Here is a 144179-nt window from a genome sequence, read left to right as displayed (position 1 = left end):
ATTTGGTACCCTTGGTTACACAGGCTACTCTGACCAGCTCCTCAGCAGGGAGCAACTGCCCATTCACATAAAGACCCTGCTTCCTGTCTTTTAAGGTAGTGCTACTTGTATTTATGCTTAACTTAGCTAAGGGAAGGCCATCTGGTTCTTATTCCAGAGTGTGGGTTTGAGATACTCTGAAGTTCTTGAGTGACTTGCATAAAGTCTAGAATTAAAAAATGGTTTCTTCTAGCTATTGGGATGTTTGACCTTGGGCAAATTACTTAATGTTTACAAGCTTCTGTTTTCTCTTTTATAGAATGGGGATATTAATAGCAGCAAACTTGATAGAATTGTGTTTTCGTAGTAAATTCCTACATTAAATGGCTATTTTCTATTATGATCAAGATTCTGAAGGCTCAGACGAAACTCAGGGGAACAGCATTAGTTACATAATGCTAATTAACAAAGTTGTTGCCATCTAGAAATGCTTACGCTGTAAAACCACCTGGTACAGATCCTGGCATAAAACAGGTTCTTTTATTTTTATTTATTTATTTTTTATGTTTATTTATTTTTGAGACAGAGAGAGACAGAGCATGAACAGGGGAGGGGCAGAGAGAGAGGGAGACACAGAATCTGAAACAGGCTCCAGGCTCTGAGCTGTCAGCACAGAGCCCGACGCGGGGCTCGAACTCACGGACCGTGAGATCATGACCTGAGCCGAAGTCGGACGCTTAACCGACTGAGCAACCCAGGCGCCCCAACAGGTTCTTAAAAGTACCAGTTCCCTCTCTGACTCTCTTTCCCCAACTTGTAGCAACTTTTAAAAAATTTTTTATATGGGAGAGAGAGAGAGAGGGAGAGAGGGAATCAGGGAGAGTGGCAGAGGGAGAAAGAGAGAGAATCTTAAGCAGACTCCGCACTGAGTGCAGAGCCCAACATGGGACTTCATCCCATGACCCTGGGATCATGACCTGAGCCCAAATCAAGAGTGGGACGCTCGGCCACCTGAGCCACCCAGGCACCCTTCTTGTGACAACCTTTTATGTTCTGCCTTGCTTATTATTTTGCACTGTTATTACTATCTTTTGCATTATTATTTAATTTCCTGTTTGTCTTGTTTTTGCAATTACCCTTTAAAATCTTCAAAGGAAGGGAATACATATACTCATGGTGATATCCTCAATGCCTAGCACAGAATCTTGAAACAAAGAGTACTCAGTAAAAGTGTTAATTGATGTAGGACAAAATCCTAAAAAGAGTGACAGAGAGGAGAGGCAGGAGTTTGTGGCGAGTAGAGTTTAGTGCCTCAGACGCAGAGTAGTGCTGGTGTTGGGGGTATTTAATCTCTTCCAACAGTTGGGTTGTGGCTTCTGCAAAGTCCTATCTTCATCTTTCAAACTTCGTTTATTTAGTCATTTAATTTGAATAGCATTTAAATAATGGAAATAATCTTAAAAGATACATATTTGTAGATAAAATAAGGATCAATAAGTTTAAATTCATGTGAATTTGGTGAAACATGACTAAATCTAATAGATTGGACCCGGGATATGCAGACTAGAGGTCGCAGCTACACTTGCTACCCCGTCAGCAATGAGTGGCAGGAGAACATTGTGTGAGGTCCCTGAATCACATGTCTTATTTCAGAGAAGGGGAAGAGCCTGATTCAGATCCAATTTGCTCATGAAGTTGGATTATAAAAAGTAGGTAGGCTCACTACTAAAAATTTTAATTTCTGACACGTTCTTTCGTTTTTAGCCAGACTGTCAAAACAGAAAAAAATTGAAAAGTGAATAAAAAAAAATCATGTCTTTGAAGGAAAAAAATTAAAAAGATGAATTATGGAGTGTCCGGTGGTTAAATCTATCCAGTTATAATGTTGAAATCTCTGCCCAAAGGGGAACACAAATCTCCTTAGTAATGACGTAGCATCTGATGCATGTATAAGCATGTTTCCTAAGTACACGTGAGCAACCTTATACCCACCTTTACGTGTGGTGACCAAACTCCCCTCTTGAATGTTTATCCTACCCCTAAATAAAAGAAACCCACTCACCCCCCACTCGGAGCATCACAGCTTTGGAAGTTATTACCCATGATTCCTTATTTGCATCTAATAAAGTATCCTTTGTGTGACGATTCCAGCTAGTGTGGTCTCTTTCTGTATCTCACCGAGGAGCAAATTCACAATTAGCTCAGTTACACAACAGGTGAATTAATCCAAGACTTGTGTTTTCTTTAGATGGGTCGACAGCAGAAGAGTGGTGGAATTGTGTCTTTTGTTAGGAAGGTTGCTGAAGTGGAAAACAAGAGTCCTTGGCCTTGCAGAGAAGGAAATGATTTGAGAGGATGGTCTCAAGAGTCTGAATGTCCCAACAGATTGGGAGACCTGGTGTGGTAGGAATGACGGTTATGGGGTGAACTATGTCCCCCCCAAATTCCTTTGTTAAAATCCTAACCCCCAGTACCTCGGAATGTGACTCTATTTGAAGACAATTAAGGTTATGGGGCGCCTGGGTGGCTCAGTCGGTTAAGTGTCTGACTTCGGCTCAGGTCACGATCTTGCCATTTGTGGGTTCGAGCCTTGTATCAGGCTCTGCACTGACAGGGTAGAGTCTGCTTGGGATTCTCTCTCTCTCTCTCTCTCTCTCTCTCCCTCTCTCTCTCCTCCTCCCCCACTTGTGCACATGCAGGCATGCACTCTCTTTCTTAAAAATAAATAAATAAAACTTTAAAAAAAAGGGGGGGCGCCTGAGTGGCTCAGTCGGTTGAGCGTCTGACTTCGGCCCAGGTCATGATCTCACGGTCTGTGGGTTCGAGCCCCGCATCGGGCTCTGTCCTGACAGCTCAGAGCCTGGAGCCTGCTTTGGATTCTGTGTGTGTCTCTCTCTGCCCTTCCCCTGCTTGTGCTCTCTCTCTCTCTCTCTCTCTCTGTCTCTCAAAAAAATGAATAAACATTAAAAAAAAAATTTGTAAAAATAAAAAGATAATTATGGTTAAATGAGGTCATTAGGATAGGCTCTAATCCAGTATGAGACTGTAGCACAGACATATGCAGAAGAAAGACTGTGTGAAGACAGAGAGAAAGCAGCCGTGTAGGTCAATTTTTAGGCATCAACTTGCCTGGCATAAGAGATGCCCAGAGAGCTGGTAAAACATGGTTTCTGGGTGTGTCTGTGAGAGTTTCTGATTAGCACTGCATCAGTAAAGTGAGTGAAGATCCCCCTCACCAAGGAGGCCGGGCAGCATCCAATCCACTGGGGGCCTGAACAGAACAGAAACAGGGGCGAAAGGTATATCTGGTCTCTTCCTTTTGGAGCTGGGACATCCAACCCCTTCTGCCCTTGAATATTGGAGCTTCTGGTTCTCAGTCCTGGCTCTCCAGCTTGCAGAAGGCAGATAGTGGGGCTTCGTGGCCTCCAGAATTACTGAACCCAATTCCTATACTCTGTTACATGTGTCTCCAAATGGCTCTTCGTTCTGTTTCTCTGGAGAACGCTGACTAATCCAGCAGGGAGAGGCCTCAGAAGAAATCCTCATCTTCATCTGGGACTTCCAGCCTCCAGAGCTGTGAAGAAATAAATTTCTGGGTTTTTAGCCACCTAATCTGTGGTATTTGTTATGGCAGCCCTACGAAAGTAATATAGGAGGTTCAGGGTTCTGGAAATATAAGAGGTGGAGGTCCCAAAGCAGGATTGCTTGAATTTAAGATACAAGTGGTGGAGTAATTCCTGGTGATGACAGGGTCCAGGGCGTAGCTGTGGGAACAGGGGCTAAGTGGTGAGGAGGTGAAGGTTACTAGATACAAAGAGAGCAGAGCACACAATATAAAAGGGAAATGACTTAAGGCCAGTTTCATAATGTCATAAGAAACAGAAATTCAACCTGTTGTTGGCAACTGAGGGTTCCGTTTACAATAGGCTTTGTAAATGTCTTTTCTAACAAAAATGCTCATGAGATAATAAATGTGCAAGTGGCTTTTTATTTCAAACCATAAAAGAAAATCTCCGAAGCTTGGTATACATGAATATAGGCCTGTTAAAGAATAAATGCTCTCTAAAGAATGATCTGATTTATCTGCCCTACAAAATGCTTTTGCCCCATGGCTTTTCCTCCCCTATAAACTCAGTTTGATATGGCAATGAAATTATATGGGTGCACAGTTCCCAGGGACGGCCCAGAGCCTGGCATGCAACATGGTGTGTTTGTTGAACTGGTAGTGCCTCTGCAAAGGGAGAGCCATCCAATTCCTCCTTCTGGTGGTGAGCTTGCCCAATTGCCTGAACCTCCCAAGATAAACAACCTTGGCAATAACAGGATATCACCAACTCACATAGGAGAAGTCCTCCCTGGAACTTCTACAAGCCCCCATGTCACTGTTTTTCTCAAAGCAGGTAGGCTCGCGTCCTTCATCCAAGCAACTCCAAGAAGAGTTACTCGTAGCCGTGATCTCCAGTGGTAGGGACAAAGCAAACCGGCCCTGCTGTGAAGCATCTAGCACCGAGGTGGCCTTTTCTGGTTTTACCCCCCGGACTTGTGCAGAGTTGGAGAGGCTGCTTGGAACAGCTTGCTCTCACCCACATTTCTCCCCTTCCCCTACTTTATGGTTCCCCACAGAACTTCCCATGATCTAACCTTTATTTATTTGTTTTGTTTATTATCTATTCTTGCCTTCCGCTGGATATAAGCTTCATAAAGGCAAAGACTCCTTTCGATTTTATTTGCTGCTGTATCCTCAGCACTTAGAACAGGGCCTGACGCACCGCCAGTCACTCATTAGTAATAATGTGAGTCGAAAACCCCGGTAAAATGTATTGTCTTTGCCCCAACTCTGCCTGAGTCCGGTTTTGACCCATTCACCAGGAAGTTGGTTTGGGAGCTGGTTTTTTAATTTTCTTAGGGCCCAGGGAAGAGTTAAACCCAGTGAGGATTTTTGGTTTTTTGTTTTTTTAATTTTATTATTTTTTTTAATGTTTATTCGTTTTTGAGAGACAGAGACCAGGAGTGAGCAGAGGAGGGGCAGAGAGAGAGGGAGACACAGAATCGGAAGCAGGCCCCTGTTTTGAGCTGTCAGCACAGAGCCCAAGGGGGGGCTCGAACACCAAACCGTGAGATCATGACCTGAGCTGAAGTCAGACGCTTAACGAACTGAGCCACCCAGGCACCCCAAAGTGAGGGTTTTTGGAGTTCTTAGAGGACTACTAGTTAATAGGCTGTGCAAATCCAGGCCACAAGGCCACCGGAAGCTGTTTTCATTTACACAGCAATACGTTTCCTACAGCTACCTGTGAGCATGTCAGAGCTATAGTGGGAAATTAGAAGTGTCTGTGGGGTGGGTGGGTCACTTCACTCAGTCTTGGTTTCGTCCAGGGCAAACTAATGATAATAACACCTACATCACAGCAACGTGCTGCAGATTCAATGAGGTCTATGTGATAGTGTCTGGTTCCCCTTAAGCATCCATTGTAGAGCAACAATTTTTGAGTTCCTACCACGTATTGTATAGGCATTGCCTCTAATCGAGTCCTATAAGATAGACATGACCTTTTCCATTTTACAAATGAGTACCAGTGCTCAGAGGAGGTTAAGTGACTTCCTAAGGCACATAGTTAACGTTAAATCTCGACACACTAAGCACAGATATTTTACATGAACTGGGCTGGCCCTAATGTGACTCAATACTACTAAGCCACAGATAGCTTAACATTTTTTTTTTTTTTTTTTTTGAGAGAGAGAGAGACAGAGAGCAAGTGAGGTAGGGGCAGAGAGAGAGGGAGACACAGAATCCCAAGCAGGCTTCAGGCTCTGAGCTGTCAGCACAGAGCCCGACGCGGGGCTCGAACCCACGAACTGTGTGATCATGCCCTGAGCTGAAGTCAGACGCTTAACCGACTGAGCCACCCAGGTGCCCCCACAGCTAGCTTAACATTTCACATGGATCGCAAACTGTGGCAACATATGCATGATGATCTATCTGTGTCTCCCTCCTTAATCTGGGCGTTCTCAGAATAATATTCCTGGGTTTGGAGAATTTTTCTCCATTGCCTGGTAGCTGTTATCAGGATTGCCGAAAAATTCTTGAATGTCTTCCAGAACAAGCAGAGAACGAATCTTAATTATTTTAACACCGGCTTTGTATCATTTGGGCAGCTGTTTATTCTTTCTCAGTTTATTTCTGTTGTCTTCCTCCACCAGAGTGTGAGGACCGTGGAATCCAGAATGTGCCCCCAGTTTCTAGAGCAGCGCCTCGTGCTAGTAGATACATACTTAATTGAATAAAAAGAAAATGAGTGAATAAATGAAGATAGGGAGTCTTTTCTAACAGTATATGGCTCCATAGTTCTAAATTTATGTTCCATATCTTCCTTTTATGCTGTTAAGGGTAGGGATTGTAATGTCATGTTATGGGCTCACGTACAACATTTTCTTCTGGAAGCAACACAGTGGTTTGTTTTCTCCAACAATTACAGGAACCAGTGATGGATTTCTGCCAAGTGTTAGAAGGGCCCGACAGGCTTAGTGGTCGTAAAGCAAACACACTGCAGGCAAGATGCGCACTATTCTGACATGACATGTTCTGACATTAGTGATCTCATTCAATGCCCAAAACAACACTGTGAGGGAGGTATTATGATCATCTCCAGGACACAAATGAAGAAATCGAGGCACTAAAAACAATCACCCAAAGTCATACCGCTAGCAATTAGCGCACAATTAGCAGAGCTGGGATTTGAACCCAAGCCTTCAGCCTCCAGAGTCTAAGTGCTTAATTACTTCTCTACAAAGCCTCTTGAAATCAGTGAATTCACAGTAAATATGAACAGCGATAATAACTATATAGTGGGACAGTATTTTGATATATTAAAGAATTTAGTTGTTGTTCTCAGTATTTCCTGAACTGTACAACCCTTTCCCTCCTTCAAATCTCAGTGATTTAGTGTCTTCTGGGGGCATAGAACACAGGAAAAAAAAAAAAAAGTAAGCTCTGTGCATAAACAAAAGCTTTGAAAGAATACCATTTTATCTCACCCCCGGGCCAGGTGGGCTTATCTTCTCGTTGGAGGAGATAGAACTGGAAATTGTGGTTCCGGCTTCCCCTCCCTTAGGTTCTCATGATGGTAGAGAGGGAAGAAAGTACTGCAGGGATCTGCAGGTGTGAGACCAAAAGGACCTGAGCCTCCTGCCCATCCCTTATAGACCCAGGGAAACACCAGGAGGCTGATAAGCACCCTCCCCCCACCCCCCCCAAACTCCCAGGCTTCCCTGGTCCGGCATGAAATGGGGACAGTGGAATATAAAAGGCAAAGTGCCTGAGGCAGCCCCATCTAATTTCTCATAGTTGGTGTTTAGAAGAAGGAACAGTCTTTCTCATGGATCAGAGAGGCACGCGTGGCAGAGACAGCTGAGTGTCGTGAGGTCTTGAGGTGGGAACGAACAGGGCCCAGGGATGACTTAGTGGATGAATGACAGAACACCTGACAGACATGAAGTAGTGTTAGCAGATATCACTGTGGTGATGTCGAGCAAGGACCAGCTGCATCAACCTTCCTGTCCCCCGAGCACCTTGATGGCTTGGTGCTAGGGAGCCATTCAGCCTCCCCCTGCAGGACGGAGCTGGGGCAACACCGGAACTGACTGAGGAGGCTTCTGTTACCAGGCAGAAAAGGGGCTTGCAACAAAAATTATTATAGGAAAATACAATTAATATAGACAACTAAATGTCTTGCATATTAGAATTCGTGCTTGTGAATCATCTTCAGTAGAGCAGGTAACATTTATTGTTTGCTACCTGCCAAGAACTGTGCCAGTACCTTGCATCGGGTCCTCAGGCTTTATCTCCTTGGAGTGAGACAAAAGAACAGAAATTTGGAATTAATGTTTATCATCTTGTTTCTCTCATCCTTTATATTCAATTTTCAAGACCTATGGCGTCTACATCCAAAATACACATGGACTCCATCCACTTTTTATTTTGCCTGGTACCACCATAGTCTAAGTTATGGTCAAAGCTGCCACGTATAAAGACCAGGAGAAAACAGGCAGACTGTGTAAAGCTGAGAGAGGACTGCCTTGACAACCTTTGACAGTGGGTTGGTATATTAAAGAATTTTAATATATCAAAATTAAAAGGGGGGGCTAGGGAAACGTACCTACACATTCTGGAGGCTGGGGTTATCAAAGGGAGGTTTTAAGACAGAAGAAGGCAAGCAAGGTCTTGGTTAGAACGTGTGAACTTGGCAGGAGATGCTGGTCTTCTCTTGGAATCTGTTAAAGAACAAAAATTCAACGGAGTAAATTTGAGGATCTAATTGGCTCTATTCAACAACTCATGCGCTGGTCATGATTGCTTCTGGTAAATGGAGGGGCACGCTGAGGAGTTGTATAAAATGGAAGGATTTTGTAGACTGAAACAGAGCAGTTGGGGCAAGGAGGTTATTAGCAAATGAAAAGAAAGGACTATTTCAGGCAACAATGAAAAGAAAGGACTATTTCAGGCAAGATTACCTTCCCTTAAAGGAAGGTGGTAGGAGGAGGGGGTGGGAGGAGTGTTTTACCCTGCAGATTACCTAACCAGTGCTGGTCAGAAAATTCCAGACTGAGTGCTTTAAAATTCCACTCCTGGGAGAGGCTGACATTGCAGTTACCTTAGGTATTAAATCTAGTAGAGCTTACCATAAGTGACTCCATTTGGGGCCTGTTTTTTGTTTTTGTTTTTGTTTCTGGGTTTTTTTGGGTTTTTTTTTTGTTTGTTTTTTTAATAGAACACATGGGTCTGTTCAGTTATTTGTGGTCTTCTCTTGGTACATATGGATGGGTCTGAATGAAGTGATGGTAAAATTATTTGACCTTGTGTAGTGCCATACATCATGATTTAATATGGTCTGTCTCGGTATAATTTGTTACCACTTCTTTCTTGGCCTTGTGCAATGACCCAACTAGTTTCCCTGCTTCCACACTTTTCCACCTCAATTTCTTTCTTGACAAAGCAGCCAAAATGACCTTTTTAAAAAGCTCACATTGGGTATCATTTTCCTGCCTAAAATGCTTCGTTGGCTTCCCACTGGACTCAAAATAAAATCCAAAATTCTTGGTGCAGCCTGCACCCCTGTCGATAATTCCAGTATCATCCTGTGCAACCCCCCACCCCCCAGCTATGTTCCATTAACCCTGGATTCGGGATCTTTGCCTGGATCTCCAGAACCTGAAGTGTGCCTGAGATGACCCGTGCTTCTGGGGCATGAAGGGCACCACCCGTGTTCAGGCTAGCTTCCTGCAGCTCTTCGAGGGAGGTGACCAGAGGATACAGCAGCTTGACAAGATGGTGTCGGAAAAGGCAGGATTTAAGAGGGTTTTCATCACCATACTGCCGACCTGATGTGGGCAACAAAGGCAAGTCGAGGGCAAAGCACAAGCTAACAGTTGTCCCGGGTGGGATATGTGTGACATCCCTCAGGCACTCCTGGCTGCCCAGGAGCAAAGGAAAGGGAAAAACCAATGGTTAACTGATAGAGGTCACAGTCATGCAGGACATGAGTCTCCATGGGTTTGCAAATGTCTTAATGGTTTACAAGGAAAAAAGCAATTTTATCAACAGCCAAACTTCCAGAAACCTATAGATTCAATTTCCTGGGACCTTGATCTCACCCTGCCCCCCATAGGATAGAAAATTCTAAATATAATCAGTTTCTTCTTACACTTATAATGCAGCTCTTTCTGCCCATGGGTCCTGTCCTCAGGCTTTTATGAAGCCACCTGTTTTGTACCAAAGATGTCTCAAGAATTCTTTCCTGGCTGTGGGCTCCGAACCCCAACACTATAAATTACATAGTTTTGGTGTCCAACATGTGGCTCTGAGTCTTTTCATCTGGACTCTGAGCCTTGGTGCACTCACATGTGGTGAGTACTTCCTCTTCTCTCCCTTTACTTTCATTTCATGGGCTTGTTAATGAGTATGGTCTTATTTGAACACTTTCATGTTGATTGCTCAGGCTGCAATCCTCCAGCCTGTGGCCACTCTAAAAAGTAGCCCGCTTTTTGGCTGGAAGCTAGTACCTTGGCCAGAATGGTAGTAAGAGCCACAAACTTGATGCTCTCTCTTTATTCCTGTCCTTATCCAAAGTTGTCTATTTAGACACGGGACCGTCAACTAAGTGACTAGCATGGCTACTGATCTTAAGACTCTTGTGTGAGGTTTCCTCCTCATTGGTCTAATGTGATCCCCTTTATATCTCTGGTCTAACTGTTTCTGGCCTAGAGACCTCCACTCAGAGCTGGTGGAAACCAGTACTTGATTGAATTAAAGCCCAACTGGGGACCCTTTCCTAGGGAAGTTGGCTGTAAAGACTACATGTGCTGGAATGTCATTTAGACCATGATGGATTTCTTAACTGACTGAGCCACCCAGGTGCCCCTAGACCATGATGGATTTCAATCTTTACTGTTCTCTCTCAGTGTCCTCTACTAACTACTTAAACTACAAAATTGGGTAATTTCCCCTTGTAAAACTTTTCTAGTGTTTTCCATAAGGTTAAAAACAGCGGGTTCTTCAAGGTAAACTAAGGCATGGTCTTTTATGGCATGGCCTTCAAGGCATGGTATGGTATCTTGGTCCATATTTTGGCACCCATTTCGCGGTCTAGAATGCAATGGGGAAGTGAGGGGATGTTAGCCTCCCTCCTCCAGGGCCTTTAATGGCAGGAGGTGATCATAGCAATTTCATTTGATTTCAGGTCACTTTGACACCAGAAACCTCTTACATATCCTTCGTGGGACGCTACCTGGGAGGCAGGGGGGATTTTCTTGGTAATGGACCTTCTCTACTTTTCTAGGAGCATAGGAGCTTCTTCTTCAGCCCCCAAGGATTCTTCCTCGGGATGCCTTTTAAACCACTGGAATCAATTTGGATTGCAAGATCTAAGGAAAAAAGAAAAACTGATCTTCTTCTGTAACATTTCCTGGTCTCAGTACTCCTTAGGAGAAGAGGAAAAATGGCCCATTAACAGGACATTAAACTTCAATACGATCTGCAAGAAGCAGGGCAAATGGACTGTGGTACCCTATGCTCAGGCCTTCATGTCCCTAAATCAGGATCCAGACCTGAGGTCCTCTTGAAGAATTTTTCTAGCCACCAACCGGGTTAATAAAGTCCCTCTGGACATATTGGATGATGATGTCTATATAGGCCCATTCCTCCTAATAAAGCTGGGCTTAGTGGAGGAATCACCAGTCAGTCCAGACAAAGAAGATACTGGCTCTGTTGCTATGCCTTCTCCTTATAAACCCAAGACCTCTCTGCTCCCAGCCCAGCTGGGACTTAGTTGGAGTGGGACTCCCTGTCTTCCAGGAGCTCCACCTAAATTTGGAATCCGCCCTTTTCGGGAAGTTGCCAATGGAGAAATGGGCACAATGACAGTCCATGTCTCCATGGCAGACCTGGCTCAGGTAAGACAACAATGAGGATGATATTCTGAAAATACTCTCCGTTTATTGAGGACTTTCAACAAATATCTATCATGTAGGATATGACCTGGATATGTAGATATCATATTAACCCTTTGTTGAATCCTTGAGGAAAAGAACTGCATCTGGGCAGGAGATCAAGAGTTCGCTGATGAACAGGCAACAAGAGACAGGGAACATTATCTGTGGAGAGAGCTGCTGTCCCAAATACTGAACCACATTGGAACTATCAGGATAGTCAGGAAAGGGAAAAGACGAGATCGTATGATTTGACAGAAGGAATGAAAAAAGGATTTACTAAACCTGTAAATTTTAACAAAAATCAGGAAGTCACCCAAAGAGTTGATTAAAATCCTGCTCTATTTCAGCGTTGCTTAATAGAACGCTAATCCTAAATATACAAATCTGGACCCAACTATACCTGAAGGAATGACTATTTTAAACATGCATTTTATAAATCAGTGGGCACTTTACATCCGCTGGAAGTTAACAAAAATGACTTTAGACCCTCAAATTCCCACTCAGCACCTCTTGGAGGTGGCTTTCGGAGTTTTCAATAATAGTGACATGGCATTAATACCAGAAAAGGACCAGAGGGCTAAGTTACAGGGTGTGATAATCGGCTCAAATATTGGCTGCTGCTATCTCGAGCTTCCCACAACACCAGACTAGCCAGAAGTCCTTGCTAAGGGCTGACTCCAGATGACAGGTCAGATAAGATCCCATGTTTCAGACATGGGCAAATAGGATATTGGAGCAGAGATTGTCCCAACAAGGGCTCTCCCCCTGGGTCATGCCCTGCTTGTAAAAACAAAGACATTGGATGAGAGACTGTCCTTGTGTCCAGAGAGAGAAGGTCAAGCACTCACCACCCTGCCCAAGAGTTAAAACCAGAGAAACTGGCATGACAGGGCCCTGAGGCTGGTCCGGCTCCCTTTGACATCTAGATGACTGAGCCCCGGGTTGCCCTGGATGTGGGAGGTAAGTTTGTCAATTTTCTTATTGATACAGGAGCCACTTATTCTGTTCTTTTTCAGCACACTGGCCCTAGTTGTCTTTCTAACCATAAAGTTGTTGGCATAAAGGGGAAAACTAAAATGTGCCATCAAGCAATGTCTTTAACCTATAAATATAAAAGTCAGCTGGCTGCTCGTGTTTTTTTAGTCCTTGCATCTTGTCCCACTCCATCACTGGGATGAGATTTAACAAATAAACTGGGAAGCAGTTACTAAATGAGGCAGCTCGTTGTCTTTAACACCTGGAGAGTTAAAACCTTACCCTGATATCCCTTCTAATATCTGGAAGGAAGTAAATCTACAGGTTTGGGATTATGATGTTCCAGGATGGGCTCTGAGAGCCCAACCAATTAAAGTGACTTTAAAGGTCCCAACCACTGTACCGCATAGAAAACAATACCCTTTAAAACTTGAGGCCAAGGCCAAGTCACAACCACTTATAGACAAATGTCTTAAACACGGTCAAAGCCTTGTCACTCTCCTTCTAACACTCCAATTTTGCCAGTAAAAAAGGCAAATGAAGACTATCAAACGGTATACGATTTAGCTATAAATGAAGCAATAGTGCCTGTTCATCCCATAGTGCCGAGTCCATACACTATTCTTTTTTTAATGTTTATTGATTTATTTTCGGGGACAGGGTGGGAAGGGACAGAGAGAAAGGTAGAAAGAGAATCCCAAGCAGGCTCTGCACCATTAGCGCAGAACCCCATGTGGGGCTCGATCTTATGAAGCGTGAGATCATGACCTGAGCCGAAATCAACAGTCAACCGACTGAACCCCCCAGGCGCCCCCATATACTATTCTCACCCAGGTCCCTGGTGACACCAACTGGCTTACAGTACTGGACTTAGGAGATGCCTTCTTTTGGTTCCCTCTCAGTGATGAAATGCAGCCACTATTTGCCCTTGAATGGGCCTCACCTTCAAGCCCACGGGCTGCTCAATTAACTTGGCCAGTCTTGCCTCTGGGATTTAGAGACAGTCCTCACTTCTTTGGGGCTGTGCTTACTAAAGACCTCCATGATATCTCCCTGACTCAAGGGACTGTAGTACAATATGTGGTTGATATTCTAATCTGTAGTCCCACAGAAGAAATGTCTGATAACAATTCTATATTTTTATTTAATTTCTTGGCAGACAGAGGGTATTGAATCTCCCCTAAAAAGGTAGAAATATTGAAACAGAAAGTATGATATTTGGAATATGAACTAACACCAGGACCCTGTCTATGGACAGAGAAAAAGGCTGTATTAGATCTTGGAACCCCAGCTACGAAAAAACAACTCTGTACTTTCCTAGTCATGGCAGGTTTTTGCCACCTATGGATTCCTGGATTTGGGCTCTTGGCCAAACCACTGCATGATTCAGTTAAGGGCCCTGATGAGGAATCTTTACTCTGGACTAACACTCAGTGGATGGCCTTTCAAACAATAAAAGCTAGGCTTTCATCAGCCCCAGCTTTGGCTTTACCAAATTTAGAAAAATCTTTCATTTTATACGCAGCAGAAAAATAGGGACAAGCTTTGGGGGTTCTTACCCAGAAATTAGGAAATGAAACAAGACCAGTGGGCTATTTTTCAAAGTCACTTGATAATGTAGCTCAAGGGTGGCCAACTTGTCTCTGAGCAGTGGCTACAACAGCCCTCCTGGTAGAAGGAGCCTCAGAACTTAGTGTGGGACAGTCGCTGACTGTGATAACTCCACATCCCGTCCAAAGTGTCTTAGAAACCAAAGGCCACCAATAGATAATGGGAGGCCGACTTACTAAATTCCAGGCTATGCTTTTAGATACATGAAATAATACTTAAAACCTGTCAAATTATGGGGCACCTGAGTGGCTCAGTTGGGTGAGCGTCTGACTTCGGCTCAGGTCATGATCTCATAGTTTGTGAGTTTGAGCCCCGCGTCGGGCTCTGTGCTGACAGCTCAGAGCATGGAGCCTGTTTCAGATTCTGTGTCTCTCCATCTCTTGGCCCCTCCCCTGCTCATGCTTTGTGCCTCTCAATAATAAATAAACGATAAAAAAAAATTAAAGAAAACAACAAAAAAACCTGTCAAATTTTAAACTCAGCTACCCTTATGCCTGGGCCTGACCATTGTACTTCTATGTTGGAACATGACTGCTCAGATTATCAATCTTGCTTATTCTAGCAGATCAGATTTAAAAGATTCCTCTATTGAAAATGCAGATGATAATTAGTTTACTGATGGCAGTAGCTTCATGGATGAGGGAGAGAGAAAAGCTGGATATGCTATAGTTAGTCTAATTAAGACCATTGAGGCAAAAGCCCTTCCAATAAATACTTCTGCTCAAAAGACTGAATTGATAGCTCTTATCCATGCTCCTCGATTGGCAAAAAGGCCTAATTAATATTTATACTGACTTCAAATATGTTTTTTTGATGCTGCATACCCATGGAGAAGTCTGGAAGGAAAGAGGACTATTTTCAAGGCATAATTCCCCAATCAAATATGGGCCTGAAATTATTACTCCTCTTGAGGCTGTATACCTACCTAAGGAGGTACCTGTAATTCACCTCAAAGGATATCCAAAGGACATGATCTAAAATCTAAAAGAAACAATTCAGCAGACCATCATGCCAAGCAGGCAGCATGGGATAAACAAATATTTGATCTTATACCAGTCTTAACTCCAATAAAGTCCATAGCTCCAGTCTATTCAGGCCAAGAAATTCATATAGCCCAGGCACAAGGATATTCAAAAAATGCACAAGAGTGAAAAATCTTCATACCCAAGAATAATCGACAGAAGGTAACACAGGGTTTATAAACACCAGGCTATTCATTTGGGCAAAAATGCTTTAAAACATTTAATTAAAAATATATTTGATGGAGTAAACTTCACAGCCTCAGTAAAGCAGTTCTGCCACTCCTGTATTGTTTGTGTGCAGGTAAATCCAGAAGGCACCGTCCGCCCTCCCCCACTTTTAAACCAGTCCAAAGATTTGGATCATACCCAGGAGAGGACTGGAAGCCTGATTTCACACAAATGCCTCCTTGCAAAGGCTGTAAGTTTCTACTAGTGTTTATTGATACCTTCACAGGATGGATGGAGGCCTTTCCATGTGAAACCGAAAAACTGAAAGAACCACAGAAGTAACCAAAGTTTTGTTGCGAGAAATTATTCCCACATTTGGCCTTCCACGATCCCTTCAAAGTGACAATGGTCCCTCTTTTACTGCAGAAACAACTCAACAAATAGCACAAGTTTTAAAAACTAAGTATTTTCTGTGTTCAGTCTGGCGTCCACAATCCTCTGGGAAGGTAGAAAAAGCTAACCATACTTTAAAATGACACCTTACTGGGGCACCTGGGTGGCTCAGTTGGTTGAGCGTCCGACTTCAGCTCAAGTCATGATCTCGTGGTTTGTGAGTTCGAGCCCCGCACCGGGCTCTGTGCTGACAGCTGGGAGCCTGGAGCCTGCTTTGGATTCTGTGTCTCCTTCTGTCTCTGCCCATCTCCCCGCTTGGGCTCTGTCTCTCTCTGTCTCTCAAAAATAAATAAATAAACGTAAAAAAGAAGAATTTAAAATGACACCTTACTAAACTTAGTCTTAGAGACCCAGGAAAATTGGGTTACTCTTTTACCAATAGGACTTCTCAGAGCAAGAACTGCTTCAAAACAACCTCTAGCACTCAACCCTTTTGAGTTATTTTATGGAAAGCCATTTCTTCCAGTGGATCTGTTATTAGATGAAGATTGTAATGCTTTGTTAAATTTTTCACTTGAGGCTAGTTTAATTCACAAATTACTTAATGAGTGTACTGATCACATGCTCCCCAAACCTGATTTAACTACAACTGAAAGTCCACCCATGTAAGTCCTGGAGATATAGTTGATTGAAAGAATTGGAAGTCAAATACAGCCGGAGACTTAAATCTAAAGTGGAAAAGTCCATATCGGGTCATATTATGTACTCCCCCTGCAGTAAAATTAGAGGGACACTTCACGGGCTCATATATCTAGAATAAAACCTGTACCTCCTTCACAGGAGACCCACGAGCAAACAAATGCACCTCCGACTCTGTGAACCTGTAGAAGATCTCAAACTCCTCTTCAAATGATGATGAAGGTTGTATATTTCCTCTTTGATTTCTGTCCACCTATCTTGGCTGACACTTCCTTTCTTCAATAGGCACAACATGATGCTAAACTACAAAATCAAAGAGCTAGTTGCCTATGTGGAGTTTTGCCCATGTCAAGTACATCTGGGTTACCCTGGTGGGTGTTCCCTTTACAAGGCACAGATTGGCTCTCTCTCTATTCTTATATTTCAGGGATGATATATAATGATGCAATGTCTTGTGATAAACCTATCACTAATTAGGATGTTTCTTCCTGGCCCATGATCGATAGGATATGGAATTTACCAGGACATAACCAGACTTTTTCATGCCCTCAAACTATTAAAATCTTAACTGATTTTACAAACGCACAAATTGCTGCCTGCCAACAAGTGCCATAGTTATGAAACCCTACTTATCACTATGCTGAGAATGGCATATATCAAATTTGGGATGTATATTTATGGCTCACACCCACGACTGGACAGCTCAGTCAAAAGGCACTTTTATGCTGGGGACAAAGAAATCATACATATGATACCTGGGAAAATAGCCAACATCTGGGCGTTTAGGATGGCTATCATTAGAAACAAGTTCCCAAACCATTGTGCTCCAGGCTACTGACAAGTTTGCTACTGATTGGATAAGGCGACCTGGAATCAGACAGCCAGCTCCAAACAGAACCCACTGGTTATGTGGGACTAACCTATGGCCATGGCTTCCTCCAGAGTGGATAGGTTGTTGCACCCTAAGTTTTGCCTGGATTCATGGGCACATTAACAAAACCATCACTACCCTGACTAATCTTCCCAATTTAAAACAAAGGTGGGGGCACCCGGGTGGCTCAGTTGGTTAAGTGTCCGACTTCAGCTCAGGTCACGATCTTGTGGTTTGTGGGTTCGAGCCCCACTCGCGTTGGGCTCTGTGCTGACAGCTCAGAGCCTGGAGCCTGCTTCAGGATCTGTGTCTCCCTCTCTCTCTGCCCCTCTCCCGCTTGCCCTCTGTCTCTGTTTCTCTCTCTCAAAAATAAATAAAAACATTAAAAAAACTTAAAAAAACAACAAAGATGGACACGATCTGGTTTTCAATGGTATGATCATTTGGCATCCATTTTTCTCCATCTGTAGGGTTAGAAAGTATAATTCGGCACATGGAAGTCCTTAGTAAATACACCATAAAGGCACTCAGTGATTCACAGAACAGTATCTCCTTACTTAATACTGAAGTTGCACAGATGAGCAAAGCAGTTCTACAAAATAGAGTGGCTTCAGATGCTCTAATCACAGCACAAGGTGGCACATAGGCCATTATTAAAACAGAATTCTGTGTTCACAACCCAGGTTGTCACAGAAATGTCACAGGGTTACTAAAAAATGTGAATATCCTGGGGCGCCTGGGTGGCGTAGTCTGTTAAGCGTCCGACTTCAGCCAGGTCACGATCTCGCGGTCCGTGGGTTTGAGCCCCGCGTCAGGCTCTGGCCTGATAGCTCGGAGCCTGGAGCCTGTTTCCGATTCTGTGTCTCCCTCTCTCTCTGCCCCTCCCCCGTTCATGCTCTGTCTCTCTCTGTCCCAAAAATAAATAAAAAACGTTGAAAAAAAAAATTAAAAAAAAAATGTGAATATCCAAATTGGGGCTCTACAAAGTCCTTCTCTCTTGTTTTTTAAAAAATTTATTTTTTAAGTGGGGTAGGGGCAGAGAGAGAGGGAGAGAGAGAATCCCACACAGGCTTCACACTGTCAGTGGTGCGAGGGCAGAGCCCCATGTGGGGCTTGAACTCACGAACCGTGAGATCATGACCTGAGCTGACATTGAGAGTCAGACGCTTAACTGACTAAGCCACCCCAAAATCCTTCTCTCTCTTTCAATGATTGGTTACGTTTCTGGCCTGGGGAGGGCTATGGTCAACAATTAGGGATCTTTTCATTGGACTTCTCATTCTTTTTTTTTTTTTTTCACATTTATTTATTTTTGAGAAACAGAGTGAGACAAAGTGTGAGCGGGGGAGGGGGAGAGAGAGAAGGAGACACAGAATCGGAAGCAGGCTCCAGGCTCCGAGCAAGAGGTCAGCACAGAGCCCGATGCGGGGCTCGAACCCACGAACTGTGAGATCATGACCTGAGCTGAGGTCGGACGCTCAACCAACTGAGCCACCCGGGCGCCCCTGGACTTCTCATTCTTATAGCCACACTCATCGTAGTGTGTTGCTTTCTTAATAACTCACCACTTGGTGCCAAGACTCCTTCCCCGCCATAACTTCAAGCTGCAGGTGATCCTTTCCACTCCACACATGTGGCCCCCCCTTGGACTCGCTGCTTCTCCTCTCATAGCTCCTACTTACAAAAGCCCCCCACTGACAGTGTTGACCCATAGTTAGGGACATCCCCACGCCCCTATTCAGCAGGAAGAAGTTACAGAAGACAAGACCTTCCACTCTCAGCAACCTTAAAGATTTAGAGGTTAAAATTGTTTAGGGTGGCGAATGATGTGGGGAAACCGAGGCAAGCTGAGGTCAAAGCACAAGCTAACAACCACCTGGGGGAGGGGAGGAACCTCCCAGGTCAGGTGGGATGAGTGTGACATCCCTCGGGTACTCCTGGCTGCCCAAGAACCAAGGAAAGGGAAAAAACTAATGGTTCACTGATAGAGATCCCAGTCATGCAGGACAGAGTCTCCATCAGTTTATAACTATCTTAATGATTACAAGGTAAAAGGCAATCAAAAAGACTTTTTTAATGTTCATTTATTTTTAAGAGAGAGAGAGCGAGCAAGCAGGGGAGGGGCTGAGAGAGAGGGAGACACAGAATCCGAAGCAGGCTCCAGGCTCCGAGCTGTCAGCACGGAGCCCGATGCAGGGCTCGAACTCACAAACAGTGAGATCATGACCTGAGCTGAAGTCAGACGCTTAATGACTGAGCCACCTAGGCGCCCCTAAGGTAAAAAGCAATTTTATCTATAGCAAACTTCCAGAAACCTGTAGATTCAACTTCTTGGGACCCTGATGTCATCCTCCCCTCCATAGGATAGAAAATTCGTATATAATCAGTCACTCCTTACACTCACAATGCAGCTCTTTCTGCCCATGGGTCCTGTCCCCGTCCTTTAATAAAACCACTTTTTTCTGCAACAAAGATGCCTCCAGAATTCCTCCTTGGCTGTCGGCTCCGAACCTCAACACTTCAAACCACATCAGACCTACATACGAAAAGTGGCTATTCAGGTGCTGGCTAGGTTGGGGGCATCCACGCATAAGATTTGTACGGACATATGACTCCCGGCACACCTCAGGGAGATTAGGAACCCTCTGAGAGACAGCAGACTGACCCAAGTGCAATGCCACACAAGCGGAACCCTGTGTGCTCAGAGCGGTGCTGCAGCATCTGTGCATTGGTTTGAGGGCACAGCGGATGACAGTGTCGATCTACGTATCTGTTTGGCTGAGGCACTTCTCGCTGCGGATGTTACACTGAATACGCTGCAGAACATTTCTGAAGGATTGGCGGTATACCCCGAAGTAATTGAGCAGTGCGTTCAGCAAGAGCTGCCTTTCATGGCCACGGAGAACGTCATCACGGCCATGGTGAAAGCTGGGGCTAGCTTCCAGGATTGCCACGAGATAATAAGAGTGCTTTCCTAACAGGCAGCTGCTGCGGTCAAGCAGGAAGGAAGCGGGTGACAATGACCTCATAGAGCGAAGCCAGGATGATGCCTCTTTCAGTCCCATTCACTCCCAGTCGGACCATCTACTGGATCCTTCTTTTACGGGTCGTGCATCCCAACAGGTGCAGAGATTCTTAGAAGGGGAGGTTTATCCCCTGCTAAAACCACATGAAGGTGTCATGAAGGTGAAAGCAGAATTACGTCTGTAGAGTTGGAAGAGAATTAAACAAGAAATCCTCGTTGGCTCTGTTCACTTTTGTTACTGAGTCACGGAAACTTGCCCCATCCAGTGCCTTATTTTACCTCAAGAGCCATTAACCTGCAATTGATCGGTACTTTTTGTTTGCATGACACATTTCTCAGCGTTCACAATGCAGAAATAAGCTACGTTAACTTGGACTCTGTTTTCTCTGTGTTTTCGTTTGTCTGTTCTAACAACAACCCCAAAATGATCTATCTGTAACACAGCCCAGTCTCCATCGCTTCGGCACATCACAGGGGTAGAAAAGAGTCACACGGCTAGCACCCTTTCGTCTAAGGCAGAACTTCATGCCTCCCCGGACCACAAGCCCATCTCCCTCCAGAGATCCAGCCCAGAGCCCAGCTGAACACACAAATAGGCAAGCAGAATGAAGTTGGCCCCAGGCCTCCGCACATCTCACCTCCCCCCCATGGCCCTCCAAGCTTCCTGGCTGCACCCTTCTGCCCCCCACTCCCAGGCCAACTCCCAGCCTCTGAGTCACCGGGGAGCTTTCTCTGTGGGATAGTTAACCAGGGTTTCAGTGTTAATATACAACAATGTCCAGTGAAATCCATTGTTTCCTAAGTGACTCCCCTATTTTAATGACAACTGATGCTGCCTCTGTGCCTTCATACGTGATGTCCCCTCTGCCTGGATGATCCCCAACTCTTCCAGATACTACATTCCTATAGAATCCGTCTGTGCATAAAGAAACCTCTCAAATCCCCATTTTATATTGGGTCCTTTTAGGACATGATCTCAGCGCCTGTTATATTTCCTTTTACAGCATACATTTTATAATCGTACGCTAATTTGTACATTTATATGTCTAATATCGCCTCTCTAGTAGATCGTAAACTTCATGAACTTACTACTAAGTGCAGATGAAAGAATTGTAGGGAGTGTGTGTACCCAGGCTTGGCTTTGGAAAAGAAGCTGGGTGTCCTTCTGGCTCACTGGGCTCACTTCTGCTCCATATACCTAAAGGTACCTTAGTCTGCGACCAGGTCATAAGAAAGGTAATTTTTAAAATTTTAAGTAGTAATACAGTAAAACCTTGCATTGCAAGTAACTTGTCAGCGAGTGTTCCCCAAGATGAGCAAACGCTTCTAATAAATTTTGACTTGATGAATGAGCGATATCTTGCCATATGAGTAGTGCGTCATACTAAATGTCACATGACCGCAACTGAGCCAATAATTCTTGAAATTCGCTTTGATAGACAAGTACTCTGGGTTACAAGCATGTTTCCGGAGCGAATTATGCTCGCGAACCAAGGTTTTACTGTAGATCCTTGCTACAACAAATAACTGTGTTGTGAAGGTGACAGATGAGTAAAGTGTGGAGGCCGCTTTTAGGCAAACAGGCTCGAGCGATGGGATACAGAAAGGGCCTGGTGACCACCTGGCTGAATACAGACAGGCCCTTCGGGCAACTCACCCTGAAATATCCGTAGGCTCTAGCTGACCAGCGGGCGACTTGCAGCTAGGCACGCTTACCCAAAAAGGGAAATTCTGTAGTCACCATACCTCCTCACTTTCCCTCCTTGAAAAGCGGCCCCCACCCTCTGCCTCCTGGCAGACTGCCTCTCCTCTGCTGTCCTGCGACGCCCCCCTGTGGTGTATTCCATAAACTTCTATCTCCTTTGTTCTGCCTCGGGTGAATTCTTTCACCTCCCGTGCCACTGGCATCCACTTGATGGTTGCCCCACATTTGGAGGTCCCCATCGAGTTGAGAGACACCATTTAGGCACCACATTAAGGTTTATAATAATTAGGATCTTTAGATGAATGTAAGATACTGTAACCAAAGTGTGATGCCCTCATGTCATGAGCCTAAAACCATTGGAAATAGCAGAGCTTAACAGTCAAAAGTTGGGTAGGTGAGAGTCAGAAAGTTTGGGTTTGAATATTTGAACTTTGCTTACTGGTTATGTATCCTTGGGCAAACTACTGTCTGTGTGCCTTGGTTTCTTTATCTATAAAAAAGGAATAGGGGCGCCTGGGTGGCTCAGTTGGTTAAGTGTCCGACTTCGGCTCAGGTCACGATCTCACGGTCCGTGAGTTCGAGCCCCGTGTCGGGCTCTGTGCTGACAGCTCAGAGCCTGAAGCCTGTTTCGGATTCTGTGTCTCCCTCTCTCTCTGACCCCCCCCCCCACCCCCGTTCATGCTCTGTCTATCTCTGTCTCAAAAATAAAAAAACGTTAAAAAAAAAGGAATAAAAAATTCCTTACCTTCAGAAGGCCAATATAAAGATGAAATAACACATATAAAGTGCTTGGCTCTTAGCGGGTGTTAAAAATAAAACAAAATTCAACCAGCAATTTTGAAGATCTAACTGGCTTCCTTGAGCAATTCATGAATTAGGAAGCTTGCCGTCCAGCAAGTAGAGAGGTGCTGCGAGGAATTGTACAAGATGAAAGGTTTTTACAGGAAAGAGGTTGGAGCAAGGAAGCTGATTAGCAAAAGAAAAGAAAGATTTGCTGCATCTTCTTTTGGCAGGGAAGGGAAAGGCAGGGTTTGTTTGTTTGTTTGTTTGTTTGTTTGTTTAAGTGGGACACATTTGACACAGAATGCTACATTAGTTTCAGGTATACGACATAGTTTTTCAACAAGTCTATGCGATCTGCTATGCACGTCACAGGTGTAGTTACCACCTGCCACCGAACAACCTGCTAGAATACTATTGACCATATTCCCTCTGCTGTGCCTTCAATCCCCGTGATGTATTCATTCCATGTCTGGGAGAATGTGCCTTCCTCTCCCCTTTATCCCCTCCCTCTCGCTTCCCGCAACCATCAGTTTGTTCTCAGTATTTGTGGGTCAGGTTCTGCTTTTTGTTTGTTTGTTTATTCATTTGTCTTCTAGGTTCCACATATAAGCGGAGTCCTGTGGTATTTGTCTTTCTCTGACTTATCTCACCCAGCACAGTACCCTCTAGGTCCATCTATGTTGTCACAGATGGCAAGATCTCATTTTTGTGTGTGTGATTTGGTAATATTCCATTATATACATCTTTACCAATTCGTCTCTTGATGGACATTGGGGCTGCTTCCGTATCTTGGCTATTGCAAATGATGCGGCAATAAACATAGGGGTGCATATATCTCTTCGAATTAGAGTTTTTGTTTTCTTCAGGTAAATATCCAGAAGTGGAATTACTGGATCGTATGGTGGCTTCATTTTTAACTTTTATGAGGAACCTCCATACTGTTTTCGACAGGGACTGCATCAGTTTACGTTCCCGCTAGCAGGGTGTGACGGATTCTTCTCCCCACATCTTCCCCAACACTTGTTATTTCTTGTCTTTTTAAGACTAGCCATTCTGACAATAGTTCACTGTGGTGATTTCAAGGTGATTACTTCATTTGACAGAGTTGGTTGTGTTTTTTGTTTGTTTGTTTGTTTGTTTACCATGCAGATTGCTTCTAGCACTGATCAGGAAATTTCGAGATTGACTGTTAAAGGACCACATTCCTGAAATATTCTTGAAACTGTAGTTCTTCGTTTGCTGTCCTGGGGAGCCAATGACTCCATTTGGAACTTGTTGTTTCTTTTTTTTTTTAACGGAAGAGCCCTGTACAAGTTTACTATGACCTGTTTAGACACAAAAGCATACTTCAGGGAACAGGTATGGGAAACCCATGGAAATGACAGAACCAAGCAGATGTCTGTTATTTTGTGATTCTGGCTTAACAAATTAAAAAATCGCAAAGAAAGTTTAGAAGTCAATGTCTATGCTTCAAGAGAATAGTACTTTTTATAACTGTTTCATTTAGTAAAGCCTTAAGAGTTTGAAATACCTGTAATATCCTCTGAATGCATGATTGTGCTTATTTTAAACTTTTCTGAAGTAGAGAATATTTCATTGCTGGGATTAGCTTATGAATTTTTTTGTCACTAAACACATCTGTAAAGTGATAGACACTTTATGAGTAAGGAATGACCTAAAATACTCTCAAACTTCAATATATTATTCAATGGCTTTTGCAATTACTAATTTTGCATGTATTACTAATATTGCATGTATATTAGGCCTTTTGGAATTATGGTCTCTATATCTTTTTTTTTTTTTTTTTTTTTGAGAGAGAGAGAGAGCTTGAGCAAAGGGGGAGAGGGGCAGAGGGAGAGGGAGAGAGAGACTTAAGCAGGCTCCACACTCAGCTTGGAGCCCGATGCTAGGCTCAATCCCATGACCCTGGGATCATGACCTGAGTCAAAATCAAGAGTCAAAGGCTCAACCAACTGAGCCACCCAGGCACCCCTCTGTATCTTAAAGAACACAGTGGGAGCACCTGAGTGGCTCAGTCAGTTAAGCATCCAATTCTTGATTTTGGCTCAGGTCATGATCTCACAGTTCGTGGGATTGAGTCCTGCATGGGACTCTGTGCTGACAGTGCAGAGCTGCTTGGGATTCTCTCTCTTTCCCCCTCTCTCTGCCCCTTCACTGCCTTGTTTGCTCTCTCTCTCTTGCTCTCCCTCTCTCTCCCTCAAAATAAATACATAGACATTAAAAACAAACAACAAAAAAGAACACTGTGAAACAGCCTTTCCTAGCTTATTTATTGCAATGAACATCATGGTCATTAACCACTGTTGGTCCAGGTAACCCCTATTACTTGGGGCTGTTCTCCACTTTCCTATTCTTCCTGTTTTTTGCTACTCTTGACTATAGTTATAACCCCTTAATGGAATACCTTCCTCTATAGCTTGACAGTTGGTGAAGGAAACTATGCTGGGACATAGTCCATATCTGTAGGTGGTGAAAGGGAAAATAAAAGAGAGAAAGGCATTAACTGAAATCAAGCTGTAAAGAAATAGGACATCAAAATACCAGGGATTAAAGTCTCCGACACTGTGGGCTAGCTTAGTGCTTCTGGCCTCGAAAACATACTTCTAAGGAGCAGTCCAGTTCCAATCAATATATGATTATAGAATTGTGGTTCCCGTGTTTCTTGATGAAGGATCTCCAAAAAAGAATATTTTTTAGCATTCTCCTTCCAAACTGTAGATTCGTAGTTCTCGACTTTTTCTCTATGTAGTGGTGAGGTGGTGGGGGAAGAGGGCCAGAGAGAAGGTTTCCTAGAAAAGGAATCAGCAGAGTCTAGTGAAACCAGAGCATTAGAAGCAAACTTATGAGTTCTAGCCCGGCTCTGTGACTGAGCATGGGGTGGCTGAAGGAATCTGGCTTAATGTTTTGAGGCTGTACTTTTTGCGTCTACCCAACTCACTGGGTTGGGAGGAATAGAGAGGGATACTGCCTTTTGTGATTGGTGGGATGCTGAGTTTTGAAATATTCAAAGTGAAAGGAAAATGTAAAGTTCCATCTCTTGTTCCCCGTGTCAGCCTGGACAGAAGCCCTCACGCGACCTCATCTGTCGGCGTGACTCACTTTCCTGACTCTACCCTTGCTTCTCCCGTCTCCAACAGTTGCCACCAAAAGAATGCTTTTCCTGAGACTCTGATTAAATCACGGCTCTGCCCCACGTCGCAATGGCACCCTCCACAGAATGAGCTTAAATGTCTCTGCAAAACATTTTTTTAATTCCCCAAATATTTACCCTGTTCCTAATATGGACCAGGCATTGCACAAAGCACTAGGGATTCAATGAGAAATATGGCACAGCCCTAATCGCAGAGGAACTTGTAGACTAATGAGGAGAAAGCAGACAATTTCTGTCTTGGTCTGTTCAGGCCGCCATAACAAAGTACCGCACGGTTGGTGGCTTATGAACAGCAGACATTTATTTCTCACCGTTCTGGAGGTTGGAAGTCCGGTTTCAGGGTGCTGGCACCTGGTCAGCTTGCAGACTTCTTACTGTATCTTCACATGGCAGCAGGGACTAGGGAGCGCTGTGGGATCTCTTCTAGAAGGGGTCCACACTCATGACCTCATCACCTCCAAAGACTCCACCTCCTAACACCATCACATTGGGGGCTAGGATTTAATATATGAATTTGGGGGGAACACTAACACTCATGCTATAGCAATTTCTTCATTTACTTTTTCAATGACACTGACTTATTTAAAAAAATCATTCACCTGATCAACATATATTTGAGTGTCTATTTTTTTTAGATACGAAATTTATTGTCAAATTGGTTTCCATTGAGTGTCTATGAAACGATAGGACTAGGACTTGGGGTAACAGTGGTGGATGAAATTAAATATTCACCCTCTTAGTGGTGGCTTAGATGACTCCTAAAAATACTACATCTCAGAACTATAGAAAGGAAAATGCAAAAATTAACTTTCCCACCCTATATCTTTCTACTTCCCAAAGGTAATCATCATTAATGACTTTTTGTGTTTCCAAGATGTTCTATGCTTATGCCAAATGCAGGACTATTTTATTTTTAAGCAAATGGATCAAGCTCTAACTCTACACAATGTATTTAACTGAGTCGTATTTAACACCATTGCAATGGGTATGTGTCTTACAATCAATATCATCTTATATTTCTGACGGACAGAATATTTTTCTTCTATTCTTTTCTTTTTGGTACATAAAATCAGGGTGAGTCTTAGGGTTGAGTCAATAAAATATGATATTTTAATAGTACAGGACTTGACTACAAGAACACAATACTGAGCCAGTCAGGATTGCATTAATTACATTAGACTACGAGTAACAGAGATTAAAAACAATAGCTAAAAAAGGAATGTAACTTTTCCTTACCTAATAAGAAGTTCAGGAGTTGAGAATGCAGCGTATATGCATGGCTTTAATAACCCCCCAGGGTTCAAACTCCTGTTCTCTTTCTGCTTCTCATGGCGGTCACACTTGGTGGCTCTTTTCTTCCCAATAGAGTGACCACATTCCAGGCAGGGAGAAAGATGTCATCTGCCTCTAACCACTCAATATGCAGCAGTGGAGAAGGAACAGGTAAACGCAATAAACAAAAACTACCATTCAGGAAAGGGGACGATGGGAAACATGTGGTGGTCACCGGTCCATAGCTATCATCAAATTCTGCCTGACAGACGTGGTGAGGACTCTGGGCCTTAGCACAGGGGAAGCTCATTGGTTACACAAGCTGGCAACTCCCGAGTCTGCTTTCTGGGAGAATCTTCCTTGTGCATTGTCCTCTGTGGACCTCGATCTTTCCTCTCCGAGGTGAGGATTATAATGGATGCACTTCTAGGAGTTTGCCCAGCTTTTGAAACCCATTTATTTTGGTGGCAGTTTGAGTGCACTGAGATTATTCTAGCACCTAAAAGCTTTTACAGGCCAGGTTTAAGGCACCTTTGACCACTTTATTCTCTCTAGATTTTGCAAGCCTGCTGTCTGTTTGCTTCCAGTCATTTCCACACATCAGAAACAACAGCCAAAGATCTTGTGAAGACATGTTTTTTACATGTGACAATTCTGACCTTTTCCCCACTGGCTTCTGTGCTACCTTTTCAGATGGCTCCTGCTGTGAGGAAATTTGAGAAAATGGCAAATTCGATCACACCAGAAGCTTTCTGCTCTTTTATGAAAGTAGCACTGATTTTCTCTCCTAAGCCTGTACTTATAACGCCTTCTGTTTGAAGTAGGGTACAAGTTGGCTTTCTTAACTCTGCAAGGCTACAGACTATGGAACTGTGGTAGGTTGTGCTGTCCCAGAATGGGTGCATTATCCCCAACCCCCCATGTTCTTCTTACAATCTTACTGTGACACTCCTATTGAATGATGGGTTCTAAGCTCCTTCCTTAAGCATCCCGGTTGCTTGTGGCTACTGTACAAGTGACATTTTGGTCATAAAAGTGATATGGCTTCCTTCCATTCTCTTAGAAGGCTCACTCCTAGGACTGTGAGAAAGCCCAAGCCACACAGAAAAGTCACGGTAGCTATTCTGGACAACAGACCCAGCCCCCATCAACCTCCCTTCATATGAATGCTGGGGACTGTTCAATCAAATGAAATAAAAATAAAAATGTCCATTTTCAGAAAATACTGAAAGTAGACACAGATGTGTAGCACGTTGGGAGATAAAAACTAGTCTAGATGATGTTTGAATAAAGTGTTTCAATTATGGATCGATGAATTAAAGACATAAATCATTGTGATCAGTTAAAACTACTGAAGGGATAACCTCATAGGACTATTACTCTGAAAAACACTGACGGTTTTTTGCTTGCCCATAGCAAGAGTTTTGTTAAGATAACAAGTAATGTTTTTAAGGTTTGAGAATTCTCACTGTACATACTTTTTGAAAATATGCTTTTGAAAGATACTTTTGAAAGACAGTTCCTGATTTATTATTTAAAAAATTTTTTTAATATTTATTTATTTTTGAGAGAGAGAGGAGGGGCAGAGAGAGAGTGAGGTACAGAATCTGAAGCAGACTCTAGGTTCTGAGCTGTCAGCACAGAGTCCAACATGGGGTTTGAACCCACCAACCACGAGATCATGACCTGAGCCGAAGTCGGACGCTTCACCCACTGAGCCACTCAGGTGCCCTGACAGTTGCTGAGATATTAAAGGGAATACTCAAAATGGTACACAGATAATTTGAAACGTAAGATTTTAAGGAAACACTGAATGTGTCCACTGAGGGTAAATATAATGATAGAGAAATATGAAAGTTTTACATAAAAATGTTTTGAAGACCGTATATCTCAACTCATCTATTGTTTGATTTGTAGACAGCCATCATATGTGAACATTTGCCCATATATCTGAATTCCACACGAGACGCTATGTTAGTCAAGATAATTAGGATAAACTTTGGGAATACACAGACTTGGAAATCCAATGGTTTAACATTAAAAGTGTATTTTTTACTCACATAATGTGGGTTGGACACTTTCTCTGGGAAGTTATCCTCCAAATAGCGACTCAAGGATCCAAGGACCTTTCATGATATATTGCCATCATCTTTCACAAATGACCTTTGATGCAGAAAGGGAAGAGCAAGCATATCTAGTGCTCACACCTCGACACAGAAGTGACACTCGTCGCTCACTCGTATTTGACCGGCACTTGCCAACCTAACTGCAAAGGACTCTGGGAAATCTCCCTCTTCCTATGTACTAGAAAGGGTCAAGGACTTGCTATCGATCACATCACTCTGCTACAAACTCTATTATTAAACTGATTATGCTAATAAAATCCAAGCTCTTATAGACTTGTCCACCTTCTGCACTATGCAAAAAAAAAAAAAAAAAAAAAAAAAAAAAAGGATCGGAATACAGCTCTACTGTTGTCTGTCCAATGAAGAGTAGCGCGTTGTATATCAGATCAGGCTACGGGAAGCCACGCCCACTGAGGAGTGGCCGCGTCACCCAGAAGTCACCGGATTCGAGCAGAGAGCATTAACTGGATGAAACTACTGTCTTTCTTGGGGGAAAGGGTACGTTCTGACGGAATGGGAGACTTGTGTTATGTTCTTCATTCTCCTCCAGAAAGAATCCTTTAAACTCACTTGTTTGAAGACACAATTGATGAGTACTATTTCATTAGGATAATCCTTAAGGTACAGCACTGACATCTCAACAGAGAAGTTTTTATGGCGAAGGATGAAAGATTTTAAAGCGTAACTTCGGGCTGTTTGAGCTGGGTGTTCGGAGTGGGGCTATATTCATCGGAGTGAAGATAGTTGTTTATTTCTGTGTCATATAAAAGTACGGGATGGGCAGGGTCTACTGAGAAGCCATCCAGATGCCCAGGCTAGTGGGGGCTCTGCCCTCGTCCAAAGAGCGTGTTACTGACTGCAGGGTTGAAGCTGAGTTCCACCTCCACATGCAGCCAGCCGAAAGACACAAAGCAGATGACCAGGCTGTGGGATTTCCTCTTAAGCAAGTGATGCCAAAGTTGTACACTTTGCTTCTACTCGCCTTCCATTGGCGTGAAATTTGGCCACCTCTAGTCTGAAAGGGACTGGTCTCTGCTTGAGAAGCTAAGTATCTATGTGGGGACATTAGGCGGACTCCGCCGTGGAGGGCTTTCCTCTGCTTTGAAATCACTTCCGAAGACCTTCTTCACCAGAGAACTCCCTATTCAGAAGTTATACCTTGTCTCCCTTCTTTTCAAAAGGAAGAAGATACCTTAGTTGCCATGATAGGCACAGACCGAATATAGCAAACCATTCCCTGCAGTGTGTCCAACCATAGAAAGTAGCTTGTCTTTGGGTTTAGGCTCTGAAACCTTCACTTGCAGACTGGCCTCACTCGCCAAATACATTCATTGGCTGATCTGCGGGCCTTGTAAGGACACACTGAGGCCCTGATTCCAGATGCTTGCCCTCTAGGGGAAATGCACCTAAGGTCGCATAGCAGGAGGGAGATTTGAGAGAGATTCCTCCCAGGCCATACCATCATGGGCAGGGGGGAGTACATTCATAATTTTGTGCAACCATCACCTCTATTTAGTTCTTTCTTTTTTTAAAGTTTTCTTTTCTTTTAATTTATTTTGAGAGAGAGAGAATGAGCAGGGGATGGGCAGAGAGAGAGAATACCAAGTAGGTTCCCTGCTGTCAGTGTGGAACCTGATGTGGGGTTCGAACCCACGACCATGAGATTACGACCAAGAGTTGTACGTTTAACTGACTGAGCCACCCAGGCGTCCCACCTCTGCCTAGTTCGAGGACATTTTCATCACTCTAAAAGGAAGCCCTATATATTAAACAGTTACTCCTCATTTCTTCCGGTTCCCTGCTGTGGCCCCACTAATCTGCATTCTGGTTCTCGAATTATCTGTTCTGAAATTTTGTATAAATAGAATCATACAGTATGTGGTCTTGTGTGGCTGGCTTCCTTCACTTAGCATAATGTTTTTTTGTTTGTTTGTTTGTTTTTTAAAGGTTTTTTTTTTTTTAACGTTTATTTATTTTTGAGACAGAGACAGAGCATGAACAGGGGAGGGTCAGAGAGAGGGAGACACAGAATCTGAAACAGGCTCCAGGCTCTGAGCTGTCAGCACAGAGCCCGACGCGGGGCTCGAACTCACGGACCGCGAGATCATGACCCGAGCTGAAGTCGGCCGCTTAACTGACTGAGCCACCCAGGCGCCCCTGGCATAATGTTTTTAAGATTCATCCATGTTGTAATATGTATCAGCACTCCATTCCTTTTTATGGCTGGATAATATTTTTGTATGCCCATTTATCTGTTGATGGGCATTTGGTTTGTTTCCACCTTTTTTCCTTCTACTTTTGACACACACACTGTTATGTAATTTTTTCCCCCTGAGAATCCCAGTGTTCAGGTACCATTGACTTGTTAACTAACACACCAGGTGCTTTGGCATTTTGGCTCTTGGGAACAACCTGTCACACGGCCAGAGGAGGAGGCCAGAGGACCTCCAGCCACATCCTGGGAGAAGCCGGCTCTGTGGAATCCTGCAGAGCTGTGTGCGAATCCGGTGTCTCTGACCTTAGTCAAATCTTAGAGATTTTCTTCGTTGGCAAGCCTGGGATAATAAAGTTCGCCTTAAATTGTTACCGTGAGGATTGCAGGAGGTGAAATGTATATGAGGTAACCTGTACGCGGACGGGCACGCTTTGTGCTTGTCAGTTCCCTGCAAATGTGTAAAGGGCTTCGGATATGTTTCAGAGGAGATGGGCTGTGAAGACCGAAGATGTGTTGCGATCACTGTGATATACGTTCCTGATCCCAGATGCCAACGGCAGGCCCTCGGGCCCAGCCCAGGGGCATCTGGCTGGTGGCCCTTGCTGGTGTCAAGTCAGCTAAAGCTTCCTTTTGATTTCAGGGCAGCATCGGCTACTCACAAATTCCTATTCCTCTCCTCGGGCCCTAAGGGTCGTCTCATTGCTTTATTCTGCGCTCGCTCTTTCATTGAATCTGGCACTCTACCAGGTGCACGGGCATGAACACAGAAGACTCTTTTTCTCAAAAGATTCCCATCTAGTGGACAAAACATCTGAATGCAGCAGTTGAATTTTTTTTTTTTAACGTTTATTTATTTTTGAGACAGAGAGAGACAGAGCATGGACGGGGGAGGGTCAGAGAGAGAGGGAGACACAGAATCCGAAACAGGCTCCAGGCTCCGAGCGGTCAGCACAGAGCCCGACGCGGGGCTCGAACCCGCGGACCACAAGATCATGACCTGAGCCAAAGTCGGATGCTTAACCGACTGAGCCACCCAGGCGCCCCTGAATGCAGCAGTTAAAATCTGCTATCATAGATACTGTGACTCTGGTGGGGAGCACAGAGGGACACCGCCGCTAGTCTTAGGAAGCCAAGGAAAGGCACCAGGAGGGGGTGAAGAATTAGCCAAATCCCCAAATCAAGTGGGAATTAATGAAGTAAAAACACGATTCAGATGAAGCAGGCTGAAATCATTTGACCTTTCTGAGCCTCAGTTGTTAACGTCTGTAAAGTGAGGGCCATATTAGAGTTCTTGTGATAAGTGAAACATAAAAACACTATGTTTAAAATTCCTGGGGGCAGTACCTTGAAATTCATAGCCTTGTGATAAATGGGAGCCCTTGATTCTATTATTTTAAAGGGAAAGAGGAAGAAGAGGGTTGTAAGGGCAGGAACAATAATAAAATTAATAATAACAATGGTAGTAATGTTTATGAATGATTAAATATTAGACAGTGTACTTAAGTGGTCTTTGCGTACTATCTTAGGACAAGTTAGATGAGTGTCATCATACTTTAAGAGTTGGGTACAGTCCGGGGCACCTGGGTGGCTCAGTTGGTTGGGCGTCCCACTTCAGCTCAGGTCATGATCTCAAGGTCCACGAGTCTGAGCCGCGCGTCGGGCTCGGGGCTGACCGCTCAGAGCCTGGAGCCTGTTTCGGATTCTGTGTCTCCCTCTCTCTCTGCCCCTCCCCCGTTCATGCTCTGTCTCTCTCTGTCTCAAAAATAAATAAACGTTAAAAAAAAAGAGCTGGGTACGATCCGTATCCCCATTTTATGGAGGAGGAAGCTGAGACACAAAAGTGTCAGCGATCCTGCCCGCACCCACGCAGAGCTAGCACACGGTGGGATCCAGGCCAACAGATTCTAAAGTTTTGGCTCCCAATCGCTGTGTGGGGACAGCTGCATGTGGTCCCTTAAGACAGCAGCATAGATAATAGGAGGAGGTCGGGACATAACGAGGCTAGAGAAGGTAAGCAGGGCCAGGAGAGGGAAGGTTTGCCAAACTCAGGAGTTAGAATTGCACGCTGAGGACAAGGACTCACTGAAGACTTCTCAGGAGAATGACGTGCCTGGGTTTTCTCTGGGGGGTCCGACAAAAGGAGCAAGGCTTCTAGTGGTGACCCCCAAATCAGTGAGAGGCCAACGGACAGCGCACAATCCAGGGAGGGAGCTCGGCTGCGAAAGATCACCCAGCTATACGCTCTCTTAGTCCCTGCAGCCTGAATAGCTGAGGATGGGGGGAGGGGTGTGAACAGAGGGAAGGTGCATGGAGAGAACGTCTCTCCCAGCTGAGAGGCTTCCAGGAATAACCACCACTCTCAGGGATCCAAATAAGGGGGAAAACCTGCACTAGGGATTTGGCCTTTACTGACCCAACGCCTTATGTTAACACAATCCGTTCTAGGGCGTTCATCTATGATTACACCGTGAAAGCTTCATAATAATCCTGTCTCCTGGGGAATATTAACTCCGTTTCACAGCCAGAGAACCTGAAATGAAGTGCATTACCGAAGGCTTCGAGCTAGTAAGCGGAGAGCGCAAGACTCAACCCCACGACTCCTCAATGCGAGTCTAGGTTCTTCTATTATTATTCCGAGAGGGAGACCTTGGAGTAGTGGTTCACTTTGAATGCCGCCAGGTTTTAAGACCACCACAATACTTCCTTGCCCAAAACACTCCATTCTTTATCAGACGTGCCTTCCTGTCTGCCCGCGTGATCTTTGCCTCCACCTCAACAGCATGCGCGTAATTTGCCTTCTATTAACTCGACATCGATGTCTATTTAGATATTGCAAAGAAAGCAAAATCTGCTGGAAAGTAAGCAAATTGATATAAGTGTAGTAAACATCTAATTTTTACTTCGTCAGTGTTTAGAATCCTGACTATCCTAGTCCATACAGGAGCTCTACTTAGAATTTAGGTACTTTTTCTTTTTACAGGGAAATAGACTCTCTTTTCCTGCCGCTCACCGCGCTGTAGAAGAACTGACTGGCAATATCTTATTTGAATCGTGTATCTGGAAATGCTTAATTTATATCCTTATTCCCCAGGACAGTGCCTTGCTTACACTAGACACTTAACAAATGTTTGTTTATAAATGATTGGTTCCTGTCTAATTGGTTCCTACGGTGCAATAAATCATAGATACATTTTATAAGGTTTTTCTTCACATGTCAGACACAGTGCTGGATGCTGGGGATACACAAATGTTTAAATCCAGTCTCCAGGATGAACTGATAACATTGATTTATAGTATTGTTTTCCCTCTAGATCACCTGGATTCTTTTTTTTTTTTTTAATGTTTATTTTGAAAGAGAGAGAGAAAGAAAGCAGGGAAGGGGCAGAGAGAGAGAGAGAGAGAGAGAGAGAGAGAGAGAATCCCAAGCACAGAGCCTGGTGTGAGGTTCGATCTCATGAGGCATGAGATCACGACCTGAGCCCAAATCAAGAGTCAGACGCTTAACCAACTGGGCCACCCAGGCACCCCATCCAGCTGTAATCTTAAAAAACATTGATGCCCAGGCCTCAGACTGGAAGATTCTGATGTAAGTGGTCTAGATTAAAGTCAGCTTGCTGTTATTTAAAAAACAAACGAACATGGGGCGCCTGGGTGGCTCAGTCAGTTAAGCGTCCGTCTTCGGCTCAGGTCATGATCTCGCGGTTTGTGAGTTCGAGCCCCACTCTATGCTGACAGCTCAGAGCCTGGAGCCTGCTTCGAATTCTGTGTCTCCCTCTCTCTCTGCCCCTCCCCTGCTCATACTCTGTCTCTCTCTCTCTCAAAAATAAATAAATGTTAAAAAATTTTTTAAAAAACAAACAACTGTCCAAGTGATTCCAGTATATATAACCAGGTTTTATAGCCAGTGGGAAAAATCGATCCCTAAAAGGCAAATACAATGTGGTAGTGATTGAGATCCCTGGGTCTGGAGTCCCTGAGGCTAAATATCCTATCTTCCTCTCCCTAAGATGGTGACGATTTACACGACCTTTCTGAGACTTGGATTCCTAAAGGGTAAAATGGAAACAGTAATAAGAGTCAACTGCTGAGATATTTGGAAGAACAAATGCAATAGAGCACCTTGTACAGTGTCTGGCATATAGTTGCCACTCAGTTTTATCAATTTCTGTCGCTATTTTGTTCGAAGGAAGTGGGCAGAATGTGCAACAGGAACATACTGAGAGTTAGAGAGGGTATCTCAGTGGGAGGCTATTTCCTTCCCTGAGCGGGTGCCACCATCATTTTGTTGCATAGAAGAGAGGCCAGTGGTCTTTTCTGGAACAGTGACCTCACCAGGGACCACTTACATTCTCTCCAGCTCCGTGGACATCAAAGCTAATAGAGTATACGGTAGTGCCTCATCTGCACAATGGGGCAAAAATATCCCTTTTCCGGGGTTATTGTGAAAATGAATTAAGATAATCATAAGACAAATGCTGACCACATAGTAGGTATCCAACAAATGGGAGCCCATTCCTTATACCAGGGGCCACAACAATGTACCTAATCAAGCTTTGGCTGGGTCTTCCCATTATTATTATTACCAACACATCTAGCCTCTTAGTATCAGAAAACCTGGTTATGTGTTCATTCGTTCATTCATTCATCGATCCATGTGATAAATATATATTAAATATTATTATGCATAAGGCACTGTGCCAGGCCCCTGGCGGATACAGGGGCGACCAAGCAGACACGGTGCATGACCTTCTAGAACTGACGTTTTAGCAATGGGATCAGGGCATAGGCAACTCATTGTGAAATAAATTACTTTTTCCATTAATTTGTTCCGTAATTATCCTAGTTATTACCCTAGTTATTCTAGTAATTGTGGTTAGTGCTACAGAGGCATATAGAGGGTTCTGTGAACATGAATTTTGAGTTGGCGTTTGCAAGATGGGTAGGGGGGCATCTGGGTGGCTCAGTGGATTAAGCGTCCAGCTTTGGCTCAGGTCATGATCTCATGGTTCATGAGTTGGAGCCCTGCTTTGGGCTCTCTGCTGTCACTGCAGAGCCCGATTCAGATCCTCTGTCTCCCTCTCTCTCTGCCCTTCCTCTTCTGTCTCTCTCCCTCAAAAATAAATAAACATTAAAAGAAAGAAAGAAAGATGGGTACTAACTGGCTGGGTGATGATGTGTTTCAGGCACAGGAAGAGCATGAGCGCAGGCCCTAATGCATGGGTCACACAGAGATGAGAAAGCCAGTGGCCCCGGAGAGCAGAGAGTGAGGGGTGAGTATTCCAGGACGGTGGCCACGTTCTGCACAGCACCAAAGGTCACATTCATGATTGCCATGGGGAAGCCTGCAAGAATTATTAAAATTTTTGAAAATGACAGTAACACAGACATGTGCCAGCAGGGAATGTGCTATTTATTTAGAATCACAATTGGACCTCAGGAAGATAGGACGTTTTGCAAGAAGGCCTTTATGTCTTCAGAGCATATGGAAGTCCAGGCTAGAGTTGGAACCTGTGGAGAGCCAACTGTTTTACAACAAAGTGAAAAGAGCTCATGGTTCCTGGGAAGTCAAGGAATTCGGGGCGGTGGGCGGCGGGGTGGGGAGAAGAGATGGGAGGGAGAAAGTGGAGAGAGAGCCGGGAGATGATGAAGAGGCTGTAGTGTCAGTTGGGTGTGAGGATGGGGTGGCCTAATGGACTTTGAAGAGCATGTCTAATGTATAAATAGCACAGAATATCAGATCTTTTACAGAAACCTCGACATTTGCGTAAGGTCCATTATACTCATTGCTGTCTGTGTGCGTGTGTGCGTGTGTGTGTGTGTGTGTGTTTGAGTGGGGAGAGTTAGAGTTTACTTTGGTTTGCTTTGTTTCGTAGAAATCTAGGTATCTTAGTTTCCTATTTCTGCTCTACCAAATTTAGTGGCTTAAAACAGCATCAACTTATTGTCTTACAGTTTGGGGGTTCAGATGTCCAAAACACGTTTCACTGGGAACAAAATCAAGGTGTTGGTAGCATTGTGCTCCCTCTGGAGGCTCGGGGAGGGAATCCATTCCCTTGCCTTTTTAAGCTTCTAGAGTTGCCTTCCTTGGTTTCTGGTCCCTGCCTCCAGCTTCAAAGCAAGGGTGTTGCATCTCCAAAAATCTCTTTCCTCTCTGGCCTCCCGTTTTGTTCTTATAAAGAACCTATAATTATATTTGGCCTACCTGGATAATCCAGGCTAATCTCCTCACCTCAAGATCCTTTAATTGATCATGTTTGTAAAGCTCCTTTTGCCACGGAAGGTAAAATATTCGCAGATTCTGGGGATCAGGAATTGGATATCGTTAGGAGGGTTATTATGTAGCCTACCACACCAGGTATTCTGCTCGCTTAAAGGTGGGAAAGGAAGTTGCTTTGATTTTGAGAAGTGAGGTCTGGAACATCTGGGTAAGAATGAAGTAATATGGACTAAGGAGTAAATTAAAAGTATCCATTCTTTCATTATGTTTAATATTAACCAACGCTTATTAATATCTGAAAATTCTTACTGAAGCGTGAGGGCAACATGTCCCGTTAGCACTTCATTCATTGGCATGCGTTCACTGAGCATTCATCAGGTGCCAGGCACCATGGGGCTCTAGAGTACTCCACCAGGCGTAAGATACAGCATTTACCTTTAAGAAACTTGAACGTTGTGGGGCAGGAAGAGAAAAAAAGCAATAATTTCACTGTAAGCTGGTAAATGTAACGAGGGCACACAGAGCATTAAGGCAAAACACAGGAGCAACACTCCAAAGGGGCCTGGAAAGTGCATCTCCCATACACGGGTCAGGGTTGAATTAGAGAGGCACGACCAAGGATGTGACTGCAAGCAACCATGGGGGACGTAGTCTCTGCAAGACTGTCGTCTTCACATTGATGCCAAGCTTGAAGTCTCAAGCTCAATGCGGTTGGGAAGGGAAGAGGGGGGATGTAAAGTAGGACAGCAAGGATGGGGTAGAACCCACAGTCTTGGAGCTGCGGTAGTCTCCTATGGCTTCTACCGTCCATGGCTGTCCCACAGGAGAAGCTGGTGTCCTTTGTCAACGGAACTAAACCCACTGGCTCAGAAGTCAGAGAGGTGGAAGGAGGACCCCAGGGCAGATGCAGTGACTGCTACCCCACACCAGTGCGGTGGGCCCACGAAGCGGTGGAAATGTGCGAGCGTTGCGAGTTGACACATTACAAAGACACAACACCTGAACCGTAGGGTTACCGGTAGTTTCCTGTGGCTGGAGGGGTTGATGCCAGAGAGGGAGCACAGGGTGGGAGGGAGGTACGGTGAGGGGAATGAAAGATGAGCCCAAGCAACAGGTCAGGCAAGACCACTGAGGACTTTCTGATGGGTCAGGATGGCGGGACACCAGATCCTGAGGGCAATGGTCACCACTAACTAGGACGGGTTATCCTATTTTCATTTCAAAAAGTTTAAAGTGATGGGCACAGCATCATCTTCCCCTCAGGCCTCAGCTCTCCCCATTCTTTCCTTGCCCACCTGTGTCCTTAACAAAGTCTCTAGCTCTCCCCCAACACTCTTCTTGCCTCAGTGTCTCCAACAAGAATGCAAGAATACAGGGGCTCCCCTTGGTCTTGCAGTGCAAGTTCCGTTCCTTCCTTTTTGAAACTGCCCTGGGCAGCATTTGCCCAAGCAGGATGGAAACAGCCATGCTGTGACTCTCCTGAGAACAGAAACCCTGTTTATATCATCCAGATGTCCCCACCGCCTAGCATCGTGCCTGGTACTTGGAAGGTGTTCAGTAGACGCAGGTTGATTTGATCAAAATCAAGAGCTTCTCATCAAATGCTTTGCTTATATGATTTTTCAATTTTATTAGCGGATTTGATGAGGTGAACTCTCTGCTCAGCATCAAACATAAAGAAGCAACGGATTTCTCTATTTGAATAGAGAGTTAAGAAGCGACAGGAAAGGCTTCCAGCATCCTTCAGAAAAGCACGTACCTATAGACTCAAGTTATCAGGTGGGAAAGGAAAACCATTCCTCTTCTGGGAAGTTCTTCAAGTCTCATTCTTTACAAACATGTATACAGAATTCTCATCGGTAAGTCCTTCCTTGTCACCATTGGTTTCCTTAATCTTCATAGGACTGCTGGCCACGTTGTTGGGCCAGTTATAATTGTAAAGAGGCTTCAATTTTTTTATATAGATGAAGTGAAATAATCTTCGGAAGGTTTGTTTAACATGTGAGGATGTCAGTCTATGGGCTATTTCCTTAAAAATTTTGTGGGTGATTTCTGCCAACTGCCTGATGATGGGATCTTCATCCCAAAGCACTCTGTCAATAGCTGTTAAGAGCAGAAGAACCTTTAGTTCAAGACATCTCTTTCGTGGTCGAGAAGCTCTAACCCTGAACAAACACCATGTCTCACAGAGTCTCTCCTTCTCTCCTCTCCACCCTTAAATTTCACTATTTTGGCTAGAAGCAGCCAGGAGGTTTTATCTGCTATCCCCACCAGACCTCATTAAAAGAAAAATAGGAATTCTCACTAAACATTGACTGAGTGCCTGTCATGTGCTAAGCATTCTGCTACATGGCATAAATATATATTCATCAAGAGGCTCAGTAGTACTCATAATAATGAGAAAAGTTGGAATCTGTCTAAACATTCATCAACAGAGAACCACGTAAAAATCCGCCATATCATAAGATGAAATGGCACACACATATTACTACGATGATGCAAACCCCTGTTTCTTGGCATGAATATATGAATATTGGCATGAATATATGAGGAAATGAGAAAGTTACACAACTTTTTGATAATTCAAAAAATAAATATATAATAGCTTATATTCTTTAAAAATATCTGAGATAATACATATACCAAAAGGCTAATGTCATTATATCCAGACACCAGGCTTGTGGGAGTTATTTTCTTCTTAACAAGAAGAAATGGGGGGGGGGGGAGGGGAGGACAGATGTGGAAAAGGGAGGAGAAGGAGCAGGAAGAGAAGGAGGAGAGAAAGAAGATTCTGAGGACACGGAGGCAGAATTACAGGGCTTAGCATTTGCAGGTTGTCCACAGATAGGTGTTGAAGAAATTAGTGAATGGGGGGAATGAAGGAATAAAAAAGGAAGATCATAATGTGTCGATGTCGGTTCATCAGTTGTAACAAACATCTGGAGTGGGGGAGACGTTGATGGTGGGGGAGGCTGTGCAACATTGTGAAGGCAGGAGGTATATAGGAAATCTCTGTACCTTCCTGTCAATTTTGCTGTAAATCTAAAACTGCTTTAAAAAATAAAGTCTATTACACACACACACACACACACACACACACACACACACATGGAAGGGAGGGAAGTTGCCACCCTATTTTCTATCCCACCTGTTTGTAAATCTGATCCTGATGAGGACATAGAGGGTAAGAGAGAGATGCCAAAGTTTGGACGTCTTGAGAGCAAACACTGTTCCTTAATTCTCTCCGGTGCAAGTGGAGAAAGGGGAGGGAATGGAAGGGAGGAAAGGGAAGCAGAACAGGGAAAGGAAGAAAAGAAAAGAGAAGAGAAGAGAAGAGAAGAGAAGAGAAGAGAAGAGAAGAGAAGAGAAGAGAAGAGAAAAAAAGAAAAGAAAAAGAAAAGAAGAGAAAAGAAAAGAAAAAAGAAAAGAAATAAAAGAAGAGAAGAGAAAAGAAAAAAGATACCCTTTAACCTAGTTTTTCCGTTGATTCCTCCCTACCACCCTTCTCCCGTCCCTGGCACCATTATAGAACACATGTGAATTGAATCACAGAGAGTGAATTCATTTAGACTTATACATAACTCATACATACAGATTTCATTATAACTTCAACACTTACCTTCAAGCATGACTTCAATTTCATCTCTGAGCAGTAAATGGCCACCTGATTTTGCCAAGTACCCTACGCACAAAGTAGTATTAGAGTGACCCCAAAATACATTGTGGAAATGCATCCTCTAATCTAGCTGCCTCCATAGCTTTCCTCAAAGCAAACCATGTCTTAGATTATCCTTGGAACACCTTTTAGTGCTTTCAAATAATTATTATTTAATGATACTTTTTATGGAGATATATTTATGTGTATCAATGTGCATAAATCATATTGGCACAGCTCAGTGCATGATTACTGAGAACATTTCTAGCTCCACTTAGGTCATTAAATAGAAAAACTGTTACCATTCCAGAAGTCTCTGGCATGCCCTTCCCAATCTCCTCCCCCACCCCTTAGACTATTCTTTAGCTCAACTTGTTGTTGAGCATTATCGGGAGATTCATCCAACTTCTTTAATGAAGCAATAGTTCATTCATTTCCACTGCTACATATCAGGAGTTGGCAAATAAAGTTTTCTTGGAACAAAGCCAAGCTCATTGGCTCATATATTTATGTATTATCCATTGCTACTTTTAGCCATTCTGCTTTTATGGCAGAGCTGAGTAGTTTTGACAGAGACCAGACAGTACTCATATTTTAAAATAATTACTATCTGTTCCTTTACAGAAAAAGTTTGCTGAACGCTGTTATATGATACTCCATCTTACGAATGCAGCATTTAAAAAAATCCATTCTGCTGCTGCTGAACAATTTGAGGCTATACGAATAATGATATTATCGTGGGCATTCTTGTACATGAATTTTGGTATGCATTTGTACGCATTAATGTTTGGTATGTAGCTAGCAGAAGACTTATTGGCTAAGGGATATGCTTATCTTCCCCTTTAATCGTTACCGTTAAACAGTTTCCAAAGTGGTTGTATCAATTTTCACTCCCACCCGTAACTATGAACATTTCCATTGCTTTGCCTCCTACCGCTTGACGTTGTTAGTCTTTTTCCTTTCAGTTATTCTCATGGATTTGGTGGCATCGCACTGTGATTTTCTTTGCTATTTTGGTCATGATTAATAATAATTTTATATAGTATTTATTGGCCACTTTTATATTTCTTTTGTAAAATGCCTGTTCTAACAAGTCCCTTGCCTGTTTTTATATTGAGTTGTCTTTTACTTATATGTTTGTAGGCGTTTTTATTCTGGGTACTAATCTTTTTAAATGTTACATGCCTTACAAATTCTTCTCCTGCTTTGGGGCTAAACTTTTCCATTTTTTTTTTTTAATAAACAGAAGTCTTTAATTTTAATGTAGTCCAGTTCACCATCTTTTTATTTATGGTGAGTGAATTTTGGGGTCCTTATAAGAAATCTTTGCTGTCTCAAGGTCATCCTGATATCCTACTACTCAGTATTTACTTCTAGAAGCTTTATTGTGTTACCTCTTACATTTTTGGATTGTAGATCCAACTGTAATTATATTGCATAAAATAGGAGTCAAGATATTTTTTATATCCCTGTGTGATTAACCCAGAACCGTTAAAGCAAACACTGTCCTTTCCCTATTGCTGCGCAGGGTCACTTGTATCATAATTGTGTGTGTGGCGGGGGCGGGGGGGGGGGGTAGTGTCTTGACTTCATTCGATCACAGTGCCACTGCCACATTACCTTCATGGATACTGTGTCCTGATATCTACCCAGTACTATAAGTTTTCAACGTTGTGGTTCTTCCTTAAATCATCTTGGTTATTCTCAAACCATTACATTTTCATGTAAAACTTAGAATCAGCTTGTCTCATTTCACACGCAGACACACCACACACACACACACACACACACACACACACACACACTCAGAGCCCCTGGCGAGATTTTGTTTGGGATTGCACTGAATTTACAGATCAGTTTGGGGAAGAGTCGAAGTTACCATACTCTCTTGATCCTTTAGTCCACCAACATTATGTATCTAAGTTTCTAAAAATTGTCTCAGGGTTTTCTGGTTTTCTGTGTACCCATCTTGGGCATCTTTCTGTAGTTTTATTTTGAGTTATTTCAGGATTTTTTGGTGCTATTGTATTAGGCATTTTCAAAAATTTGATTTCCCGATGGTTTATTCTTAGTGTATAGAAATCCAATTGATCTTTGTATTTTGATGCTATGTCTAGAAAGCTTGCTAAATTTATGTATTAATTCAAACAATTTTTCTGAATTCCTTCCAGTGTTCTAAATATTTTTAAATATAATTATTTATCTACATATTTTTAAAGTTTTATTTTCCTTTGTCCAAACCTAGATGTGTTATTTCTTGTTATTATCTTATTTCAGTTTTGGAAAATTCTTGGCCTTTACCCTTCAAATATTTTTGTCTCATTCTTCTTCCTCTCTCCTTATGGATGTGTATTTCTCACCTTTTCACCATGTCTCATACTCTTACGCTCTTTTCCTATTTTCTACTCTTATCTCTTCAAACTTTGATCTTGAAGCTGAATATTTTGTTCTGACAGATCTAATTCTCAAAGTCTCTTTTCAGGTCTTTCTAATCTGCTGTTCATTTTACCCACTGAATTATGCATTCCATTTTATTAATCTTTTAAACACATTTATAATTTCTATTTTAAAGCTCATACCTACTTCAAGAATTGTATATCCTGGATTCTATTTCCATTGTTTGGTTTTTTTCTTGCATGAAAAAATTCTTTCTATATGTCTGTTTTTTTTAATTTTATTTTATTAAATGTCAGCTATTTTGTACAGAATTCTATGCCGATAATGGGAATTTTTAGGAATTTCTTGTCTTTTCTTATGGATTTATAAAGAATCTTTGGACAGTGAGAACTCACCCTTCATTTGTGGTGTCATCTCAATTTGGGTTCTGACTGTTTATAGTGGTTTTGCCCTGCAGAAGTATTTACTTTTTTTCATAGTTTATCAATCTTTTCCTCATGGTTCCTAGATTTTGACCTTTACTTTAGAAAGGTCTTGCCCACCCCATGACTATACAATAAATTTTTCCATACTATTCTACTTTTATTTATCATTATGGTTTCATTTTTAGCATATGAGCCTTTGACTATCTGGAATTTATTTGAAGTAAGTAAGATAGGAATGAAATAATTTTTGAAATTCCAGATGGCTCACCAGGTGTCCCGAAGCTATTTAAGGAAGATTCTATATTCTCATCACTGTTAGTTAAAGCCAATGATTCACTTTAAAACACTGCATGTTTTGATAGTTATTTCTGGACGGAACTTTGTTCTACTTGTTTGTCTATTTATTCCATGTGATTTTAAGTACTGTAGCTGTATTAATATCTGATAGAGCTAGTCCCCCACCCCCACCCCTGGCCCCATCTTTTTTTTTTCTCTTGGTCAGAATTTCCTGGATATTCTTGCATGCTAACTTTCCACATTATTTTTAGAATCAACATGTCAGTTTTGCAAAAAGAAAGCCATACTGATATTCGAATTGGCAGTTCATTCCATGCATAGATCCATGTAGGAAAGAATTGGCACATTTTATTTTCTTTGTTTTTTTTTTTTAAGTTTATTTATTTATTTTAGAGAGGGGGGAAGGGACAGGGAGAAAGGGAGAGAGCGAATCCCAAGCAGGCTCTGTGGAGCCCGATGTGGGGCTTGGATGCACGACTCTGAGGTCGTGAACTGAGCTGAAATCAAGAGTTGGACGCTCAACGGACTGAGCCACCCAGGCACCCCAGAATTGGCACATTTTAAAATTTGATTCTTTCTTTCCCAAAATTTGGTTTATACCCTTCTATTTTTTCAGATCTTCTTTGTGTCTTTCAGTAATACTTGCAAGGTTTTTTTTTTTTTTTCCATAGAAATATTGCACGCATTGTAGTTTCTTTTTCCATCCCCCTTCCTTCCTTTCGTCCGTCCATACTCCTTTCATTCCTTCCTCCCTCACTCATCTCCCACCCTCCCCCCGGGACTCTTATTTCTTTTTCTTTTCTTCCTTCCCCCCCCTCTTTGCTGCTCTCTCCTTTTCCCTTCCTTCTTCTTTCCTCTCTCTTCTTTTCATTCCATTTAGGATTTTGTAGGCACTATTCTACTTTATTTTAGGGTTGAATACTGAAGTGGAGAAATCTAAGGCCAGATTTACTTATTTTGTAACTTATAGATGACATTTCCCCCCCAAATGCTCAAAGAATTCTTTAACTGTGAAGTTCCGTAACTTTATTAAGAAATGACTTAATGCTGCATTCTGTATAAAATGTTTCTTGAAAAAACATTTGATCAAACCTCAGTTTATTTAATTCTTTTATTTCTTAAATTATACCTTTTTTTAAAGTTTATTTATTTTGAGAGAGACAGAGAGCATGAGCAGGGGAGGGGCAGAGACAGAGGGAGAGAGAGAGAATCCCAAGCAGGCTCTGCACTGTCAAGGCAGAGCTCAAACTTAACCAAACCATGAGATCATGACCTCAGCCGAAACCGAGAGTTGGATGCTTAACCGACTGAGCCACCCAGGAGCCCTTTGGAATGAATGCCTTTTTGCTCTAATCATTTTCTTTTAAAAAATTTTTTTAATTTTTTTAATATTTATTTATTTTTGAGAGAGAGAGACAGAGACAGAGGCAGAATGCGAGTCGGGGAGGGGCAGAGAGAGAGGGAGACACAGAATCCAAAGCAGGCTCCACACTCTGAGCTGACCGCAGAGAGCCTGACACGGGGCTCAAACTCATCAGCCATGAGAACATAACCTGAGCCGAAGTTGGACGCTTAACTGCCTGAGCCACCCAGGTGCCCCTAATCATTTTTCTTCTTCAGGGATATTTATGCATAGTTGGCATTTCTTTTATCTATCTTCTGGATTGCTCATTGTCCCTTAGCTTTTCAAACTGTTTCTTGCCGGTTTTCATTCCTCTTGCTAGCATTTCTCAACACTGTACCTGTTGTTCCTTCCTTCCTAAGGTTCTCAACAATATATATTTTCTCTTCTGCTGGTTATAGTGTACTAATGGTTATATAGTTTTTTTCTTACGCTTTCCCCCCATTCTTTGAAAGCTGATTTTTCCCGTGCTCCCGTTCTCCTATCATATACTGCCTGTGTGTTGATATTATACCTTAGATCTTTACATAACAAAGTTTTGGGTTCACAGAAATATATATCATGGTTTTTATCCGGTCTGTAGAAACATTTTCTAATTTTTTTTCTGTCCTCTATTTTCCCCATGGAAATACCTCTGTAGAAAAATAATGCCTTTTTCAATTATTTATTTTGGGATCTTGCAATATTAGTTATAGAGGACTGTTGGCAGAAAGTTCCAGGGTAGAATTCAGGATAGGAGCTCTTTCTGGTTTGAAATAAAGTTCTTATGACACAGGATTTTCTGCATGTTTGTGCTGCGTTGCTCCTCTAAGCCCCAGAGAGATCATGAGCTCTAGTGATGAGCCTGGTTTGATTTGTCTTCTACCTTCACTGACTGACAGACTCCTCTCTACAAGTCCGACTGACATGACTATTTCCTCGGTCCTGGGTGCCCCTGCTACTCCATGATGCTAAATAGGGTCAAGGGAAGATCCCACTACCAAACAGGGAACTCACCTCCTGTCATTCCAAATAAAGGTTTATTAATTTTGATCTTTATGGTAACAAACTAGTGAGGGGGCAAAAAACCCCTGTTTGGTCAGGTTTGTACAAGATCAAAAACTTTAGCTGTCCTCTGTTAGAATCTTCCTGCACCTCCCCTCCCCCCACAACACTTTTGAAAGAACTTTATTGGATCGAGTAGCATTTCCTCATCTGTAATTTGTAGTTACAGTTGTCCTGTTTTATTGAAGATGGTATTTGTATTTTTTATATTCTTCCTGCTCTTTGGGTAGTGATTTTTAGGCAGCGAAGGGGAAGAATTAGCAATGGTTTGCCACCATCTTAAAATCTGAAATTCATCCTGTTGAATACACTTTGTATAATAATACTTACTGTGTTAGCAAATAGAACTCAATTCTCATCACATATCTAACTTTGATTAATAGATACCACCATGGCAGGTGCTGCCCCTCATAAACCAAGAAAATTTGTATTTTTTTAAGAAAGACTTCCAGCTGCTACCCCATTCTGTACCTTGTAAGGCAAATTAAAAAATGAGAATTGAATTTTATTTACCAATTAAAATAACTGATGCTTTCCTCAGATATATTCGGGAGCTTCTCAGGAACCCCAAGGTGTCAGATATCAAATCTGTAATGTAGTTCTCATGAGAAACAAGCTGAAAATAAAATGAGGGGGGGGAAAAAAAACCTCAGTCATCGGCAAAAGCACGTTTCTTCTGGAGAGGCTTCCAGAAAAAAGAGCTTGGTTGCTTATACCAAATTAGGCCCAATTTAAACCTTGGAGATTTCTATGTATACACTTTACCCTTTTGTTTGTAGATGTTATTCAGTTTATTATATGATTCCTAAGCCCAACTTTGTGTTTCCAACTTTTACGTGGCATTCTTCCAGCCCCGCTTGTCTATTGCTGCAATTCATGCTGGTTTCCAGAGCACCAGCTCATTAAGATGATGACAGAGTAACTCCAGTTTTGTTTCTGGTGATCTGAAATGCTGTTCCTCCCTTTATCACCATCCGGAGCTCAAAGTAGGTGGGTTGGAGAAAGATAATCAGAGGCGATCCATGTTGGGGAAGAAGTGGAAAATTTAATTTTTTTCTGGTCTTAAGCCCTAGCTTGTAACTATTCATGTCTTATCTTTTCTTCACATTCCTTCTCCAGGGTCCACTCCTGTCCCTGCCACACCTTTCATCACTTTGGGTCTCCTTTCAAGTTATTTCTAGAACTCCTAAGGTAGTAAACATTGTGGGGTTACTTACAAGATTGTTACAGATGTTGAGCACCACCAGCTCAAAATTGTAATATTTGTCTTTGAGCAAATAAGATGTTGACCAGTCTAATTCTGAGGTACAGATTGTTAATGTATGTCTACATGCCTGTGAAGCAGAAAAAGGTCACTGAAGATCTGCTCGTCTGATGTTACCAAAAACACTATGATTCTCTGCAAAACTAGGAAAAACGAGATCACAGGACTTACTTTAACTACACTGATATCTGTGTCCTCCAAAAACAGGATCAGGGGCACCAAGCCTCCGAGAACCACATCATTTAGCATCCACGTGTAATGACTCATGTCCCTGAGTAATTCACCAAAATGTCGAATGGCCATACTCCGAATGCCTTCATTACTCTACAAATGCACACAGAGAAAGGTCACATCTGAGGATATTACTAAAGCTTTTTTTTTTTTATAAAATTTTTTTTTAACGTTTATTTATTTTTGAGACAGAGAGAGACAGAGCATGAACGGGGGAGGGGCAGAGAGAGAGGGAGACAGAATCGGAAGCAGGCTCCAGGCTCTGAGCCATCAGCCCAGAGCCCCACGCAGGGCTCGAACTCACGGACCGCGAGGTCGTGACCCGGGCTGAAGTCGGACGCTTAACCAGCTGAGCCACCCAGGCGCCCCTAAGGCTTTTTTATTTAAGCAGTGGGAGATACATATCTCACACTTGCGTATATATGTTTAAATATATTTACATGTATATATACTATATGTGTATATATATCATGTAGATATATGTACATACATACATATATATAATTATAATTATCATTTATGTTTAGAAAAGATTCATCTCAGTCTAAGTAGTCCGCTTTTTTCTGATTGGAAAATAAAGATTCGCTTACTCAAATTCAGATGCATTATGAAAATTCCCTGTGAAAAGTGTTTCTTAAATTCAGGAAGATGGTATTTAAGAACGTTCTAAAAATATAAACTGGAATAATCTGTATAACCTGGAAGTAATTTCTATAAAGGTACTTAAAGTAACCATGGTGCATTCAAAGGCTGGAGGCCTTTGCAGATTACTGGTGAATACCAATGGCATAAGAACCAGGTTTCTAAGAGCTTGCTTATGCCAAATAGGAAGGTTTTGGGATTATAAAAAGCTAGGAGAGAAAAACTGCAAGTCAGAGAAGAGGTTAATCTTTAAAAATATCGTATCACTTCCCAGTTTTTGTTCATGATTTCATTAATTGCTTTTCCTTTCTGTTTTCAGAAATATATTAGATATATTCCCAGCAAAATACAAATGGCTAATGTGGCTTTGTATGTTCCTTCCCGGAGGTAACAAACGTGGATCAAAGCTCAAACCTAAAGCAATGGTCAAGTCATGTCCTTGGGGCTAGGAAGCTGATGTAAACAAGCAAAGCAGGTAGCAGGGAGAGGAGGGGGGCTTGAAGCAGAGGGCTCTGGCCTCTCTCAGAGAGGGCACCCAGCTCCTGCAGACCGTTGCCAAATGGGTTTGTGGGCTCCAGTATTCTCAAATCTTCTGGTATTTCATTTACAATTCAGATTTCTGGGAGAAATCTCCCAGTTTAAAAATAATGGACTCAGACAACAGTCTAAATGTAACACAAATGACATAAAATGACAGCCAAATGTAACACGCCCACAAAGTGCATTCATCTGTGGGTTACCTGTTGTATCCTTAGTCTATAGGAAGATATGCTAAGCATTGAAAGCCTATCTGGACCAGTGGAAAGAGCTTTTAGTGCCCCACACCTGACGAAATCCTGTTTTTATTCCCCATAGATTAAGCTTGAGCAAATTATTCTTTTCTTTTAAAATGGAGACACATAGTGGGGCGCCTGGGTGGCTCAGTTGGTTAAGCGGCCGACTTCGGCTCAGGTCATGATCTCGCGGTCCGTGAGTTCGAGCCTCGCGTCGGGCTCTGTGCTGACCGCTCAGAGCCTGGAGCCTGTTTCGGATTCTGTGTCTCCCTCTCTCTGACCCTCCCCCGTTCATGCTCTGTCTCTTTCTGTCTCAAAAATAAATAAACATAAAAAAAAATTAAAAAAAATGGAGACACATAGTGTCATAGTTTTATTGATATCCAGTAGTTTTCAAATACTCTATGTCCAAGGGATGACTTAGGGTAAATCGATATTTGGTACTTTCCTCTCTGATTTTGCCTCTTTTCATTTGGTTTGGTTTGATTATTTATTTATTTAGTTTAGTTTAGTTTAGTTTTTTTTTCCCCAAATAATAAATAATTTATTACATGGACATTCCCACTACTTATTAGCCGTGTGAACTTGGCCAAATATTCATTTCTCTTTGCTTTATTTTCCTTACATGTAAACTGGATAATAGTAATAGAGCTGTTTAGAGAATTATATGAGGTAGTCCATGTAAATCCCTTAGAATAGTGATTGGTACTTAGTAAATGCTCAATAAATCCATTTACCATTATTATTACTATGTCTTTATGAAAATAATTTTTGCCACTAAATTTATTCTTTTTTTATAATTTTTTTTCTTTTTTTATAATTTAATAATCTGTGCCCTTCTTCAATGAAACCTGAATAATTAAGAGCCTATAAATTTTGGCAAAATAATTTTCTACGAAATAATTCTCTGGTTCACAAACAACTCATAGAAGTGTTTAAAAATAAATAGATTCTCCATGGCATATCAAAGTGTTGTTGCTTATTAAAATATCTTGCTTTCACCCAACTTTTCTAGAACACATTTACTATACAAAATGAGAATTTTCAAAATGCACAACTTTTTGATGAAAGACCTTTTACTTAGAGTTTTGTATGATAATAACTAACACATTTGGGGCATTGTACCCGTCATCTCTAATGCCCATAATACACGTGCCACTCTCTCTATTTTATAGGTGGAGAGGTTAGAACATTAAGAGACTAAACCACCTGCTCAAGATTTCACAGCTCATAAGAGGCAGAACAGGGATTTGAACCCAGGGAATCCAGACCCAGGGTTAGCCGAGATACAGCTACTGAGCTACAATTCCTCTTTCATGCAAAGACAGAGGCTATTTTTTGCTTCTCTTTTCTTATGGGCCGACTTTTCCAGGTTCTCACGGGTTAGTTTTATATGTATATAACTATATATAGAGAGATTGTACTTCTTTGACTCATATTGTTATCTCTGGAAAAGATGGTGCTTCTGCACAAAATGACTGTCTTCTGGGCCTTCAGCTTATCTATAAAACCGAATGATGTCACGTATGTAACTGTAACTCACGTGATCCATCAGAGGGCAGTAGCTGGAAGCAATCCTAATACACAAAGAAGAGTAGGTCACCTTGTCCAGTTTGCCTAAGAGTCTTCGAAGGGTGAGTAAGGCCCGAATTATAACAGTCTTTTCTTTTGAGAGGAAGGCATCCAAGATGGATATTAATAAGCTGCAGACATTTTCTATCTATAGATACAAGAGGAAAATGGTTGGATTTTGGAGCTAGAAGGAGACTTGAGGTAGCATTTGGTACCAAACACACCAGAGTTTGGGCAGCATGCAGGGGTGTGGGGGGGTTGCCCCCAGACGGTCAACTGTCACATTGTCAAAAATTTTGTAAGCTGATTGTTAAAACAGACTCTCAACTCTAGACAACAAACTGATGGCTGCCAGAGGGGAGGGGGGTGGGCAGAGGGTGAAATAGGTGAAGGGGATCAAGAGTACACTTATCACAATGAACACCCCATGGGTCATGTATAGAGTTGTTGAATCGCTCTATTGCACACCTGAAACTAATATAACACGGCATGTTAACTACACTGGAATCAAAATTTAAAAAGTCACTCTTAAAAACCAAGTTTGGTAAATCTGTAAAGAAATAAAACAAAGGTAATAAATACTCAAAACTTATCACTTCCTATTTCTTTGCCTCCAGTTTACTCTTATATGCCATTGAGGGCATATGATACATGTATCCTATCTGTATGGTAGGAATATTAAATTGTGATGTGCTACTGTGTATCTCTCCCCAATTCTTTGTTTAATGACGCCCCTTTGACAGCTTGAAATTAGCCGCATTGAGAGTACCTACACCAGAGAAATTGGTGTTATTTCCAGAGAGGTGACCGTTAAGCATTCACCAGCACATCACGAACAGTGTGACCTCTAAACCGGGTGCCAGTGACTTGTGTGGACATGAGAGCCACCGAGCTGCTGAGCCAAGGCCTGGGAGTCAGAGACAGCAGATTATAAAGCAAGGAAAAAGGCAAAAAGGAGACACCTTCTCTTCTCAAAGAAGAGAAACAAAGGCTGGGAAGAAAAGAAGCAAAAGAAACAGAGACCATTTACCAAAAAAAAATAGCCAGAGGCCTTGCATCTGGCTAGAAAGTTGTCTTTACCAATAGATAGTATGTGATCTCAGCCCAGCTCCCTCTCCACTGTTTCTCTCTTTCTCTCCTAGCTAACCTTGACATAGAATCTTCCTTTCAGTTGTTAATAACATTGGGAAGAGTGCCAGACAAGGCGATAAATAGCTCTGATTACTAATAGCATGTACACTGACATGTGTGATTTATCTAAAGCAAACAGACCATGGCTCATGTCTCTCTAAGTGCAAAAATGGGTGCCCACTGACCGGCTTTGAGCATTCAGAGACCATGCTTCATAGATAAACAAGGATTTATTATTAAATTTATTATTCAATCAACAATGGGTTATGGAATCAGCATAATGCCATTATGCGAGATACTTTGGGATGGGTGAAGTAGGTGATGGGGATGAAGGAGTGCACTTGTGATGAGCACTGGGTATTGCATGTAACTGCCACTAAATTGTACATATGAAACTAATATTACACCGTATGTTAACTAACTGGAATTCAAAAAACAACTAAGGAAAAAGGAATTTATAAGAGAATTACAAAACATAAGGGTATGCTTAGATTCAATCTTCCTGGAAAGCAAGAAGTGTTCACGTGATTCAGTAGGAAACAGCGTAAGACAGTGATTCTCAAGTTTAAACTGTGTTAGAATCACTTGGAAGACTTACAAAAACACGGGTTGGTGGCCCCCCCACCCCGCCCCCACCCCAGGATTCCTGATTCCCCCACCCCCACCCCAGGATTCCTGATTCCACAGGCCTGGGGTGGGGCCTGACAATTTGCATTTCTAACAAGTTTTCTGGGAGATGCTGACACGGCTGGCCCAAGCATCATACATAGAGGATTTTTTTTTTAAGTTTATTTATTTATTTTGAAACAGAGCAAGAGAGTCGGGGAGGGGCAGAGAGCGAGGGAGAGAGAGAATCCCGGGCAGGCTCTCCACTGTCCGCAAGAGCCTGACTCGGGGCTCGAACCCACAAACCGTGTGAGATTATGAGAGTCAGACGCTTAACTGACTGAACCACCCAGGTGCCCCATAGAGAATTTTTGATATGAAGTATTGTATAAGCGAGTGCTGACAGTTGCTGTGGCTCTGAGAAGAACGAGGCTGCCAGGTCAGAATATTCCGCGGAATTTGACTTGAGCTGAAAAAGGAGACAAATGTGAATATGTGTGGGTGAAGGAGGAATGTGTTGTGAGGTGTGGAAGAAAAACCTTGAGCGAGGGCCCCAAGATCGGAATTAATGTGTCAGCACCTGTGTGTATTGAAGGGGAAATTAACTTAACGTGTGCGTGGTTTCGACTGAAAGAAAGGAGTTTGTGTAGGACGATGCTGCTCGATTCCGAGGGCAATAAATGATTTTGTGGGGAAAATGTACACAAGGTCATTACGCTCCTGAATTTACTTACACCACCAGTTCTACTCAACCCAATTTTCTTGCCGATAAAACATCAGGCTTTGATACTGGTTTAGCTGTTAGAAACTGAGAAATATCAATGTTTTATCAGTAAAGATATTGAGCAATATCAAATCTCAGGTTAACTTTGATGGTGATGGCATTCACAAACCACACCCACCCCCCTCCCCACACACACACACACACACACACACACACACATTCGCGCGTACCTCATTGATAACTGGCGCCATGTTGGCAATTTTCTGGAGGCTCAGTTTGCTAACTGCAGGATTGGAGTCATTGACCCAGTTTCTGAAGAGAACCAAAAATTCTTCTGGGAATGGGTCCTTGAAGAAGTTATTCAGAAGCTGCAAGAAAACAGTCAACAAGATCATAAGCAGAATAAAGGCCAATGCACGATTCAGTCATAAAAATCAAGACATTCTCGGTAAAACCATAGCATGAATCTCACTAAAATTCCAAATGCTTATATGTATCGCTACACACATTTCTGTGTTCATAATCTCTGAGTTCTCTGGAAGGAGCAGTAGCAGTCATAATAGGAAATAAATGCATATATATCTATATATCATCTGTATCTATATCTGTATATGTCTCTAGTTGACCTTTGATCAACACAGGTTTGAACTCTCTGGGTCCACTTATATGCAGATTTTTTACACCACAGTACTATAAATGTATTTCCTTTTCCTTATGATTTTTTACAATAGCATTTTCTTTTCTCTAGCTTACTTTATTGTTAGAATACAGTATATAATACATATAACATACAGAATACGTGTTAATTGATGGTTTATGTCATTGGAAAAGGCTTCCAATCAACAGTAGGCTATCGATGGTTAGGTTTTTGGGGGACTCAAAGTTACATGTGGATTTTTGATGGTATGGAGGTCAGTGTTCCAACTCCCATGTTGTTAGAAATTATATATATATATACGTATACTTGTGTATATATATGTATATATATACATGTATATATATACGTGTGTGTGTATATATATATATATATATATATGTAAATTTTGTTTTTCTCTCCATTCTCGGGAACTTAGTGACTCAATTTAAATTACCTCCCTCTCTCAGATTGTAGTTTGGTAGGTGAATTCCTTAACAGAGAATGGTTATATATACTCGGAGGCCGTGCCTACCATGGGCCAGGCACTATGCTAGTAAATGGGGAAACAGTAGTGAGCAAAACAGTCTCAATCTATGACCTTGTGGTCATGACTGGCAAGAAAGGCTGATACTGTACAACGATGCTATACTACACTGTAAGAGATAGGATATTATGCCAATGAAAACAGAGTTGCTAATTGTGATCAGTACTAGCAAGAAAAGCTACAAGGTGCCACAAAAACATTTAAAGGAAAACTGAATTTAGATTGTGCATTTGTAGACTGAAATTAGAATGAGGATTGTTATTTAGATTTGGACTTGAAAGCAGAGTTGGCATTAGCTAGATAAAGTGTTTGGAGACGATAACCCCAAGGAAGGTAACCCATGTGCAAAGGCCCTGTGGTAGATGAGCAGGGTGTGTTTGAACATCTGAAAGAAGGCCAGAGTGATAGGATGAGAAGGGAAGAGAAGACTGAAAGGTAGTGAGGCTGGAGGGCGGGCAGGGATGGGGAGGCCAGTTTATGGAGTTTTAGTATTTAATAGCTAATACCCAAAATGAAGATGTGATTACCACGAGCCTTTATACATCTAGTAACTAGCAGCCAAAATATACATATTTTAAAAATGTCTTAGAAACACAAGTGACAGTTTAACAAAAAACATTTCAAGAATTTAAAATATGACTAAGGTCAAGTACACAGAAAAATAGAGAGCAAGAGAGCAAAAGTGAGAGGGAAGGAGAGACCATATATTCTTTTCAACATTCCAAACAACTTTCACAGAAATTGATTATCAGATCAAAAAAATCAATAACTTCCCTAAAACAAATCATTTAAAAAGCACCTTTAAAAAAATCATGATGTATGTAAGAAAAGAAGAAACCAAGAAGAAAGTTTAAATGGAAGAAAAAAAGCCCATAAGCACTTGGAAATTTAAGAGAATTCTCCCTTTTGTGGATCAAAATGGTAAACCACAGAGGAACTCAAACATCCAACAAAGATTACTGCAGAACAATGAAAATGAAAATAAAATAGATGTGTACATGGTGGTTGGAAGTAAATGCACAACTTGACTTTGCTTGAAAAGAAATGTTAAAAATGAATACATTATTTATTTCCTGAAATTATGAGAAATAAAATATCACAAGAAATAAGAACATGCTAAAGAAAATTGGCGTAAGAAAATAACAAGGAGAGAAGCAGGGGTTATGGACTTGGGAATCAGAAACACAGTGGATTAATCAATCTAATGGCTGTGCTATGGGAAAAAAAAGCATTATAATAGACAAGTTTTGACCAATATCATATTAAAAAGAACAAACAAAATGAACAGTGAGAAAAGGGGTGTGACATAGATTGAACTTTAAAGAGAATATTGGATATTCTCTATGTCAATGGTTCCTAACCAAGATGCACACTAGGATCTTCTGGGACAGCTTTTCTTTTCTTTTCTTTTCTTTTCTTTTCCTTTCTTTTCTTTTTTCTTTTCTTTCTTTCTTTCTTTCTTTCTCTTTCTTTCTTTCTTTCTCTTTCTTTCTTTCTTTCTTTCTTTCTTTCTTTCTTTTTTAATGTTTATTTATTTTTGAGAGAGAGGGAGAGCACGAGTTGGGGGGGAGCGAACAGGAGGAAAAGGAGGAAAAGGGTTAGAAGCAGGCTCTGCCCTGAGACTAGAGAGCCCAATGCAGGGCTCAAACTCACAGATGGCAAAATCATGAGAAACTATATCCATTAGAAATAGACACTAAAGTGTACTCATTGCTTTTGGAATATCATGTCTTCTTGGCCTTTACTTGAACCATGATGTATTCTTTTTTTTTTAGTCAGGAGATCATTTGGACAATGTTGATATATTCAGTTCAAATCTAATATAACAGAGTTTATATTAGCCTTTTATGGCTTTATGTTTGCCTCATCTTTCTCTCACCTGGAAAAACTTGGTGCCAACAGTATTAATATATTTGCTTACTTGCTTTCTGCTGTAAAATTTATACCATAGTCTTAAAATTATAGCATCAACATACAGTATCTATAAACCTCCTGGATAAAAGTGAATATTTCTTTACAGAATTTTTTTTGTCCTTAGAATATATTTCACTAAGGATGTATTTATTGTCAAAGTACATGTTCATAGGTCACTTTATATCCTTCACAAATGTGTGTATTTGAGGGAGAGACACAGAGACAGAGAGAGGAATATACCATTCACTGAGAAAAACACCAAGATCAGAATGGGTAAATGGGCAAGGGAGAGGTCAGATAATTCACAAAATGGAACTTTAAAGGCCAAGGCAAAAACACATGATTCAGGAAAGTAATTTGAACACAAGTAACAATATGGTATCCTTATTTTTCATACATCAGGATCATATACCTAGAAAATCCAAAGGAATTAACAAAAATATTATTAGAATTACTGTTAGGGCACAGGAGAGTAGCTGAATTTAAGACAATACAGTCTAATTTTCCTGAACATCCCCAGCAATAATGAGCTTGAAAATTGAATGAAAAAGGCCACATTTGGGAAAACAGTATGGAGGTTCCTCAAAAAATTAAAACTAGAAATACCAGATGATCCAATAATTCCACTATTGGGTATTTTCCCAAAGAAAACAAAAATACGAATTCAAAAAGATACATGCACCCCTATGTTTATTGCAGCATTATTTACATTAGTCAAGATACGGAAGCAACCCAAGTGTCCATCCATAGATGAATGGGTAAAGATGTGGCACACACACAGCGGAATATTATCCAGCCATTAAAAAGGTGAGATGTTGCCTTTGCAGCAACACGGACGGACCTAGAGAGTATCACGCTGACTGAAATAATTCAGACAGAGAAAGACAAATACCACACGGTTTCACTCATATGTGGAACCTAAAAAACAGAACAAACAAATAAACAAATAAGAAGCAGAATCAGGTTCGTAAATACAGAGAACAAACTGATGTTTGCCAAAAAGAAGAGGGAGGGGGAGAGGGACAGGCAAAATGGTGGAAGAGAGTGGGAGAGACAGGCTTCCAGTTATGGAATGCATAAATCACGGGAATAAAAGATACAGCACTGGGAACACAGTGGTATCGTAATAGCGTTGCGTAGTGAAAGCTACACATGCAGTGATCATAGCATAACGCGTAGAGTCATAGAATCACTATGTTGTACACCTGAACCTACCGTAATATTGGGTGGTAGCTATCTCCAAACACAAAACAAACCCGAAAACCTGTACCCAACGTGATACTTAATAAAGATAAATTTGAGAACCAAAACAAAGAAGCCACATTTACACTGGCAGCTTAAAATAATACAAAGTACGTAAGAATTCCAAAATTAACATGTAAGACTTATATGAAAATGGCAAAATATTGAATAAAAAAAGAGAAGTGGAAATATTGTAAAAATTCCTAAGAAGCACATCGCTTTAATTCAACTGAATAGTTTCAGTGAAAGTGTTTTTCCTTTAAACCTGACAAAATTATTTTAAAATGTAACCAGAAGGACAAATACATAGGAAGGACTAAAGACATTTTGAAGAGAGTGTAGGGAAAGTTGTTTTGCAAGATATTAAAGTTTACTGCAGGGGCCCCTGCGTGGCTCAGGACTGGTTAAGTGTCCGACTTTGGTTCAGGTCATGATCTCATGGTTCGTGGGTTCAAGCCCCTCGTCAGGCTCTGTGCTGACAGCTCAGAGCCTGGATCCTGCTTCAGATTCTGTGTCTCCCCCTCTCTCTGCCCCTTCCCCACTCATGCTCTGTCTCTCCCTCTCTCTCAAAAATAAATAAACAAAAAAAAATTTTTTTTTTAAATTTTATTGCAAACTGCCATAATTCCATTGTGATATTTCCACAGGAGTGAAAATATAAATGGAACCTAACAGTGTAATCCGGGGTAAACCCTACTATGGGTGTGTGTTGTGTGTATGTGTGTATGTACATGAAATTAATAATAGAATTCATGAAGGTAGTATCACCAGTGAGTAGTGAATTTAAGGCTTATTAATTAAATGATGCTGGGATCGGAAGTTAATTATTCACTGAAAACTAAAGTTATATCCTGCTTCATGGTATACCATATAAACTTCATGGGAAACGACATTACATGTAAAAATTTATATAAATGTGAATAGATTATAAATGAATATTTGTCAATTCTTCAGCCACAGATTTTTAATGCTTAATTTTTTAAAAAAAAATCACGTTTCATAAACAAAATTAAAAGGCAAACAACAAACTGGGCCCCGGTTATCAACAGGCGTTATAATTAAATGTATAACATGCTTAACATCCTTCGCAAATTTCTGTGTGTGTGTGTTGTGTGAGAGAGAGGGAGAGACACAGCGACAGAGGATCACACAATTCATTGAGAGAAACACTAAGACTTTTGTAGGCAAACGGGCAAAGGAGAGATCGGATTGTTCAGATTATGGAAATTTAATTTCTGAATGATGATAGTTTTAAAATGTTCAACCTCTCGAAACATTTAAAAATTAAGGACAAGTCAAATCACATCCTCCTCTGAAATTGGAGAACTCATCAATAATGGCAAGAGTGCAGTGGGAGCACCCACAAACTGCACGGGAGTCTTCCAGAAATCAGTCTAGCAATAACAATCCTTGGCCTTGAGAATGCTTAGACTCTTCTGTTATCATTTCAGATACTTGGAATCTATTAGAAGGAAGTAAGCTAAAATACTAAAAGAAAGAAGATTTAGGCACAAACATGTAAACTCTATGGTTACTTAGATCAGTAGAAAATTAGAAATAACATATATAAATAAATGTCATAAGCATCAATAGTACCGTGTTAAATATTGTTGGCTGACAAGACTAAACTAAGGTAAAATACATAGATTGTGCGCTCAGAACAGCTAAAGGCCACGTCACCTCACAGTCAACTGGACAGTTGAGGATGGCCCAGAAGCTTCAATTAGAGAAAGCAGTAGAAGGATGTGGTCATTACTCAGCTCCTGGAAGGACAGGCCTGCCAGTCTCCAATAGCAGTAAGCACTATATTCATGATTAGACAGGCAATCAGGGTTCGCTATCGTCTGTCACAGTAATAACGCTTCTATCTATAAATATAAATAAATCTTAGGTCATTTGTAAATTTCTTTTGAATGTATCATTTTATAGGAGCAATTATGTATGTCACATTTAGGCCTATTTAATGTTTGTATATACTTAAAGGACAATACAATGAAAATAATGAATCGTATAATAAAAGTAATGAGAGATTCAAATGGATCAAGCAAGTTTGAGACCATTGGTGATTTGGTACCGCAATGTTCAGTTAAACTGATTTATGTATATTTCTAAAAGCTTTAGAAGTAGGTAGTATATAGTCTTTTGTAGTTTATTAACTGTTTCGCTGACTATGATGTTTGAAATTACATCAAAATTTTGAGAATATTTAATATGGTGCCTTAGACCAGTACTTCATTATATATTACCTCTATGGAAAAATTATATTTGACTCAGATAATTTCAACTTATACAACTTTCTACCTGCCTTTTAGAAATCAAAGGACTTCCTCAATTTGCTTGACTCTAGTATAGTATCACAATCTATGGTAGATATTTATACACAAATTAATGTAGTTCTATATCTTCATTTTACTCAGTCATTTGGACCATTCCTTTTTTTCCCCCCAGTCTGAAGTATCATTCATTTCCCAGATGCTACCTGCTATCTTTAAGTAAACTCAATTATCCCTTGATATACTTTCACAAGCATGCAGAGATATACGACTACAAAAATAATTGAGTCTTTGCAAATCCACATCTCCTAGGAAACGACTAAAGTTATCTGTCATTGTCTTAACCTTTGATAAGAATCAATATTCAGAGAGGGAGATAAAAGGTTGGAGTGTTGCCTTAAGTTTGCGTAAGGAAAGAGGACCTGGTTGTTCAGTCTCCTAATAAAACTCACTTCAGTGAAGAATATTACTGTGATGACACTGTCTTCTGACCGTCTAGGACCTTCCACTGAGAGCTTGTAGAGATACTGCAAAGTCTCTGGAAACTGTGGAAAGTTGTATTCACTGAGGGTTCTGTAAAAGAGAATAAGGCACTGAATTAGCAAAGACGATGAAAACTCTTCTTGCATCAGCAAATGCTACTGGTAGGCTAGAGAGAAGCATTATCCTCATATTTTGTACTCCCAGGTAAAAATAAAGATCTTTTCTAATCCCTAGTCCAAGGCAAACTGCATCCCCATTCTGAATTCTATGCAGACTCCAGGGATTTATATATACCTGGATCACTGACAATGTCTCTTTCCTTAACATCACTCCTTTTCCTATCTTTCCCCTCCTGTGCCACATAACAGAATGCCCTATAATACCGCAAGCTCCTTCCTGCCTGACCAAAAGAAGAGAAAACAAATAGCGCAAAATAAATACCCTAGCGATCCAAGATGGCTGCATAGGTCACCATCATGGTTTTAGACCAAGTCCTTCCTTGGAACGATACAATGAAGAAGAGAGTTTGGGACTATCGTGTGTTACTCGGGAGGAGGGGTGGTGAGTCCCGATTCACTAAGCCATTCTGGACAGTGACCAGGCTTACGGTTGTCCCGACACACTGGTCTGGATCAGATGGGTGGTGGCAGGCCTGGGAAAGTTGACGTGACAGGTTTCATTGGAAGACTCTGGGTTGGCATTCTAAACCAGGGCTTCTCAAACTTTAACGTGCATGCAAATTACCCAGGGATCTTGCTAAAAAGCACATTCTGGTTCAGTGGGTCTGGAGTGGGCCATATGAGATCCTATTCTGCTTTCTATTTGTAACTTGCAGGTGCTGCTGTAGCTGCTGGTCTGTGGACCACACTTTGAGTAAGAAGATCCAAAAGTACTACGGATATTGTGGTTCTTAACTAGTGGCCACTTGTGGGGTGCAGATGTATCATACTTTTATAAAAATAAGATGTGTTCCTGAAATTTATGTGCAAATAATATGCCATGTGAAATGCAGCAAAAGCCCAGAGACCATAGAGCCTGTACTTTCTGAGTTGTTACAACTTCAAATGGTCTATTATGTGGTCAAGTCCATGTATCTTGATTTTTGATCAGAAAATCTGATCCCTATAATCAGAAATTTGCTATTCACTAAGAAACTAACTAGAAAGAAAAAAAAACCCTCTGGTACAAGAAAAATCAAACTTCTCTTTCCTGCTTTTCCAAATTTGTCTCATTGAGAATAGATTTCTATTGAACCTCTTTAAGTATTTAAAAAAAAATTTTTTTTAACGTGTATTTATTTTTGAGACAGAGAGAGACAGAGCATGAACAGGGGAGGGGCAGAGAGAGAGGGAGACACAGAATCGGAAACAGACTCCAGGCTCTGAGCGGTCAGCACAGAGCCCGACGCGGGGCTCGAACTCACGGACCGCGAGATCATGACCTGAGCCGAAGTCGGACGCTTAACCGACTGAGCCACCCAGGCGCCCCTCTATTGAACCTCTTTAAAGTGGGAGCACATCCATAACTGTCTGATGCCTGCAGAGCGGGAATCAGCTCACAGTAGAGGAAAGAAAAAGTAAATTTACCTCGTTCTCCATATCTGAAAGAGAAACCTGCTCTTTGGAGGGAGGATGACTAGGTATCTTCATCATCAAGTAGGAGGACAAGGAAAGGGAAAACTATCCCAATAAGTAATAAACTCCTCAAAATAAGGAAAGCATTAGAAATCAAATGGCAATTCAGGGCAATTTAGGAGAGACTGGGAAGTCGGAGTGGATATTGATGGCGTTCACACGTGGCTTCACTGAAGAAAGATGGAGACAGAGACAGAAAGATGAGATAGAGACAGAGAACCCTGTGCAGAGCCCCCGTTCTTACTTGGCAATAAGGTAGACCCCCTGATGGTGAAACAGCTCTTCGGAAAACTGGTTCCAGCAGTTCTTTTTCTTCAGAGCAATATCCACCTGCTGCAGTCCAGAACAATTCAGCAGAACTCTCAGGGCATCCCGGGCATAGCTAAGGCCCCAAAGAAGAGCCGAGTCACCACTTGACAGTGGCCTTCACATAGTGAAGTTCATGTGACCTGCCTTTTCATTCTGTCTGGGGCAGGATGCTGGTTTGGGGACAGGGGATGTTTCAAAGCAAACCAACTTTCAGTGCTCTCCGTCTTTCCTGATTAACAATACATGGGATTGAGGGTTCCATTGAAATGGTGGCATGTAAAATCTGGGATTAATCATGGAGCAGCTTAGTCATTTGTTAGCTTAACAGGTTATTAGCACAAAATATTAAATGATGTGATAATTTGCTGAAAGTGTCCGCAGGGTTTCTTCTTCAGATGCTTTAAATAAATAGATACATTCTCATCTGTGTGGGATGATTTGGTGCATGTCTGCTTGAAAGACGGAGAATGGGTTAAATATCTTAATGGGATGCATTGTGCTTTGGAGTTTTACCTGGCTTAGAAGTCCACCCCCGATGCGGGCAAATAGCAGGCAGTGGGTCCAGATTTCCCTGGGGCAAAGCTAACTGTACCTCCTTGGGTGAAAGGGAACAGCTGAATCTTACATGGACAGAATGTGTACCCTCTTAAGCCCACACATCACATCACCAATCATAAAACTTCACAGTTCATAAAGCACATTTGCACGCGTTATTTTAATCTCACACGTACAATTACCACGAGAAATCACTTTCAGGGAGTAAATGGCAGAGCTAGCATGGGCCTGGCTTTGGATCTAAAGCTCCTACCTGCTCTCTCTCCCCTTGGTGCCCCCCAACCCGCTCCGACTGTGGCAGAAAGTGGGGGTGCTTCTTTATACACGCCACATACACTCAGGGAGGGTGCTAGCTCACTTCTAGGTACTCGGGGTAGTTTCACAAAGAAAACTGTAATAAATGAATGCATTGCGTAGGATTATAAGGAGTTCCACATGAACCCGAGGGACTAGAAATAGTCGACAGCTGGGAGCTTATTTCTTATTGACTCTGAAATAACCACTGCAATCTCACAACGGCCTGTCCTCTGTCACCAGTCTCAGTTCACTGATGTAGAAGACTTGGAGCATGAGGGCCATCAGGAGCTGGGGGAAAAACTGGGCCACTGCTTTCTTGTACGAAGCAACAGGCAGCAATGTGCACAGGGCCTGGGATGCCTACAAGGGAAGGAAAAAGAAGTCAAGAATGTAGCCATCTGCCTCTAAGCCCAGTCAGCCTTAGTGAGGGGGAAGGGAGGAACACCGCAATCCCTCCTGCAACCCCCTGAAGGCAGCCTGGAGCGTGCATGCATATTCATTCATTCCCTAACAGCTATGGAGTCCATTTTGAATGGAACTATGCCCAGTATTCTATGGCAATGGACTCTCAAAGTACTATCAACAACCCCCTGGGTGCCAGACTGGAAGAAGCAAGCTGGTTCCCAAGGACAGTATACTTTCCAGTGTCCCCTTCATATGTGGCCATGAAGGATGGTCCTGCCAATAACCCAGGTCCTTCCCGTGCTTCAATACTCCAGGCCAGTGAGATGGTTAAGAGGAGACAGGCCAGATCACTAACAGTTGTTGGGCCCAGGAACCACTGCAACACCCACCTGCCACATCAGAGAAACACATCCCACCACCTCACATTTGTGGAGCGCTACCCATTTTGTTTCCCATTGTGTCTCTGTAAGACTAGAATTTACTCCCAGGAGTGGTGAGTTTAGTCCTTGGGAGATACAAAATGGTGGGCGCAAATGACATCAGGGCTTCACATGCAAAGTCTATCCAGTCTAGCCGGTGGCTAGTCTCTGAGACCATCTCCAAACTTCCGCCCTCGCTCCATTCTCTCCTTTCAGTTTCCTTGGAGTCACTCACTTACTAGGCAAGCTCCCATCTATGGGGCTTTTGTCTTTCTGTCTAGATATTCTTCTCTCTTGCCCAGGTATTTGCAAGGATCACTCCTTCACTCTCTGACTGGATGTCACCTCAGCAGAGGCCCCTCCCCTGACCAACCTTCCTAAACTCCCTGTCACTTTCTTTTACTCACATCACTTTATGTCTTTTCTCAGCTCTATATCATCTGATACATAACACAGTTTTGTGTTCATTGTCTGTGTCTTTTACCGGAATGTATGCTTCCTGGTCGAGGTGTGGCATACAGTAGGCGCTCAATAAATATGTGTTGGATGAGTGAATGAATGAATGAATGAATGAAGGAGAGGACAGTGTCCAGAAGTATGACCGAGTCCGTGGGAAGATGGGGATTTTCATGATCAGAAAAACAACACCAGGACAAGGAAGCACTTAGTACTTAATACTTAAGTATTACTTACCGCTACAGGCATCATATTAGTAGTATCGAGAGAGAAACGTCTTCTTTCCTGGAGGCTAGCATGCACTTCCCCAGGCTTTCCTTTCAGGATCAATAAGATTGTTTTCAGCACATGAGGGGCCACGCTTGACTCAGAACCTGCCGCGTGCCACATCAGTATCAAAGTGCTGCAAACACAGCCCCCACCCCCCGCCCAACCATCACGATGAGAATCAGGTTATTCATTTCCTGCTTAATACAGTGTCATGAATCGAAGTCTTTTTTTTTCTTTTACATGTTTATATACCAAAGAGATCACAGACAAGTCTAAACCAAACTGGTATGCTCATTTCCAAATGATCTCATTAAGTCTCTTGTCCTTGAAAACAGAGGAAGAGTGTCCGTGAGATCTTACGGAAAATACAGTCTGCAAGTCTGCAAGTTGATTTCCTACCACATTTAATTTTTAAAAAATGTTTATTCATTTTTGAGAGACAGAGACGGAGCATGAGCGGGGGAGGGTCAGAGAGAGGGAGACACAGAATCTGAAACAGGCTCCAGGCTCTGAGCGGTCAGCACAGAGCCGGACGCGGGGCTCGAACTCACGGACCGCGAGATCATGACCTGAGCCGAAGTCGGACGCTTAACCGACTGAGCCACCCAGGCGCCGTAATTTTCTACCATATTTAAATATCTGTCCAGCTCAGTATCAAGAACTGATCAGCTTTCCCCACTCTGTACTCTGGTCCTCCCATCTTGTGACCTCGTTTGTCCAGGAATAACAGAATATTTAAAAAACTGGTATGGAAATACAAATTAACATATAAATAAATACATCAACTTAAAAAAAAAACCCAAAGAGGTAGAAATACTAAGTAAAAGATTAACTATATAAATTTAAATATTAGAAAATTAGATTTAAAAAATTGAGCTCAGGGGGGTGGGCCCTTTAGTGAAAGGTCACACACATTCCAGTGGCACAGGTGTCACTAGCACCCTGGCTTCTCTACCTCCAGTCCCCTCCCTCCCTCTGCACACCTAGCCACTTTTCAAGATTATTTTTACTAGTGCTCATCTTAAAAACTGCTACACATCTCTGTGTGGGTACATTCCTGATACCTTGTCAATCCATGCGGGGTTCTGGATCCTACTGCTCAGTCTCTCTGAGTTTAGGTTCCTAATAGGGGGCCTGGTCCCCTGGAACAGAGACATACCAGCTCTTTAGAATCCGTTACTCAACTGTTCCTGCCTTTGGGGCTCAGCTTGCAACCAAGCTTAGACCCACATGGACATCAGTTTCACATGGTCTGTCTCATTCCCTTACCTCTCAGATCATACCTTCTAACCGATCAGACATTTCTTCTGTTTGTCTGTTGTAGCTCAACTCTAAATCCCACTCTTTTCTGCCGCAGCCCTCACCTAGATACACAAGATCTGCTCATGACTATTTAAAAAAAAATTTCTTAATGTTTATTTTTGAGAGAGAGAGCGCACAAGTCGGGGAGGAGCAGAGAGAGAGGGAGACACAGAATCCAAAGCAGGCTCCAGCCTCTGAGCTGTCAGCACAGAGCCCGACGCGGGGCTCGAACTCACAAACCGTGAGACTGTGACTGGAGCCAAAGTCAGATGCTTAACAGACTGAGCTACCCAGGCGCCCCTGCTGGTGACTATTTTAATGAAGTTCACTTAACTCTATGCTTGCTTTCTGTACTCCCTCATTTCATATCGTTTGTACTGGATTCATTGGCAACTTGTACCCATTTTCAACAAAATGCTCGAAGGCTGGTAATATTTAACATACAATGGGGTGCTTAATTCCTGAATGAGAAAATGCTGAGTCTTATGAAGATTTTTAATTTCCAGGAATTTTCTAGGTAGTAAAATACTTTGTGAGTTTAAACCTCCTAAATAAATACAAGCTTTCAGTTGGAAAAAGAAAGTCAGTCATATAATTGGTTTGGCATTTTGTGAGTTTTGATGTCCTTTTACAGATGTTAACTCATTTAACCCACAATAATTGATTTACAGATAAAAAAGAATTTTCCTCATTTCACATACAGGGAAATCTGATCAAGGAATTTAGAAATTTGTGTGGCTGGGAAGGAATTCAGATTCGTTTCCAAAGCCTGCATCCTTTTCGTAATGTAACTTCCTGCCTTTTACACTGCTAATAGTAGAGAAGTATTACCTTCCTTCTCAAGGTACAAATGATAGAAATGGAGTGATGTCCTTTACTCTGCTCGTCTAATGTGTGTTAGGCTCATACTGTCTCATAGGCTCACACTGGTATTCTTTTCTCCTTAATATTTTCTGTGATCCTGGATCATGAATTTCAGATAAACATGTAAGTAACAGGGGACTCTCCATTATATCTGGGAATTTTTAATGTTTCATTATTTTATTGGCAGGTGGAAATGCCTTCCATCTGCTCTTCATAAGTGAGAAAAAAAGCACTATAAGTTTTATTACTTATGGGGAAAACGTCCATCATCACTCTGAGGAGTGATTTGTTCCCGTGGTATATGCAGCAGAACACAATTTAAAGCCTCAGATAAAAAATAGTGACGAGGATCATTTGTCAGTGGTCTATAGTATTGTGTAGATATCGTGCAAGAATATGAATAACATGTATGATCTTACTTAAGCTTTATGATCATCCTGTGTGTTACAAACATAGATATCCTCTTTGAGAAAAAAAAAGAAGCCCGAGTCTAGCTCTGTCTGATTCTGGAGACTGGGAACAAAACACTGTAGGAAGGGGTGAGGGGGCCTTACTTGTCCGCTGGAACTGGATAATCCATAAGCTGAAAGATGACCTTCTTTGGTGAAGTGCGTGTCAGCAAGGTAGTGACCCGCAGCATGGCTTGCCTCATCACATGAGAAGAGTTTTCACGCAGTTTCTTATAAATAGCATCCACAATCTTAGACACCTGGAAAAGTAATTTCAAGGGTCAAACAAGTGCCTCTTGTTCCATGGCAACCTGTCAACCAAGGCATTTCTTGGATGTAAGAATTCGGTCCTTTTCAGAATGGCCACGGCAGCAATCTACACACAAATACGCACTAGAGGAAAGCATATTCACGTGTGCGACTACACAATGTAAAATACTTATTTGGATGAGAAGAAGCCTATCTATTTACTATAGTGGAAAAATACCTGTTTTTTTAAATTTTAATTTATTCACTAAAATGTTTTAATGTTTATTTTTGAGAGACAGAGCATGAGCAGGGGAAGGGCAGAGAGAGGGGGAGACACAGAATCCAAGGCAGGCTCCAGGTTCTGAGCTGTCAGCACAGAGCCCGAAGCTGGGCTTGAACTCACAAACCACGAGATCATGGCCTGAGCCGGAGTCGGACGCTCAACCGACTGAACCACCCAGGTACCCCAAAATACCCATTAAAAAGTTTATTTGGGGAAGGTAGGCTTCATTATATAAAACACATAGGCTCAGTGTAGAAAACATGTGTATAATTCAAGTCCTTTAAGAAGGAAGTCAAAATAGGGGGGCCTGGGTGGCTCAGTTGGTTGGGCGTCCAACTTCAGCCAGGTCATGATCTCATGGCTCATGAGTTCAAGCCCCGCCTTGGACTGTGGGCTGACAGCTCAGAGCCTGGAGCCTGCTTCAGATTCTGTCTGTCTGTCTGTCTCTCTCTCTGCTTCTTCCCCACTCATCCTCTCTGTCTCTCTCAAAAAATGAATAAACATTAAAAAAAATGGAAAAAAAGAAGGAAGTCAAAATAATGGAACAGAAAAACAATGGAACTGTATACTTTAAAAACTTTCTGGCAATTAAAGAAGACTTGAATGTGCGTATGGAATGGGGAAACTGTGTTTGGAAGAATGGCCCAGAATGGTAAACACTGAGTCATAAGCTTGCAAATTTTATTCATAGGTCCTATGTGTGTTCAATGTTTTCCCCTTTTTATGCATTCCTAAACAAGGAGATTTCTAGTTAGACCTGAAATTTGTCTCAAGCTAATGGTTGTAGATTCAACATCAATTTTCATCTTCCTGGATGCCTGCGTTTTTTATTTGGAAATATTCCTCAGAGAGCACAAGCTGAGATGTTGGTTGACGTAAATTTACATCCCATTGCGATTGCCTCATGTACAATTCAGTTAGTTATCTGTGCACAGCCCTCTACTCCAAACAAAAGAAAAAAAAAATAAGCGAAGTGTTAAGAGTGCAGGACATTCCTTCCGCCATATATGCTCCAAGGGGAGCACGAAGCGGGAGACAATTAAACATTACTCTTCTCCATAGACATTTTTTAAAACATTTATTTATTTTTGAGAGACGGCGAGAGAGCGCACGCGCTCTCATCCCCTTTTCTCCTCATCCCGTTCCTTTCCATGCAGCGCGCCCCCTAAAACAAGCCAGCTATGTCACTGTATGCTCAAGTGTGCAGTGATGATCTGCTTTCATTCTCGAGAAACGACTTGCTGTGTTGCGGTTATTTAGAGACTGGAAACCCACATACTGCATGTGCAGTTTCAGTGGTTTCCAGGGATAATTTTAACTATGCACAATTTCCCATTATAACTGATTTTAGAACCTAGCCCTGTTTAAGATGACAATCCACTGTACTTAGTACTTGAATTGTTTGTGGGAGCTTGGGTGGAGCGATGAATTGCTGAACCCCATTTCTGTTCAGTTGCTTTCTCTCTGTTTAATGATTTTACCGCGGCAGAGGCTAGTTTTACACGTCTAGTTTTCTGTGGGGCTCCTCTTCCCCTCCAGGGCCTTGGTATGGCTTTATCTACCCTCTCTTTCTCACCGCATGAGAGAAGAGCTTAATTTATCAAGGAAATGACTGTCGCCCTCCAGCTTTCCCCTTGGTCCTACTTGCCTTCTGGGATGCTCCTGGATGTAGCCATGTTGGGAGTTCTATCGAAAGCTTTACTTCCCCTTTCCTGCTCGCTGATTTTGAGTATGAACTCTCAGTTTATTTTCTTTTTTCTTTTTTTCAAACATTTTCAAACATTGATTCATTTTGGAGAGACCGAGCGCCCGTGGGGGAAGGGCAGAGTGAGAGGGAGACAGAAGCCAAAGCTCTGTCAGCACAGAGCCTGACATGGGGTTTGAACCCATGAGCCGTGAGGTCATGACCTGAGCCGAAGCCGGATGCTCAACCGACTGAGCCACCCAGGCTCCCCTCTCAGTTTATTTTCAGTCGAATAACACCATGTGTCAGCACCAGAAACTGAGAGTTCAGCCCTCATGTCACCATCAGATCAGGGCTGGTTTCATGAGCATGTGACCTATGCATTTGACAGGGTTCCGCACTTAGAAGGTTCAGAGCTTTGCTGTCGCCCTCTCGAATATTGAAATAATTTTATTTTTGAGCTTGTGTTTTCGAAGTGAAGTCCCATGGGACCATAGAGCATGCACGTGAGCCGGGACGTTGGTGGCTGTGGCTCCCGTGTGCAGTCCCGTTCACATGCAACGTGCACAGTCTAAGTGTACAGACTTCCAGTGGACCCGAGATGTGTAGCAGTCAGTGGGAAATCACAGTGCGTATAAGATAAGCATTCATTGAAGCCTCAACCGCTTAAATGGAAAATGATGACTCATCAATAAGCTGAAGGTAGAAGGCGTTAATAGAAAGTGTGAATGTCAGAAATGAAATACAAATAATCGAGTTAGTTTTGTGTATTGCTTCCACTCTTTTGGTGCGAATGAAAACATATTCGTGTATGAGCTGTCACTTGCATTATTTTCTTGAGTTAAACACTTCTGTGTTTTCACCTGTAAATGGCATGGCACGATGTAAAAATGGCTGGTAAAATTTGTGCTACTTTAAAATTTTAGTTTTTTTTTTTTTAACTTAAAGACATTAAGTAGAAAATAAAAATGCTATGACAAATTGAGAGAAAGAGAGAGACCATGGAGGAAAGGGGGGGAAAACTTCATAGGACTGTATATATATTTTAGGTTTTCATTTAAATTCTAGTTAGTTAACATATAGTGTAATATGGGTTACAGGAGTAGAATTTAGTGACATATGATTGTATATTTAATGGCACTTTAAATAATAGCACATGTTTTGAACAGGAAGCCCCACGTTTATTTTCACTTGGCCCCACAAATCATATAGCCAGCCCTGCAGCAACCTGAGGGTCCCTGAAAACTTTCCTTAGCGGTTACGCAGGAGATTTCAGTTATATCTGCATTATTCTCCAGTTATTAATGTATTTCTTTAAAAAAACTGATGCAAATGCGGCAAAATGTGATTATTTGGTATGATTGGCAGGTGAACATTCATGCCATTGTGTCCCACACTTTCCGTATGCTTGAAATATTTTTTCACACAAAAAAACCCCTCATTTGATCGAAGCGACATGTTGAACAGTAACAAGAAATACACAGGAAAAGAAGTAGCATGTAACAAAGGCAACAAGAGAATAAAGTTAGAGAATCAGCTCCGTGCCCCCTACTCATGGTCAAGTGTCTTACCATGGTGACCTTATGGGCATGAGACTCCAGAGTCAGTTTCAGTATGGTTGACGCCTTGAATGCAGTTACACAATTAGGTGAAGACAGCGTCATCAGGAGGTTCCACACAAAGTCAGTCAGCAAGGACGGCATTAAAGTTTGTCCTACACTCTGAAACCAAAAGGAGAGCCATGACCTCAGGGCTGACCAACAACAACATGAGAAAGACCGCTGAATTCTATCATCCTGGAGAAGCTCCAGGCCCAGGGGCCGGGTACTGCTACGTGGTTTTGGGGGGGGCCTTAGGCATTTTTGCAGTTCTAGCCCTCTTCCTTCACTCAAAAATGTTAGAAATCATATTTCACAAGTGTGGTGATATTGAGATGACTAGAATTCAAGTGGAATTGCATTTATTTATTTTTTTTCTTCTGATTTTTAAAGCGGCTCAAATATTTTCATCTGGATAAGTCAGCTGTGGGGCCAGGCCAGGAAGAAATGAAAAACTATGAACCGCTTGCAAGAGGCTCAGAGGAGGCTGGCCATCCACTCATTAGCCTAATCATGGCACTCAGGGTCCCGAGTCCAGGGCACTGGATGGAGGATGGAAGGAAGTAGAAGAACTTTCTAGTAAATTCTAATTTTTTTTTAATGTTTATTTATTATTGAGAGAGAGACAGATAGACAGACAGAGCATGAGCAGGGGAGGAGCAGAGAGAGGGGAAGACACAGAATCCGAAGCAGGATCCAGGCTCCGAGCTGTGAGCACACAGCCCGATGCGGGGCTCGAACCCACGAACCGTGAGATCATGACCCGAGCCGAAGTCGGTCACTCAGCCAACTGAGCCACCCAGGCGCCCCTCTAATAAATTCTAGATGCTTGGTTTCTTCATGTAAATGGATAACTTCATAGTCAACCAGGCTCGTGATTTTTGAGGTGTGGGGTGGGTGAGAATAAATGCTTGATTCTGGAAAAATGCACTATCATCTGTGTCTCTTTGGTGAAATGACTCAGTAATTCAAATTCAAATTTAAGGTGCATATTTAAGACATCTATGCAGTATTTTTGACTATGTTATGTAAGGTGTATCACTTCCACATCTCAGCTTCACACGATTCTATCCCCTCGGCCATGGGAGGAGAAGACACTGCTTCACGTATGTACTTTTTAGCAGGAACCAAAAGACTCTCCCACTTCCAGAGATGAGCTAGCCTTGAAGGGCGACCCCAGCAACTGTGCTGAGCCGTTGGCTCCATGTGTGTGGCTAGAGGGCCAGGTATTAGACAGCCCAACCTAGGCTGCAGAGCTGGGTGACCTCGCAAGTGTGTGGATAAGCCCATGTACCTTGAAGAAAGTGAGGGAGTATGCAGAGCCCCATAGGTTTCCCCAGGGGTTGGGGTCAGTGTAAAAATTATTTATGCGGTACTGAGGTTTATCACTTCAACTTAAAATTTGTTTTAATAAGGTTTTTATTTTTTAGAGAGAGAGTACAAGCAGGGGAGAGGAGCTGAGGGGGAAAGAGAGAGAGAGAGAGAGGGAGGGAGAGAGAGAGAGAGAGAGAGAGAGAGAGAGAGAGAGGGAGAGAGAGAGAGAGAGAGAGAGAGAGAGAGAGAGAGAGAGAATATTAAGCAGGGTCCACGCTCAGTGCGGAGCCCAATGTGGGGCTCGATCTCATGACTGTGAGATCATGACCTGAGCCCAAATTAAGAGTTGGATGCTTAACCAATGGAACCACCCAGGGACCCCTAATAGGTGTTTTAAAACAAAATCTAAAGCAAGTTATTTTGATGTTTGCTGAGTAAATTATAATACTATTGAAAAGCCTGTTGATTGATGACTCCACTAACTTTGCTGAATAACCAGAGTTCCCCATCTTTAGTGACATATTTATTAATCAAACAAAAGAAGTATAAAACTAGAAAACACCTCATGTGCATGCTATAAGGATTACATAAAAATAATATAAATTGCTATATTCAGGAATATTAGGCATCGTTCTTACTCATAGAGATGCAAATCATGAAAGCAAACACTCTACATATTATTTACTCTGTGCTTCACTGAACTTTAAAAACATGGAAAAATTTATTAAAAATAGAAACTGTTGAAATCAGTCGCCACTAGGGACTCCTGGGTGGCTCAGTCGGTTAAGCATCCTACTTCTGCTCAGGTCATGATCTCACTCCTGGTGGGTTCAAGCCCTGCGTCAGGCTCTGGGCTGTCTCCCAGTCTCTCTGCCCCTCCCTGCTTACTCTCTGTCTCTCTCTCAAAAATAAATAAACATAAGAAGAAAGAAAGAAAGAAAGAAAGAAAGAAAGAAAGAAAGAAAGAGAGGGAGGGAGGGAGAGAGGGAGGGAGGGAGGGAAGGAGGGAGGGAGAGAGGGAGGGAGGGAGGGAGAGAGGGAGGGAGGGAGGGAAGGAGGAAGGAAGGAAGGAAGGAAGGAAGGAAGGAAGGAGAAAGAAGTTGTCACTAAAAGTAATAATACACATGAAAGAAAAGCCATTGGATAAAGCGGGGGGTAAGTTACCTGGACAATTTTAGCTCTGTCTCGTTGCAAGACTTTGGGTACAAATTCTGTATCACAGGACGGAGACAGGAGGCAGTGATTTCCATGCTTCTCATACTTTGTAGATTTAGTTTTTTCAATGTCCTCTGTATTGAGAAAAAGAGTTTAAGGTTTTTGTTGATCATCAGTTCCTTCTATGACATTGCTGTTTCCAATTTCTCCTTCCTATCCGATTCTGGAGATATAAAGTGTTCTGAACATTTCTCTCTGCTGACAGTTTGATCGCATCAGATATTATGACAGCACAGACTCAGAGTCTATAAAGTGTTTAAGTGAGGCCTCTGTGAAATATGAATGAAAGACATAGATCATTTTAATAGGTTCAGCAGATATTGAATATATTTCGGCCATCAAATGCATCATTCAGCGCCCTGGAAAAGCTGTCGCTAAGGTGGAGGGTTTCTTGATAGGAGACCAGACATGGAGGCATTTTGCAAAGAGCTGGGGAAGTCATATAGCAGGAAAGCCAGGAGCTCTCAGTGAAAGCTTCAGGTGCTGATGTCTTTAGTTCCAGAGAAGGTAACTTGTAACGATTTTTGTTTGTTTGTTAACAGCTCCATAGGGATGTAATTGACATCCAGTTTGTCTAAAATGTACAATTTGGTAAGTTTTTATATATGTATATACTCACAAAAACTGCAATAAAAAAATAAATAAACGAAAAAAAAAAAAACCCAATCGTATTCATTGCCTCCACCACACCTGCTCCCCTGTACCCACCCCTGATCCAAAGACATCCACAGATCTGCTTTCCGTCATTGGCTTTCTATCAAGTGTGTACTTTCTGATCTTAGATAAGTGGATTCATATAGGATGTACTCTTCTGTTGTGTTGCATGTTGCCCTCAGAGAAATTGTTTTGTGATTCACCCAAGTGGTTATGGGTATAGGTATAGGTTATCATTCCCGTTTTACTGATGAATACTATTCCATCGTCTGCTTACCCATTTGCCTATTGATGGACACTTGGGTTGTTTCCAGGGTTTTGGCTTTTCCAAATAAAGGTGCTATCAACATTTGTGTACATGTTTTGCTCTGGGTATCTGCTTTCATTTCTCTTAGCTAAATCCCAAGTTATGGAATGACTGGGTCATTTGGTCGATGTGTGTTTATCTTTTTAGGATAAACGGCCAAATTGTTTGCCAAAGTTGTTATACCATGTCACGCTCCCTCTGGCAACGCGAGAGTCCCAGCTGCTTCACATCTTTAATAACATATGGTATGGTCAGAGTTTCCATTTTAGACATCCTAATGAATATGTAGTGGGATCTCGGGCAGTTTTTAAGCTACACGTCTTTTATGACCAAATATTGAACATCTTTTGATGTGTGTCTTTGCCATCTGTGTCTCTTCGGGGAAATGACTCAGTAATTCAAATTCAAATTTACCATTTTTTAATTTGGTTGTCTGTTTTCTTACAGAGTTTGGAGTGTTCATTTTTAAATTCTGGGTGTGAGCCTTTTGTCAGATATGTAACTTGCAAATATTTTCTCCCAGTCTGTGGCTTATCTGTTCTCTTAGCAGTGTCTTTCAAAGAGCAGAAATACTTAATTTTTCACTTTTAAAATGTATAGGTCATGCTTTTGGTGTTGTGTTTAAGACATCTTTGCCTAACCCAAGGTACAAGGACTTCTTGTTTCATAGTTTTAGTTTTATGGGTCCATTTTGAATTAACTTTTGCATTACATATAAGATATAGACCAGAGTTCTTTTCTTTGGCATAGATACATAACCAATTTTTCCAACACCATTTATCGATGTTTACTCTTTCTCCATTGAATTGCCTTTGACTCTTTATCAAAAATCATTTGACCATATATGTGCGGATCTATTTAAAAACGTTTGCACTTATGTTCTTGAGGAACGTTGGTCTGTAGTTTTTTGTTTTTGTTTTTCTTGTCATGTCTTTATGTGGTTTTGGTATCAGAATGTTGCTGGCCTCCTTGAATGATTTGGCGTGTTTCCTCATTCTCACATTTCTGGAAGAATTTGGGTAGGATTGGAATACTTTCTACCTTTAAGTGTTTGCTAGAACATTACAGTCTGGCGTTTTCTTTGTAGGTATTTTTTCATTTAGTTCAAAATGCTTTCAATTTCTACTTTTATTTCTTTTTTTTGACTCATGGGTTACTTAGAAGTGGATTACCTGGTTTCCGAATATTTTGAATTTTCCAGGTATCTTTCTAGTTTTATTTCTAGGTTAATTCCATTTTGGTCAGAGAATCCATTTTGGACGAATTAAAGACTTTATACTTTCTTAAGATTTGATTCATGGCTTGAATGTGGTCTATTTTGGTAAGTTTTCTGTTTTTCCCTTGAGGAGAATGTTCGTTTTTCCATTATTGGTGGAGTGTTCTCTATATATTAATTAGGTCAAGTTGGTTCAAGTCTATATCCTTAAAAATTTTCTGTGTGATTATGAATTATTGAGAAAGAGATACTGAATTCTCTGACTATAATTGTACATCTGCTCCTTGTAGTTCTATCCTTTTTTAAAAAATTATTTTTAGAGAGAGCATGTGCACAAGCGAGTGGGGGCAGAGGGAGAGGAAGGGAAAGTGTCTCAAGCAGGCTCCCTGCTCTGCATGGAGAGTGTTGCGGGGCTCAATCTCATGACCCTGAGGTGGTGACCTGAGCTGAAATCAAGAGTCAGATGCTTAACCGACTGAGCCACCCAGGCGCCCCCTAGCTCTATCCATTTTTGTTTAATGTATTTTAATTTTTATAAATTTTTAATTTTAGGGACATACATGTTTAGCATTGTTGTCTTATTAATTAATTGACCCCTTTATCATTATGAAATGATCCTCTTTTTCCCTGGAAGCATTCTTTGCTCTGAAATATATATTTTTTGATATTGATTCAGCCACTCTAATTTCTTTTTGACTAGTGTTACTGTGTTATCTTCCAACTTTTAACTTTTATTCTATTTATGGCTTTGCATTTAAACTGGGTTTCTCATAGGGCAGCATAGAGTTGAGCCTTGCTTTTTATCCAATCTGATAATCTCCACCTTTTCACTGGAGGTGTTCAGAATATTTACATTTACTCTAGATGGCTTTAAGTCTTCACTATTTGTTTTCTATTTTTCCCATCTGTTCTTTCTATTTTTCCTCTTTTTTGTCTTCTTTTAAAGTAGTTTTTAAAACATTACATCTCAATTTGGCTTACTATATGTACCTCTTGGCTATATTATTTAGGAGGCTGCTTTAAGGTTTATATTACACATCTTTAACTTATCACAGTTTACTCGTTAAGTGACATGTCACACTCTGTTTGCAGGAACCTTAAAAAGTAATCCTACTTCCTCTTTCAAGCCTCTATTGTTGTCATATAGCTTTTACATTATTATTTTTTGCCTTGAACAGTTGATTATCATTTTAAAAGATTAAATAATGAGAAGGGGCACTTGGGTGGCTCAGTCAGTTAAGCATCCGACTTTAGCTCAGATCATGAACTCACAGTTCATGAGTTCGAGCCCCATGTCGGGCTCTGTACTGACAGCTCAGAGCCTGGAGCCCGCTTTGGATTCTGTGTCTCTCTCACTCTCTGCCCCTCTTCCCACTCATGCTCTCTCTCTCTCTCTCTCTCTCAACTAAATAAACATTAAAAATTTTTTTTAAAAATAATGAGGACAGAATATTTACCTACGTAGTTGCAACCCATTACTCTTCATTCCTTTATGCGGACCTAGATTTTCACCTGGATGTTTTTCCTTGAAGGATTTCCTTTAATATTTCTTTTAGTGCAGATCTGCTGGCAATGAATTCTAGCAGCTCTTGTATATCTAAACATGTCTTTATTTCACTTTTGTTTTCAAAAGAATTTTTGCTGGCTAAAGAATTCTAGATTGCCTTTTCCTCCCCCCTGTACATTGAGAGGCTGCTCCATTGTTTATGGCTTTTACTGATAAGAAATTTACTGTCATATTTACTTTTGTTCCTGTGAATGAAATGTGTCTTATTTTCTCTGGCCCTCTTGAAAATTACACTGTTAATTTTTGCCAGAGTGTTCTTTACCTCAGATATTATGCTTTTAATCTCCAGATGTTCAATTGAGGTCTTTTAGAAATTTTTCTATGTCTCTGCTTAACATGTTCATCTTTTTCTTGGACTCCTTAAATAATTGGAATACATTATAACAATTGTTTTAACATCCCTTTCTACGAATTCTATCATCTGAGTTATTTCTGGGTCAGTTTTGATTCATTTCTCTCCTCATTATGTGCTGTGGTCTGATTTTTGCAAGTGTAATAATTGTTATTGGACCCTGTGAATTTTAACTTGTTGACTGCTGGAATATTGGTATTCCTAGGAGTAGGTTTGATTAACATTCAAAGTATTTGGAGATAACCTGATCTTTTTAGATCTTATTTTTAAGGTCTGTTAAGTGGCACCAAAACACAATTTAGTCTAGAGATCGTTTTTTCCTTCTAATGAAACAAAACCCTTTGGGTACTCTTCCTCATTACTTGTGCATTATGAAGTTTTAAATGTTGGCTTATCGTCATAGGCACTATTCCCAGCCTTTGCGAGTTCATTGGATTTTTCTCCTTAAACATTCTCCCCTGGCCTCAGGTAGTTTCCTTCACATTCGTATTCTTTTTTGCTGTTGTTGTTAAGTTTATTTACTTCTTTTGAGAGAGTGAGCATGAGTGGGGGAGGGGCAGAAAGACAGGGGGAGAGAGAGAGAGAGAGAGAGGATACCAAGCAGGCTCTGTGTTGTCAGTGTGGAGCCCGACACAGGGCTCAAAGCCACGAACTATGAGATCATGACCTGAGCAGAAATCAACTAACTGAGCCACCCATGCATCCTCTCACATGCTTGTTCTGACCACTACATACCTGAATAAGGAGAACCCTGTGCAAATCTCTGGAGCTCTTTGTGCACTCCTCTCTGGCCCTCAGACCTGTGAGCTCTAGCTATCATGACCTCTCTGGATCCCTAATTCTGTCTCTTCTTGGTGACACCATTGGGTTGCAGTCTACAAACTTACTTTAGGTGGTAAGCTCAAGCAACTGTAGACCCCACCTCATTTGAGGCTAAATCTTTTCTCTAAGTTATTTGGAAATAGTATGATACTTTCAGGACTCGCTTTTATGCTTTGTTAGGCAGGCCACAGCAGCATTTACTGCTGGTGGCTAATTTTCCCCCACCCCTGAAGCAAGAATCTGAATATTCCATTTGATGCCCCATTAGAGGGGGAAAATATACCTCCTTTTTAAAAAAGTCCCATTGGTACCATTTCTTCTCTTTCTCCTCTTCTTCCCCACAGCATTCCTGCCCCCAGCATTAACACCCAACACTAATCCAAGTATAGTACTTTATAGATCTTGGCATATCTTGATCATTCTAAAAAGATTATGAAAGGCGTGTTAGAAAGTGGAGCTATATGGGGCGCCTGGGTGGCGCAGTCGGTTAAGCGTCCGACTTCAGCCAGGTCACGATCTCACGGTCCGTGAGTTCGAGCCCCGCGTGGGGCTCTGGGCTGATGGCTCGGAACCTGGAGCCTGTTTCCGATTCTGTGTCTCCCTCTCTCTCTGTCCCTCCCCCGTTCATGCTCTGTCTCTCTCTGTCCCAAAAATAAAATAAACGTTGAAAAAAATATTTAAAAAAAAAAAAAAAAAGAAAGTGGAGCTATAGATGTTGGGGCAGACTTTAGAAATCTACAGACATAGAGCCTTCTTGGGACCCACAAGGAGAAGTTAGGGACAATTTGTAGTACCCCTTAGAAGAGGTGGTAAATCATTCTTACCGTTCTGACACTTTGCAATGCAGAGGAGGTGATGCAAGCCCAAGGATGCTTGTTGTGTGATTGAGACGTCATTATGGCAACACAGAAGAGACAGTTCTGCTGCCAGGACACCCAGACATGGAGCATCAACACTTGCCTAATGGGAAAAAACAAGGGAGAAAAATGCATTTTCTGTGCCTAGTCAACATCGAATGTTGGTATCCAATCCTCTAATATCTATATTGGACTAGGGTTAGAGGATGAGCTTCCAAATTACCAAACCTATGTTCAAATCTGTTACTACCTCAGTTTCCTCCTCTGTGAAACGTAGATAACAAATGCTACCTTGTAATAGTTATCGTGGGGACTATTTATGACAAAAAAGCAAGTTCTTAGCAAAGTGTTTGGAAATAATGGGAACTCAACTAATGTTAGTTTCTATTCTGTAAATCAGGTAGCAATTTTCAGGCAGCACATTCCAGGATATTGGGGCAGAGGGAGGATATCCAAAAACTGTCATGTGCTCTTGTCTATGTATGACACACTTCAGATGCCTCTGTAAGCCACTGGAGAAATGTAACTTTTCCTCCTGGAGTTGTTCTGATTCTTCCCAAAGAAATTCATTTTTTAAAAATTCAGAGCATTTACTTTTGATGTCAAAGCTACCATCACAACCTTTATGTATTTCTTCCTACAACGTCCTGTGACACAGGCTGTTCAAATAGTTAGATTTTCATCTTGATTGACTAGTCAAGAAGAAAGGAGAGGTGGAAGGGACATTCTGGTTTTGTGAAGGTTTGAGTACCATTACCAATTATTTTTTTAAACAAAGGGGGCTCTGTTCACATGTAGGTTTGGTAAACTAGTAGGTCTTCTTGTTTCTAAGACAGGTGATTATTTTTCTTAAATAGATGTTTTGAGGATTAGAGCAAATTTTGGTGGTAAAAGTTAAAACCAAGTCAACACTCTGGGAGGATCCCACAGCCTGTTTCTCTTTCTTTCTACTTCTCTCATATGTCTGCTTAGCCCTGCCTCTCATGTTGCTTGACCCACCCTTTTCTCTCAATCTTAAACACACACACACACACACACACACACACACACACACAGTCATTTCTAAAGAGGAATGTGAAGTGAACTGGGTCATGGGTCAAGGGCATAACTGAACAAGGATACTGGGAACGATGGTCTCAGCAGAAGAAGGAGAGATAATCCTTTACTTCTGTGGATTCTTTGTAAGGCTGGCCTTGGGGTCCCTCTACTCTAGGAGTCCTATGAGTTAGGAGAATCTAGAAGCAGACAGTACAGACATTACACTGGGCTCTAGGGAGACATGTTTTCCTTCCCTGGGTGCTCTTTTCTTTGGAATTGCAGCCCAGGTTTCTTTTTCCATCTAATGGCAAGATTTTAAGAACCACCATCACACTGTGGGACTGAGTGGTACTTCTCTATCCGGCCTGATGGGGGAGTAGTCCTCTCAGCTTAGTTCACAGAAGTTGGGAACCATTTACAAGGGATTGCCCCTAAAGTCTTATTTGCCTCAAATGGCTTTTCTGATTATGCCTCCTCAAGAACTTGTGGATGTGTAATTACCAGGTGTTTTTGTAAATGAAGCTATCAGTGGTCTATCTATTCTGTTTGCCAGGTTGGGTCTGTCTAATTTCTGTCTCTATTGTAGGTGTGGCTGTTTCTAGATTGCATGGCACGTTTGAGGAGGATGGGGAACATGACAGGAGAAAGGCTCTGCACTGTGGAGCACACAGATTATGCCCTTCAGAAGTGTACCAACAACAGCTACACTCTCTCCAACACAAGACTTTGGGAACTTCCAATACAATATGGCCCTGCTTTTATAGAAAATCTATCCAAGTGCTGAAAGGAAAATAAGCATTAAGATCTGGAGAAAAAAAAAAAAACAACTTCTCAGAATCCATCCCTAAGCTGGAGTATTTCTGCTCACTTTTCTGATCCTTTCTTAGTGGATTCCTTCTTTGTAGATGCGGCCTCTCCAGTTCCTTGTCTTAACAATAATGGTAGTTTAGGTACTAAATTCCATAGGCAACCACTCCTAAGTGTTTTTAGCTGCTTCTTCTGGAGGTCACCTTTTTATCTCTAAATAATGGGCTCCCATTTCTGTTCTAATATCAGTTTGGGACATTGCCTATCTATTCCTGCTGTGATAAATTAGGGGTTATCACATCTTTCTGTTTTACCACCATCCTCTCTATATAGCTTGTTACTCATTATGGCACATTACTATTTGTAGTCCTTCCCTTTTCTGTTTTCATAATATGGCAGTACTTTTATTTCTTGTTTCATAGATACAAATACCTTGTTGATCTTCTGCTTTATGAAGTAAGTGTTTTGGAGCACTTGTATTTCCCTTCAACTTTTTTCTACCATGTCTTCTACTTTCTTACTACTTTTGCCTGTACTTTATTGTGCATTTATTTATTGTGGCAAAAAATATACATAACCTACAATTTACCATTTTAACCCTTTTAAAGTACCCAGTTCAGTAGCATAAATCACATTCACAATGTGGAACAACCACCACCTCTCTCTAGCTCTAAATCTTTTTCATCACCTCAAGTGAAAACCGCTAACCAGTCAGTCTTTATTCTTTGGTAACCACAGTCCCTGTCAAACACAAAGCTGATTTCTGTCTCTGTGGATTTGCCTATTCTGCCATTTCATGTAAATTTCATAGAACATGTAGGCTTTTAGGTCTAATTTCTTTCACTTAGTGTAATGTTTTCCAGTTTTATTAATGTTGCAGTATATATCTGACCTCATTTCTCTTTTTGGCGGAGTAATATTCCATTGTATGAATATACCACATTTTATTTGTCCATTCACTTTGTTGATGGACATTTAGGTTGTTTCCACGTCTTGGCTATTGCGAATTATGCTGCAATGAACATTTGTGTATAAGTTTTTGTTTGACCAGCTCTTTCAAATTCTTTTGGGTATATACCTAGCATTGCTGGGTCATACGGTAATTGTGTATTTAACTTGTTGAAGAACCACTAAACTCTTCCCTGCATTTTTGCTTTTGCATTGTTAAGTTTATAGCATTTGATGGGATTCGATAACTTATTTGAGTTTTCTGTGATTGATCCTAAAAGCTGAAAATCAATAATGTGGTCTTATTATTATGATTAAGTAAAATTGTTTAATGCATAGGCCATTTTTACTTTAATTATATTTTCTTTTGGCATATAAATATGTTTTCTCTACCCTTTTCAAGGCTAAATTCTCACCTGTGACCTGAATTGACTCTTTATTTTGATAATCATGTTTCTCTCTTTATTTATCTTGGGCTGACTCTGGTATTTGGAGGGGTTAATCCAAATGTCTGACAAATCTTGGCTATCTAGTCATACTTACAAATGCAATGCTTCTTGGCAGAATTTACGTATGTGAGCAAGGCTCATCAACAGGTGGGCTTTGCTTTAGAGTGGTTAGGTGGGGACGCTGGGGTTACACTGAAATATTTCTGAACGATCAGGATAATTTTCTCAGGGGATTTTCTAGACATTTTGAGGAAGAAGTCCTCAAATTTTATCTGCCAGTGGACCCAGGTCCCTGTGGAATATAGTACATGTGTAAAGGGGGATGGAAGGCAATAGAGTCTTCTGTATAAACTTTCAGTGAATCCTTTCAGTTAATGCATGTATTTTCAACCCTGCTTTGCCTCTCACCCTTCGTCATTACTTGGACCTCCAAGCTCCAGCTTCTCCAGAGTTGCATTGGGCAAACTGCTTCCTAAAAAGCTGTACCCCATCCTAATGTTCACGTGCACCTGTCTTTCAGCTTCCTTTGTGAGGCTTTGTCAGTTACCATTTTCTATCTTTTCTATCATCCTGTTGACATCTAGCCCACCTAAAACTTTTTACTAATTTGACAAATTTCATCACTTCCATTTTGTGAGGACTTTAGAGGGAGAGGAGAGAAAGGCATGCAGATAATCTGTTAGCTTTGACTGGAAATCCTCCCCTCATCTTTTATTTATTTATTTATTTGTTTATTTATTTATTTATTTATTTTAAAATTTAATCCCAGGTAGTTAATATACAGGGTTGGTTACATTACTTTCAGGTGTACAATGTGATTCAACACTTCCATACATTACCCGGTGTTCATCATCACAAGTGCACTCCTTAATCTCCATCACCTATTTAACCCATGCCTCTCCCCACTTCCCCTTCGGTAACCATCAGTTCATTCTCTACAGTTAAGAGTCTGTTTCTTAGTTTGTCTCTCTCTCTCTTTTTCCCTTTGCCCATTTGTTTTGTTTCTTAAATTCCACATATGATTAAAGTCATATGGTATTTGTCCTTCTCTGACTTCTTCTATTTAGTCTTATACTCTCTAGCTCCATCTATGTCATGGCAAACAGCGTGATTTCATTCTTTTTTATGGCTGAGCAATATTTCATTGTGTGTGTGTGTGTGTGTGTGTGTGTGTGTGTGTATAGATACCACTTCTTTATCCATTCATCAGTTGATGGACATTTAGGCTGCTTCCATATCTTGGCTATGTAAATAATGCTGCTATAAACATAGGGGTGCATGTATCTCTTTGAATTAGTGTTTTTGTATTCTTTGGGTAAATACCTAGTAGTGCAATTTCTGGATCATAGAGCAGTTCTGTTTTTAACTTTTTGAGGAATCTCCATTCTGTTTTCCACAGTGGTTACACCAGTTCACATTCCCACCAACAGTGCCAGAGGGTTCCTTCTCCTCCACATCCTTGCCAACATGTGTTGTTTCTTATGTTTTTGATTTAGCCATTCTGAGATGTTGGAGGCGATATCTAATTGTATGAATTTACATTTCACTGATGGTAAGTGATGATGAGCATATTTTCATATGTCTGTCGGCCATCTGGAGGTCTCCTTTGGAGAAATGTCTATTTATGTCTTCTGCTCATCTTTAATTGGATTATTTGTTTTTTGGGTGTTGAGTTTTATAAGCTCTTTGTATTTTGGATACTAACTCTTTATCAGATATGTCATTTGCAAATATCTTCTCCCATTCAGTAAGTTGTTATTGTGCATGGTGTAAGAAGGGGTCAGTTTCATTTTTTGCATGTAGCTGTCCAGTTTTTCCAATACATTTATTAAAGATACTGTTTTTTCCCCCACTCAATATTTTTTCCTGCTTTCTTGAAGATTAAGTGACCATGTAAATGTGGGTTTATTTCTGGGTTTTGTATTCTGTTCTATTGATCTATGTGTCTGTTTTTGTGCCAGTACCATAATGTTTTGATTACTACCGTTTTGTAGTATAAGTTAAAGCTCAACATTGTGATCCCTCCAGCTTTGTTTTTCTCTTTCAAGATTGCTTTGGCCATTTGGGGTCTTTTGTGCTTCCGTACAAATTTTAAGATTCTTTGTTCTAGTTCTGTGAAAAATGCTGGTGGTATTTTGATAGGGATTGCATTAAATCTGTAGATTCCTTTGGGTAGTGTAGACATTTTACCAACACTTGTTCTTCCAATCCATGAACATGGAATGTCTTTCCATTTCTTTGTGTCGTCTTCAATTTCTTTCATCAGTGTTCTATAGTTTTCAGAGTACAGGTCTTTCACCTCTTTGGTTAGGTTTATTCCTAGGTATCTTATTATTTTTGGTGCAATTGTAAGTGGGATTGTTAATTTCTCTTGCTGCTGCTTCATTATAGTTGTGTAGAAATGCAAATAGATTTCTGGGTACTGATTTTTTAAAAATTTTTTTTCAATATATGGAGTTTATTGTCAAATTGGTTTCCATACAACATATGGGTATTGATTTTGTATCCTCTGACTTCACTGAATTCGTGGATCAGTTGTAGCAGTTTTTTGGTAGAGTTTTTAGGTTTTCTCTATATAGTATCATGTCATCTGCAAGTAGTGAAAAGTTCACTTCTTCCTCATCATTTTGGATGCCTTTTATTTCTTTCTGTTGTCTGGTTGCTGTGGGTAGGACTTACTTCCAGTACTGTGTTGAATAAAAGTGGTGAGAATGGACTTCTTCCTGACCTTAAGGGAAAAGCTCTCATTTTCCCCCTATTAAAGATAATGTTAGCTGCGGGTTTTTAATACATGGCCTTTATTATGTTGAGATATGTTCCCTCTAGATGTTCCTTGTTGAGGGTTTTTGTCATGAATGGACATTTTACCTTGTCGAATGCTTTTTCTGCATCTATTGAAATGATCATATGGTTCTTATCCTTTCTCTTCTTGATGTGATGTATTACACTGATTAATCTGCAAATATTGAACCATTTGCATCCTGAGAATAAGTCCCACTGGATTGTAGTGAATAATTTTTTGTTAATGTATTGGTGAATTCAGTTTGCTAATATTTTGTTGAGTATTTTTGGATCTATGTTCACCAGAGATATTGATTGGCCTGTAGTTCTCTTATTTTGTGGTTATATTTACCTCGTTTGGGTATCAGGTTAATGCTGGTCTCATAGAATGAATTTGGAAGTTTTCCTTTCTCTTTTATATTTTGGAATAGTTTGTGAAGAACAGGTATTAACTTGTATTTAAATGTTTTATAGAATTTGTTTATGAAGCCATCTGGCCCTGGCCCTTCATTTTTTGGGAGTTTTTTGATTACTGATTTCATTTCTTTGCTGGCTATTGATCTGTTCAAAGTATCTATTTCTTCCTGTTTCAGTTTTGGAAGTTTATATATTTCTAGGAATTTATTCATTTCTTCTAGGTTGTCCAATTTGTTGGCATATAGTTTTTAATAATATTCTACTATAATTGTTTGTTTTTCTGTGGTGTTGGTTGTTAGTTCTCTCTCATTTGTGATTTTATTTATTTCAGTCTTTTTACTTTTTTTCATGATAAGCCTGGCTAGAGGCCTATCAATTCTATTGACCTTTTCAAAGAACCTGCTCCTGGCTTCATTGATTTATTCTACAGTGTGTGTGTTTTTGTTTCTACATTTTATTACTTATTATTCTATATTCATTTATTCCTGCTCTAATCTTTATTATTTCTTCCTTCTGCTGGTCTTAGGTTTTGTTTCTTGTTCCTTTTTCTAGCTCATTTAGGTGTAAGGTTAGGTTGTATATTTGAGGTAGGTATGTATTTCTATAAATTTCCTTCTTTTTTTTTAAATTTTTTTTAACGTTTTTATTTATTTTTGAGACAGGGAGAGACAGAGCATGAACGGGGGAGGGTCAGAGAGAGGGAGACACAGAATCTGAAACAGGCTCCAGGCTCTGAGCTGTCAGCACAGAGCCCGACTCGGGGCTCGAACTCATGGACCGCGAAATCATGACCTGAGCCGAAGTCGGCCGCTCAACCGACTGAGCCACCCAGGCGCCCCTAAATTTCCTTCTTAAAACTGCTTTTGCTGTATCTCAAAGGTTTTGAACCACTGTGTTTTCATTTTTATTTGTTTCCGTGTAATTTTTTATTTCCTCTTGTATTTCCTGGTTGACCCATTCATTGTTTAGCTGCATGTTATTGAACTTCCGTATGTTTGCGGTCTTTCTAGAATTTTCTTGTAGTTGATTTCTAGTTTCACGTGTGATGGTCAGAAAAGATCATCTTTTTTGCATTTGTTGAGACTTTTTTCCTGGCCTCATAGGTGATCTATTCTGGAGAATATTCCATGTGTACTTGAAAAGAAAGTGTATTCTGCACTTCTAGGATGGAGTGCTCTGAATATATGTTACATCCATATAGTCAAGTGTGTCATTCAAAACTACTGTGTCCTTATTGATTTTCTATTTGGATGATCTCTCCATTAATTTAAGTGGGGGTGTTAAAGTCTTTTATTGTTATTGTATCACTTTCAACTAATTCCTTTATGTTTGTTATTGTTTTATGTATTTGAGTGGTCTCATGTTGGGTGCATAAATATTTATAATTGTTGTACCATCTCGTTGAATTGTCCCTTTTATTATTTTATAGTGCCTTTCTTTGTCTCTTATTACAGTCTGTTTTAAAGTCTAGTTTGTGTGATCTAAGTTTTGATACTCTTTCTTTTGACATCCATTTGCATGATAAAAGTTTTTCCATCCCTTTGCTTTCAATCTGCACGTGTCTTTAGGACTGAAATGAGTCTCTTGTCTTTAGTTCAGTTTGTCATCCTATGTCTTTTGATTAGAGCACTTAGCCTATTTCCATTCAAAGTAATTATTGATAGATATGTATTTTCTCTGATCCTTTCTTGTCTTTCTTTTGTAGTTGGCTCATTTTCTTTAGTGATATATTTGGAATTCTTTCTCTTTATTCTTTGCATGTTTATCAGTGGTTTTTGATATATGGTTGCCATTAGTTTGTATATAACCTTTTCTGCATGTCACAGTCTATATTAAGTTGATGGTCACTTAAGTTTGAACCCATTCTTTTCTCCTCTCCTCCCCACGTTTTAGTCATATGTTGTCATATTTTGCATCTTTTTATTTTGTGACTTACTTGACTGATTTTTTTTTTTTTTTACAGAAATAGTTCTTTTTACAGCTTTTGTGTTTCCTACCTTCGTATTGTCAGTTTTGGTCTTTGCTTTCCACTCACAGAGTCCCCTTTAGTATTTCTTGCAGGGCTGGTTTAGTGGTCATGAACTCTTTTAGTTTTTGTTTGTCGGGGAAACTGTTTATCTCTCCTTCGATTTTGAATGATACCCTTGCTGGACAGAGTTTTCTTGGCTTCAGATTTTTCTCATGCAGCACTTTGAATATATCATGAACTCCGGCCTGCCAAGTTTCTGTTGAAAAATCTCCTTCTGGCCTCATGGGTTTTCCCTTGTAACTGACTGATGCTTTTTCTCTTGCTATTTAAAACATTTTTTTCTTTATCACTATATTTTGCCATTTTAATTTTGATATATCTTGGTGTGGATCTGCTTTTGTTGATTTTGTTGGGGAATCTCTGTGCTCCCTGGATCTGGATGTCTGTTTCCTTCTCCCCAAATTAGGGAAGTTTTCAGCTATTATTTCTTCAAATAAATTTTCTCCCCACTTTTTTCTCTCTTTTCTTCTACTGGGACCCCTACAATATGAGTGTTATTATGTTTGATGGAGTCACTGAGTTCTCTAAGTCTATTCTTGTTTTGCATAATTCTTTTTTTCTTTTTTCAGTGTGATTGCTTTCCATTACTCTGTCTTCCAGGTCATTGATTCATTCCTCTGCTTCTTCCAGTCTGCTATTCATTCCCTCAAGCATGTCTCTGATTTTATTTATTCAGCCCTCTATCTATGCTATGTAATTCTTTATCATGTGTTAATGGTCTCACTGATGCCTTCCACTCTCTCTTCAAGACCAGCAAGTATCTTTATGATCACTACTTTAAATTTTCTATCAAGCATGTTATTTATATATTTTTTACTTAGATCTGCCTGTAACCTTGTCCTGTTCTTTCACTTGGGACAAATTCTTCTGTCTTCTCATTTTGTCTAAGTCTCTGTGCCTGCTTCTCTGTGTCAGAACAGTCAGCTATGTCTCCTGTTCTTGAAGCTAATGGCCTTATGAAGAAGAGGTCCTTAGTGCCCTACAATGTAAGCTCCCTTATTCCCCAGGGCTTGTCACTTCAGGGAGTATCTTCAATGTGTGCTGTATGTGCTCTGCTATTGTGTCCTGGCCACTTTATCCTGCAGCTCAATTGTCTGTCTCTCTGCCTATTGTGGAAAGTGTTTGGTCCTTGGCTCGAATGTGACAAGTTTTAACTAGGTGTGCTCTGGTCTGCTTGTGAGATGATACCCATTGCCACCTCTACCAGAACTGAAGCCCTGCAAAACTCTTGGGACAGGAGACTCAACGTGGGCAGGGGTTTGGGCCAGCCAGTTTTCTCGGAAAGGGCACCTGCTGGGCTGGGACCAAGCAAGCATGATTGGGAAGGGTGATTCTGCTGGAGCATGGCGGTGGGGGCGGGGCTTCATGTAAGCAAATTAGGTAGTGATTGCGCTGTCCTGGTTGCTGCACATGGGACTGTGTTAATGCTGAGGGGAAGGAGGAGGAAACGACATCTGCCAGTTCCTTTGTTCACGGAGGGGGGTTTCTGTATGAATGTTGCCTTTCCGGGGCACACTCAGAGAAGAGCAAATAACCTCCTCACTGTGTGCCCCAAGTGCTTTTCATATCACTGTTTCCATGCTGTATGTCCATAGGCTGCCTGTTTGCTTTCCCTCTAAGAGCAGCACAATGTCCTCTAAGCTTTCTAGAGCCAAGTCTGCTGACCTTTAAAGCTCCAGGCTTTAAGCCCCAGTGATTGCAAGAACTCATGAAATTTGGCTCCTCTCACTTTCCAAGCCAATTGCCATGGGGATTCATCTTCCCCGTGTGCTACCCACTGTGCTAGTCTGTCTCTTACCCTTCTCTTCGACCACATCTCCCTCCCTACCACAGAATTCATGATTTGTTTTTTTCCCAAATGGTGTGTCCACACTTCCTACCATCTTTAATTTGGGGTCTTCTGGACTCTTCTCTACTTTTAGTTGTGGAGTTTATTCTGCCAGTCTTCAGGTTGATTTCTAGGGTACTTAAGATGATTTGATAGTCACCTACTTGTATGTGTTGGACAAGGCAAGCCTAGGGTCCTCCTACTCCACCCCCATCTTCCTCCCTAAATCCCACCTGTCTTCTTTTGGTGGGGGGGGATTCCCACTCATCTAATTATTATTATTATTATTATTGCTGCTAAAAGCTTTATCGTTTACATTTGGCCCATAGCTTGGGAGAGGGCTGCAGGGTAGTTAAAAAGCTGCCTAGTGGCTGCAGAAAGAGGCTCAGGCACAAGCCCTCGCACCAGGGGGATGCCAGAGGGGCCCCTCAAAAAGGCTGCTGGGCTCCAGAAGCTCTTACTTATGCTTGGGGGTGAGGCTTTTTAAGAGATACTCGTTCAGCCCAGCCTGGGGGTCAGCCAGCCTATGGAGGTTTGTCAGGTGGTCACCCATCTTCTTGATGACTTTTATCGCTTCATCGAGGAAATGATTCTCTGGCAAGTCACAGAGATGGGGGTCTGCATGGGCAGAACCCAGGGCATGCAGACCCAAAAGGGGCTGGTTCAGGCTCTTCTCCAGAACCAGGGCAGCTTCCATGGAATCCAGGGTTTTACCCCCACTCATCTGGATATGACTTCTGCATTTTCTAGAAGAGGGCATGGCTGCCACACTGGTTTTGCATCTTCAAGAGACACTCAGTGCCCTCCCACTTCTCCTCAGCCAATTCTTGAAAGAAGTGGCTTATGCCTTTAGAGCCACATCCTCATGGCCAAAATAGAAGCCCAGAGAAGGGTATGTGTAAGAGGCCCACAGATGTCTGTTGACCAGGCAGTTGACAGCGGCCTCCACCTCTGTGGAATAATTCTGACGAATCTGGGTGCTCGTGGTTGATTGGTAATAAGGAGTTAAGCTCAAAATAGGGTATCGGCTGGTCCTGGAGGCAGAGGGTGGCCAAGAAGATGGCTCCAAAGGTTGCAACTGGAAAAAAGTTTGGAGAGTGGTCGGAGGCTGATAGAAGGGGCGCCCCTGAAGTCTGTTCCATCCAAACACTGTTGAAGCAAGAGAAAGATTGGCAGGACCGCTGGTGCGCTGCCCTACCCATCTCTCAAATGCTGAAAGACTGTGCCAAAAGAACAAACCCAGGAAAAGTCTTTCTGTTAATGATATAAGATGACACGATTAGCTCACGTTTCTTTGCCTGTTTGAAAATTGAATAGTTTAATTGAAGGGACAAATACTCTCCGAGTGTGGAAGTTCTTCACCCTGATAGGCACATAGGTCATATAAGGAGAATTACTGCATGAAAGAGTATTTTTGATAGAATATAAATGGTAGTTTGGATTATTTAATAATACAAGGGCCACTGAGATTCTGGAAGGTGTAGAATAGGGTAATTTATTTTTTTTATGTTTATTTATTTAGTTTTGAGAGAGAGCAAGCGCCCACAAGTCGGGGAGGGGCAGGGAGAGAGACACAGAATGTGAAGCAGGCTCCCGGCTCAGCACTATCAAGTGCAGAGCCCGAAGCGGGACTCAAACTCATGAAGCATGAGATCATGACCTGAGCCGAAGACAGACGCTTAACCAACTGAGCTATCCAGGCACCCCAGGATACAGTAATTTATGGGAAAAAAGTCTTTCCAGTGAACGGACAGCACGTGAGCACAGAATAGGTAGTTACATATAATTAGAGAAGGGCAAAGCAGATCTTCACTGATTATCTACAATGTGTCAGACATACAGATACAGAGACAAGGCCTGGGGGAAGCCTAGTTTTTAATTTAATAATGCATTCATCTGTTTTATTTCATATATTTGTCCTCTCTCCCCCATTAATTTCACTGACTTAACCATGTTTAGAGGACATTATCATAAAGAGAAAGTTAACCTAATAAAGTTTTATGCCTGCTTGACTATGACGAACTGGTTGATGCTAGCTTTGCTTCTATGTTCTGGAAAATGCTGGTGTGCTTCCACCTGCTGGTCCTTAGTGAACATTGCAGAACAAAGTAATCCGTTACCCTATTTGACTTCTCAAATCTCAGTTGTAAGTAGGGACACCCAATTTATGACAGGCTTCTGCGCACATGTGAATTTACAGATTTATTTTTTTAAATGTGTGTAGGGGAGAACGAACTTCATGAACATAATCAAAATTGAGAAGAGGTGATAGAAGATGACAAAACTCCAAAATGTCATACCTGCTACCTGAGTGGAACTCACTAGAATATAAATGAACAAGTATATGTATACTGAATACAAATGCAAAAGCAGACAGCCGCTCATGAATAGATCTCGGTCAGACAGTCGCCATCAAAGACTTGCTGAGTGCATGAAACATTTAGAAACTGTTCAGAAAACAGGCTGGAGTTGCGATCTGCACTTAATCTCAAGCCTTGCTGCAAAATTTTGAATGACTAGCCTTTCAGACATATGAACGGACAACCAAGCCATTTTAGAAATAGAAGGCTGCCTTCCCTGGCCAGGCAACCAGAAGATTGAAGCAAATCACTCCCTCTCTCTTTTGAAATAGAGAATTAGCTGATGCAAAGAACATCCTGGACTGCATTTCCTCCTGTAAGTAGATTATGTTACTTTCCAAAGCTGATTTTAAACAAAACAGTAAAAATTCAGATATATTGTAAAGTGTATCTAGGCTTTTTGTCTCAATATGTCTAGAAGCTCTCTGTATAAGAGGTAGAAAATGGGTACGTGAAGGTGTCATCACGAATGTATGTTTCTGGCCCCCTTTATTCTGAACTCCTGAATGATTCAAACAATCAGATGAGCAATTAGAAGACTTATGTTTAAAAATCACAGTTAAGAATGAGTTGCAAAACAGAGACTGGATACACGGTATCCAAAAGGGAGAGAAATGTTCATAGACGGCAAGGATTTTTAGAAGGCAAGGAATGATGTTATTAAAAATACAGAAAACCCCAGTACATACTGGCAATGATGAGATGCCTGTTTGCTCTCCAGCTGAAAGGCAACCGTTAGAAAGTCCAATAACATCCCAGTGTTGGTGAAGGTGTGGGCAAATGATTACTCTAATATCCACAGGAATACAAACCGGAGGATAATTTTGTAATGCTAAAACTGTAACCTATCCATACTCTTTGATCTATTATCTTTCTAAGCATTTCTAAGTGAACAAACACTTGAAAAAAGATAACCATTTGTATATTGTTTGAAGTAGAAAAAAAAAACCCAAATATACCCGAATTTCCATCTATAGTTAAATTACAATACATCAAAACTACGGGGATATATGCTTTGGCTGAAAGAATGAGATACACTTACATACATTGCCATGAAAATATCTGAGGGACATATTGTTCGGTGAAAAAATCGAGTTGCAGAACCATGTAGAATCACGCAGGATATTGACTCTTTTCCCAGTATCCCAACCTGCCCGCATGCTCATACCAAGCAGGCATTTAGAACTCTCCAGCCTCAAGACTTGGAAGGCAGCACTACAGAGACTCGGCCTTCAGGAGCGGGTGGCGTAATTGCACTGTCACTTACGTATCCCCTGACTTTCCTGGAGGCAAAGCTCAGCACCCTGCTGATGACCACTATGGCTCTCTCCTGCAGGTATGAACTGTCTTCATTCATCCACATGGCCATGTCCTGTGGAAAACACAAGAATCATCCTAGAGCGTGGTGTTTCCATTTCTACAAGTCCCCTCCTTTTAGTCTCCATCTCCACCATGTCAAGGGTCCCCGGGGAGCTCCTGATTATGTCACATCTAACCTACATTGCTCTCAAAAAGACGGACAACCGGCTAGTTGTATGCTACAAGCTATCTAGCACACTTCATCTATTGTAGCAACTATACCTGGGTAGCATGTTACTAATATATTTGTTTTCTATTTACTATGATATTTTTTATTTAAATTCCAGTTAGTTAACATATAGTGTAGCATTGGTTTCAGGAGTGGAATTTAGTAATTCACCACTTACATGTACCACCCCGTGCTCATCCCAGTAAGTGTCTTCCTTAATGCCCATCACCCATTTAGCCCATCCCCCCCACCCACCTCCCCTCCAGCATGGGTTGTATGTTACTTAATTCTATCCAACGAGTCTTTACTAATGTGCCATCTAACGGTCGCTTTGTCAGTCATCATAAAGAGCTTAACATGAGGCTGTGATGGGATTATCCGCTGCTTCTCCTCTTTTTCTTTCAAAGTACTATCCTCTCTCTTTAATCACAGGATCTGACTTTCTATTTTAAAAGAGACTTGAAATGTCATCTGATCCTGAAATGTCATTTTACTCCAGAATTTCCTCTGCAGATTCAACACTCAGTTATTTTCTGGCTCATGGGTGCAGAAAATATTCCTGGAGGCAGCTCGGTTAGAAGGTTCTTGCTAATTTTGATTCAACTCCATCTTGCTGTAACTTCTGTTTGTTCTAAATCTCCAGATGCAGGGACATATTTACAAGCTTGGGAAGGGAAGAAGACTGCCTATGCCTCACATGCCAGCTACCATCAACAGATTTCTTAAGGCACTCTGCTGGAGTCCATGGAATTTATGCTAAATGTCCTCCTTTCACTGGCTCCTATTGTATAAAACTGGTCTGAAGTCCATTTCCCAGGGCAGAAGAGTCTAAATCCCTGGAGATCAGTCTCTGCCTTTTCTACGTGTGGGCTTTCAGCTTTCTGAGGATCAAGAGAGTTTCTAGACATGGAAGGTCTAAGAGCAACATGGTTAAGTACCAGGTTACCAAGTTCGAGTAGCTCCCCCATTCCTGAGCATTGTACATACTACTCCTCCTCTCTCTGCTTCCATTTCCTTATCTGCATAATGGGGGCGGAAGGGATGATGGTACCTTCCTCATAGGTTTATTGTAAGGATTGAATGAAATAACCCATATATGAAGTACTCAGCTTAGTGCCTGATGTAGAACAAATGCTCAATAAACAATGGTTTATTGGTTGAAAGAGCATGCATGGGAAATAGTTGTAAGAATGGAATAATCACAGCTACTTTGAAGGGCTGTGAGGTGAAATTTTTAAAGTACACAGGAAATATTTGGCTTAAACTAGGCACAAAGGAACTCAGTAGATTTTATTTTTCCTCACATTCCTTCTTGTCTTCATAGATACCAATTCTGCTTCTTGACTTGAACGTATTTTATAGTTTGCACAGACTCATAATGCTCCTGGTAGAATAAGTCACTCTGGTTCCCCAGTATTTTCAGACAGGTTCCCCTGATGCCGTCTTGCTAGAAATGCACAGCTAAAGGTCGTCAGATATCCTGAGCAGTCTCCTGTCTCTGACTGAGATGTTAAAAACAGTGAAGTCTTGATGTAAGTGGGGTTTGGCGCAGCTGTTACACCTTCCTCTGTTAGTTATCATGGTGTCCATGAGGATGGGATGCTCGTGGGATTCTCCAGTCCCAGGGCTGTGGGGGAACAAGCAATCATATAGACACTATCGAAGTATGATTTAATGTCGCACGGACCTGAAGGTGATTTAGGCCAGTCACCCTCTCCTCTCTGTTAACCCATATTGGATTCACTTTTACATTGCCACGTAACATTTGTCTTAAGTGTCTGGTGATGCCATTCTCCCCAAATTGCATTCTTAAACATGTGTCTCTGTAATCCAGATAAAGGGAAGTGATTTCATTTGGGGCATATTTTACACCTTCGGAGGGAAAAAAAATCAGCCACCAAATACTTGAAGAAGATGCAAATATGACAAAAGGGAAAAGATTAGTGAAATACAGTGAGTTCTTTTAGATTTCAGACCAGAGAACAAAGTGCTTGCTTTCCCTTTACCTTTAAGATTTGCAGTTTGTAGAGGTCTTTAGACACTAGGATGAGAAGAGTGTCTTCATACATGTTTAAAATATTTTGATACAAATTCTGAAAAACAAAAATATTGCACAAACAGTCGGCCAGATAAAATTAGATGTAATTGTACTCCACGTCTATAGTTTTGTGTCCCGGGGTCCTGAGTTATCCCCATACACTGAAGGCAAGAAAGGAATGAGGTAGCTATAGAAATGGGACCTCACTCAGTACAATGTGCCGTGAACCGCTCCCCCATCTTACAAGGCAGGTGCACTGTGTAGCTGTGCTGAGGAAATGGAGACCAGAGGTGTTGTTGACCTTACTGTAGGGCTCTTCCTCTCTCCACCTTTCTTTGCTCCTCTTTTCTTCTTTGCAGCCTTGGCCCATAAACTCTGTCCTTGCTAAAACAATTAACCTAAACTCTCTTCACTCATTTGTTCTCATAACTCCTATACGATCCATTAAATCCCAAGGATTGTGGAATTCACAAGGAGTCCAGAGGCACTGGAATAGACTGTTTATTATATCTCAAAAGAGTGAAGGAGGTAGCAAAGGGCATTTGGTGCAAGGGCATTTGTCAGGATTGCTGTGGCGCATAACATTGCCTCTTCATAACTGAAGCGGAGACTTACCTCTATGTCCTCTTTGTCATCTTCACTGTTCCCCATTTGCCTCACTTTCTCAAGACTTGGAATAGAAAATACCTTTTTAAAGGATGACTCTATTATCTTCAGTTGGGATTCAAATTGCAGTGAGGGATCTACAAAGCTAATGAGAAAAAAGGTACAATTATTCAACAGAGAAGATAACAAATGCAACCTAACTTTGGTGGCTCGTCCTTGGGTCAGAGAGAACGTGCTAGAAAATGAGACCCAGCTCCCGGCTTTATATAACATGTGGACTTTTAAATATTCTCATAAAAATGACAATGGCACTGTAAATATAAAGGAATGAATGTCTTTGTAAAAAATCATCTGTAATCAGTTATTTAGAAACCAGAATATATTTCTCCATAGACATAATAATGTAAAGAGTGGTTATATTTCCAGGCAAGCCCACAAAGCCATGCTGAGCTTTAGTTGAAATGTATTACTGCCACATTTTCTCTAAACCACCATACAACGTTCCTCACATTTAATATTTCTGATACTATGGGGTTGCATCCCTCCAGTTATTGGCAAAAGAAACCTGCCCATCAGCAGTTAGAAAGATCAATTATGACATAATTGTTATTCCTTTGATATACGTGATGTGGATAACAGTCCTTCCTGATTTTTTGGGAGGTGAAAATGTTTTCTTATTTTTTGAAAAGATGGTGATATTGATGGTAAGGCAGGAAATTTTGTGCTGGACTCGGAATACCTTTTCTCTACTGGACAGGAAAATTGAAATGTCTAATACCCACTGTTTGAAATGGAAGCTCTTAGAATATATTAGATCATTTTCAAATCTTGGGAAGATTAATTTGACTTCTTTATGGTTTATGGATGATCAGACTCTGAACAGACTCCCAACAAACAAAAGCTCAGGACCAGATGGCTTCACAGGTATATTCTACCAAACATTTAAAGAAGAGTTAATAACGATTCTTCTCAAACTTAACAACAAAAAAAAAAAAAAATAGAAGAGGAAGGCAAACTTCCAAATTCATTCTATGAGGCCAGCATTATCCTGATACAAAACCAGATAAAGACACCACACACACAAAAAAAGAGAACTACAGGCCAATATCTCTGGTGAACATAGATCCAAAATCCTCGACAAAATACTAGCAAATGGAATCCAACAATACATTAAAAATATCATTTATCACAATCAAGTAGGATTTTTTCCCTAAATGCAAAGTGCTGTTCAATATCTGCAAAGCAATTAACATGATACATCACGTCAATCAGAGACAGGATAAAAACTATATTGATTGTTTTAATAGATGCAGAAAAAGCATCTGACAAAGTATAACATCAATTCATGATTAAAACCCTCAACAAAGTACATCTAGAGGGAACATATCTCCACATAATAAAGGCCATGTATTAAAAACCCGCAGCTAACATCTTTAATGGCAGAAAAACTGAGAGGTTTTCCTTTAAGTTCAGGAAGAAGTCCATTCTCACCACTTTTATTCAACACAGTACTGGGAGTAAGTCCTACCCACAGCAACCAGACAACAGAAAGAAATAAAAGGCATCCAAAATGATGAGGAAGAAGTGAACTTTTCACTACTTGCAGATGACATGATACCATATAGAGAAAACCTAAAAACTCTACCAAAAAACTGCTACAACTGATCCATGCATTCAGTGAAATCAGAGGATACAAAATAAATACCCAGAAATCTTTGCATTTCTACACACCTATAATGAAGCAGCAGAAAGAGAAATTAACAATCCCACTTACAATTGCACCAAAAATAATAAGATACCTAGGAATAAACCTAACCAAAGAGGTGAAAGACCTGTACTCTGAAAACTATAGAACACTGATGAAAGAAATTGAAGACGACACAAAGAAATGGAAAGACATTCCATGTTCATGGATTGGAAGAACAAGTGTTGGTAAAATGTCTACACTACCCAAAGGAATCTACAGATTTAATGCAATCCCTATCAAAATACCACCAGCATTTTTCACAGAACTAGAACAAAGAATCTTAAAATTTGTACGGAGGCACAAAAGACCCCAAATGGCCAAAGCAATCTTGAAAGAGAAAAACAAAGCTGGAGGGATCACAATGTTGGGCTTCAACTTATATTACAAGGCAGTAGTAATCAAAATATTACGGTACTGGCACAAAAATAGAGATATAGATCAATAGGACAGAATAGAAACCCCAGAAATAAACACACAATTACATGGTCAATTAATCTTCAAGAAAGCAGGAAAGAATATCAAGTGGGAAAAAGGCAGTCTCTCCTAAAATGGTATTGGAAAAACTGGCTACATGCAAAAGAATGAAACTACTCGCTTTCATACACAATACACAATAATAAAGTCAAGGTGGATTAAGTATATAAGTGTGAGACCTGAAACCATAAAAATCCTGCAAGAGAACACAGGCACTAATTTCTGACTTTGGCCATAACACATTTGTAGATAGGTCTCTTGAGGCAAGGAAACAAAAGCAAAAATAGACTATTGGGACTACATCAAAATAAAAAGCTTCTGCACAGAAAAGGAAACAACAAACAAAACTAAAAGACAACCTACTGATTGAGAGAATATATTTGCAAATGACATGTTCAATATAGGTTTAGTATCCAAGATATATAAAGAATTCATGAAATTCAACACCCAAAAAACAAATAATCCAATTTAAAAATGGGCAGAAGACATGAATAGACATTTCTCCCCAGAGGCCATCCAGCCAACAGACACATGAAAAGATGCTCCTCATCACTCATCATCAGGGAAATTCAAATCAAAACCACAATGAAATATCACTTCCCACCTGTCAGAATGGCTAGAGTCAACAATACAAGAAACAACAGGTTTGGGCAAAGATGTGGAGAAAAAGGAACCCTCTTGCGTTGTTGGTGGGAATGTAAAATGGTACAGCCATTGTGGAAGAAAATATGGAGGTCTTTCAGAACATGAACAATAGAACTACCCTACAATCCAGTAATTGTGCTACTGGGTATTTACCCAAAGAATATGAAAACACTAATTTAAAAGGATATATGCACCCCTATGTTTGTAGCAGCACTGTTTACAATAGCCAAATTATGGGAGCAGCCTAAATGTCCATCCATAGATGAATGGATAGAGAAGCGTGCGCGCGCACACACACACACACACACACACTAGAATATTATTCAGTCATGAAAAGAATGAAATCTTATCATTTGCAACAACATAAATTGATCTAGAGAATATAATGCTGAGCAAAATAAGCTGGTCAGAGAAAGACAAATGTCATATGATTTCGCTCATATGTGGATTTAGGAAAAAAACCACAAATGTACAAAGGGGAAAAAAAAAGAGGCAAATGAATAAACAGACTCTTAACTGGAGTCTGGTAGCAGATGGTTACCAGAAGGGAGGGAGGTCAGGGGAATGGATGAAATAGGTGAAGGAGATTAACATTATACTTATCTTGCTGAGCACTGACTAATAATATATGGAACTGGTGAATCACTTACTATATTGTATGCCTGAAACTAATAAACACTGAATGTTAACTACACTGGAATTAAAATAATAAAAAATTAACCAATTTCATTTATGAGCATAAAATTAAAGTTTTTAGAATAAGAGTTTTTTCAAAACGATAAAATAATTTTGAAATGCTACCAATTATGGTTTATCATTGGAAGGTAAGGGTGGTCCAATGTCTTAAAAACTATTGATTAGCACATGCCTATTAATAGATTAAATTAAAAAAATCATGCTTTAGTCAATCTTGGAAAAGGAATAAATATCAACATCATATTCTAAGGAAAAAGATCTGTAAAATAATTTCTCGAAAGGTTTTATTTAAACCAAGATCCACCATTTTGCTAATTGAGAAGTAGTGTAAGAGTTTTTATTAAAAACAGGAACAACATAAGCGTTCAATTTCCAATTTAAAATATTATGTCAGAGTTTGCTGTATTTCGAATAAGACATGGTCTAATAAAAATAGTTCAGCGAGCTCAATCAAACACAGGATAAATATACCCCCCTAAAAATCCCATATGCATCCCAGTATATCAGAAATTGCTGTTCAAACAAAATGGGGGGTAAACCCTGAAATATAGTATAACTAAGAAGCTAGTCTAGTAATGTGCAGAATCTATGTCAAAAATACCTCAAACTTTAAAAAAAAGTTTAATGTTAATTTATTTTTGAGAGAGAGACAGAGACAGAGTGTAAGCGGGGGGGGGGAAGGGGGAAGAGAGAGGGGGAGACACAGAATCTGAAGGAGGCCCCAGGCTCTGAGCTGTCAGCACAGAGCTCAACCTGGGGCTTGAACCCACAAACCATGAAATCTGACCTGAGCCGAAGTCGTATGCTTAACTGACTGAGCCACCGAGGCACCCCAAAGATACAATCAACTTTTAAGAAAGAACATAAAACAGAACTTGAATAATTAGAAATATATATTTATAAAGAGGAAGATCATTTATAAATGTCACTTAATCTCAAATCGTTTTACAAACTCTGAAAATGCAATTAAAATTTCAGGACATTTTCACCAGAAGTTGACAAAATATGTTTACCTTTCACTTAGAAAATAAAAATTTATCTTAGGTTACCATGCTGGAAATGGTCAATAAAATAAGGAAAATCCAGCTTGATCGGATAATAAAATCTATTACAAAACAGCCCTAAATCAAAACACTTTAGTGGTGGGACTACAACAAAATTCTAAACAATGGAAGAGAATGTATATTCTAGAGAACACCCTAACATGGGAATAGAAAATATCTAGATAAATACTCCATTGCCCTTACCAGGCCAAATGTGGGACTAATTTATTGTGATAGTATTTCATGTTGGGTCAGAACGCGCTTTTAGAACACTTTTTTTAATTAAAAATTTTATTGAGATATTTGTAGATTCACATACTGTTGTAAGAAATAATACAGAGAGGGGCGCCTGGGTGGCTCAGTCGGTTGGGCATCCAACTTAGCTCAGGTCATGATCTCACAGTTTGTGAGTTTGAGCCCTGCGTCGGGCTCTGTGCTGGCAGCTCAGAGCCTGGAGCCTGCTTCAGATTCTGTGTCCATCTCTCTGCCCCTCCCTTGCTCATGCTCTGCCCCAGTCTGTCTCTCTCTCAAATATGAAAAATAAAAAAATAAATAAATGAAGGAAATAATACAGAGAAACATCTAACACACTCACCTCAGTTTTCCCAAACGGTAACATTCTCCAAAGACTATAGTATATCACCATCAGAATACTGATATTGATTCAATCCACCAATCTTGTTCAGATTTCCCCAGTTTTATTTGTGCTCGTGTGCATATGTGTGTGTGTATTTAGTTCTATACAATTTTATCACACATGGAGCCTCATATATCACCACTGCCATCAAGATGCTCAAGAACAGCTTAGAACCCTTAAACCCATAGCTATTCCATTACACAGATGAATTAAAAAAAAAAAAACAGTTAAATAAGCCTTTGGAAATGAGGCATTTTATTTTTTTTTATTATTTATTTATTTATTTATTTATGAAATCACATATCAAGTTTATTGTAGGGAAAAAGGAAAATATAAAAATCAGATATATTTACCCACTTAGCCCATAGACTTATTGGTAGTATAGTCATATATAAATTCCAAGATTTTTTCATGATGCTAATAAACACATTGAATGTGTGTTTTCTGTCTCTTAGTCTTTTTTTTCCTAATATATGAAATTTATTGTCAAATTGGTTTCCATACAACACCCAGTGCTCATCCCAACAGGTCCCCTCCTCAATACCCATCACCCACCCTTCCCTCCCTCCCACCCCCCATCAACCCTCAGTTTGTTCTCAGTTTTTAAGAGTCTCTTATGCTTTGGCTCTCTCCCACTCTAACCTCTTTTTTTTTTCCTTCTGGAAATGAGGCATTTTAAATAAGTGTTATCTGTATTGGGGTCAGCCAACATTGTCTGTAACTGCCCAGATAAGAAGTATGTTAGGCTTTGCTGGCCAAATTGTCTATGTCTACTTAGTTCTGTCATTGTGATGTAAAAGGAGTCATAGACAATACGTGAATATATAAACGTAGCTGTGTTCAACAAAACTTCCTTTATGGACACTGAAATTTGAATTTCATATAGCATTTACATGTTATGAGATAGTCTTCCTCTTTTAAACCCCCTCCAACTATTTAAAAACATAAAAGACATTCTTTTCTCTCAGAATGTACAAAACCAGGAGGCTGCAGAAAACAGCAGGATTTAGTTCATAGACCATAGTTTGTTGACTTCCGGTCTGTATTATGGAATTGGAAAGATATTTTGAAGTAGTTCATACATAAAAATATCTATTATAGACTGGAGGGTAACAAAAATCGAATCACAGAAAACTAGGAGAAAGTGAACATAATATTAAAGTGCAATGGAGAATTAATTTTATACGAGATATCACATAAAACATGAACAAAAATACAGCTATGACTATAAAATCAATTCTAACAAGATAAAAAAGAATAAAAAATTTTAAAACCATAAAAATACCATGAGAAGCTTACTAAATATATACTACCACTAAAACCCTAATGAAGTGACAAAGATAATGAGAAAATTCTCACATGAGAAAATTTATAAATATATAAACATACAGAAAATATTGAGTCTTGCTTTTTTGAAAGGAATACAAATTAAAATAATAATGAGGTATAATTTTGAGCCTATTAAATCAGTAAAGTATAAAAATGTATTTATATATCTGTATCTTCTTGTGGCTAGGCTTTGAAGAGCCATTATTAGTGAGGTTTTTCTGGACAGCAGACTGACTCCTTATGAAAAGCTCTAAGAAACTTTTCATCCCATCTGTGTTAGTTTGGGTCCAGGGGAAGCAGACACCAAAACAGGATTAGAGATGCCTGAGATTTCTAAGAGAGAGAAGGAAGGAAGGAAGGAAGGAAGGAAGGAAGAGAGGGAAGGAGGAAGGAAGGAAGGAAGGAAGGAAGGAAGGAAGGAAGGAAAGAAGGAAGGAAGGTAGGTAGGTTTGGGTAGAAAGTAGCTGAGACTACAGCAAGTTCCAAAAAGGCTTCAGCAAGGTGGATGGGTTTCCTCAATTCAAAGACACTCATCAGAATTGACTGGCCCACCATGTTGCCTGGACAAATGTGCTGATGAATCCACATAGACAGCAGCTGGGATTGTCAACTAATTAGGGTCCCCAGCCAAAGGGCGTTTTTGTAGTTACCTATCATCTAAATCAGTAACCTCACCCTCAGAAGGCTATTTTAAAAAAAAACAGAGAAGATACGATCTTTTATATACAAAGATGATTATCATAATATTGGTAAAATAAAATGTAATTTTAGAAAATTTCAAAATTTGGGAATATTCTAGTGCCATTAAAATGAAAATATGATCAGGCAGAAAAAATAAACTGAAGACATAGTGCCAAAAGGAAAAATATTACAGAAAATTGAATTGTACAATCTGCTTATTAAAATTTTTTTTTAATTTTATTTTTTTTAATTTACATCCAAATTAGTTAGCATATAGTGCAACAATGATTTCAGGAGTAAATTCCTTAATGCCCCTTATCCATTTAGCCCATCCCCCTCCCACAAGCCCTCCAGCAACCCTCTGTTTGTTCTCCATATTTAAGTATCTTATGTTTTGCTCCCCTCACTGTTTTTATATTATTTTTGCTTCCCTTTCCTTATGTTCATCTGTTTTGTATCTTAAAGTCCTCATATGAGTGAAGTCATATGATTTTTGTCTTTCTCTAACTAATTTCATTTAGCATAATACCCTCCAGTTCCATTCACATAGTTGCAAATGGCAAGATTTCATTCTTTTTGATTGCTGAGTAATACTCCATTGTGTATATATATATGTATATATATATATATATGCCACATCTTCTTTATCCATTCATCTATTGATTGACATTTGGGCTCTTGCCATACTTTGGCTATTGTTGATAGTGCTGCTATAAACATGGGGGTGCATGTGTCCCTTCGAAGCAGCATACCTGTATCCCTTGGATAAATACTTAGTGCAATTGCTGGGTTGTAGGGTAGTTCTATTTTTAATTTTTTTTAACTTTTTTTTTTAATGTTTATTTACTTTTGACAGAGAGAGAGACAGAGAATGAGCAGGGGAGGGGCAGAGAGAGACGGAGACACAGAATCCAAAGCAGGCTCCAGGTTCTGAACTGTCAGCACAGAGCCCAACGCGGGGCTCGAACTCACAAACCGTGAGATCATGACCTGAGCCGAAGTCGGTTGCTCAACCGACTGAGCCACCCAGGTGCCCCTACTGTTTTTTGAGGAACCTCCATACTGTTTTCCAGAGTGGCTGCACCAGCTTGCATTCCCACCAGCAGTGCCAAAGAGATCTTCTTTCTCTGCAGCCTCGCCAACAGCTGTTGTTGCCTGAGTTGTTAATGTTAGCCATTCTGACAGGTTCGTGAGGTGGTACCTCGTTATGATTTTGATTTGTATTTCCCTGATGATGAGTGAAGTTGAGCATCTTTTCATGTGTCGGTTAGCCATCTGGATGTCTTCTTTGGAGAAATGTCTATTCATGCCTTTTGCCCATTTCTTCACTGAGTTATTTGTTTTGTGGGGGGTGTTGAGTTTGATAAGTTCTTTATCGATTTTGGATACTAACCCTTTATCTGATATATCGTTTCCAAATATCTTCTCCCATTCTGTCAGTTACCTTTTAGTTTTTCTGATTGTTTCCTTCACTGTGCAGAAGCTTTTTATTTTGATGAGGTCCTAATAGTTAATTTTTGCTTTTGTTTCCCTTGTCTCCAGAGACGTGTTGATAAGAAGTTGTTGTGGCCAAGATCAAAGAGGTTTTTGCCTGCTTTCTCCTTGAGGATTTTGATGGCTTCCTGTCTTACATTTAGGCCTTTCATCCATTTTGAGTGTATTTTTGTGTAGGGTGTAAGAAAGTGGTCCAGTTTCATTTCTCTGCATGTCACTGTCCAGTTTTCCCAGCACCACTTGCTAAAGAGACTGTCTTTATTCCTTTGGATATTCTTTCCTGCTTTGTCAAAGATTAGTTGGCCACACATTTGTGGGTCCATTTCTGGGTTCTCTATTGTGTTCCATTGATCTGAGTGTCTGCGTTTGTGACAGTACCATACTGTCTTGATGATTACAACTTTGTAGTTTAGCTTGAAGTCCGGGATTGTGATGCCTCCTGCCTTGGTTTTCTTTTTCAAGATTGCTTTGGCCACTCGGGGTCTTTTCTGGTTCCCTACAAATTTTAGGATTATTTGTTCTAGCGCTGTGAAGAATGCTGGTGTTATTTTGATAGGGATTGCATTGAATATGTAGATTGCTTTGGGTAGTATCGACATTTTAACAATATTTGTTCTTCCTATCCAGGAGCATGGAATCTTTTTCCATTTTTTTTTTGTTTTTGTTTGTGTGTGTGTGTGTCTTCTTTAATTTCTTTCATAAGCTTTCTATAGTTTTCAGTGTATAGATTTTTCACCTCTTTGGTTAGATTTATTCCTAGGTATTTTACGGTTTTTGGTGCAATTATAAATGGGATCGATTCCTTCATTTCTTTTTTTGTCACTTCATTGTTGGTGTATAAGAATGCAATCGATTTCTGTGCATTGATTTTATATCCTGCAACTTTGCTGAACTCATGAATCAGTTCTAGAAGTTTTTTGGTGGAATCTTTTGGGTTTTCCATATAGAGTATCATGTCATTTGCCAAAAGTGAAAGTTTGACCTCCTTCTGGCCGATTTGGATGCCTTTTATTTCTTTGTGTTGTCTGATTGCAGAGGCTAAGACTTCCAATACTCTGTTGAATAACAGTGGCGAGAGTGGACATCCCTGTCTTGTTCCTGACCTTAGGGGGAAAGCTTTCAGTTTTTCCCCATTGAGGATGATATTAGCATTGGGTCTTTCATATATGGCTTTTATGATCTCGAGGTATGATCCTTCTATCCCTACTTTCTGGAGGGTTTTTATCAATAAAGGATGCTGTATTTTCCCAAATGTTTTCTCTGCATCTGTTGAGAGGGTTCTTGTCCTTTCTTTTATTGATGTGATGAATCACATTGATTGTTTTGTAGATATTGAATCAGCCCTGCATCCCAGGTATAAATCCCACTTGGTCATGGTGAATAACTTTTTTAATGTATTGTTGGATCTGGTTAGCTAATATCTTGTTGAGGATTTTTGCATCCATGTTCATCAGAGAAATTGGTCTATTGTTCTCCTTTTAGTGGGGTCTCTGGCTGGTTTTGGGATCAAGGTAATACTAGCTTCATAGAAAGAGTTTAGAAGTTTTCTTTCCATTTCTATTTTTTGGAACATCTTCAAGAGAGTAGGTGTTAACTCTTCCCTATGTGTTTGATAGGATTCCCCTGGAAAGCCATCTGGCCCTGGACTGTTGTTTTTTTGGGAGATTTTTGATTACTAATTCGATTTCTTTACTGGTTATGGGTCTGTTCAAATTTTCCATTTCTTCCTGTTTGAGTTTTGATAGTGTATATGTGTCTAGGAATTTTTCCATTTCTTCCAGATTGCCCATTTTATTGTCATATAATTGCTCATAATGTTCTCTTATTGTTTTTATTTCTTCTGTGTTGGTTGTGATCTCTCCTCTTTCATTCTTGATTTTATTTATATGGGTCCTTTCCTTTTTCTTTTTGACCAAACTGGCTAGTGGTTTATCAATTTTGTTAATTCTTTCAAGGAACGAGCTTCTGGTTTCATTGATCTGTTCTACTGTTTTTTTTCTTCTTCTTTTTTGGTTTCGATAGCATTAATTTCTACTCTAATCTTTATTATTTCATGTCTTCTGCTGGTTTTGGGTTTTATTTGCTGTTCTTTTTTCAGCTCCTTAAGACATAAGGTTAGGTTGTGTATCTGAGGTCTTTCTTCCTTCTTTAGGAAGGCCTGGATTGCTATATACTTTCCTCTTATGACAGCCTTTCCTGCATCCCAGAGATTTTGGATTGTGGTGTTATCATTTTCATTGGCTTTATGAACTTTTTAATTTCCTCTTTAACTTCTTGGTTAGCCCATTCATTCTTTAGTAGGATGGTATTTACTCTCCGAGTATTTGTTACCTTTCCAAATTGTTTCTTGTGGTTGATTTTAAGTTTCATAGTGTTGTTGTCTGAAAATATGCATGGTATGATCTCGATCTTTTTGTACTTGTTGAGGGCTGATTTGTGTCCAAGTATGTGGTCTATTCTGGAGAATGTTCCATGTGCACTGGAAAAGAATGTATATTCTGCTGCTTTAGGATGAAATGCTCTGAATATATCTGTTAAGTCCATCTGGTCCAGTGTGTCATTCAAAGCCATTGTTTCCTTGTTAATTTTTTTATTAGATGACCTGTCCATTGCTGTGAGTGGGCTGTTGAAGTCCTCTACTATTATGGTATTACTATCAATGAGTTTCTTTATGTTTGTGATTAATTGATTTATATATTTGGGTGCTCTCACATTTGGCGCATAAATATTTACAATTGTTAGGTCTTCTTGGTGGATAGACCCCTTGATTATGATATAATGCCCTTCTGCATCTCTTGATACAGTTTTTATTTTAAAGTCTAGATTGTCTGATGTAAGTATGGCTACTCCAGCTTTCTTTTGGTGACCATTAGCATGATAGATGGTTCTCCATTCCCTTACTTTCAATCTGAAGGTGTCTTTAGATCTAAAGTGGGTCTCTTGTAAAGAGCATATAGATGGATCTTGTTTTCTTATCCATTCTGTTACCCTAGGTCTTTTGATTGGAACATTTAGTCCATTGACGTTTAGAGTGAGTACTGAAAGATATGAATTTATTGCCATTATGTTGCTTGTAGAGGCGGAGTTTCTGGTGGTGTTCTCTGGTCCTTTCTAGTCTTTGTTGCTTTTAGTATCTATTTATTTATTTATTTATTTATTTATTTATTTTTCCTTTTTTCTCCCCTCAGAGAGTCCCCCTTAAAATTTCTTGCATGCCTGGTTTAGTGGTCATAAACTCCTTTAATTTTTGTTTGTCTGGGAAACTCTTTATCTCTCCTTCTATTTTGAATGACAGCCTGCTGGGTAAAGAATTCTTGGCTGCAAATTTTTCTGCTTCAGCACACTGAATATATCCTGCCACTCCTTTCTGGCCTGCCAAGTTTCTGTGGATAGGTCTGCTGCATACCTGATCTGTCTTCCCTGGTGGGTTAAGGATTTTTTTCCCTTGCTGCTTTCATGATTCTCTCCTTGCCTGAGTATTTTCTGAATTTGACTATGATATGCCTTGTTGATGGTTGGTTTTTGTTGAATCTAATGGGAGTTCTCTGTGCTTCCTGGATTTTGATGTCTGTGTCTTTCCCCAGGTTAGGAAAGTTTTCTGCTATGATTTGCTCACATAACCCTTCTGCCCCTATTTCTCTCTCTTTCTCTTTTGGGACCTCTATTCTGATGTTCTTCCTTTTTAATGAGTCACTGATTTCTCTTAATTCTTAAATTGTGCTCCTTTGTCTTAATCTCCCTCTTTTTTTCTGCTTCATTATTCTCCATAAGTTTGTCTAAATCACTGATTCTCTGTCCTGCCTCATCCATCCTTGCCACCACGGCATCCATGTGAGATTTGAGCTCAATTATAGCATTTTTTAATTTCATCCTGACTAGATTTTACTTCTTTTATCTCTGCAGAAGGGGATTCTAATCTATTTTCAACTTCAGCTAGTATTCTTATTATCATGATTCTAAATTCTGCTTCAGACATCTTGCTTATACAAGCAAGTGTTAGTTAAGTCCCTGGCTGTCATTTCTTCCTGCTCTTTCTTTTGTGGTGAATTCCTTCATTTCATCATTTTGAAGGGAGAAAAAGGAATTTGATGGGAGAAAAGAAGTAAAAGCTAGTCAGGATGAAATTAAAAAATGCAATAACTGAGCTGAAATCTCAAATGGATGCTGCGGTGGCAAGGATGGATGAGGCAGGACAGAGAATCAGCGATATAGACAAACTTATGGAGAATAATGAAGCAGAATAAAAGAGGGAGATTAAGGCAAAGGAGCATAATTTAAGAATGAAGAGAAATCAGTGACTCATTTTCTCCCTTTTCTCCCTTCAAATTTCATCATTTTGAAGGGAGAAAAGGAATTAATGAGGTAAAAAATTAACATTAAAAATATATTAAAATTTTAAAAATATATTAAAATTAAAAAATTAAAAACAAACACACACACAAAAATCAAATAAATGATGCTAGATCCTGGGTGTGTTTTGGTGTGTGTGTTGAAAGGGGCTTGATAGATTAGAGAAAAAAGGAGAAAGAAAAAAAAAGGAAATCTTTTGAAAATTTGAAAAAATGAATACACTGAAGTAGACAAAAATGAAACGATGGAACTAAAATAGAATTTAAAAAAACTAACACAAAAGTAAAAAATACAGTAGAAAAAAATTTTAAAAAAATATTTTTAATACAAACTGAAAATAAAAATGAATTTTTTCTCTGTCTGTATTCAAGAAAAAGAAAAGAAACGAAAAAGAGAAAAAAGAAAAAAAAAGAAAGAAAATTGAATAGATGGACCAGCAAACAGACTGAAATACGACTGAAATTACTTTGTTTTCCCCTAGAAGTGAAACTATGAAGGGCTTTATAGTCCATAAACTAAGCAGGCAGAGAGACTTGTGTCCTGAAGAGGGAGGTTGGCCCTTTGGGCGGGGCTTAGTGTAATGACTCCGTTGTCCACTAGATGGCGCAGCTAGCTTACTGGGGTGGGTTGTTGTGGCGCTGCAGGTGTGTGTAAGCTCCCGTGCATGCGCGGGACGGTGAAAATGGTGTCACCCGGTTACCCGCTCTCTAATATGGGAACTCTGTTCTCCCTGATCAGCAATCGCGCACCCGTCTTCTGTCTTTGGCTTCTGCCCACTCCCTGCTGTTACACTGTTCGTGACCAAGCCCCAGGCAGCTCCTCCCCCCTGAGTTTTATCTCAGATGCGGCTGTGTCTCCCGACCCCTTACTTCTGAGGGACCGCGGCTCTGACCCTTTCTGCCCCTCTGCGGAGGGTCTCACGGAGCGATGGCCGGGTGCCGGCCGCACCCGGGAGCGTTCGAGGGACTGTGCTGCTGCCGACACCCCGAGACTGCAGCCGGGGGGCCAGCCCGCCCCAGAGAAAGTTCACGCGATCGTGTAGCAGTGGCGTTTCAGGGATTATGGAAGATCACAACACGCATCTGGCACCGGGCTCTGCCCCCAGCGACCTTGTTCCAGCACCAGCGAATGTGGCCGCTGTCCCAGGTCCGCCGGGGTCTTTGCCTGTGCGGGGGCCACGCCGCCTCTACCAGCTGTCCTCCCAGCAGGGAAACTGCCTCTCCCGTGTGGCCCGAAGCCCCCCGGACCCCACTCTGCTCCTGGGGATTCGCCCTTCCCACCCGAGCGCCGCCAGGCATGGAGCTGCGGAGTTTCAGCCTCTGCTCCCCCTGTTTATACTCTTAAGGGAATTTAAACCCTCTTCTTTCTCCTTTCTCCCTTTTTAGTCCAGTCCCTGTGGGTGTTTCCACTTTTCCACTTTCTCTCCAGCTGCTTTTGGGGGGGTGCTTTTCCCGTATTCTCCCCCCTGTCTCCATCCTCTCTCCGCACACAAAAGTGGCTCCTTGCCCTATGTGGCTTCTCTCTCCCCCAGTTCGCCTCTCCGCGCCGTGTACCTGCCGAGTTCTGTGGTTCAGGTTGTGCAGATTGTTGTGTGAATCCTCAGATCCGTTTTCTAGGTGTGCAGGACGGTTTAGTGTTGGTCTGGGTGTATTTCACGGATGTGAGACACACAAAAACTTCCATGCTGTTCCGCCATCTTGGCTCCTCCCCTCTACAATCTGCTTATTTTTCTACAATAATTAGACTGTCTGTTTATCCATGCAAGACAGAAGAATTGAGGAAGAACATGAGAAAGAAAGAAATAACAGCTGCTGAGTTAGGATGGTAGGATTTGGAGTAATTTTCTGTTTTTCACAAGTGTGAGTTTTCTCTATTGTGTTTTAAAGATATTCAGTCAGTGAAATGCGAGAGCATTATAGCTTCTTGTACCTGGAGTTCACGGCGAGGATCATGGCTTGATCACCGAACAGGCCTGAGTATACATCCCATAGGCTGGTAGCTATGTGCTCCTGGAAAAAAGAAAAGAATAAATGATGGCAGCCCTTGAGGCATCACACGTAGTTCTCCCCTTCACCGAGAGCAACGGACCAAACTGGACGGGACTAGAAGTCCAAGAGTTCATGGTGTTGAGACCAAATTAATTTAAACTCATGATAGCATCTTGGCCTAAATGGTGGCCTTTTACAGCCAACCACCGTGCTTCTATAAGTAGCATTTCTGGACAAAATGTTGTCGAGGATGCCCTCGACGACACCGTAACTGTTAAGTACAGTCTACTCGGTGTGGGGTCTCTTGATAAAAATACCAGCAGGATGATTTAAATCAGGACTTACTGAAGAATGTCTTCTGCTATAGAGTGAGAACCATGTTATAGGTTAATGTACAGTGATTTAAACTTATCAATTATAATCAGTGAGATCCTATGCAGACTTTCCAGATCTTTATTGAAGAAACTGGAGACCTGAGGCAAGTCTGGTGGAGGAGTATCTCTTTTCTTGCGTGCATCCTTATCTTGTTCATACAAGCCTCTGTGGCAATGTCACTTCTTGCATCGGAACCAATAGTGCTGTTTCCGGAAATTCCCAGCCTGTACTTCTGAAACAACTCAACGTTCTTTTTTAGGTGCTGCTGTAAAATAATGCTATTTCTGAGGGTATTTATTCTCTCTAATGCATAGGCAAACACCTGCCACTGACTACTTATCACCCTGAAAAAAGCCCTGTCCTGTCTGCTCAGTGCCGTTCCTCTGACTCCAGTATTGAGTACCCTGTGGGGTCTGTGTCTTACCTTTGTGGGATGTCAGAATTAATCCAGTAGATAGGGCTACATGCCTGTGAAGTCCATGTTATGGACTGCAAGCTTGTGTCCCCTCCAAGACCATATGTTGAAATTCGAATCCCCAATGCGACGGTATTTGGAAATGGGCCTTTGGGAGATAATGAGGCTCAGATGAAGTCATGAGAGTAGGACTCCAAGATGGGATCCGTGCCCTTATAAGAGAGATCCAAAAGAGCTCACTTTCTCTCTCTTTCTGCCACGTGAGGATGCAGGGAGGTGGCCGTCTGGAAACCAGGGGGACCAACCTCACTCAGACATTAAATCTGTCGTATTCTTTTTAAAAAAAATGTTTTTAATGTTTATTTAATTTTGAGACAGAGAGAGAGAACATGAGCAGGGGAGGGGCAGAGAGAGGGGGAGACACAGAATCTGAAATCGGCTCCAGGCTCTGAGCTGTCAGCACAGAGCCCGACGCGGGGCTCGAACTCGTCCACTGCAAGATCAAGACCTGAGCCGAAGTCAGACGCTCAAGCGACTAAACCACCCAGGTGCCCCAAATCTGTCGTATTCTGATCTTGGCTTTCCCAGACTCTAGAACTGTGAGACACCTCCGCTGTTTAAGCCACTCAGTCCATGGAATCTTGTTAAATCAGCCAGAACTAAGACATTTAAGAAACTTCCCGTTTGGGATTGGAACTAAAAACTGGCATTTCCCCACTAGGCACAAGTATCCTGCCATGACCTTCCTGGGTAACAGCACCCTGAACACTTTCTAACACCCCCCCCCCTCCCTGGGCTGTGCTGAGACCGAGTGGTGTAAAAGACTTATTCTTCTTTCTCTAAAATATTTATATCCATACCTATCGTTGATTCCTAACAACACCAAATGTGATTTTATTCAATCTTAAGAGAATAATTCTTTGCTATGTTGTTTATTAGCATATTTCACATTATCATTACGTAGAGAACATAAAACCTATATGGCAGACAACTCTCACTGTGACATGGGAACTATAAATGGTGGTTTGTCTAGTTTGAAATTAGACATTTTTGTCTTTGGCACTGTTTTCTTTCAATTTGGCCAGAAATACACTAGTATTTCTCTGGGCAGTGACTAATAGCATGTTCTGTCACTATATAAGCAATGTTCTTCTGGGACTATTGCCTCACTGGGAACTTTCCTCATAGACAAACTTCTAATTGGGTGTTAGTCCTTGGAAATCAATTTGTAACACTTCAAATTGAAATCCGTGGTTCTCAACCCTGGCTGTACACTCAGGGCCTGAAAAATAACCAATTTTGATTCCTGGGCCACACCTCCAGAGATTTAAGAGGTTTGTATTCAAGATCACACACGCACACACACACACACACACACACACACACACACGCACACACACACACACACACACACACACACACAGAGCAAGGCTTCCAGGTGATTCTGAAGTACATCCAGGATTGAGCAGCACTTTTTAAGTGAACTATTTCCACTCAACCCTGGAGCTTGCTTCACAGTAATACATTGTCAATTAGTTGATCTATAATAACACAGACTTCTGTTCCCCATCTGTTAGCCAGCTTCTCTTTATTTTCATGGAGCCAAATTTGTTACTACAACTCCATCACCAGGTTATTGTTCTGCTCACATTACCTTCACATCACACTGTTGGTGATTAACTGAGTTACAGCACACCCCTGCCTTCTCGTGAACATGCTTTTGCCTGTGCTATAGGGACCACTGATATTAATGTAATACCCAAAGCCAGTGCGCATCTCCGTGAGCAATAGGTTTGTCTAACATCTATACGTGGGTTCTGAACTGGTGTGAACCTAGGAAGTTACAGGAACTGGCCAGGAATTTTACCTGCTTTCCCCAGTTAGGCTCTTTGTTATTATTCAGACTACATAACATGCTCACCGGAGTTCCCCTCTAAATTTCTCAGTGCCACCTCTGGGGAGTTAGGACTATCATTCTGGCTTTAACTTCTGTTATATGGATAAGTTCTCTTTCATCTCATTTTCAATTACTCCTTCATCACTATGGCTCTTCACTGGAAACCCGCAGTAAATGATAAGATGGTCACAATCCTGGAAATCTATACTTTGTAATATATTTCATAATACTAGCTTCTAGGACCAGCCTGGTAGGACTTAAGCTTCCATATTTATTATTTTGGCTTTCTTCTTTAAGCTGACCATCTGCTTTTTATATATATCTTATATCACTGACATTTTTGTTCAATATCTGTTGTCATTCTTGGCCAGAAAAATTGGAGTCATGCCAGTTTGACTAGTTCCTTAAACCTCAGATGTTTCAAATCACAGACATTATGTGTTTCTGATGCCACCTTAGCCCGAGGGCAAATGGTATTATCATAATAATCATTATTCTGAGGGAATTTGAACTCCCTTCTAGTAATTCTCAAGCAATCCTGGGAATGCTCAAAGGGAACCATTTGGTTCCATTCCAACCATTAACATTGCAGTGGCCAAAGGGATCCAAGAGGACTTGGTCCTCTAGAATATAATGTGAGTCTGCACCTTTTCCTTCATCTCTAGCTCCCTAGAATGTCTCTGTTCTTTGACAAAAGCAAAATACTAAAGTGCAGAGAGATGAGGAATCTGAATTGTGGGCATGAATATCCATGCATTGAGAAAGGGTTTAATGCTTTCGAGAAGTAGCTCTCAACCCTGGCTGAGCCTTAAAAATCATCTTCGGATACCTTCAAAAGATCCACATGCCTAGAACTCACCCCACACCAGTGAATCCAGATCTCTGGAGGTATGGCCCTGGCAATAGTTTTTTGTTTTTGTTTCTGAAGCTCCATATATAATTGTAATATGAAGCCGGAAATGAGAACCACTGTGTTACAGGACACGAAAGAAGGCCTTCTGGCCAGAGCAAAGCGTGCTAAGTCATGGGCCCAGAGAGGCCAGATCACAGCAAGTCCTCTTGTGAGGCCTAAAGATTTGCTACTCATCTTTAAGAACAAGTGCGTGTGTGTGTGGGGGGGGTGGAACGTAGTCATTTAATCAAAAGGGGGACAAGATCACAAGGCCGCTTGATTGAACAAGGTAAACTGATTACAAGGAGAACAGTTAAGGCTCATGTTACCCAGGAGAGAGACTATAACAGAAGAGGGTTGGTTCCGGTGTCGGCAGAGGAAATAAGAGAGATTTAAGAGCTACATAGTCACTGGTGACAGTGCTTAAAGGTCCCAAAAGAAAAAGGCGGAAAAACATCTTTAGGATTTGGAGCCACAAAGGCCACTGGAGACTTGGGTGGATGAGTTCGGTGCAAAGTTGTGTCGATCCTCACATTGGCGGGTTCTCTATGCTGAGCATTCAGTGCGGGTCTCACGTTTGGATCTGGGATCCTCAGCTATCCTCAGACACAAACGGACAAAGAAAAAGGCACTACTGGCCAAAGGTTACTTTTCCTTTCTGTAAGACCAAAGTCAACACATGAGGCTCAAAAAAGCAAGTCTATATTATTGTGGCAAAATCAAAACCATGTGTACTTGATATAGTACCTGCCTTTTGACTGATTCTGGTGTAAACGATTAAGACTCATTGGGGCACCTGGGTGGCTCAGTCGGTTAAGCTCTGACTTCGGCTCAAGTCGTGATCTCACAGATCGTGAGTTTGAGCCCTGTGTTGGGCTCTGTGCTGACAGCTCAGAGCCTGGAACCTGCTGCGGATTCTGTGTCTCCCTGTCTCTCTCTGCCCCTCCCCACTTGCATTCTGTCTCTGTCTCTCTGTCAAAAATTAAGAAAAAAAATTTATGAAAAGATGAATACTCACTGAAGAAACCTTGACATTGCGTGCCTGGAGACCTCAGACCTTTCTTTTTATCATTTTTTTCAGGTAGACTTCTGTGCTTTCTCTGATTCCTCTTCCCCAAACAGAGCAGTGAGCGTTCCTGCTGAACTGCATTAGTAAAGGCCACCAGAGTGCACTCTCTTGAGGTAACTCAAAAGTTACAGCATGCCTGTAAAATCAAAGGGTGTCTACAGACCCAGAGACCCAACTATCCCTGACTTCCTAAATGGGAAGGATTTCCACTTTCTTGACTGAGGCCTGCAAAAAGAGGAACTTTGTTTTTAAGCTTAAGTATACATGGATATCATAACCGAGTTAGTGTGTCCCGTGTCACTGCCTGGTAATATCTACTTGGTACTTGTTAGTCAAAGTGTTGTTTTGGGTCCAAATCTCAACGTGACTTCATTCATGCAATTCTCAAACTTGCCGGTGGTGACCCACTGTGCAGCCCTATGTTCACAGATATCTGTATCAGTACCTGATAGAAGCCTGCTGATATAACTTCCTGCTTTCTTCCCCTCCCACCTCTTTAATGCCATCTTTTAAACCCTCAGAACTTGTAATAGATATCACTTGGTGTGTAATATAAAAAAAGAAACTGAGTAAAACAGATCATGAAAACCATCACGTTCGCATCAACTCCGACAGCTCATGAGGGTGCGGGTCTCTGATTATTCTCATTTTTAAAAATAAGAGTGTCCTACTTCCATAAAACTAGAAGAACATCGAAAATTTATCGTATATCCACTTCACAAAGAAAATCTCTTTAAGTTCCCAGAGATAGAAATTATGCAGGTCACGTTGTTTTGCAACAATGCGGGATGTGAAATATAAGAGTGGGACAACAGAGATTCATATGTAAAAATACAAATTGATATTTTTACCTCATGCCTACACAAAAAGAACTCAAAATGGATGATAGATCTAAATGTAAAAGCCAAAACTATAAAACCTTTAGAAGAAAAATAGGATAACATTTTTGTCATTTTTGGTTCAGGGACAGTTTTCTTTGATATGGCTGCAAAACACAGTCAATAAAAGGAAAAAAATGATAAATTAGACTTGATTAATGCTAAAGCCTTTTGCGCTTCAAAAGATACCATTAAGGAAAAGATAAGACAATCAAGGTACTGAGAGAAAATATTTGCAAATCATATAATCTACACTCACTAACCGTACAGTCAATAAAATACCCCAAAATAAATGGTTAAGCAATGTCCAAGGTCTACATGAAGAAAAAAACTTTACTGAAGATTCAAGTAAGGGGAAAGAAACATACATGTGCCAGATGACAAGACAGTAATTTAAAGAAGTAAATTCTCTATAAATTAATCTGTAAATTTAGTGCAATTCTAATCAAAATGCCAAAGAAATTCTGGGAGAAATTTGACAAAGTCCATCTGGAAGTACAAATGAGTAAAATTAGCTGATATATTTTTGAAAAAGAGAAATAAGGGGATAGATTTGTCTAATTAGAGACAGAAAGATTTTGGTTTATATATTTGAGCTATCTTTAGTAGTTTTAAAGTGTGATGACTCCTTTATTGCTGACTTGCTATGATGACATCGCCTATCCCTGTGGAAGCCAAAACATGGTGCTGAGGCTGTTCCCGCCCTCTGGTCAAAGGCATTGATGCTGCTGCTAATCCTTGCTGATAGGGTCCCATGGCTGCTGGTAGCCATTATCAAGAGAATCGGGGTCACACAAAAGGGGCTCTTGCTTTAGAGCAAGAGCCACAGGCAACCTCATTTACTATCATCGTTTCCAGCTGCTTGTTGCTTTTGTCTCTCATAGCAGCCCCATCGTCCTAGGACTCAGCAGCTGCCTCGGTGAGAGCCTCTCCTCCCCTCTTCCACCATCCGCTTACCCTTGAACCACACCTTGATAATCTCTTCACTTGAGATGTGCTCTTTTCCTGCAGGCTCTTTCATTTGTTAGTTCTGTCTCACTGGGAGTGGTTCAGACGTGCTTGAAGCCTAGCAGGAACTCAATTTAGGCTCAAACCCCGACGCCCACGTCAAACAAGTTTCTGTTTTATATCCTGTGGGCCATCTGACCATCTTTTTCTTTTGTTTCCTGTATTCGACTATTTCCAACCTAAGTCTATGTCACAATTTGATTTCTGGACTTGATCGTTTCCACAGCTAAGAGAAATAGAGACCCTGCTCCTGAAAACAAAGTAAGGCCTGAATTGTAGTGCAGTTTTCACCTTTGTAGGACCATGTTCTTGAAGCTGTCTCACTAATTCCTACTGTGACTCCAGAGACCCTGGAGTCTCTCATGGCTCAACTCCATGAGTTTGTATCCTGGCTCTGCCGCTTGGCAGCTAAATGGGCCGGTCACTTGCTGCCCTGTCTCTTCAATTGCCAGGAGGGGATAGCAGTAGTACTCACCGTGGAGGGCCGTCACAAGGATTAAATGACTTAGTTATTTAAAGCCATTGGAGCATGACTTCCATGTTATAAATGCTATGGACGTGTTAGCTGTTCTCCCTATGATTGGAGCAGGGAAGGGGTTCCCTCTCTCATGGCTCCCCTCACCTTCTTGTCTTTATTTCTCCAGGTCATGGCTGTGAATTGGGAAAGATAATTTTCTTTTTCTGGCTGCTCATGGCATTACTTCTGACCCAGGTTGGTGGGAAGGGGTTTCACAGTGATGATGGAAGGAAGGATATGAGGCTGTTGTAGGAGATCATTTAGGAGATAGGGGGTGGGTAAGTGGGGAAAACAGTGGGATGGTGGGTCAAAACTTTCATCCTTTTGAATTAGTGTTGAAAGTCATTTCCAGGGGGCACATGAGGGTAAGCAAGAATATGATTCTTCAGGGAAGAAAAAACTAAAGCCAGTTTTCAATCAAACTGCCTCTTTCCTTGCCCCAGATACATGTATTTTAAACACGAATTATGATATCCTTGTAATAGAGACAGTGAACAAGTTATTTTGTTTTACTTTATTTTTTTTTTTACCCGGGAGATTTCAGTTACATTAATGTCTTCTAGAATCTCACTTACCAGGCGATGCCATTTCACGCTGGACCGTAGACACTGGAGACCGGTTACTAGTCAGGGAGAAGAAGGAGACTAGTTAAAAGGGAATCAACTTAATCTCTTATCATCTTAGCGGGATGTATCCCCAAATTTGAGGCTAGTATGATCTTGATGGCAAAGCCCATCAAGGATAGTATGCACACACACCCACACACATGCACACTAAAACTTCAGATACTGAACAACACTTAGTAAAAAGGTTAGCAGACAGAATACAGAGACACATTAAAAGAATAATAAACTATAACCAAGTGGTATTTATTCCAAACATGCAGGGATGGTTCAATAAAAGAGAGCTCATAACACAATTATTAACATTAATTGCTTTAAAAAGAAGAAAATTTACATAATAATTTTTGTGAAGGCAAAAAAATCTGATAAAATTGTAAGCATATTCTTTTTTTTTAAGTTTATTAATTTATTTTGAGAGAGTCAGAGACAGCACGAGTGAGGTAGGGGAAAGGGGGATGGGGAGAGAGGGAGAATCCCAAGCAGGCTCTGCACTGTCAGCACAGAGCCTGATGCGGGGCTCGAACTCATGTACCCAGAGATCATGACCTGAGACGAAATCAAGAGTCAGATGCCTAACTGACTGAGCCACACAAGCGCCCCGTTTTGTAAGCCTATTCTTGATAACAGTTCTTAATAAAGTAGATATGTGGTTAATTTCTCAATGTGATATATAAGCACAAAAGCTAGGACCAGATATAATAAGGAAATAATTAGAAGCATTCTCATTGAAATAAAGAATGAGACAAAAATTTCTACCACTATTTGCCATTTCTGCACATAACCATCCAGTATTTTTATTTAAAAAATTTTTTTTTAGTTTATTTATTTTGAAAGAGAGAGCAAGAGTATTAGCGGAGGAAGGTCAGAGAGAGAGAGACAGACAGAATCCCAAGCAGGCTCCGCACTGTCAGCACAGAGCTCGACTCGAGGCTCAATCTCACTAACCGTGAGGTCATGACCTGAGCCAAAATCAAGAGTCAGATGCTGAACCCACTGAGCCACCCAGGTACCTCATCATCCAGTATTTTTAGAAAATAGAAATAATATATTACAAAGGAAAAATACATTATTTTTTAATTATTTACTTCATGGACAATAATGTGAATGCTCTTTAAATTTCTCTATGTTATCAGAATGATGAGTTAGATTGGAGTTATCAGTTACTGAAATATTTGGAAAATTCTTTTATAGAAACTTTAGGACCTGGGATACTTTTGTTTGTTTGAGGAGATAGCCCTTTGGTAATTATTCTTACTTCTTCCATTTTAATTGCTCTGCCTAGATTTTCTAGGTCTTCTGAAGTTCTTTAGATTTTTTTTTTTTTGGAATAATTTTAGATTTTCAGAAAATTTGCAAAGCTAGTAAGAGATCTCATATACATACCCCTCACACAGCTTCCCCTAATGTTAGCATTGTACGTTACCATGGCACATTTGTCAAAGCTAAGAAATTAATATTAGTACGGTTCTATTAACTAAACTATAGAGTTCATGTGGATTTCACCCATTTTTCCCATTCCAGGATCCCACTGCATTCAGTCATCCTGCTGCCTTAGTTTCTTCTGACCTATAACTGTTTTGCAACTTTCCCTTGTTCATGACCTTGACAGTTTTGAAAAGGACTAGTCAGGTATTTTAAAGACTGTCCCTTGATTTGCATTTGTCAGGTGTTTTGCTCATAATAAGACTGGGTTTTTAGGAAAGAATGTCACTCAAGTGAAGTGTCCTCTTCATCATAAGAAAGTATCAAAATTTGAGCTTAGGAGTCTTCTTATTCCTCTCATCAAATTCAGGAATTCAGCCTTGTCTTTATGTATGCCTTCTTTTTTTGTTTGTTTTTGTTTTGTTTTTAAATATGAAATTTGCTGTCAGATTGGTTTCCATACAACGCCCAGTGCTCATCCCAAAAGGTGCCCTCCTCAATGCCCATCACCCACTTTCCCCTCCCTCCCACCCCCCATCAATCCTCAGTTTGTTCTCAGTTTTTAAGAGTCTCTTATGCTTTGGCTCCCTCCCTCTCTAACCTCTTTTTTTTTTCTTCCCCTCCCCCATGGACTTCTGTTAAGTTTCTCAGGATCCACATAAGAGTGAAAACATATGGTATCTGTCTTTCTCTGTAGGACTTATTTCACTTAACGTAACACTCTCCAGTTCCATCCATGTTGCTACAAAAGGCCATATTTTATTCTTTCTCATTGCCATGTAGTACTCTGTTGTGTATATGAACCACAATTTCTTTATCCATTCGTCAGTTGATGGACATTTAGGCTCTTTCCATAATTTGGCTATTGTTGAAAGTGCTGCTATAAACATTGGGGTACAAGTGCCCCTATGCATCAGCTCTCCTGTATCCCTTGAATGTATGCCTTCTTTTTTGACTGCCTTTTTTGGATTTATTTACTTACTTACTTACTTACTTACTTACTTATTTTCTAACTTCTTGCTTTGGATATGATTCAATTACTTTCATTCTTTCTGGTAGTCTAAATATTTAAGGTTATGGATCTTTTTCTGTTTGCAGTTTTGGCTGTGTGCTGTAGGTCCTGCGATGTGTTACCAACATTCTGCAATTTCTGTATTAATTTCCTCGTTGACCCAAGAATTGTTCAAAATAGAGTAGGACAGATGGCAAAATGGTAGGTTGTTTTTTGTTTTCGTCTTTGCTTAGTCTCATAAGTTTGTTATTACTTTCTAATGTTTTGCCTTGTGATCAGAAAGTATTTTTGCTATTTCTACATTTTGGAACTTATGCAGAGATTTCTAACCTAACAGGGTGATCTTTTGTGAATAGACCTTTTGTGCACACTAGGAAGAAAGATACATTCTCTGTTTTTAATGGATAGAGACTGATATACAGATCTCTCTCACACAACATACACATACATACACATATTTACCTTTGTCTTTGCTGTATCCTAAATTCTTACTTGTTTTCTGAATCTTTGATGTCATGCTGACAAAGGTGAATTAAAGTTTTCTAATAGTACTGCAAAAGAGTGTTTTGTGTTAGTATATGAACTAGTAACGTTCTTATAGTTTTGTTTTGCTTTATCATTTTTTTTGCCCAAAGGTACTTTTATTAAGGGGTAATATACACAAAGTGCATAAAATCTTAAGAGTACAGCTCAATGACTTCTTACATATTTATACAACCATGTAACCATGAAGGTGTAAAACATTTCCAGTGTCTGAAAGGGTACCCTTGTGCCCTTTTCAGTGGGAACCCTTCCCCCTCGCACCCTCCCTGCCCTCCCCCCCAGCCCGAGATAACCACTATTCTGACAGCTAACATCAGAGGATTAGTTTTGCCTTTTCTTGAACTTCATGTAGGTGAGATTGTATCTTTTGCACACTATTTGATTTCCTGTAAGACTTTTTTTTGTGCTTGGTGATTTGTAGTTGCCTTATGATTTCAGGAATACGTGTATTATTTTCCATTGCTTTATCGTTTTCATGCTACTATGTTATACGGAATGCACGTTGTATTTATTTTCTTTTGCTGTGTAACAAATTACTACAAGCTTAATGGCTTAAAAAACCATCCACTTATTGTTTGGCGGTTTCTACAGGTCAGAAGGTTTAAGCTCTGCTTAGGGTCTCACATGGCTGGAGTTGAGGTGTCGGCAGGGACTGCAATCTCATTTGAGGCACAGGATCCTCCCCTAGGTCATTTGGGTGTTTGGCAGAAATCAGTTCCTTGAGACCGTTAAGATGGAGGGCCACTCTCTTGCTGGCTGTGTCTGAGTGCACCTTTCAGCTCCTAGAGGCCATCCCTTGCCACGTGGGCAAGACCTTCTCTCACTCCAACCTCTGACTTCCGTCTCCCACGTTTAGACCCAAACTTGCACCAGGCCCACTAGGGCAACACCCATTTTGATCAACTCAAAGTCAGCTGCCTAATAACCTTTATTGCATCTGTAAAATCCCTTTTGCCATATTATGGAACATTGTCATATCTCATCACAGGCAGAGAGCAGCCCACATCCTGCCTTACCTTTCCAGCTTCATGCAGGAGGGATTTATTCAAAGCATGGACACTGAGAGACAGGAATATTGGGGGGCATCTTAAAATTCATCTTATGTAGATTTTTATAATATTTTGTCTTCATTATGGATTATACATTTTCTCATTAAGTGCTGCTTAAAAATACATTCAATGTTTTAAACTCTTTTTTTTTTTTTTTTTTTGAGAAAGAGAGAGCTCGAGTGGGGAAGGAGCAGAGAGAGAGAGGGAGAGAGAGCGAGAATCCCAAGTAGGCTCCAGGCCCAGTGTGGAGCCCAACGTGGGGCTTGATCTCAAGACAGTGAAATCAAGACCTGAGCCAAAATCAAGAGTTGGAGGCTTAATGGACTGAGCAAGCCAGGCATGTATTTCCAAGTGTGGAATTCAAGTTGTCTGGGTTAAGATCTCAACTCCTAATTTGCTGTCACAATTATTTGTGTACATTTTCCTGGAATGCTTTTTTTCCATCTTTTTATTTACAACCATTTTGAGATCTTTTGTTTTATAAATGTCTCTAGTATGTAGCATATTTCTGGGTTTTATTTGTAATTCAGCCAGATTCTTTCCTTATTTTTTTTTAAAATTTTTTTTTAATGTTTATTTATTTTTGAGAGAGAGAGAGAGACAGAGCATGAGCAGGGGAGGGGCAGAAGAGAGAGGGAGACACAGAATCTGAAGCAGGATCCAGGCTGCGAGCTGTCAGCACAGAGCCTGACACGGGGCTTGAACTCACAAGCCGTGAGATCATGACCTGAGCTGAAGTCAGACGCTTAACCAACTGAGCCACCCAGGTGCCCCAGATTCTTTTCTTCTTATAGGTGAGTTTTGATGTATTTCCATAATGGATTTGGGTTTTTACTTTTGTCCTATTTTTAAGTTCTGCTTTTGTGGTAGCTACCTTTAAATCCTTTATGATTTGGTATTTTCTCCCTTACTTTGTGTGTGTGTGTGTATAATGTGATGTGTTTGTGTGTTTCTTTAATACGAAAGGCTTATGTTCCTCTTGTGATTATGATTAATATGACTAACTTTTTGTAATATATTTATTCTTCAAAACTTTAGAGCGAATCTGTCGAGTCCCAACTGTGAGCCAAGATGAAATTTTTGAAATCAACAATGAATTTTTATTTCCTCCCCTCCCTCTTTCTCCATACAATTTTAACTGATTACTTAGTGAAACCTTTATGCTTTTCTGTTTATATTACAGTGGACCCTTGAACAACAGGAGTTTGAACTGTATGGGTCCATTTATATGTGGATTTTTTTCAGTGTATACCATAGAGTACTATAAATGTATGTTATCAGTAAGGCTTCCAGTCAACAGTAGGCTATCAGTAGTTAGGTTTTTGGGGAATCAAACATTATATGCAGGTTTTTGACTGGCACAGAGTTTGATGCCCCTGACCTCTGTCTTGTTCAAGGGTTGACTGTCCTTGATAACTTATTAATCCCTAAGCTTTAATAATGAAGAAATCAATGTCCTGACATTACCTTCCCTTTTGTTTTCTAATTTTTATGTTATTAGTTATATCATTTCTATATTTTCAAAGTTTATAATATTTATATTCAGTTCTGAAATAATAATCTTCATTTTCCTTTATGTCTTAGCCCTACATTGAGCTAGATCCAGTCATCGGCCATGCTTTGCCCGTTCATCTCTAGTTGGGTTAAAGTTCATTTTCTGTTAGTCCATTGAGGAGGGGAATCACATGAGTTCTTTCATGTTAAAAAATGTTTGTTACATTCACTCTGAATTAAAGTCTGGCTGAGTCACAACATTGTTGGGCCACAGCATCTTCCTCAAGGATTTTAGAGGCTCAGCTCCAGAGTCCTCTAGCATTGAATAGATTAATTGAACGTTTTTCCTTTTCTTGGATTTCCAAAGCATCTTTTATTTACCTTTGAAAATCACCATTTTCGATGTGATTTCAATCAGCCATTTTCAATGGCTATAACTCACCATTGATTGTCATTGAGTTAATTTTTCTGGGGACGTAGCCTGGTTTTCAATCTGTACATTCATGGAAAGTTTTACTAAAATTTGTATTTAAATACTTTCTTCTGTTATTTTAGTTCTCTTCTTTGGTGATATCAATTGTGCTTACATATGATGTCTTAAAAAAAAATTTTTTTTTACTGTTTCTTTATTTTTGAGAGACAGAGTGTGAGTGGGAGAGGGGCAGAGAGAGAAGGAGAGACAGAATCCAAAGCAGGTTCCAGGCTCTGAACTGCCAACACAGAGCCCGATGTGGGCCTCAAACCCACGAACCGTGAGATCATGACCTGAGCTGAAGTCAGGCGCTTAACCGACTGAGCCACCCAGGCACCCCAAAAATGTCTTTTAAAAAGTCTTTCTAGCTGACCTCAATTTGTCCTTCCTGCTCCTTATCATGTTCGCAGCAATGTTTATTTTCTTTGTACTGTTTCCGACATGCCCTTTGTTTTTGTAGAATATTTCTCTCCTCCATTTCTTTTCTGAGCTGCACTATTCTTCCCTGAATTCTTATATCTCTATTTTATCCTCACATTTTATAGATAAAGTTGTTTCATTGAATTGTAAAGTCTTTGTCATCTGCTCTTTGAAAATATTTTCCTAAAATTATTTGTCATTTATTTTTATGTTACTTTCCTGCTTTTTTTCTTGTAAAATCTTCCTTTGATTCCTTTGTAATCATTACTCAGTATCGAATGAGATGAACTGTCCTCCGATCAAATGTTTGTTGGACCTTCATGTGGAGGAATTCTCTTCCTGACCCAAAATTGTGTGTGTGTAAATTTGCTCTTTCAGCCTTATTCTTCCCCAGCTATTTGATCCTGTTGGCTTCAAAGCTACCATGGAATTTCTCGTATCCATCCTGAGCCCTCTGCACTAGGGCTTATCTTTGTGACTCCTTGCTTAGTTCAGCTTCACCACTTATCCTTGGTTCAAAACCAGAACCAAAGGTTATCCATTCCCAGGGAGGCATGTCTGGATCCAAACATGGGAACAAAAGCCTCACCCCTGAGATGTTGTATGTGCTCACAATTTAGCTCTTTTTTTTCATTTGTTGAGTGTTTTCATTGTCATTTCCAAACATTTTGCATCTTACTAAATGAATGTGCCTAGTCTATCCCACCAAAGACTTCGCTTTGGGAAAAATTCGCTCTTTAAAATTCTCATGGGATTAAATACATACATGAATAAATTTTAGGACAGATCTAGGATTTTCTCCCTGATCCAATTTTTGTTATTCTATGCTTCTATGTGTGTCTGGTTTATTTTAATAAATTGTGATTAGCGTTTCTTAAACTGATGTGTACACTGATTAGTCTCACGGGCTTTTCACCACCTGATGGGTTTGTTTCCTGACTCCTTGAAGTCCAGCTTCATTGAAGAAAATGAAAGGTTTTCTGGATGGGAATTCAATTTTAGACTTTGGGTGCTTGGGTTGAGTCCAAATTTTTTGGGTGCCAGCCAATAGGTGGTTTAGACGGCCATCAGCTAACACAGGAGCTCAAATGCCTGCAGGGCAGAAGAGATGTGGGCAGATGGTGGAAAAAATGATAGACATGAAGTCAGGAGATCAATGAACAAAGATGAACTCTTCCAATTGGCAAATTTGGTAAGAACTTTAGAAGAGGGTAGATGGTGAGGTACATCCTCATGTATCCGTACTTGTTTCTTTTTTTTTTTTTTATTTAAAAAAAATTTTTTTAACGTTTATTTATCTTTGAGACAGAGAGAGACAGAGCATGAACAGGGGAGGGGCAGAGAGAGAGGGAGACACAGAATCTGAAACAGGCTCCAGGCTCTGAGCTGTCAGCACAGAGCCCGACGCGGGGCTTGAACTCACGAACTGTGAGATCGTGACCTGAGCCGAAGTCGGAGGCTCAACCGACCGAGCCACCCAGGCGCCCCCGTACTTGTTTCTTTTAACAATACAAACTAAGGAAAGTAGTCACCTGAGAAAGAAGACAGGCTTTTGACTGACTGAAGGGTTAATAGGAGAAAAATTACTTACTTGTGTGTAACCTCTCTGTTATTGGTGATGAGGCACAGTAGTGAAAAGAAACTCAAGTACTTTACCTCTTAGCCAAAAGTAAAATACTCTGTCAACTAAAGGAATCCTTTGGGATGTTGTCATTTGTCATGGTAACCATGTGTTTCAGAGATTCCATTCTGGAATGGATGTGGTTCCCTCTCGAAAGTACTGACATGTCCAAGTGGCTACTAATGCTTACTTGTCACTGCTGTAGAGGGAAGCTTCTGGTTCATACATCACCAGCACTGAAAGGTAGTTTTGCATACCACCAGCCCAACAGAAGCCGGGCAAAGAATATGAAAAAAATTCACAGAAGAGGAAAACTGATCAATAAATATTAAGGGATGCTTAAGCTGCCTTGAAGTCACTGGAATGTAAATAATAAGATAGCATTTCACAACAAATAAGTAAAAATAAAGATACAATTCACACTCCATAAAATTCATTTTCTAAAAGTTTGCAATTCAGTAGTTTTAAATATATTTACAGAGTTGGGCAACTATGTGTCCTATCCAATTTTAGAATATTTTCATTAATCCCAAGAGAAACCCTGTGCCAATTTGAAGTTACTCACTGTCTCCTTCCCCTAACACCTGGCTGTCACTAATCTATTTTTTGTCTCCATGGATTTGCCTATTCTGGACGTTTCATATAAATGGAATCCTACAACATATAGCTTTTTGTGACTGGCTTCATTCACTTAGCATAATGTTTTTAAAATGCATCCATGTTGTGGCCTGCATGGGTACTACATTCCTTTGTATGGCTGACCAATATTCCAGGGTATAGATAGGCCACATTTGTTTATCCGTTTGCCAGTTAATGTAGATTTGGGTTGTTTTTTTACTTTTTGGCTATTATGAATAATACTGTTATGAACATTCATGTACAGAGTTTTGTGTGAACCTATGTTTTTATTTCTCTTGGGTATATACTGGAGAAGGAAAGTTGCTGGTTCATATGGTAGCTTTATTTTTAATTTCTGAAGAACTACCAAGCTGCTTTCCAGAGTGACTTCACCATTTCAGAATCTCATCCGCAATGTCCGAGAGTTCCAATTTCCCCATATGCTTGTCAACACTTAATATCATCTTTTTTTATTATTATAGCCATCCCTGTGGGTGTGAAGTGGTATATCTCACTGTAATTTTGATTTGTATCTCCTTTGTGCATGTTTTTATCTACTAATTAGCTATTTGTGTATCTTCCTTGGAGATGAGTCTATGTAAGACCTTTGCCTATTTTTAAATTGAGTTATATTTGTCTTCTTATTGTTGCGTTGTAAGTGATTTTCCAGATACTCTGGGTACGAGACACTTACCAGATATATGATTTGCAAATATTTTCCCCCATTCTGTGAATTCTTGAAGGGTCCATTGTAGCACAGTTTCTAATTTTAATAAATTCCAATTTATCTGCATTTTTTCTTCTGTTGATTGTGTTTTTGATGTCAGATCTAAGAAAAAATTGCTTAAACCAACTACACTCTAAGATTTAAACCTATATTTTCTTCCAAGAGTTTTACAGTTTTAGGTCTTACATTTAGGTGTTTGATGCATTTTGAGTTAGTTTTAGTATATGATGTAAAAATAGGAGTTTATTCTTTGCATGTGCAATACCTACTTATCTCTACCATTTCTTTTTAAAAATTTTTTTTAAAACATTTATTTATTGAGAGACAGAGAGAGACAGAGCATGAGTGGGGGAGGAGAAGAAGGAGACAGAATCCAAAGCAGGTTCCAGGCTCTGAGCTGTCAGCACAGAGCCTGATGCGGGGCTCAAACCCACTGAGCCGAAGTAGGATACTTAACTGACTGAGCTACCCAGGTGCCCCAATCTCTACCATTTCTTAAAAAGACTATTTTTTTCTCTATTGAATTGTCTTGGCATTCTTATTGGAAACAAACTGACTAAATGGTAAGGGTTTATTTATTTCTGGACTTGGTTCTATCCCATTGATCTGTCTATATGCCTATCCTATGTCAGTCCTGTCTTGATTACTTTTCAGTAAGCTTTTCAGTAAGCGACTTTTCAGTAGCTTTTCAGTAAGCTTTAAAATCACTTTAATTTTTTTTTTTACTTTACTTCAAAATCACTTTTACTTTTAAAGTCACTTACTTTTCAGTAGCTTTTCAGTAAGCTTTAAAATCACTAAGTATGAGTCATCCAAACTTGATCTCCTTTTTCAAGATTGTACTGGCCATTCTGGGTCGCTTCCATTTCTATACGCATTTTAGGATCAACTTGTCAGTTCCTACAATGAATACAGTGGGCATTTTGGTAAAGATTGCATCAAATCTGTAGATCAATTTGAGGAATGTTGCCATCTTAATGATATTAAGTTCTGATACATGAACATGTGTCTTTCCATTTATTTATCTCACATTGTTTTGTGGTTTTCAGTCTACAAGCCTTGCATTTCTCTAGTTAAATTTGCGCCTGTTTATACTTTTTAATGTGATTCTGAAGGAAATTGATTTTTCTTAATGTCATTTTTGGATTGTTCACTGCTAATGTGTAAGCATACAAGTGATTTTTATATACAAGATTTTTTTTTATCTGCAAGTGAAAAGAGTTTTACTTTTTCTTTCCAATCTGGATGCCTCTTCTTTTTTTTTGTCTAATTACCCTGGCTAAAACCTCCAGTACAGTGTTGACTTGTAGATATAGACAGAAGTAGTGAGGGAATTCAATTTTTCACCACCAAGTATGGTGTCAGCTGTGGGTTTTCATAGATTCTTTTTATTAGGTTGAGGAAGCCCCCCTTCTAACCTTAGTTTGTTAAGTATTTTTTATCATGAAAGGATATTAAGTTTTGTCAAATGTTTTTCTGCATCTATTGAGGTGCTCATAAGGTTTTTGTCCTTTATCATATTAACATGGTGTTTTGCATTAATTAATTTTTGGATGACAAATCACCATTGCATTTATAAAATAAATTCCACTTGATCATGGGATATAATCCTTTTTATACGTCACCAGGTTCAGTTTGCTACTCTTTTGTTGAGGATTTTTACATCTATATTTATAAGAGTTAGTGATCTGTAGTTCTATTTTCTTGAGATACCTTTGTCTGGCGTTGCTTTCAGAGTAATGCTGGGCTCACAGAATGAATTGGACAATGTTCAATCTTCTTGTTTTTTGTTTTTGTTTTTGTTTTTTAAGAAGAGTTTATAAAGAATTGATGTTGATCTGTCTTTAAACACTTGGTAGAGTTCACCAAGAAAGCCGTCTGTTCTTGAGAATTTTCTTTGCAGGAAAGTTTTTGATTAATAATTTAATCTCTTGTTATAATTACATCCGATCTAATTTTTTTTCTACTTCTTGAGAAGTTTTGATAGTTTGTGTCTCTCTGGAGATCTGTCCATTACATCTATGTTATTTAGTTTTTTGTCATGCATTTGTTCAGAGTGTTCCCTTATAATCCTTTTGGTTTCTAGAAGGTTGATAGTAATGGCTTCTTACCATTGATTTTAGCCATTTCAGTTTTTCCCTTTTTTCTTGGGCAATATAGCCAATGGTTTATGATTTTGCTGTCTTTTCAAATAGCCAAGTTTGGGTTTCAATTAATTTCCTTCCCTCCCCACCATCTCTATTTCATGTATGTTCACCCTAATCTTTGTTTTTTTACTTCTGTTAACTTTGGATTAAGTTTGCTTTTTTTTTCTCTAGTTTTTAAAGTAGAAAGTTTGTTGTTGATTTGAGATCCTTTTGCATTCTTTATTTTTAAATTTATTTATTTTTTATTTTATTTAAAAAAAAAATGTTTATTTATTTATTTTTGAGAGAGAGGGAGACAGAGAATCCCAAACAGGCTCCACACAGCACAAAGCCCAACAGAGGGCTCAAACTCCTGAGTCATGAGATCGTGACCTGAGCCGAAGTCAAGAGTTAGATGCTTGACTGAGCTACCCAGGCACCCCTATTTTTTTTTTTTTTTAATTTTAGAGAGAGAGAGAGACAGACAGACAGACAGACAGAATCTTAAGCAGGTTCCATGCTCAGTGTGGAGCCTGATGCAGGGCTCGATCTCAAGATCCTGGGATCATGACCTGAGTCGAAATCAAGAGTCGAACATTCAACCAAGCCACCTAGGCGTCCCCTTTTTTCTTCCTTAATATATGCATTTACTGCTATAAATATAGAGATGTACTGAAGGAGCCTGAGTCAGGTAAAGACAAGCCCTGTGAATGGTATTTTTCAAGGGGACAACAAACAAATCAAACAGGGGTGGTTATTTGGAGGAATTAGGGGGAAGTTATACTGCCCTTTCTAGCAGCGTCTGGGCTCCTAGTTGTCACAGCTACTGTGGTTTTAATGTTGTGGATTTTCATCCTTTTTTTTTTTTTTTTTTTTTTTTTTTTAGTAAATAGTCCTTAGATGATTGCAAACCTTTGACTGGTTCCCCAAATTCTGAAAAGAAGTTGATTTTGACAATTTTGCCAGTGTCCTCATCTCTTTTATGGATGAACAGAGTTTTAGAAGTCCTTACTCCACCATTACAAAAGTACCTGCACAGTATTGTTTCCAATAGGAAAAAAAAAAATACTGTTGGGAAAAAAATTTCTTATAGTAAAGAGAATGGACAGATAAATTGTGATCTCTTTATACAATGGAATTCAGCAGTTCAAATAAAGGACTAAGATTATATATCCATACATGAATGGCTATAAAAAACAAAGTATAGAATGATACCTACAGTACAATAATATTTATATAATTAAAACACACACTGAATAATATTTTTGATGGGTGCATATATAGAGAGAAAATTGTTTCTACAAAACATTGGCTGGGAGAATAAATACCATATGCATGACAGTGATGGGGAATGGGATTGGAATGAAGGAAAAAAATAAGACCAACTTTTCCCATAATATTTTCTTTATTTTATTAAAGAAAATGGGGACACATGAGTGTATGCTATATTATTTTTGTGCTTTTTTTCTATGTACAAGTTAGGAAGAAAGAAGAAAGTCATAATGGATTAGATTCCTCTGTTCTCTGGGAATTCATTTAACTCTGCCCAATTTTTTGTGATCTATGGGTTGAGAGAAAACAAAAGACAAGAGTAAAATAAATTTCAGTCGAACCACAATTGGATCTGTTATAAAATGATTTTGAAATAGCTTTCAAATCTGGAATGCCAAATTCTGGTTTTCGTTTTGCTTTTAAATAATTACAAGTTCAAACCAGACAGAAAAATGTGAATCATTGGATTTCTTCCTCTCTAAAAATCTCCATAGTATGTCTCTGCTCCAACCAGGGAAAGGGAATGGAAACTTTTGGCATTGCTTTTCTACTTTTCTCCATAGTGTTAATTTGTAACACCTTCATAGTTTCCTAAAGTAGGAAAGGAAGTTGCTTTATAATTACCACTTGAAAGAACATAGTACCTCTCTTCCAGAGATATTTGACATTCTATCAATGATGTGGGGGCACAAACATTCTATTTTGCCAGTCGGAAGTGGGAGAATCTGAATTTCCATGATACAAAGACATTTTTCCCACCCGACTACTTGACAAGGAGGTTAAAGGTGAAAAACAAATCCCAAGCCTAACTCCTCTTGGCCCGTGATTTCAGCCCCGTAAAGGATCAAAGCTGAGATGTTCGCATTATAATATGTAACCACTAGATGTCACTAAAGATAAAACTTGTAGGCACTGGCCATTGTAACTGGGAAAGCGGAACAGGCAAGTGAAATTCACCATATTAATGGAGAAAACTGCAATTTATACCTTTAGGTGAGAAAATGGAAAGAGGCCTCTCTCTAGCCCAATACCCCTAGGAAATGGTTTCAGACTCTTTCTTTCATATCTGTGTGTGGACGCATTTGGGTTGGCATTACCTTTTAACCGAAAAATAACTATATGAGCTCACAACTCAACAGATATGTTATAGGATGACTGTTACTAAAATGAAGTTAAAATTCCAAGCTTCAAATGCTGGAGTCCCTCCTGGGAATTGCGTCTAAAATTCCAACAGCTTCTCCCAGGTGGTAATGAGGCAGATACATCGAATTCTCTTTAGACAAGAAGTGATTGAATTCTTTTTAGACCAGAGATGTGAGATAAAGATTCTTTTTTTTTCAAATCCACTTCTACTGTTCGCTCTGATGTTTTCCCCCTCCTATGTTTTTATTCTGAAAACCATAATTGGCAAGTAGTATGAATTCAATGCATAGTTGTGGAAGGAATAATAAGAATCAAGGGAAGGAAACCAACATTTATTTAGTGCCTCTCTAAGCCTTGTTCTCTGCAACTTTCTTACATTCTTCATGAAAAATCCTGCGAGGGAGTTCTTGCAACCACTGCTTTGTACAAGCAATGCTCACAGGATATAATCACGAATGATCTTTTATTTCTCATTGTTCTTTTAAACTTTATTCAGAAGAAAAGCTCTTTCCCTGATCCTGGATAAAATCCCCAGGTGCATCTGTGACATTTCTGATCTCTCACATAATCACTTTTACTGTCACAACTTAGTAATTAAAACTGTCCAATTTGGGGGCTTCTCAGTGGCTCAGTCAGTTAAATGTCTGACTCTTGATTTTGGCTCAGGTCATGATCTCACAGTTTGGGGGTTTAAGGCCCACATCAGGCTCTGTGCTGATAGCACAAAGCCCGGTTGGGATTCTCTCTCTCCCTCTCTCTCTCTCTCTGCCCCTCTCCTCTTTCAAAATAAATAAATAAACTTTAAAAAATGTCCAATTTTGTGTAAGAACTTATTTCAATCAAAATCACAGCTTTCTCCTCCCCAGGCTAGGGCTGGTGTTGGTCTGGCCACCTCCATGAAGGGGTAAGGTAAGTTTCTTCTCTTTCTCGTTGAATTCCTCCTCCAACCCCTAACATGGGTTGGACAGGGTGGGAAACAAGGAGAAATGAGGAGGGCAGTAAAATTTCTTTCTTTGAACAGTGCTTTGGAGATATGCAGAGGTTCCTACTAGAAATATGTAATTGCACACTTCCCAAGGTAGAAGAATTTCTGGCTGGCCATTCTCCCTCAGTTTTTTTGTATACCTTATTTTCTTTAACAGTTTCATTTATATACTTTTCTTTCCTTTAACGTATCAAATGGTGTGGCATTTTCTTCTTCTATAATAACAGAATCCCCAAATTTAAGCTGGATACATGGCTGCTTGGAATAAGGACTACATTTCCCCACCGCCCTTATCATGGTCCACATGCAAATTCTTGGAGGCATCAGTAAATGGAGAGATTTTCTTTGTTTTCTTTTTCCTCTTTCCTATTGTCTGCATGGTAATTGCAGACTGGACAATGAGATGAAAGCCCTGTACCGAGAGCCTCGGTGATCACGGGACTGACTTGATAGCCTTGCACTGTCCACCTCTGGGCCATATTCATAAACAAACAAACTTCCAAACTTCTGTTTTAAGTTTTTGTCACACGCAAACAAAGTTCTAACTGATAGAAATACACAACTAAGTGAGATTTAATTTTAGGAACGCTTTTGCTGATAAAGTCACCAACTGAACAACGAAAGTGTTTTCTCAATTTGTGGATAAAAGGTGGAGAAAATTTCCTTAGTTTAAAATTATTCTTTCATAAATCTTGCTTGCATATTTGGTGTCATTACTGATGATCTGTTTAAATAGATAAATGAGTAAGTACCAAGCATTATTACTGGGAGAAGTTTTAAGCAACCAGTCAGTCTTAGATTCGTGGCTTCTTTTTCCAAAGTAACAGTTTTCACAGTTGTGATTTTATATTACGCATCTATGGTAACACAGATTTGTTAGAAAATTATTCACAGATTTTTGATCAAATACATTTTGATACTACTTCATGGTGAGTCTCAAACTACAACTGAGGAGCTGGAGAAACACTACTTTTTGGGTTGACTGGTGGACATTTGAAGGAGCAGGAAGGCTTGGGGCACCTGGGTGGCTCAGTCGGTTAAGCATCTGACTTTGGCTCACGTCATGACCTCATAGTTTGTGGGTTCGAGCCCCACATCGGGCCCTGTGCTGACAGCTCAGAGACCGGATCCTGCTTTGGATTCTGTGTCTCCCTCTCTCTTTCTGCCCCTCCCCCACTAGCACTTGGTCTGTCTCTCGAAAATGAATAAAGGTTAAAAAAATTTTTTTTGAAGGAGCAGGAAGGCAGTTGTGTATGGGAGGGGGAAATTGGTTTCTTATTAATGAAAACTTTCAAAAGCTCACCTTTCCTATGTTTATAAACTAAAGTGTCCCAAAGAAACTTTGTTGTTTTCTCCTCCCATGTTCCACCCCCCACCTTTGCTCTTTATTTTCCTTCCTTTCTTTCTTTTTTTTTTTTTTTTTTTTGTCGTGTTTCAAAATAGAAAGGGCATGGTTAAGATGAGCAGAGACTGTTCTGATTCTTTTATTACCTAGCATTTAATTATAGGAATGGTTAATATGTGAGGCTAAAAATATGGCTAGTGGAAAACCATACCTAATGGAAAACCCAACTGGAAAGCAGCAGGTTGGCACCAGCCATGGCATGTGCATTAGAGCTCAGTTCTACTGTGTGTCTTATTTCATTTAGCAATTTTATTTACTTTTTTAAAATTAAAAAAAAAATTTAAATGCTTGTTTATTTTTGAGAGAGAGAGAGAGAGAGAGAAAGCAGGGGAGAGGCAGAGAGAGACAGACACAGAATCCGAAGCAGGCTTCAGGCTCTGAGCTGTCAACACAGAGCCCGACATGGGGCTTGAACTCACAAGCTGAGATCATGACCTGAGCCGAAGTTAGACACTTAACCGACTGAGCCACCCAGGTGCCCCTTATTGAATCATTTTAAACTTGGCTTTTAATTAATAAAAAAACTTCTTCAAGACTACAGCAAATAATTATGCCAAGTTTTGGTAAAACAAAACAAAACAAGAACTCCCCTTCCCACCTTTGCACTGAAGAAAATTACCCAAATCATAGGCCCTAGTTTTGTAAGTTCTCCTTCTAGAGATGTGGAAATTTGGGAGGAGGGTGGGGCAACTAGTTATACAACATTTTCATTTAGACATGGTAATTCTTAGAACAGATTATTAAATTTAGAATGAAATTCTTGTGCCGGGAAATGGGAAAAAAAGAGGAAAGTCCATAAACAATTATAACACACAATTTTTTATATCCTATTATACAGCGAAATTTGAGAAGTGTTGCAAAAGGACAAGATTCTCCCGTGGAAGTCTTTAAATATGAAAAATCTGTAATATTCTAACACCAAGTGTTTATTTTTAAAAGACTTTTGGTAAAATGCAGGGCACAGAACATTACATAATAATTTTTCTCACCTTTTATACTACCAAATTTCAAAAGTAGATAGAAAACATAAAAACTCATCTACATTCAATAAAAACAAACAAAAAATGACTCTGAAAACTATGATCTACTTAAACACCTGGAGTTGTTTTTTCCCGCCTGAGCATTAAGGAATGAAACCCTCAAAGAACGCTTTGATGGGATTATGAATACAAAAACATAGAGACTGAAGATTTACCAGCGAAACGAAGAAACTTTATTGCTCTCATGGTCTCCTTCTAGTGTGGGGAAATGGACAATAAACAAGTAAATGAATACAAATGGTAGTATGCCATCTAGTTCTAAGTGTTACAAAGTAAAACAAGGTAAAAGCAGAGGCAGAAATTTGGGGCATAAGAGGAGTGAGTGTAGTTTGCAGTTTTAAAGAGTGTGGATAGCAAATGCTTCGGTGAGAAAATGATATTTATGCAAAGGCCTACAGGGAGTGACAGTGAGAGCCATGCATCTACCTGGCCAAGGGGCACTTCTGGTAGAGGAGAGAACAAGTATAAATGCTCTAAGGCCAGAACATGCTTGCACTGCTCAAAGACCAGCGAGGAGACCACTATAGTTGGACAGAGGTGAGAGACAGGTCAAGCATTAGGAGAGGTGAGAGGGGGATGCCACAGGCTAGGGTAAGGACCTCACCATTGTATGCCATTGGGAAGGGCAAGCCATTGGGAGCTTTGGGCAGAGGAAGGACAGATGTAACATACCTTTCTGATGCTGTTTGGAGAACACTCTTGAAGTTAGCCTAATGCAGAATTACACAGACCAGGTAAGAGATGGCTGTAATAACTTAGGCAAGAGGTGATGGGGCTGGAGCGGAGTGGAAGCAGTGTCGGTGGGAAGAGTGGTTGGATTCTGACTGTTTTCAATGTAGGGCTTCTGCATTAGCTGAGTGGATTAGATGTGGTGGTGTGAGAGGAAGAGAGAAGTCATGAGCAAATAGAAGAATGTATGCGCCATTATGTAAAACAGGGAAGCCTGGGAGGGACGGGAGCAAGGACGGTACAGAAGAAAAGGAGGCCTGTTTTATACGTTCATTATGCAGATGTTCAAGTAGAGATGCTGAGTGGACAATTGGATATGATAATTTTTTTTAATGACCTAGGATGCATTACAAGGCTCTGGAGAAGGTATGGATTAGACAACAGAGAGTATAGGCAAAACTGGTTATTCAGGGGACAGCAACAGAAATTTAAGTTGGATTAAAGAGATGAATTCTGGGGCGCCTGGGTGGCTCAGTCGGTTGAATGGCCGACTTCGGCTCAGGTCACGATCTCGCGGTCCGTGAGTTCGAGCCCCGCGTCGGGCTCTGGGCTGACGGCTCAGAGCCTGGAGCCTGCTTCCGATTCTGTGTCTCCCTCTCTCTCTGCGCCTCCCCCGTTCATGCTCTGTCTCTCTCTGTCCCAAAAATAAAATAAAACGTTAAAAAAAAAAAAAGAGATGAATGCTTTTAAAAAAATCACAGCAGAAAATATGAGCAAATTTCTGACCTGAATAGAAAAAGATCTGAGTCTAAAAATAATGGAGGGGCACCTGGGTGGCTCAGTCGTTTACAAGTCTGACTCTTGATTTCAGCTCAGGTCACGATCTCACAGTTCATGGGATTGAGCCCCACATCAGGCTCTTTGCTGACAGCCCAGAACCTGCTTGGGATTCTCTCTCTCCCTCTTTCTCTGCCCCTCCCCTGCTCTGTCTCTCTGTCTCTCTGTCTCTCTCTCTCTGTCTCAAAAATAAATAAACTTTAAAAAAAAATTCAAAGGTCATGAAGATACAATTTACTGAAAAAGAAAAGGCCAGTAAATATATTCTAAGTATTCAACCAATAAATCAAAATGATGAAAATGACTACATAGCTCTCCCCATCTTTTTTTGCTTATCAAAATGTGTGTCCCCAGCAGCATGGGATGCTGTCATTCAATGCTGTGGGGACATGGTTGGACCTCCTATCACAAAATTAGGAGACATAAATCCAGACCCTTGGAAGAGTTCCTACTTTGTGATATCACAACAATCCCACTTCAAAAGATCTAAGAGAGAGAGACACACATTCAAAATCTTGTTTACAGAGGCTTTCGTTGCAGTGTTATTTATACAGTGAAACATAGGAATAATGTAAGTCTCAACAAAAGAAATATGGTTAACTCAATTATGAGGCATACCTAAAACCAAAGAATACTGTGCAGCTATTAAAATTTTGTTTTGGAGAATTTTTCAAGATGGAGGAAACTCTAACAATGTAATTTTTTAGTAAATAAAATCAGAATACGTAACTGTGCACAGCATGAATCTAATGACATAAACATTAAAGAAAAAATATGTGGGTCAAAAACTGTTCCCCATATAAAAAAAATCACTGGATGCCCCATACACCTAATAGACTAGACGATAGAAATTACCCACAACCCGGAGATGTAAGTGAAACCATCCTAGACCATCAAGCCTCAGCTGAGCCATCCCAGACCTGGAGAATCTCACAGGCAACCCAAAGGATTGAGAAACCATCAATATTGAAAAATAATAAATCTTTGGTCTTTTAAGCTACCATGTTTTGTGCAGTTTGTTATGTCACCAAAGCCAACTGATCACACTTCGTTCCTCAAGCTCAGAAAGCAACTGTTCTTTTTCCCGTGATTATGGCATCTAGGAAAGGAAGGATCTTATTCTCAACAGGATGAATGGTACCAGTGAACCGGCAGGCAAAGGGCACACCTTGCACCCTCTTACCTCAAGAAAAGCAGGCTTTATCACGGATGGAAGCTTCCTCCTGTTAACTTTGGGTGGTAACATCATCTTGCCCTGGCCCTTTGAGAAGCCGGTGAGCAAAGGCTCATCAGAGGTTCAGTACTTCCAGAGTATTGCCTGCCTCCCTCTGCCTTATTCTAGGTGTCCCTGTGGTTTGTGTAATGGGAAGAAAGACTGGACCTAGTTAATTGAATGAATAAAGTCATACTTCAGGGTAGAGGAAAGCAGCTGACTATCAAACACTTTTCGTCAGGTGCCTGAGAAGGAAAGGCAGGCAGAGAATTCAAATGGCATTTGAGTGTTGGAAAAACAGGTTGTCATTTTTTGGCAACACATTCCAATGCTTTCTTGAGGACCTCTGGTGGGCGTTTTTCCCTCCCTTCATTTTTCAGCCCATTTATGTTTCCAGGGAAAGGCAATCCTTATGTTTCTGATTCATTTACACTTAACTCATCACAGTGTTTTCCAAAACTATTTCCAGTGGGTCTTTAAAACATGATCCCATGTACCAAGAGAATGAGTTACTAATCCTTCCTATCCCAGATAGCACACAAAGAAGTGACATTCCCTAGGAAAATTATTAGAATGCAGCTTCACAGGGCAAATAGGTCTCGGCTGGATAATTTGCTTTACTGCTCCCCATGCTCAGTAGAACTCAACAAAGGAAACCAGAAGGTCCTGGTGGCCCGAAGCAGCTTGGAATTAGTTTGGTGGGGAGAGACAACCAGAACTGTCCTGGACATGTTGACAGATTCCAGGCTTAGGACGATGCACACGTCACCTCATCTGACTGAGTGGGCTGTCGGTAGCAACTAAAATTGTAGTGGGGGCTCTGGGGTGCAAGAGCTCCTGACTCCTCGGGTTGCCAACAGACCAGGCTTGCCCGCTCACCCCTGACAAAATCCAAAGGCAGAGAAACAAGGGCTGGTGAAAAAAGAATTTATTTCAATGAGGCCAACACCAGGAAGATAGCCGGCTACAGGCTCAAAGACTCTCCAACGTGCTGAAAATTCTTCCAGGTTTATATAAGAAAATGCGGGGCAAAGGTGAGTGAGTGCCTGCAGGTAGGCAACGAAAGTCAAATCAGTCACTGCCTTGAAGTCAGTCATTGGTGGCATCTTGCTGGCTCGGGGCAGGGGGTAGTTTTGTTTCCCATCGGAATGCTTTGCCCTCGGGGTCTTCTGCCTGAGTCAAGGGACAAGCTGGAAAGAAGAAATTAGAAAAGATGAGGTCAAAATAGAGGCAGCTGAAGTTGTCTTTTACAATAACTCACTGGAGCAGTTCTTATAGCCAGGCATTGAGTTATATTCTCCTGGACTGGATTAAGCAACCTACTTAATGGCAGTGAATAAACGCAATCTGATGAACACTTACAGAGAAGCATTCGCTGTCTCAGAGAAGTGTTGTCCTACTTCCTTTGCTTAACCAATTTAACTACCTGGACTCTATCCCAATGCAATTTGATTCATCAAGCATCCTCTCCCTTTTGTATTCTTTCTCAATTGTTTCCTTCCAGTCAGCATATAAGCATGCATGGCCCTCCATTCAAATCCCCTTCCTTAACTCTGTTTCTACCATTCTACCTTCTTCCCTTCATCTAACATTCTAGGAAAATTGACTCATACTCCTACTATCCATAAGTAAACTTGCATTTGCAGTCAGTAAGGAGATCACAGGGAATGGCTTCCAAAGTTGTGACTCTCCAAGAGAGGGTGAATGGGTTTCTTTTGTTTCGGGTTAGGATGAATATTTAGATAAGGAAGCCTTGTCATCCTATGTAGAAGTGGGCATAAGGTCACGTATGTGCCTTAACGAAACATGCTTAGACGTACATTGTATGTGATGTAAATGAGGCTGAGGCTCCTCCTTGGGCAGAGATTTTAGTATTATAATGAGGTAAAGGTAATTGTAGGTCATGCCAGAGGTCATTCCATGGTCCATCTAGGCAAGTGTGAGTCAGGTTAGCTCAACCAGTCTGGGTGGTCTGTGCCTGCAAGAGGTCTTGTCAGGGCAGTCGCCATCGACTGGGGGTTGGTTTTCAGGTTTTATTTGTGTGTGTTTTTTAAATTTTTTTAACGTTTCTTTATTTTTGAGAGAGAGAGAGAGAGAGACAGAGCTCAAGAGGGGAACGGCCAGAGAGAGAAGGAGACACAGAATCCGAAGCAGGCTCCAAGCTCTGAGCTGTCAGCACAGAGCCCGACACGGGGCTCGAACCCACGAACCCCGAGATCATGACCTGAGCCAAAGTTGGATGCTTAACCGACTGAGCCACCCAGGTGCCCCTCAGGTTTTATTTGTTTGAGTTAAGGGGAAAGCTCGAAAGGAGAGCTTAGGGGGAAAATGTGAGACAAAGGTTAATGAGTACAAGCAGGTGGGCAGTAGAGGCCAGGTCTTGGGGTCTCACTGGTGACAGTTGCACTGCATATCACTCTCGATGTCTCTGCTGCATTGAATCTTATACGAATATCTCCCTACATTGATGTGTATCACCAACAAGGAAGCTCAGTTGAGTTTCTGTGTCCAGAATTTTATTGGGATTTCATTACATAGGCATGATTAATTGAATCATTGATCATGTGATTGAACTAGATCTCCAGCCCCTCTTCCCTTCTGGTGACAGTTCTGGCACGGCCAGAAACCATCTAGAGGCCCACCGTGAGTCACCTTGGTAGCGTAAACTCAGGGGTCCATTATGAATAACAAGACACTCCTATCACTAAGGAAATTCCAAGTGTTTGGAGGCTGCCTCCCAGGACAGACAGGGACAAACACCAGCCAAATTCTTTTTTACACAACACTCAACTAAAACCTTTGCAGCCACATTGGAATTCTGTAGGGTAGGGGTGGTTTACAGAAGGACGCTATGGGGTTTCAACACACATGAAGCATGCGTGTTTAAAAAGAATCTGATGTATGGGGGCGCCTGGGTGGCTTGGTCGGTTAAGCGTCCAACTTCGGCTCAGGTCACGATCTCACGGTCCGTGGGTTCGAGCCCCGCGTCGGGCTCTGGGCTGATGGCTCAGAGCCTGGAGCCTGCTTCCTATTCTGTGTCTCCCTCTCTCTCTGCCCCTCCCCTGTTCATGCTCTGTCTCTCTCTGTCTCAAAAATAAATAAACGTTAAAAAAAAAAGTTAAAAAAATTAAAAAAAAAAAGAATCTGATGTATGGAAGTCATATTTATAAAAACAAATTGAATACAACAATAATGGGAAGGTATCAAATAACCATATGACAGTTTAATATGCAGGCATTAAAATTATGCTCAAAGAATTAAAAAAAGCGTTTTTTTAATGTTTATTTATTTTTTAAAGAGACAGAGAGCAAGTGGGCGAGGAGCAGAGAGAGAGGGAGATACAGAATCTGAAGCAGGCTCTAGGCTCCAAGCTGTTAGCACAGAGCCCACACGGGACTTGAACTCATGAACTGTGAGATCATGACCTGAGCCAAAGTCGACTGACTGAGCCACCCAGGCGCCCCCATCACAAAATTTTTTAAAACATAAAATAATACTTAGATAACGTTAACCTTTTCACATGGACAAAGAACAAGCAAAAAGGACAAAAACACAGTGAATGAATGTTAGCAATAACTGTAGTTGGGAAGGAGTGGAAAATGGTGAAGGAGGCATGACTCTCTCCAGTAGAGTCCAGGCCCAAGGGCTGGAGCTCGGGGGGCAGGAGGCTCTGAAGTCCATACCGGCTGTGAGATTAAAATGGTAAAGCTTTGTGTCGTCTCCTATATATCAGCATGAGATAGGAAATAAAGCTGCAACCTAGCCTCGTTAAAGGCAATAATGAGGAAAAAATATAAAACACTTTTGTGCTTTTATTTCTACTGAGTTCAGACTGCTTAACTGCTTAACTGGTTTAATGAGAGGGAGGGAAAGAGAGAGGGAAGTGTTAACAGTGGTTTCCATTTTTTTTTTTAATGATTCCTATTTCTTTATGCCAACTTTTATTAGTAAATTTTAAATTTTCACAAATTTTTTTATAGTGAATATGTATTTTCCTCTTAAAAAAAATCCCATAAGTTACAAAATGGTAACGTGGCATTAAGGATGATTTTTCTATTGTCTTTCCTCACCTCCTTTTCCCCCTTTGCCCCCAGAAAAAATGTAAAACACTTTCTACGTGTTCTATAAGGAAAAGGCTTTAGTTTTATGCTTAGAAAAGACAACCAGTAAACGTTTAAAGAAATAGGAAGTGATTACCTGCCTGACAAATGTTCATCTGAGAATTCTTTTCAAAACCAAGTTTTCTTGATGAATGTTTGATACATCGATGTGCAAAACTGTGCTATCCGGTTGGCCCACACACCTATTGTATCAAACTAGCTATATTTGCACCTAACTTGGCTTTATCTGTTACATTACTTTGGTGGAAATTTTCCCCCAATTATGAGGTTAATAATAGAGTTGCTATCCAATGCCAGTAAATTGAAGGCACAGATTTTACAGTTCTTTGAAATGCTAATGTGCAATTCT

At 40.6% G+C, this 144179-nt stretch overlaps 1 protein-coding gene and 2 pseudogenes across 3 annotated transcripts; 1 reads left to right on the top strand and 2 right to left on the bottom strand.

Moving 5' to 3' along the window:
* Nucleotides 1-9154: 9154 nt before the first annotated feature.
* LOC102971327 lies at nt 9155-20415 on the top strand (annotated as a pseudogene).
* Nucleotides 20416-39335: 18920 nt separating this feature from the next.
* MROH9 (maestro heat like repeat family member 9) lies at nt 39336-127740 on the bottom strand. 3 transcript variants are annotated; one of them, XM_007088719.3, is made up of 22 exons: nt 127645-127740; nt 122538-122626; nt 119594-119640; nt 111909-111988; nt 96893-97028; nt 96246-96332; nt 93979-94083; nt 80022-80157; nt 74229-74353; nt 71724-71873; nt 68042-68196; nt 65289-65454; nt 63989-64131; nt 62855-62992; nt 60946-61066; nt 54114-54251; nt 51394-51570; nt 48376-48528; nt 48158-48274; nt 47454-47556; nt 41340-41402; nt 39336-39823 (listed from the first exon to the last, which is right to left on the bottom strand). In XM_007088719.3, exons 2-22 carry the CDS (start codon nt 122590-122592, stop codon nt 39537-39539), a joined length of 2682 nt encoding a protein of 893 aa, XP_007088781.1. In that variant the 5' UTR covers nt 122593-122626; nt 127645-127740; the 3' UTR covers nt 39336-39536. The 3 variants fall into 3 exon arrangements, with proteins under 3 accessions (XP_007088781.1, XP_042832676.1, XP_042832677.1); XM_042976742.1 differs by lacking the exon at nt 48158-48274; XM_042976743.1 differs by lacking the exons at nt 39336-39823; nt 41340-41402; nt 47454-47556 and adding an exon at nt 47596-47920.
* LOC102971030 lies at nt 90809-93871 on the bottom strand (annotated as a pseudogene).
* Nucleotides 127741-144179: the final 16439 nt, after the last annotated feature.

The sequence above is a fragment of the Panthera tigris genome, chromosome F3 (assembly GCF_018350195.1).
Source record: "Panthera tigris isolate Pti1 chromosome F3, P.tigris_Pti1_mat1.1, whole genome shotgun sequence".
NCBI lineage: Eukaryota > Metazoa > Chordata > Mammalia > Carnivora > Felidae > Panthera > Panthera tigris.
The sequence above is the reverse complement of the archived record's forward strand: the minus strand, read 5'-3'. Positions and strand labels throughout refer to the sequence as shown.

Bases quoted from the DNA above. Each gene is read 5' to 3' on its own strand.
- MROH9 (XM_007088719.3), bottom strand. From the start codon at position 122,592: ATGACATCAAAGATTCAGAAAACAAGTAAGAATTTAGGATACAGCAAA. The intron at 119,641-122,537 runs GTAAATATGTGT...CTCCCTGACTAG, and splicing joins AGGATACAGCAAAGACAAAG to TAACCGGTCTCCAGTGTCTA. The intron at 48,529-51,393 runs GTGAGTTACAGT...GTGCATTTGTAG, and splicing joins ACTGCCCTCTGATGGATCAC to AGTAATGAAGGCATTCGGAG.